The following is a 139,250-nucleotide window of genomic DNA, read 5'->3' as shown; positions in this document are numbered from 1 at the left end:
AAACAAAGTTTTATGAGACCACTCCATACCAATTTCCACAAGGTTTGAACCAGACAACATTCCCACCAGCAGTAGATTAAAGTACCTTTTTTACCACATCTCTACTCACACAGATTGTTCCACTATGTTTCACATGTGTCATTATTACTGATGTAATATGATATTCTCTTTCATCATGATTTGGATTTATTTAAAAATAAAAATTTTGTAAAAATATTTTAGACTATAAAGAATATTTTAAGCTATAAAATATTTTGAATGTGAAAAATCTGAGCTTTGTTGTTTTGTTTGTTTTATTTTGATTTTTTGATTTGTTGGTTTTAGGGCCACACATAGCTATGTGCAGGGCATACTTGTGACTTTGTGACAAGTCATCACTCCTGATGGTGCAAAGGATATCTGAGATATGTGATGCCTGAGATAGAAAACAGGTCAGACATATGCAAGGCAATCACCTTGTCTGCTGTACTCTCATCAATCCTAAGAATCTGAGTTTTGCTAATATATATAGTCACCAATCAGTCATGAAATTCCCATGACATTGAGACTAAAGGTATCTTCAAGGAAGAAACTGCACTCTCCAAACAAGTGGAAGCAGAGATAAACAGATGGGAATATATCAAGCTCAGAAGCCACTGCACCTCAAAGGAAACAGTGCCCAGGATACAAGAGCCACCCACTGAGTGGGAGAAACTATTCACCCAACTAATTAGATAAGGGGCTAATATCCAAAATATACAAGGCACTGACAGAACTTTACAAGAAGAAAACATCTAACTCCATCAAAAAATGGAAAGAAAAAATGGACAGACACTTTGATAAAGAAGAAATACAAATGGCCAAAAGACACATGAAAAAATGCTCCACATCACTAAACATCAGGTAGATGCAAATCAAAACAACTATGAGGTACCACCTCACATCCCAGAGATTGGCACACATCACAAAGAATGAGAACAAGCAGTGTTGGCGGGGATGTGGAGAGAAAGGAACTCTTATCCACTGCTGGTGGGAATGCCGTCTAGTTCAACTTTTATGGAAAGCTATATGGAGATTCCTCCAAAAGCTGGAACTTGAGCTCCAGCTATACCACTCCTAGGGATATACCCTAGGAACATAAAAATACAATACAAAAACCCCTTTCTCACACCTATATTCATTGCCAGGCTATTTACAATAGCCAGATTCTGGAAATAACCAAGATTCCCTTCAACAGATGAATGGCTAAAAAATCTGTGGTACATATATACAATATTATGCAGCCATCAGGAGAGATGAAGTCATGAAATTTTCCTATACATGATGTACACAGAATCTATTATGCTATGTGAAATAAGTCAGAGGGAGAGAGATAGACACAGAATAGTCTCACTCATCTATGGGTTTTAAGAAAATAAAATATTTTTGCAATAATCGTCAGAGACAAAGAGAGGAGGGCTGGAAGGTCCTCCACATGAAGCTCACCACAAAGAATGGTGAGTGCAGTTAGAGAAATAACTACACTGAGAACTATCATAACAATGTGAATGAAGGAGGGAAGTGGAAAGCCTGTCTAGAGTACAGGCGGGGGTGGGGTAGAGAGGAGAAAGATTTGGGACATTGGTGATGGTAATGTTGCATCGGTGAAGGGGGGTGTTCTTTACATGACTGAAACCCAACTACAATCATATTTGTAATCAAGGTGTTTAAATAAATCTATTATTAAAAAGTAAGTAAATAAAAACATGAAAAAAGGAAATTCACCACACATACTATACTACATAATATGTAATACATATTACATATTCCAGAAACATTACCCACAAAATAAAGATGTAAAATTATCTGAAATTTGAAAAGTCAATAATTATCCTTCTTATAAATTACTTCCAATTTCCTAGTAAAAAGAGAAAGAGCAAAGAAAGACCAGATATGCACCTAGATTATCTATGTACATACATATAAAAAAGAAAGTGAGAGATGGGAAGGGGAAGCTTAGATAAGGAGAGGGGTAAGTAAAAATAAATAAAGAAATTATTCCTGGTGATGCTGGGGAAACTCTATGGGGATATCCCCATATCCAGGGATTGAACCCAGACCAACCACTTACAAGACAAGCACCCTCCCTGTTTTGTTATCACTCTGGCCCCAATATTTATTTCACGTAGTATTGGATGTTTGCTTGTTTCATGCTTCTGAGTTCTCTCTTTTGCTTTCTCTCTGTCTCTCTTGTCTTATAAAGGTCCTATCTCTGCTTCTTTTTTATTAAATTTATTAAAAGAAAATGCAGCACATAGTTGACATGAATGATCATAATACATTTGTTTCAAGATGACCAAAAGCAAAGTTATTAAAAGAAATAGAAAATTGAAATAAAAACTAAAAAGATGGAAGAGAAGGGGAAGAAGTAAAAGTATAGTAGCAAGTATATTTTTGAAAATTATTGAATCATCAATTAACTCATTAAAGCACTAGCAGAAGATTTAGTAAGATCTTTTTTGTTGTTGTTAAGTGTAAGAGTTAAAGAAATACAGTAAAAACGGCATGAAAGTGGCAATTATTGTTGTTTGCATTGCCCAGCAAAATATGGGGGAAATGGAAAGGAAAAGCCTTGGCCTAAATACAAAGAGACCTTACCCCTTAAGTTTTCTGGCATAAGACCAACTCTGGGCTCCAGGCAAACTAGGTTGCCCAACCTTGAGTCATTCTCTGTGGTCTCAGTAAAATTTTTTGCAAAATCGCTGTTGTTGGTGTCAGGTTTCTATAGTTAGAGGTCCTGGTTTCTGTGCATATCCTACTTGAAGTCAGAATGTTGCAGAGCATCCACTAGTTTCACCTCATCATTAGAGGGCAATGTGGAGAGCCCTGCCCTGAAAGCAGGTTTTTGCTTTTGCTAAGTCGTCTGGGTATTAAAAGAACCCTTTTTGCAGTAAGTCGATGTCAGGGCAGCTGTAGGGTCTTCCCTGGTAGAGGCTTCCTGGTGATGTTATAGACAACCATGATTGTTTCAGTAGATGGTATTCATGGTTCAGGGGTGTATGGGCAATGCCCATTCTTCTGAGGCCTGAGCAAAGTCATTATGACAATGTTTACGTGTAAGGTTCCACTGCATTACAAAATTTGTGTTCCTATCTCTATTAGAAAAGAACTTTTTTGCAAAGAGAAATAATGCCACAAGGTATTATTGGTGCATATGGGGGCCAATAAAACAAATCCAACAATTCCCATAGGCTGGTTCTAACATGAACTCTAAACAGAGAGACTTCTACCTGAATTCTTTAGAGAAAAGATCACAAAAACAGACAAACAAACAAAACAGTGGGGCTGGGCAGGAGAGATAGCATGGAGGTAGGGCATTTGTCTTGCATGTAGAAGGATGGTGTTTAGAATCCCAGCATCCCATATGGTCCCCAAGCCTGCCAGGAGGGATTTCTGAGAGTAGAGCCAGGAGTAACCCCTGAGCACTGCCCGGTGTGACCCAAAAACAAAAAAGAAAAAAAGAAAAAAAAACAACAGTGGGGGAAATAGTCATTATTTCAGAGAGAGGAACACAGATTGGCTTTTCCTTCCAATCCACACCTAACCAAAAATATCCTTGACATTTTTACAACTGTAACATGGAAATGAAGGTACATCTTCACCTTTAGAAGAAAATTCTGTCTTATCTTTCCTTTCTAGTCCACTAGATATTTCAGGTGGTTTCTGAAAAGGTGAATCTCAAAAAAGACTGAACATAAAAATTACTTGAGGGGTTTGAGTGATAGTACAGTGGGTAGGACACTTCACTTGCTGGCAGCCAACCCAAATCCGGTGCCCTGCAGCCCATAGAGTTCCCGAAGCCCACCAAGAGTGATCCCTGAGTGTAGATCCAGGAGTAAATATGAGGACTGCTGAGCGTGGCCTAAAACCAAAACAAAAAGTTCTATTAGTCTTTTCCTTAATGCTTTTCTTTTTTTCTGTTTTCTTTTGGTTTCCTTAATACTTTTCAATTTAAACTTATTTTACCTAGTTTTGTAAAACAACATCATACGAATTAAATATTTTTTCCTTTGTTATTTCAAACTACTTGAATCTGAAGCTAAAATAGAGGTGATCTGTAACTTAATTTACTATCTTATTCCCCTAGAGGAGATCTTAAATATTATCAAAGAAAACTATTTTGAGATAACAAAAATGAAGGAAATAAATCTAACTGAAGAGTATGTAGAAAAAATTTATTACAGTATAAGATCAAAACCCTTTTATAAAGATGTGGTGGAAGTATTATCTGAGTAAGTATATGATATAATTATTTGTTATAATTATTATTCATAAATCTTAGCATTTATATAGGAACTTTGAAAATCAAAATTTTTAATAATTTGAAAATAATTCAAAATGACAGTAATCAAATATTATGTAATTTATTAAAATATAGCATAATAAAGTTAGAGCTTTCTCACCACAGAGTGATGAGTGCAGTTAGAGAAATAACTATGTTGAGAACTATCATAACAAAGTGAATGAATAAGGGGGTGGGGTGGAGAGGAGGAAGATTTGGGACACTGGTGATGGGAATGTTGTACTGGTGAAGAGGGGTGTTCTTTACATGACTGAAACCCAACTGCAATCATATTTGTAAACAAGGTGTTTAAATAAAAATATTAAAAAATAAAAATCAACTTAAGGTCTAAAATAAAGGTCTGAAATAAAAAAATAGTTGAGCTTTCTTTCCAATTTCCTCCCCTCATCTCCCTTCTCTCTTCTCCTTTCCTTTCCACTTCTGCCTGCCTACCTTCCTTTTTTCCTTTCCTCCCTTTCTTTCTTTCCTTCCCTTTTTCCTTTCTTTCTCTCCTTCCTTCCCTTTTCCTTTCTTCCTTTCCTTCCTTCTTTCCTTCCATCCTTTTTTTCTTTCTTTCTTTCCTTCCTTCCCTCCTTTTTCTTCCTTTCTTCCTTTTTTCCTTCCTCCCTTCCTTCATACTTTTTTCTTCCTTCCTCCCTTTACTCCCTACCTTTCTTTCCTTCCCTCTCTCCTTCCCACCCTTCCTTTTCCCTTCTCTCCCTTCCTTCCTCCATCCCACCCTCCCTTTCTTCCTCCTTTCTCCTTCCCTCTCTTTCTTCCTTTTTCCTTCCCTTCTCTCCCTCTCTCTCTATCCTTCCTCCCTTCTTTCCTTCCTCCCTCTCCTTCCCTCACTTTTACCTCCCTCTCTTCTTCCTTCCTTTTCCTTCCCTCCCTTCCTTTCTTTCTTATTCTTTAGATATTCATATTAGATATGGAAACTATATATATATGTTTAAATAAATTTTTTTGTGATTGGACCACAGTCCAATGTTTTCAGTCATGACATATACCAGGGCTTCTTAAACTTTTTACCCACTTGAAGCAATTTTGGTAGGAGAAAAATGTTGATCATACACGATACATTATGCATATTATATATTACATAGTATATTTCATTATATTGTGTAGCAAATTTGTATATATATATTATATAATATTAAATATAATAGTACACATCAAACATTATTAGTAATAAATCATAAATTTACTTTTAAATAAGATTTTGTAATACTATATATTTGGTTTGGTGAAACCCCATGCATCACCCACGGGTAGAAGAATCTTGGACGTGTACGGTCTCTCCTATTCTGAGTAACTCATTTGCTGAACACATTTTTCATTTCAGGAACAAAAGTCTTGCTATGATTCTAAGTAAGTGGAATGCTGTTGTTGAATGGAGAAGATTAATGGGGCCTGTCAACCCAGAGGAAGCCAAACTGCTGTCCCCAAATTCTATTCGTGCCCAGTATGGAAAGAGTATTTTGAGAAATGCTGTCCATGGGTCATCTAGCAACTTCGATGCAATGGAAACTATAAGTAAAGTGTTTGAAGATTTTGTTATGGAGAATTCTAGATATAACTAAAGTTCAATACAGCCATATTTTTCTCTGATATACTGAGTAGGCCTTGGATTTGGATCACCTGTAAAGATAGGAACTTTTCCAATATGTCTGAATAAAATTCATTTCCTGTCAGATGTCCAATGTCGTTCCATGTGCTTGAAACTTCACAGCCAGGCCCCCGGCAGAGAGTGTCCCAGAGAAGATAACTGAGTGTCAGTGAGGATCACTGAGAACGGCAGTCATGTTGCAATGTTCAGGAAAGTCTGCTTATGACGAGCTTTCGGAGCATTTTATACTCTTTCAATAATGAATCAATGTTTCACTTACATTGAATATTTTGTTGCTGCTTAGGGATTTATTTACCATATACAGGTTTTTGTATTGTACTAATACAGACATTTAAGTATTATCTATAGGGGCTGGGGAGGTATCACAGCGGTAGGGCATTTGCCTTGCATGCAGCTGACCCCGGTGGGACCTAGTTCGATTCCTCACATCCCATATGGTCCTCCAGCCTGCCGGGGAGATTTCCGAGTGCAGAGCCAGGAGTGACCCCTGAGCACAGCTGGGTGTGGCCCCAAAACCAATCAATCAAATAAATAAAGTTAAAAAAAATAAGTCTATAATCTATTTTCTAGCACAAAACCAATATTTTCTTTTTAAAATAAAACATACATTTATAACTTTATAAAAGTCTTTATAGGTATATTCTTTATACCTATATTCCTATTTTTTCTTAAAATAGACTTAATTCTTCTCTCCTCACTCTAAGTTGCACATTTGTAGCACTTATTTACTTTGTGTTAATTTTTAAATATACTAGCTATCTTATTTAAGATGTTTTTCTGAATTTATATGCCTATAAAAAAGAAACATATGCAGTTCTTAAAATAACTGATCGATTTACAATTTTACTATTGTTCTACAATTTTGTGGAATTTTTCTATCAATGGGTAGAAGTCACTGCCTTCACAATTAAAATAAAAATTTCTTGTTTGTGGGATTTAAAGAATCATCATATGGAACAATAAAAATGTCTAAAGTTATCAGAACTAAAGATTTTGCCTATAAAACTGAGTTTATATGGAAGAAAATGTGGCTAGAAGGAACCCATGGGCCACTGATTGAGGGAAACAGACTCTCAAGTAATGGGTGTGGTGTTGTAATGCTGTACATATGAAAAGTATTATTTACAGCATCATGAATTCTGGTATATCAATAAAATTTATAGTATATGTTTTAAAATTCTTGTGTTCCAACATTCTGTTTGAGAACCCATGAACATTCATTTGTATTGTTGAATGACATAAAATCTAGGCTCAGGTAAACTCTATTCATCAGGATAAGTATTGAATTACACAAAACATTTTTTTAAATACATTTGTAGTCAAGCATTGATTTATCTTTTCTTTCTTTTTTTTTTTTTGTTTTTGTTTTTGTTTTTGGGCCACACCCGGAAGTGCTCAGGGGTTACTCCTGGCTGTCTGCTCACAAATAGCTCCTGGCAGGCACGGGGGACCATATGGGACACCGGGATTCGAACCAACCACCTTTGGTCCTGGATCGGCTGCTTGCAAGGCAAACGCCGCTGTGCTATCTCTCCGGGCCCTATTTATCTTCTTTTCACTGTGCAAAAAAAGATATATAGTACAAATCTTCATCTTTCTCACTATCTTCACAATGAATATGACTTTCTTCTATTTTATATACCTGATAGCATTTAGCCTTTAGAATATAATTGTGTGAAGCTATAACATAGTTATAGATTCAAAAATTGCTCTGAATTTTAAAGGCATTGAAATTTAACAAATTATTTAACAATCTCTTTAACAAAGTATTTTACCAACAGATGTCATAGCACATTTAATTTTCTCTTTATGCATGCATAATTACAGAAGGAAGCAAGACTTAAATGAAAGGTATTTCTTTCAGGTAGTAGATTTAACTTTGAAGAAAGTATTCAGAAGAATAGTATTTAAAAGATAAATCTAAGTACTCATATTTTGTATTGATTTTAGTCCTGAGGATAGTATATAGAATACAGCAGTATTTGGTGCACATGAGAGGCTTAGCTTTGCTGCTGTGAACTTTCTAGCTTGAATAATCTCCAAAGCCAGAGTTGCTTATGCTTTTAATAAAGGGAGAGTAGTGATTGAATTTGTTAATATAATCTCGAGCAGTTAAAATATATCAAGGAGGTAATCAATTTTTGAAATTATTAGATGAAAATGTCAATGGATTAAAAATTATCAGGTACACTTTAGATTCCCCTATACCATGGTGGAACTTTATTCATTCTATATATTTTACTAAACTTTAATTCATTATGCCTCAGTTTTTTCTCAGTAATTATAATTTGTAGACTAGTAGCTTATAATTAGGCCCCAGGCTCCAAAACGAGGATCTGGTGAGACACGGGTCTTGAAGTAAACCCTGATACAGAAAATCTGCACAGTGAAAATGTACAAGAATGGGTTCAGAAAATCCAACACTCATGCCAAGAATCCCAGCACACAACCTTCTACTCCTAAGAAGGAAAGCAGCTTAGTGGAGGAAGATGGAAGAACGAGCATTTGCCTTCCTCAAACCACTGTTTTCTCTTTTCTTTTTTAATTTTATTTTGACCAAAGTGGATTACAAATATTTCACAGTAATATTTTAGGTACATAGCAACATTAAATCAGGGGCAATCCCACCACCAATGTTGTCCTCCTTCCACACTTGTTCCCAGGATGCATCCCATATCCTCTTTCACCCCCCAGGCTGCTAGTATAAGTGGTCCCCTCTGTGTCTAGCATGTGGTAGATTGGGGATTGATTCTGTTGTTGCTGGCTTTGGATTTGGTGTTTAAGTCTGATCATTTTTTAATTTCTACTTAATGTTCATACCACTGTTTAGTCTTGGTACCCTCCACCATTTCTCCCTCACTTTGTGAGGCGGAACAAGATGATTCAAGTTATGTGGTTCTGTTTGAAGGAAAGAAAAAAAATAAAATAAAAAGGGCAAAAATCAAACAAGCAAAAAATGGGAGGAGTCCTTATAGAGGCTATAAATATTAATTTAAGAGAAGAAAAGGAAAAAGGAAGAAAGACATAACTACAATAACAAAAAAAAATCAAGCAAAATACTCAAAAAGCACCACAGCAATAAAGACAACTATCACACAAAAACCACTGTCCTGAAATAAAAACAAAACAAAGCACAAAAAAAAAAAAACCCACGGGGAAAAAACAAATAACAAACAATAACAATAACAAAACCAAAAAACTTAAATTGTGCTTCTCTTTTTTTTTTTTTTTACATAGGTACAGTAAATATTGGGAAGATTAGAAAGGGAATTTCCTTGACCTAAGAGATACAGGGCTTCTCCTTCCTTGAAGTATACTGTCATGAGAATAACTACAGGCTCCGAACACATTCTTTTACTCTTTCCTAGGTCCTTTCGTGGTGTCTGGAAACTTTCCACTCTATCGTGGATGATAAAATCAGGCCTCTGTAGCTAGAGATCTTGGTATTTGCACAGGTCAAAGGATGGAGCCTAGGTTGGAGTCTTTCTTTACGGTTCTAAGAGTTCTGTTCCATCTCTGTTGTTTTAATCAGTCTTCTGTAGTTGGTGGTCTTAGTTTTTGCCCCGATCCTAGGATGAAGCCTAGGATAGAGTCTTTCATTATGTTTCCAGAAGTTCTGCTCAGTTGCAGTTGTCTCAGTCAGACTTCTGGAAGTAGAGATCTTGGTTGTGGTACAGATCAGAGTCCAAGGCCTAGACTAGGGTCTTTTTTATTGGCCCCAGGATAAATTCTGCCAAGTCATGGTTGTCACAGTCAGTCTTCTGTAGATATCAAACTTGGCTTTTATACAAATCAAAGGATTATATGTTTCTGAATACATCTAATCGTTAGGAGGTGAGGTAAGATAACCTGCTCTTAGACAAAGTTGTTGCCATTTCCTCATTGTCAGGATGTCATATTCAAAACCGGTGTATGTTGGTGTCAGCGCATCATTAAGAATGTCCCAGAGGGAGATTGGTTCCTGGAGCTGTTGTGGAAAACTGTGTCAGTTATAAGTCTGGATCTAGGGTTTGGGGTTGGATGATCACTGTCTAATCACCTGGAATCTAAATTCCAGACCACTGCTTTTATTGACCAGGCCACACCCTAAAATTAAAGAGAAATACCAAATAGGGAATAATTCAATAATATCATCACCAGATCACATCCTAGGGTGGAGTTTGAATATTGATTAGGGTGGGACCAGTAATCCATCAGTAGCTCTGTTTGTAAGTGTTTACATTTTACTAAACTTAATTGTGGATCTAATATGTAATTCCCACTTACGAAGTATGTAGCTCACATAATCCAAACTTGCCATTGGAGTGTTTTTTTCTCATCTAGGTATGAAGACTACATATTTACATATCTTAGTTTTATTTTTTTACATAACTGTTCTCTCTCTGTCTCTCTCTGCCTACTGCTGTCTCTCTTTTCTTTTTTCTTTTGGACCAAACCTGTGCTTAGGGCTTCTTACCAACTCAGTGCTCATGGATCACTCCTAGCAAAGCACAGATACCTTTGGGGTGCCAGAAATGGAACCTGTCTAGGCCACAAGCAAGGCATGCACCTTATCTGCTGGACTATATCTCCAATGCCTTTATAATTGTTTCAAATATGTACTGCAACTAAATATTGGAGACTTGCACTTAAGTTACCTGGAATTTGAAGACAAAGTTATATATGCCTACTCAAGGATGTTCAACAGCTTTGACTCAGAGTCCTCAAACATGGAGACAGTTTTCCCACTCTTCTTTCTCTTTGGTTCTGCCAGTTGTATCTGTCCCCTTCCCATTCTCCTCTATATTCATTTCCTGCTATAGAACTCTCCCACACTGGATTGAATGCCATTTTCTACCTGCTTTTTTGAAGATGCATTCAATTCTCTGAAGACCAAGAGTAACATACACAATCATTAAAATAATTTTCATGTTTGCTATCTATACTCTAAGTAATGCTACATATTCTAAATTTTACTACATATACTAAATACTACATTTACTGTAGAATGACATTATTTATGGAGTCTCGAGTGGAGGTGGATGATGATGAGGATGGATGGTGAGGCTTTTCTCCTCCAGCCCGGGCCACTTGTCTCCACCCCCCTCCAGCCGGCGGGTCTTAGGGTGGCTATCACAGCAATCAGATTTCAGGAGACATCAGCTTTATTCAGGCTCTCACCAACATGTGTGGCCTATCATAACCTTTTAAACCAGTTCCATTAGTAGCCCTGCATTCACTCTCTTTCAGCCATCTCTCCTCCTGCTCCTTCTTCCTCCATCTCTAGCTGAATCCACCAATCAATACCCCAAATCCGCTTCCTGCCCCTGAGGTAATCCTCTTGATACCTCCCAAAGACCCCTCCCAGAAACGGGCAGGTCTTACCATCAGGTAAGGTTATGTAGAAGATGGGGGTGGGGTGACAATTTACTACTATAAACTCACTTTCTGCCATCTCTTTCTGTTTCCCCTTTTCATCTGCCCCCACGCATAACACACACTTTTGTGTATTTTTCTAATTATAAAAGTAACATGTTCATTCCTTCCATGACGTACAGACAGAATTTATAATGTCTTGCACTATGTTGTACTCCTTTTTACTCTTGGTCCTAGAACTTAATAAAGATAGAGAATTATCACAATTAAAAATTGTGACGAATTTTAAAACATTTAAAATTTCATTCAAATTATGGGCAAGATCTATCCTGACATACCTAGTATGCAGGAAAAATGACTTGACATTTCTTTATATGAAGAAAATATTTATGCTGAGAGTAAAACTTGACACCAAAAGGATAATGTTGACATTTGGGAATTATTTTGATGTCTTGTCCTTTTCTCTTTTCCATTTAAAAGAATTCCTGTTGTTTGAAGAATAATAAAAAAAAAAAGAGAGAGAGAGATCTCAATGCCATTCAAGTGCCAAGAAACTCCATTGGCTACTAATGTCTGAGTGGATGCCCTGTGCTAGATTGCCCACTGATCTGAAAATCAGAATATTGTGCACTATGACTTGCACCCCAGCATTCATAATTAATTGGAAATTTTGTTGTTCTTGCTATAACTGTGATATAATAAATTTCTCGAGGTAAGTTTCTTAATATGCTATTTTTGTTTGTTTTTGGAGGGGCCACACCCTGTGATGCTCAGGGTTTACTCCTGGCTATGCACTCAGAAATCACTCCTGGCTTGGAGGATCATATGGGATGCTGGGGATTGAACCAGATCCATTCTGCATCGGTTGTGTACAAGAAAAAGGCCCTACCGCTGTGCTATTACTCCAGTCTCTTTGATATACATTTTTTTAAAATAATTTGGGTGGCAACACAGGCAGTGCTCTTGGCTTACTCTATGCTGTACACCCAGGGATCACTCGAGAGAGCTCAGGGCACTATATGTGTGTGATACTGGAAATTGAGTCGGGGTCTGCCATGTATAAGACAAACATCTTACTTTCTCTTTTCCATCTTACTCAAGGTTAAATATTTTATTGTATATTTTATTAGAAAATACTGCCAGAATTATATATATGTATATATATATATAGAGAGAGAGAGAGAGAGTTGGAAACACAATTTCTTATTACCCTCATTATAAATAAATAAATGGTAAGATGAATAATCCTCCTATTAGCATGTTTTCAAGTTACTATGAAAAGCTAGTTCACTTTAATCTGATATATTACACTTGAGCAATTTGGGGTGGGGTGCAGGCGAAGTAGTAGCACAGTGGTAGGACATTTTCCTTGCATGCAACGGGTTTGATCCCTCAGTATCTCATATGGTCCCCTGAGCCAGAAGCAATTTCTGAGCACAGAGCCAGGAGTAATTCCTGAGCTCTGCCATGTGTAGCCCCCCAAAAAACAACCAAAAATAATTTGGGGTGGGGGAGTCTTTCTCAACTACATATGACACATTAGGCAAGTTACCAACTCTGATTCCTTTTCTAAAGTGCTATTGATATTTTTCATTCCATTATTCTAAATATAACATTTTTTCTTTTTTCTTTCAAATCAGAAATAATAAGTAGCTAGTCTTTGCCACTAACCTGTTTATTTTGTATTGTTTTGTTTTTAATTCAGGCACTAGACCTGATCAAACAGAAATACTCTTGAAACAGCTTAGGTAAAGATATCTTATTATAAGCTTGAAATATATAATCATAAAAACATGTAAGAGCAGGCACTTTAAATGGTCAGGCCAAACTGCTTTTATTTTGTAATATCTTTATTTAAGCACCATTATTATATACTGTTTTAAAACTGGAAATATTAAACTATTTTGAGTACTCATGCACTTTAAAAGAACACATAAAAAAATAAGGACAAAACTAAATATCCAAGCCAAAGTCAACAGCAATAGAAGCAAGAGACCGAAAGTATAACAATCTAAATTTCAAATAGACTTGTAATACTAGCAGGACAGGGAGCAAAGGGTAGGGGTATCAAATGCACTCTGGGATTTTTGGTGGAGAGAGGTCTATGATATTGGTGGTGGGAATGGCCCTGATTTGCTGCATATCTGAAATTCAACTATGAAGGACTTTGTAGATCACAATGGTTTCATTAAATTAAAATGTTAAGAAGAAGGGGGAAGGAGAACAAAGGGAAAGAAAAGAGGAAGAAAAAAGAAGAGGAGAAGAAGAGAAAAGTACAGTAGAAGAGAAAAAAGAAAAAGAGAAGAAAATAAGAAAACCAGACCAGGTCACCTTCCCCATGTCTTGTACTTCTAGAAGCAACCATAAAACAGAGCCTTTCACATCCATGAAACAGAACCTACTGCCATGTCTGGGCAAGTGGCCAATAAAACAGAGCCTTTAACATCCATGAAACAGAGCTACTGCCATGTCTGGGCAAGTGGCTAATGCCATAGACTCATGTAACCCTTGAAAGAAAGGCCCAACTAGCAAAAAGTACTCATGAATGTACTGGCCTTGCAGCTGACTGCACTGGGACCTAGATGTTCCCTATGAATCATCACTATTGATATATGAGCTCATCAGTCCAACACTTCATATTCTTAAGTGTGTGACCACATGACACCCCATAATTTTAATTCTGATACACAAAATATTAAGTAAATTATTCCTACCTGCTAAGGCACAAACTTCAGGGAGTTTAAGAAACAGATGATCTGGGCCCGGAGAGATAGCACAGCGGCGTTTGCCTTGCAAGCAGCCGATCCAGGACCAAAGGTGGTTGGTTCGAATCCCGGTGTCCCATAGGGTCCCATGTGCCTACCAGGAGCTTCTGAGCAGACAGCCAGGAGTAAACCCTGAGCACCGCCGGGTGTGGCCCAAAAACCAAAAAAAAAAAAAAAGAAAGAAAGAAACAGATGATCTGAATAGAGGGAAGGCTATATTGGTGGTGAAATATTGAATGCCACATAGAACTGTATTGTGAACATCTCTATAAACCACAGTGTATAAAGTAAAGAAATTTAATTTTTAGGAAAAATACACAGAAAAAATAGAAGATAGTATGTTGACATCTCTGCTCTATCCTAATTCTTTGGTTTCTCTAATAACTTTTTTGATTAGTTATTAAAATTGATTCACTAAGAAAAAATGTAATTGATACCATAAAATTTTCCCAGAAGTCAATAAAACTATATACTCATCCATCTTCTATCTATGTATCTCTGTGTGGACTATAATATCACACCCCCTTCCAGCTGCATGGAGAATTAGGAGTGTTGGAGAATTAGGAGTGTTGATGTTGTTGTTAGTAATGAGTTACAGATGAAGAGGGAATTTCACCCATAATGACATCATGTTTCTAACTAAACTATACAAAATAGATGGGAAAATCTTTAGAGAGGAGCTGGACAGTTGGCACTTTCACACATCTATATTCCATGCATTCTGGAAAATAAATGATATTTATTCAAGGATTTTCCTTACTGGCATACTCAGCAAGAATTGCACACATTTTTGTTTGTTTGTTTCTTGGCCACACCCGTTTGATGCTCAGGGGTTACTCCTGGCTAAGCGCTCAGAAATCACCCTTGGCTTGGGGGGACCATATGGGACGCCAGGGGATCAAACCGAGGTCCTTCCTTCGCTTGCAAGGCAGACACCTTACCTCTAGCGCCACCTCTCCAGCCCCAAGAATTGCACACATTTTGGTAAACTAAATATGTACCCAGGCTTTAGCTCCCAAGGTGTTATTCAAGCTTTCAGCATGTTCAGTTATAAAACAACCTAAATCCTTACTAACAAAAGTTTGTTGAGTAACATATAACATAAACATATCATATGAGGTGTTATCAGCTTTTGACATAAAAACAAAACTCAATAGTGAGCTCAAAGGCATCATTATAAAATCATCTGTATATTACTATATAAAGAGATATGTAAGAAAAAGCTGGAAAATTATATACAAAAAGTAACATCATTAAAATATAATTATTATAGTACAGTTAGTAATCCATAGAATAGTAGAATTGGGAAGAATTCTAATTATGTATTTTTAAGCACAGACATAATATTATTTAATCACACTGACTTACTGTTATTAAATGATCAATAGAACTAATCTTATTTATTTATTTATTTATTTGGTCAAGTTCAGAAAAGACTTTACCAAAAAGAAGGGAGTGTAAGGCAAAGGAGAAAGTCTCCAGAATGTAATAGAAACCTATTTCCTTTCAGTGGGGATTGAAGCAGAGTGAAGCACTTTTCTCTGTGTTTAAAGCACAGTAGTTGCTGATTGAGGTTTTTTGACTGTTATTTTTTTCTTGTAGTTGCTGTCTGAGAGGCTTTTTATTTGTTCTTTTTGTTTGTTTGTTTTGTGTGTGTGTGTTTTATTTCTGTTTTTTTTTATTTTTCTTGTTATTGCTTTGTTGTTTCTTGTTTGTATTTGTTTTTTGTTTTGTTACCTTTTTCTTCTTTTTTTCCCTTCCTTCTTCTAAATTGATAAAAATAAACCAAAAACAAATGGTGAGAGAAAATGAACAGACATGTCTCTGGACAATAGGCACATGAAAAATTGCTCAACCTCAGTTATTAGGTAAATCCAAATCAAGACAACAATGAGAACATTGGACCAGTGAGGATGGCACATATCAGAAATATTGGGAACAATGATTGAGATGTGTTGAAAAGAAACTCTCATCCATGGCTGGTGGAAATGCTGCCTGGCCCAACACCTATAAAAAACAGTATGGAGGGTTCTAAGTAAACTCAAAATTGAGCTGCCATGTGACCCAGAAATTCCACTCTAGGGTATCTATCTCCAGGACAAAAAAGCATTCACCCAAAAGAATGTATGCACACTACTCTTCGTTGTAGCACTTAATACAATAGCTATGACTTGGAATCAACCTAGATGTCCAACAACAGATGAGTATATCATGAAGATGTGGTGCATATGTGCAATGGAATACTACATAGCTGTAAGGAATGATGCAACCAGGCAATTTGCTGCTACATGGATAAAATTGGAAGATATTACTTCATTTAAGTAAGTATATAAAATAAGCCAGAAGAAAAATGATAGATACAGAATGATACCATCTATATGTGGTATTTATAATAACTGCATGAAGAAATGCAATGGTTTAAATGGAGGTTGTTGACAACACTCGAGGCCCCAAAGTATAGCAAGGAGGAAAAAAGAAATTTAATGAAGATGAAAAAAGAAAAATATGGAAGCATGGGGACAGGGAATAAGGAATCTCAGGGTCACTGGTGGTGGTAAAGGATAGAAGTAGGGCTGGAGAGATAGCGCAGTGGTAGGGTATTTATCTTACAAGATGCCAACTGGGGCAGACCAGGTTCTATCCCCAGCATCCTGTATGGTCCCCCAATCCTGCCAGGAGCAGTTTCTGAGTGCAGAGCCAGGAGTAACCCCTGAATGCCACTGGGTGTGGCCCAAACACTAAATAAATAAATAAATAAATAAATAAATAAAGTAAAAAAATAAAATAAAGGACAGAACTAAAAATCCAAGCCAAAGTCAACAACATTGAATTCATGAGACTTAAACTTTAACAACTAAATTTTTTTTTAAATATGGGCCTGTTGGGGCCGGGTAGGTGGCGCTGGAGGTAAGGTGTCTGCCTTGCAAGCGCTAGCCAAGGAAGGACCACGGTTCGATCCCCCGGCGTCCCATATGGTCCCCCCAAGCCAGGGGCGATTTCTGAGCACATAGCCAGGAGTAACCCCTGAGCATCAAAACGGGTGTGGCCCAAAAACCAAAAAAAAAAAAAAAAAAGAAAGAAAAATATGGGCCTGTTATACTAGCCAACTGAGGAACAGGGGATGATGGTATGGGATGGACGCTGGGAACATTGTTGGGGGGATATTGCAAATGGTGGTGGAATTGGTCCTGAAACATAGTATGTCTGAAACCCAACTATGGGTACTTTGCAAATCACAATGGTTTAAATAAAAAATATTTTTAAAAAAGACTTCCTTAAACAAAAATAAAATGCTTTATGAGTTTGTCAAGGGGCCATGTTAATCTACTCTATAGAGTTCCCATTCTAATATATGTGCTGCTGAAGCAAGCAGCCAAGTTAAGTATTCAGAGCATATTCTCAGACTCATTTCTCCACCTATTGTTGGGTTACTCATAGATTGTACTTCTGTATTCCCAAAGATATAGTAATGAACTGAATATTTTTATCATCTTCTGTGAATTGTCTATACCTCTCTGAGAAAGAGGGGCAAAATAAAATCTCATAGAAAAGAACTCCTCCAGGAATTTAGATTGTTCTGCAATATCCTATAATTATGGCTGGACAAATGATCAGTTGAATGATGTTTTCCAGGCACAAAGGTGTGGAGAGTGACAGAGACAGCAGAGCAAGAGCAGGACAAGAAGCAGGAGCCTTAAGAATTAGGTTGTCATTTCTTGGCAAGCTGAAACCTGAAAGCAATCAGCAGAGATACAATTCTCTCCAGTTTGGTATCAAAATGTTCTCTAGGATGATGCCCAGGGAAACAGGATAAGCATCATACACACAGGTGTTTGGATATTTACTACTTATCTCCTAAGTCATAATTATAAAATATATTTGTAGTACTACTTATAGGAAGTGGAAGTCTGGATGTAAAATCAAAATTTGCCTCACCAAGGGAGATAAATCAGAAGCAATGATCTCCCCACTGTTGGCTTGTCCATTTTCAATTTACAGTTATTTTAAGAATTTTTATAATATATAGGCATCTTTGTAAACAATTTTTTTAAAATATCCATGTCCTGCTTTGTAAAAAGACTAGGTAATCCCTTTGTAATAAATGTATATGCGACCAGTAAACACAAACAATAAACAGAAAAGTCATTCTTTTTTTTTTACACTCAGCACTGTACGTTCCTCATTTTTAAAAGATCACCAGGATTCTTACTGAAGACAAACTGAAATAAAATGGGTTGTAGAAATATCAGGTATCTTGTTTGTAATATGGCATTTATTTTACAAATAAGTCAAACGGTAAGAAACTAAAGTTATGTCCTCACATGGAGATCTTAGCGTCCACTCACATGTTACCCTCAAAGACGGTTCTTCCATGAGTCTTTACGCCATCTTCCATGCCAAAGGCAAAAGGACCACTGTGGCTTGTGATGGCTTAAAAAGAAAAATTGAAGCCCAGCAAAAGTGCTGCAGAATGTGTCTCTGGAGTCTGAAGGGACTGATTTGCAGGCTCAGAGCAATGCCTGGCTTCACCATGAGGGGCGTCTTCACTGTGAAAAGCATTTATTTCACACTCTTTTCAGGTTTGCTCCCTTCTGGGCACTCCTTGTTTTGATGCTTTTCTTGGGGGTGGCTGGTCTAGGAGCAGGAGGCTTTCCTTTCGGTTTCGGGGGATGACTACGACTGGTGCGCACCGTTGTTTGCTTCTTTTCCTGAAATGTCTGTTGTTGTTCACGAAGCCTTTCCTCCCACTGCTGTGAGGTAAACAAATCAAATCAAATCCACTCCCTCCCTTTATGGTATTAAGTGACTACTAGGAAAAAAAATGAAATTTCTCGTCATGACAATTACAATAATTAATCTATGTTATTTAGCAAGTACAAGATGAGTTTGTAAGTGTGCAATATTTCATTGAAATTCACACCAGTCATTCTAGCTGAATAACACAGTCCTAAATCAAGAGACAAAGTTATTTATCCAAGGTTTTCTACATATGATGAACACTTTCTTCACATAAATGTTAGAGCTGGGATTCAGTACACCAAACTGATTCCAATCTTCAAGACCCCAGGTCATGCATGTTTTCCTATAGGTCCCATAATAGAATTTTGCTACACCAACGAGTGCTTTGTAAAGAAGTTTCAACATGACTAAAAGCAGAAAATTTCCAGTCTCAATGGGAAGTCAGGGTTCACCTATTTTTTTCTATTCAAAGGGAGGCAGAAGTTCCATTCAAGCCTACAAATATACTAATTTAAGTGCTTGTTACCTAGAACTAAAGGCAAGATAAGCATGGGATAGCCATTTCCTTGACAGAAAAAATGTTTCTATTTACAATACAGATAGCTGCTATTTTGAAAATGTTTGCATATAAGGATCAAATAAAAAGCCATTTGAGTAGATAATTAATTTTATCAGAACACATGTGGTTCTAGTTTGCTAAGAATGTATTGTTTTGCTTAGTTTGGGGGCCACGCTTAGGGAGTTACTCGGCTCTGCACTCAGAAATTACTCCTGGTGGGCTCATGGAGCCATTTGGGTTGCTGGGGACTGAATATAGGTTGATGGCATACAAGGCAATGCAAAACATTGAGGCACTATAATTGGAAAGAAATACTGTCCATATAATCCTAGCACACAAGTCTAAACCAAGAAACATAGTCATTGATATTACATGGTAATATTTTCAAATTATTTAATACATTGAGATGTTTGTTGCTGAGGAAAATTGATCAAACAAATATGAATCTTGTAGGACTTCTTTTTCATTAATTTAAATCTTAGTTTTCAGATTCCTATAGAGGACTTGCCTTTGTATTGATACTTCTAATCTGTTGCAGTCTTAAAAATTAGAACCAATTCTGTTAGAATTTTCTATCAAGTAAGACAAAAATTATTCTGAGAGACTACATGAATAGTGCAGGTATTATGGAGTTGGCCTTGAATGTAGTCCATGTCAGTTTGATCTCCATGGATTCCTGAACCATACCAAGAGTTACCACTGAGTATCTCTGAGCATGTATGCTCTGCATGGCTAGAAATTGCCCTAAACCACATGCCTATACCCAAATAATAAACAAACAAGTAAAGTAACCCATGATGTACAGATATAATTATGATGTGCTATCCTGCTATTGAGAAATGCACTGTTAGAAGAAGCTGTTTCAAACTCACTTTTCCATGAGTTAATAGTAGTATATACTCTTCTGAGTAATGAATCATGAGTAATATATGAGTAAATAATGAGTAATATATGTTTGTTCATTAGAACACTGTAACCACAGGCAGTAGTAGAATTTTTTATAGATTTGAAACCAAATGCTCTTGATTATATCTAAATCTATTTTGAAAGAGGGGTTTCTTTAGAAATTTCAAACCATTGAACTAATTTCTTTCGATTTAATATGAATTTACATCTCTGGGAACACACGCACAAAAAAACTAGTTGAAATATCATTTCCACATGTTACTATAAAATTCATGTATTTGGCCACAACATACTTTTCTTATTCTGTTTTTGTTTGGGGGACACACCCAGCAGTTCTCCCAGTGTATTCCTGGCTCTGCACTCAGAAATTGCTCCTGGTGGTGCTTGAGACACCATATGAGATGTAGAGGATCTAACCTGGATCAGCTGTATGCCAGAAAAGCAATCTTCTTGCTGTTCTATGCCTGCAGCCTGATATTATTTATTTTGATCAAAGTCTTAAAGCTTATGCTAGATATAAGAAAAGTGTCTGTCATGTACAATGATGGCATAAATTTCATAGCTGGTCATTTGCACTATCACATGTAGATGTCTATTTAATATCGTGGGTATAAAGCATGGTAAAGTAGTTAACCATTGGTTAAAAACAATTAAGCATAATAAAATAAACAGAACTCAATTTTACCTTGAAATAATTACTAGACAAGTATTGTATGAAACTGAGTCCCCTTGGATGTTAAACATAGATTTATGATGAAGATTCCAGGTTAGAATAGGCTTCTTACTAACGACCTACTTTGAAGACATATGCCTGTCTATGCTTTAGATGCACTTCTTACTCTATTGTGAAGAATTTCAAATTCTCTTGAATTTCCTTATATCACTTCAACCCATATTCATAGCATTGCTAATTATACTTACTGTAGATCTTTTTCTAAGCTGATCTCTCCATTTTTCAACTAAACAATTTTCAAGGAGCATCATTCTGAAAAAGAAGTATTTTTTATTCTGAGTTTACAAAATGAAAACTTAGGACCAAATTCTTCAATATCACTTAATTCTGCAACCCACATAAATATCCTCCATTCATATTTCATTGATATTTTTATTCTTCCTTTAATCTATGTATATATTTTAATTATAGATTCTGTATTATGTTTATTTGTATCATGTAATTGAGTGTTTATATGAATAAAATAATTAAAATATAATCTTAATGACCACATAATGGAACAAATAAAGATTCATAGTATAATAATATACTGTACTATTCCTCTACTGCTTTACCATAATTATTTTGCTTAACAACTCATACGAATGCTCTACAAAAGATTCTTAGTTCCCATTCTTTTCTTAGACCTCATTTCTGAATGAAGTACTGAATCAAATAGTAGATAGTTTTGGGGGGCACACCTGGTGATGCTCAGGGGTTACTCCTGGCTATGCACTCAGAAATCGCTCCTAGCTTGGGGGACCACATGAGACACCGGGAGAACGAACACGGTCAGTCCTAAGCTAGCTCGCACAAGGCAGACATGCCTTACCACTTGCACCACCACTCTGGCCCCTCAAAAAGGAGATATTTTTTAAAAAAATTCTTAATTCAGAGATCATAACTGTTCTGTAAAGGGTTGGATTTCTATTTATTAAAACAATGAAGACTTAGAGCACCAGGTAGTCCAGGTGACATGGCCCCAGATTTGGTTCCTGGCTCTGCATATGGAGTCTACCAGGAGAAACCCTTGAGCACAGTGCTAGGAGTAATCCCTGAAAACTGCCAGGTGTTGCACCGAAACCTACAACAAAATACAAACAAAATGTAACAGCAGTAAGATTTAAAAAAAAAAAAAAAAGGAATCATGGGGAAGGAGAGATAGCATGGAGGTAAGGCGTTTTCTTTTCATTCAGAAGGACAGTGGTTCGAATGCAGGCATCCTAAATGGTCCCCTGTGCCTGCCAGGGATGATTTCTGAGCATACAGCCAGGAGTAATCCCTAAGCGCTGCCGGGTGGGACCCAGAAACCAAAAAAGAAAAAAAAAAGAAATCATATTTTATTTGGATTGTTGAGAAAATTAACTTTAGTGCTATTATCTGTATTTATTTTTATCTAACTTGTCCATTAGATTTATATGTAAATGTTTCTATAATGACATCTTAGCAGTTTAAGTACCAATTCACATTATACCGTTATAGAGGAAATTTATTATTCCTTTGTCATTTCAATTCCAAGCTTTCTTAATTTAAACTTGTCATCACCAATCTTTCCTTTGAACTTTACTCAGTATTCCTCAAGGCTTACTCCTAGCTTGGTGCTCAGGAGTCATTTTCTGGATTGTTTTTGGAGACCATATGTGGGTCCAGAGAGTTAACCTGAGTCAATTACCAGTCAAGTTTATCCCTGTGCTGTCTTTCTGGCCCCTATCTTTTTATTTTATTTGAGATATTTTATGTGTATATTGTTACGGAATCAAACAGATACACTGGCATTTACCTTGTACTTATATTAAATTTTAATTGAAAAATATGTTGCTGTTCAAATATCACATATTCATATTTAGTTATATGCTCTTTGCTTTTAAAAATACTCTTTTATCCACTTGAAATTATTTTGAGAATATTTTTTCAAACAAAAAGTTTGTTTTTTTGTTCCAATTGACTTGTGTGTAGCTCAGTTATTTTATGCAATAGTATCTGATTTAAGTAAGTTTCTTCTAATTTGTTTCTTTATTCATACAAAGAAACAACTACTACTCTTAGCACTCTACTCTTAGCACATACGGTTTGGTTGGAACCAGTGCAGCTCTGTTCATCTGATGCACAATTGTATATCTCATAAAGCAAAGTTCTTCTCTCTCTTGTTTCTCCAAATTTTCTTCATATGTATTTTCAGTTTATTCTTTTAAATAAGAAGTGGAATAATTTTGAAGAAATAAAGCCCAAATCATACAAAATATTTCTACTGAGGCTGATCTAAAAAGCAATGAGTGACATAAACGTTGTCAGTTCATTTATAGTCTATTTATCTATCCAAATAGAATTAGTTGACCAGTATTCCTAAAAGTGAGTCTATTACTGAAGCAGAAAAACCTCCATGCCCCACAAACATGATTTGTCACCCATTTAATATAAATTCATACAAATTTTAAAATATTCATAAAATATTTAAGACATTGGCAGACAACTTATTACCAAGAAAGAAAGAAAATAAGATAATAGAAGCAAAAAGAACACGATTGTAAGTATGATTTTATTCAATATGTTAAAAATTGTTGTTCTATATTTTAATTTTTAAGTTATTATTTAATTAAAGTGGTATCAAAATGCTCATTTGTGTTTTAGTTGCAAAAAACTTTTGGAGAAATAGTACTGAGCTGTATCAGGAAGAAACAGATGAGCCCATATGATAGAGATCAAGGAGCAACTTGCTGGGTTAGAAAAACAAGCAATCCTGGGGCTAGAGCTATAGTATAGCTGTAGGGCACTAGCAAACCTAGGTTAAATCCTGTCACCTCATATGGTTCCTCCAACCACCACCAAGAGTGATTCCGAAGTGCAAAGCCAAGAGTAATCCTTAAACACTGCTAGGTGTGGGTGTCCCTAAAAAAGGAAGCAATTTTATTGGAAATATTATGCAGCCAGTTTATATAAAATATAATATATCATTTTCTCCTAGAGATTGTAGAGTGTTTGGTCTTTATATTTATGATATATATGATTTAGTCTTATATATTTTATAGATAAAATATAAATTATTGTATATTTTATATATAAGAATATACCAAGAAAAGAGGTTGTGCGGTCATAAGCTTCAGAGTAGAAATATGTGTGTATGTGACAGGATAGATGTGTAGATTAGGCTTTATTAAATAAATATTATAAATAAATATGTAGATGTAATATCAAATCATCACCTTACTGATTTATAAGCTATTACATAATTTTCTTAATAAAATGTTTTAATAATAAAGCTTTTACATGAATTTAAAAATTTAGTTTTTGCCACATAAAAAATTTTATTTTGTCTCAAAGTAATGTAATTTGTTTATAAGTTCTTGAAATTCCCTTTTCCATTTGTTTTGTTCTGGGGCCATACCCAGCAGTGCTCAGGGCTTATTCCTGGACCTGAGTTCAGGGATCACTCCTGCTGGGTGGGAGGACCATATGCAGTGTTGAATCAGGATTGATCTAGGACTAGTAATGTGCAAGGCAAATTCCATAACCCCTGTACATCATGGAAAAATCTTTTTTTAAAGTTTGGGCCACTCCCAAAAGTACTCAGGGGTCATTCCTGCCTATGTTTGGGAAGCCAACCATAGTGTTGGGATGGAACCCAGGTCAACAGCAGACTGGGCAGGCGCCAGACTGCTATCCTCTACCAACTAAAGTGCATCTTTAAAGCTTCAATTTAAGGGTCCTGCGAGATAATGCAAGGAAAGACACTTGCTCTACATCTGGAGGACTTTAGTTTTATTCTTAGCACCTCATAGAGACAGACCATTGAGCACTGCCAGGAGTGATTCCAGAGCAGAAAAGCAGACATATGCTCTAAGCACTGCCAGGGATGACCTACAAACTGAAACTAAACTAAACAAAATAAATATACCATTGTATTATCTCATTTATAGATTAGAAATAGTTAAAATATATGATACCTCACAGAGAAATCTAGCAATTTTTTTTTATTATGGAGGAGAAGCACAACTAGCTGTGCTCAAAAACCACTCCTGGTGGACTCAAGAGACCATACAGGATGTTGAGCATTGAACTCAGGTGAGCTGAATGCAAAGAAAGTGCTTTAGCCATTATGCTATCTCTCTGATTCCAGCAAATCCGCTTTTTAACAGACTTTTAAGCCAGTCTTCAAAACTGTAACTTTGAGTGTGTCCATATGGAGTGGGAAATGTTTTCTATTCCTACATACCTACCTTGAACGCCACTCATAGCACATGATGAGCACATCTTGGTGGGGCAAGATGTGAGGACATTGGCAGGAAGAATTTGTAATGAGCGGGACTTGAGTTCGAGGAATGGGTGATGAGGATTTGAAAATCTCTTTCACATCCACCACTGTAGTTACTTCATTGCAGCCACTCCTCTGCACAGCTTTTATTTTGGCATGAATGACTGCAATTTAAACATTAGAGGAAGTGTCACTTAAGTCTTCAGAGAATAATAGGAATGGTCTATTCTGGCCAATGGCTAAACCTCTCTTAAAGAATCATCTCTGTAATTATGGCCATGTCCAAACTGACCAAATGCAGACAAATAGAGATCACACAATCACATGCTGAATGCAAGGCTTCTCATATTTTCAAATGGTCTACAGAGTTTTCAATCATGCTACAAGATGCAAGACAATTGAGAATCAAGCTTTATCTGGGTTTTGCCTTTGGTCAATAATGGCTCCTTCTTTAGAATAGAGAATAGAGAATTCCACAGATACTTCTCTCTCAGTCCTAAAATTCTCAGAGTTTCAATCTTTTGTTTCCCAAAACCATGTCAGGACATTTAGTTTTATAGTAGCGCAGTAACTGTTTCACTGATAGTAGGAGAGATAGTTCAAGTGACAGAGCACATTCATGGCATGGGCTAAGCCCTCGAGTCTCTGTGCACTGCATAACTCCTGACTGGACTCCACCCCAGCATGGCTCAGTACCCCCAGCACCAGGTGAGCAGAGCAGCAAGTGATTGCTTATATGAATAATAAACAAAGTAGAGTATGTGCTATCAACTTGCTTTAAATGTGGCCAACCTGGGTTCTAGCCCAAGTGTCCCATTTGGTTCCCTTATCACCACCACCCAGAGTAATTTCTGTGAGAAGACCTAGCAGCTATTGAGCAGCTCTAAATGTGACCAAAAACTAAATAAATAAATATAAATAAGCAAAAAAAAAAAAAAAACTTTGAATGTGACCAAAAACTGAGGAGGAGGCATAAGACTATAACTCAATAATAAAAATATTTGTCTTATATGTATGAGATCCTGCATTTGAACAACAGCACCATTAAAAAACATAAAAAATAGAAGACCTAAAAAAAACACAAAACAAAAAAAATAGCAGACCTTTTGGTCATTAAAGAAAGTACTAACTTTAAAGTAAGATGAAAGTTGAAATTTATATATTCTAGTCAGTCTTTCCTTGTGGCCAGGGAGTTTAATGTTCAACAATGTTCCATGATTTCTTGAAAATATGTATAACATTTTTGTAAACATAAATCTATATGGAAAAGTCCTAATACTTGGACTGATGAGCATCATATATCCAGCCAATGGGCCTCTTTCCCAGCCATCCCATAGTAAGTAACAAAGAATCTTTAGTGGATGTCCCTGGACTTCTCCCAAAGACAAGGAGGGTCACTGTGTCAAACTTCTCAGCTGATCCAAACTGCTATCTCACCTTACTTGACCTTTTCTGTACTGACCCTAAAAAGCATGTGGTCTTGCCATTGTTAGAGTGTTTGAGATCATTCAAATATTTACTTAGAAAAATTACTAAACCTTTTCCTTACTTTGTGACTTGCAAAGGTGGAACGGTTTTGTCATAGGACTTACCATAACTGTAATTTTTGCTCAGATATGTCGTCAGAGTTGGCTTTACTTTTTTACACTTGCACCGATCTAGAGAACACATAAAAGAGATTAGGAAAAGGCTCAGGAATCACTGGAGCAGGAAGTGGAGTGTTGAGGGAATGTCACTCACCTGGACTTAGACGTTTACAATCAAGGTCAAGAGGCCGTTCCTGAACCATCATGTCTGGCGTGATGTCTATCCACTTTACATCTGAAACACACACTGGGTCATGTTGGCACAGGCAGTGATCCACTCTGCTCATCCAACTAGAATAAAGGCCTGCCTACTCCACTCATGAACAATTCTGAAGACAGATTTGCCTGAAATAGCTGCTGTGTCTCATGTTGAGTGGGCAAGGAGAGAAAAAAAATCTGTGAGCTCTGTCACTGCTCACAAACTGATGTGAAAATATGTCCATTCCACTCTGCAGCTGCAAGGAAAGAGGAAATCGTGTGATGTGCTGCAATCTGGTTGGAACTGGAAGCTACCATGTTTAGTGAAGTAAGCAAGAAAGAGGACAAACACATGATGGTCTCACTTTTCTGAGCTATCTAGAATAAGTGAATGAGAAAATGTAATATAGTAAAGGTGAATACCTACATCATCCTTGACCCTAGAGGATAGGGAGGACAGAGAAGAAAACAGGGTGGGAAGGAAGTAGATGAAAAGGGGACTTAATAGGGGAACGGGGATAAGGGGCCTTGACTATACTTGTGATGTGGGAAAGTAGAATAACTGCATATCCAAATCACAGACTCATCAAAATGGAAAACAGGAGGTGGACTACAACCACAGAACTTTGAAATGTGCTATCGGGTGGCAGGAAGGGAATGGAGCTGGAGAGAGCATGGGGTCATTGGTGGAGGGAGGCAGACACTGCTGGTGGGATGGCTGTCAAAATATTGTAGCCTAAAACCCAGTCATCCTTACCTTTATAAATCACAGGTTTAAAAAAATTTTTTAGAAATATTTAAAAGAAAATACCCAATTCCAGCAGGCTAAAATATGCACCAACCTGGATAAATTCTATTACTCCCCACAAAAACCATCTAAAATGTTTATTTCCAATGCAACTGGATATTTTACATTAGTCAAAACAATTTAAATATAACCCCTCAAAATCCCCACATCACATTTTGCAGAAATAGATTTCCAAGTAAGCATGAACTTCCAACATTTATGTACTTTAAAGTATTTTTCTTCCTTCCTTCCTTCCTTCCTTCCTTCCTTCCTTCCTTCCTTCCTTCCTCCTTCCTTCCTTCATTCCTTTCTTTCCTTCCTTCCTTCCTTTCTTCTTTCTTCTTTCTTTCTTTCTTTCTTTCTTTCTTTCTTTCTTTCTTTCTTCTTTCTTTCTTTCTTTCTTTCTTTCTTTCTTTCTTTCTCTCTCTCTTTTCTTTCTTTCTTTCTTTCTTCTTTCTTTCTTTCTTTCTTTCTTTCTTTTCTTTCTTCTTTCTTTCTTCTTCTTTCTTTCTTTCTTTCTTTCTTTCTCTCTCTCTTTTCTTTCTTTCTTCTCTCTTTTCTTTTCTTCTCTCTCTTTTTCTTTCTTTCTTTCTGTCTTTCTCTCTTTCTTTCTTTCTCTTTCTTTATTTTTCTTTCTTTCTTTCTTTTTCTCTCTTTCTTTCTTTCTTCTTTTTCTCTTTCTTTCTTTCTTTCTCTTTCTTTCTTTCTTTCTTCTTTCTTTCCTCTTTATTTCTTTCTTTTTTCTTTCTTTTTCTTTCTTTCTTTCTCTTTCTTTCTTTCTTTCTTTCTTTCTGTGTTTCTTTCTTTCTTTCTTTCTTTCTTTCTTTCTTTCTTTCTTTCTATGGAACACTTCAGGAATTTGCGTGTCATCCTTGCGCAGGGGCCATGCTAATCTTCTCTGTATAGTTCCAATTTTAGTATATGTGCTGCCGAAGCGAGCACCAAAGGCCCCGTTTGTAGGCAGAACCCCCTCCCTACTTTCTGCCCACCCCCAAAAACACACATACTTTGCTTTTCTGCTCCTGACATTGCTGAAGGGAAAGCAAACTTTGCTGTAAAATCTTCCCACCCTTTCCCACTTTCTGCAACCCCGGAGTGTGCGCAAGGCGACTTGAGTACCCAGCAATGTAGTGCATGTGCGGACCCCCCACTGCCCCAGGATACGCCTCAGCATGTCACGTTGCTCCCCGACTCTCATCCCCGTTTGCGTTCTCCAGCCTCACCCTCTGGGAGTTCTGTGACGATGGCTTCAGGCGAGATGCACACCCCACGGTCGTAGACCGGCAGCTCGTCGCAGGCCAGGCTCTCGGGCCAGCTGTGGTTGTACACCTTCATGAGCGGCTCGCAGCCGTCCCGCGCGCGTTGGCACACCGACTTGCAGGGCTTGATGGGGTCGTGCAGGAATTCCAGGGTGCAGATGGGCGCGTACATGGCGCAGAGGAAGAAGCGCAGCACCGAGCTGCAGTTGGCGTCCACCAGCTCCTCGTACTGCTCGATGGCCAGCACGGCGTTCTCCTGCGTGCTGTGGTGCAGGTGATTGGGCATCCGCGTGATGTTCCAGGGCATCTGGCGACACATGGGGATGCGCACCGCCTCGCACGGGGCCCCGCGCACCCCCAGCGCCAGGCGCAACCCGGCGCACAGGGCCGCCAGCACTGGCACGAACATAACGGAATCTCCACGCGCGCACCCGGGACTGGGGAGCGGGGTTCGGAAGCCGAGTCTCCTCCCCGGGCAAGCGTTCTTGGGAGACCCGGACACGCTCTCTCTCCCCCCCGAAGTCTTGTCCCCAAGCAGTCCTGCTGGGCTGGGGGATCCGAAGTGGAGGCGGCTGGCTGGTCCCCACCACGCACTCAGCCTTCGGGGCGCAGCTCGGGGCGCTCACCAGGCAGCTTCGAGCGCAGCCAGCCACGGCCATTCTCGGACCCTATTTATCCCTCCTGACACCCTCCTGACGTGGCTCGGGGCGCTGCCCTGGCAAATGCAAGCGGCGCGGACTGCCCACCGGCCGCCCCACGCCGCGCCCTCTCTCTCTTGGTGCAGACAAGCTGACATCGCCTCCTCTGGGAGCAGGGCCCCGGGACGGGACGCACCCCCCCCCCCCCCGCAAGCAGCCCAGCACCTCTGCTCTGAAGTCTAGCCAGAGCCCTTACTTAGGACCCAGAGAAAAGAATCTCTGAATTGCACATGCAACAGGTAGGAAGAGAGGACTGCAAAGAGTAGTACGCAAAGCTGGAAATTTTTTATATATATAAATACAACTATTTATTCTTTTTTTCTCGAGAATTTTCACATTCTATTTAATTTTTATATCTTTATTTAAACACCATGATTACAAATATGATTGTAGTTGGGTTTCAGTCTTGTAAAGAAGACCCCCCTTCACCAGTGTAACGTTCCCATCACTAATGTCCCAAATCTCCCTCCTCTCCACCCCGCAAAGCTGGATTTTTCTTCTTCCTTCTAGCTTCCTCCCTAGACCAAAGGATGAAAGGGAGAGCTGCTCGGGGCTCCTTAATTCGAAAGCGTTTTGCTTCTGTCCACTAGGGGATAGGAGGTTCGCCTAGGGGTGATCTTGTGTGCTGTTGCAGATGCGACAACATTTGGGTTCCACGCGGGAGTGAAGGGCATCACAACTCTCCTGTTACTGTTATGGCTAGTAGAAAATAATTTGGACTCACGTTTTTCTGCAATGCCTTTTCTGTTCCAGGAATAGTATTGCCTGAAGACAAGTGTCTTCTATTTTATTCAGGTTTCTATTTCTTTTTAGCAAAATTCCCCTTTCTTTTCCCTAATTCCCTACTCCTCTCACCAGCATGAATCAAAGAAACCCAGAAGAAAACAGAGAAAACTTTGAGCACCAAGGTTTGAAAGCTTTCACCCCGTCTCCACCTAGTTTCAAGTGACTTTCAGTCACTTGTTGGTTTGTTTTTGATACACTCAGTAATAGTTCTTTATGAATTAAGAATCTGGATACCATGGGAAAAAAGAGTGGCTGTGTTTACTTTTCTCTTACGTTTTATTTTCTTAGAAATAAATAATAAAATGAAATGCTCACTCAGATATTCACAGGAAAAGAAGACTTTATTGTTGTACACCTATTTCAAGCAATATCTTCCTTAAGACATTTGAATATAAAAATATACTTTAAGTTGGAAATATGAATTTCAGATAATGTTTGTCCAGAGCTGAAATCAACAAAATTAGTTTAGTTCGGTCCTTGGATAAGAATGAGCATATATAAATAAATAATTATATTATAAATTAAATAACAACTAAAATAACAAATAAGCACAAGTGACATTTAACCAGTCTTGGTGCTAAGGACTAAGTTGCTCCTTCTTCCTCTCCAGGTCCTTCTTTGGATCTGGACCTATTAACATGAACTTGATACAGGTTTGTCCAAAGCTCAATTGGTGATAGCTGCTTTTCTATGCATCTTTATAATGTTTTCAGTTCTCTGGACTCCTCTATCAGTTCTTGTTCTTGCTCTCTACCTTCTTCCAGTGTTCCTGCAGAGTTATGGTTGACTTTGGGATTGAGTTGCCAATCACTCATGACAGAAAGTTCAGTACTGCTGGCTTCCTCTCATGAGATGACAGTCTCACCTGACACGTTCCCAACTCATAGTGACAGCTACATTGTTCTGAATGGCAGTGCCAGCCACTCTGGGTAGAGAACAGCTGTTTCACTCAACAACCATCTAGACACCGCTGGCTTTCCGATTCTCGTTCTGCTGACTCTCGGAATGTGGTTCTATTTGACCCTAGGTATCACTATTACCGTACTGTAGCCAGTTCAAATGCAACAAATCATGAACTGAATGGATTTCTCCTCATTCAGACTTGAACTCCTAGTGTCCCAACCCAAAACTTGTTTCTGTGAAATTCCTGTCTATAGTTACCAACTCTATTCCTCCCCCTTCATTCTACACTTCCAATTTTGCTCAGAATGTTGGCATTTCCTGTGGGAATTCTAACCACAGCAACCTCCTGTTCCTTCTCCCTCTTGTGTGTCTAGCTCATCAGACTCCATCCTGAGGGGGGCTTTCTAAGGCAGGTAACAGATGATGCTCTCACTTTAGAAAGCAGATGATGCCCTGCCTTCACTCGAAATTCATCCCTGGTTTCAAATTCCTTCATAGAGGGATCAATAAAAAATCTCTAAAATGTCTTTCATGTCCCTTAAGCAATCTAGCTTCTAATTATACCCATACTTAGACCCCATATAATATACATATTTTCTTTTTAAAACTTCATATGCTTAAAATTAGTTCATTTTCTTTTTGAGATGTTCATAAGTTTTCAATAGCATTCCTTATTTTATAGTTGCAGAATACTATAGTGCAATGGCCCAATGCTAGCCAGGGCTTTCAGGGCTGCATGCTGCAGAGGCCTAAGGCTGTCAAGACCTGGTATTGCAAGGCTCGCAGGACCCCATGGGGTCCAGCTGTTGGGTGGGGTCTCATGCCCACCCAGTCTGCCAACATGTAGTGACTGCCCACCCTGTACTGACAGAGAGAGATGTTGTGTATGTAAACATTTTATGGGATTATTATGTTACTGACCCTACCCTGATCTGTGATTGTGCCCTACCCTAGGGTGTGACCTGGCATTCTGCTCCCACCCTAGGGTGGTACCTGGGGCATAAAAGCAAGGGTCTGTGGAAGGTGAGGGGCTTCTTTCCTGGACTTATTCTTAGGCCTTTTGGCTTTGGCCTCTTCACGGAATAAAGAACTGTTTTCTTTGGAAGCCTGACTGCCTGTTGGCTTTCTTCCTGCCACTTTCACTTCAGAACGGCGGGCTGAACAGGGTAACAGACGCATGGTCAGAGCTGGAGGAGAAAGGCCTCATCCTCCATCCCTCCTTCAGTCAACCTTATCAGGGGCTGATTTGCAACAAGAGAAGAGAAGAAAACTAAGTATACTTTGTTTTCTTCCTGGTGTCTGAGGCCTGCTTTAGCTGCCCTGGGATTTCAAAGAGAGGGAGAGAGAATTAGATGGGAATTAACCAAAGGCTCAGATTTAAAGAAGAAAGAAAAGCAAATAGGTACAAAGCTGGCAGCATTTCTCAGATGCTTTATCTGTGCCCCCCTAGAGACAGTAGAACTGGTCACTACCCTGCCCCCTTCAATAATCCAGCTTTCTTTTTCTTTTATATCTGGCATGAAAAGGGAGGCATGTCCAGAATCAAGAATCATTGTAGTGGAGGTATCCAAGGGGAATGTTTAAGTCCAACTGCCATAGACTATACCACAATTTTGAATTTTGAGGGGAGTCATGAGCTATGCATGGCACACCAAAGACAGAAAATTATAAAGTCTTTGGTTATAAAATCATTGGTTAATTAACTCACTTTTAAATAAAGAATAACTTGGGGCCAGAGTGATACCACAGTGGTAGGGCGTTTGCCTTGCATGTGGCTTCCCAAGACGAACCTAGGTTCGATCCCTACTGTCCCATATGGTCCACACAAGCCAGGAATGATTTCTGAGCACATAGCCAGGATTAACCCCTGAGTATCACCGGGTGTGGCCCAAAACCAAAACCAAACAAAACCCTCACTTTTAAATAAAGAAGTACCTAAATAAAATATTTTAGTGCTGGAATAATGGAATGAAGATGTCATTTAAAATTTATTGAATTGCTATGTAACTGAGTTATTTAAAAATTTATTGAATTGCTATGATACTAGGTTAAAGATCATTGATGGTTGAGTTTCAGTCATTATAAACTTCCAATACCAGTTCTTTTGCCAGTGTTCATTTTTTGCCACCAATTTCTCCAGTTTCCCTCTTGTTTCTGCCCCATCCTGCCTGTGTGGCAAAGTATCATTGAATAGCATATAGTGTTATAGTATTCTGAAATCAGGAAAGCGCGCGCGTGTGTGTGTGTGTGTGTGTGTGTGTGTGTGTGTGTGTGTGTGTAAAGTTAAAATGGAAACTGTAATTTACAGAAAATGTAACCAAACTCATAGTTCTATAACTATATGCTTGGGGGAATAGTCAACTTCTCAAAATTAGAGTAAATATGGTACATATTTTGTAAAAGTCTGTTTTTTCTAAAATTAAAAACTCGGTGAATATTATAGTACCATCTTTATACTATGTGTAGTTAAGATACTTTCCCTATGTTTTCCTTTTGACCTTTTTTTGCTTGTTTTTGTTTTTGTTTTTGGGCCACACCAGGTGACACTCAGGGGTTACTCCTGGCTATGCGCTCAGAAATCATTCCTGGCTTGGGAGACCATGATCAAACTGCGGTTCATCCTAGGTTAGCACGTGCAAGGCAAACACCCTACCTCTTGTGCCACCACTCCACTCCCTCCTCCACCTTCTTAAATCCCTTCTCTTGTATTCCTTCTCCACTTATATCTCCACTTCCTTTTTTTCTATCTTGTAGTCCTTGGGGCTTACTCCTGATTCTGTGCTCAGGGGTCACTCCTGGAGGGTCTCAGGGGACCATATGGCAAGCCAGGAATCTGTTTGGAAACCACCCTGCGCTCTTCTCGGGGCTCACTCCTGGCTCTGAGGCTCATAAGGAATCACTCCTGGCAGTACTGAACCCAAGTTGGCTGCATGCAAGGCAAGAAGTACCCTCCCTGCGGTGCTATCTCTAGGGCCCCTAGTTCAAAATTCAAGAATTGAGGTTCTGTGATTCACAGAACTGCTCATAATGGCTTCAGGCCTCATCCTGTCAAATCTCCTACCCTCAATTTTTTTTTCTTTCAGTTTTTGGGCCACACCCGGTGGCACTCAGGGGTAAGTTACTCCTGGCTATGAGCTCAGAAATCGCTCCAGGTTCAGGAGACCATATGGGATGCCAGGGATAGAACCCAGGTCTGCCCTGTGTCAGCCACTTGCAAGGCCAACACCCTACCGCTGTGCTGTCTATCACTCTGACCTTCCACCCTCATTTTATTATTTGTTTGTTTGTTTGTTTATTTATTTATTTATAGAAAGAAGGTGGCATTTCTGATCTGGGGTGTCCAGCAAGTTGGGTTCAGCAGTCTTGCATTTACAGATCTTGACCTTGGCCCTTAGCATGGGATCATGGAACTCACTGAAAGCAGTAGAGAAACACACCCCCGCGTGCGCCCCGACCCCGCGCGTGTCCTTTAAGGCTCAGATGTCCTTGGGCAGCCGCCTTTCCCAGTTGCTGCAGAGAGCGGCTGCCAGTCCAGCGCGGGCACAGATCCAGCTCCGCGCGCCCCGTGCGCTCCCGTGCGCCCTGCGTCTGCGCACGCTCCGGCCTTCGCCTCCGGGATCAGCACAGCCTCGGACCCTGGGAGGTCCAGCTTTCGGGGTGCCACCAGAGGCCGCCCCCTGCAGTTCGCGATGGCCCGGAGCCGTGTGGCCCGCACCGCCCTGCTGCAATGCGGCCTCTGGGCCTGGGCGCTCGGGGTCCTGTGCGCCCTGGGGACCGTGGCACCGCAGGCCTGGGCCGGAGGGTCGCAGCGCGCCCCGAAGCCCTGCCGGGCCCCGGAGCAATGGGAAGGCCGCCAGGTGCTGTTCCAGCAGAGCAGCGGCCTCAACCGACGCGCGCGGCTCTCCTACGATGGGTTGCAGCGGCGCGTGCGGGTGCTGGAGGAGAGGAAGGCGCTGGTGCCCTGCAAGAGGTAGGCGCGGGCATTGGGGTTGCGGGGACACGCCCGGTGGCCTGCAAGCGCCCTCCGAGGGCCCAGCGCCCCGGTTCCCGCAGCTGGTTTGCAGGCCGCTGCGTCAGGCCTGGGGAGGTCCAGGGGCGTCTTTCAAGTCCAAGGTGCCTTCTGCTCCAAGATTGTTGTTGTTTACTCTCCAATGGGCAAATAACAACACGATAATAATAATAATAATAATAATAATAATAATAATAATAGTAATATGCGGAGTGGATTCAAATAGATCCTCACCCCTTGACCTCATCAAATTGTGACTAAGAATTGATTGACAACAGTTTTGGGGGCCATACAGACGATTCTCAGGGCTGACTACTTGGCTCTATGCGCGGGAATCATTCCTGGCGGTGCTCTGGGGACCCCATGAGAGCCTGGAGATTGAATCCAGGGTTGTCTCATGCAAGGTAAACATACTATCCACTGTACTAACACTCTGTCCCCCCCCCCCCATTTTTTTAGTCCAATCCCCCTTTCTCTGGGAGGAGTTTAGTGGACGGAGCACCCTGACAGTGCACAGGCCTTTCTCTTGGAGCTCAGGGGTCACTGCTAGCAAGACTTGGGACCTTATGTGGTGCTGGCAATGGAACCTCATAGGGATCAGCTGCATGCAAGACAATTGCCTTACCCTTTGTACTATCTCACCAGTACTAAAAGCAAGTTTTATTTGATCAGAAAGCATAAATGATCGGTGCTTTTTGAAAAATAAAACCGTCTCTGTGTGATTTTATTAGCCACATGTTGGTCCTTACTTGTTCTTGATGGCGGTACAATATTCCAAAGACTCCACTACTTTCTTTACACCTGCTCTGAGCACTCACCTTTTCACCTCTGCTTGACAGAGGACACTATCCCAAAAATTCACATTACTTTGGCCTGACTTCTGCTTGGGGATTCCTCATGGTCTCTTTCCTCAACCATCTGTCCTCTGGGTGCTCTTCTCAGGGATTCCATATATAACTGTCTCGATAGGACCTTGGAAGGTGTCAAAATCCCAAGAGGCAATTCAGTCTGTACTGAATCTGGCTAAAATTGCTCCTGAAAGCACCGATTAAAATATTAGGAATGCTGAAGAAACTACCGAAGTGATAGAGCTTTTCAAAACAGTGTATTCAAGAATGTAAGATAATTTGTGACCAGAAGTACAATGCCAGTGCTGTGAAGGCCAGAACAACCTAATCATCATGGGACTCTGAAAAGCTCCATGAACCCTTTCAAAAACATGAATTTTTTTGGTTTAATTTTAAAACGTCAAATAGTGATAGTAACAATTAGTAACAATAAATTGAGCAGATGTGGACGTGAGAATGTTACATATATAATTTAATGTAGATCTCACAAGAACTTGACAAGTGTGGGTTTTGTAATTTCTGTTCTGCAGAAAACACAGGGAGTTGAATATTAAACAACTTTTTTAAGATCACACTACTAAGTTGATTTTATAATAGGTATAATGTTCATTCATTCATTCATTCATCCCAAAAAGGCATTTTTTTCAAATGTCAAGAATATGTTTTAACAGAATGGTTTTGGGAATTTAAAGAGAACATAGCTGGAATCATAAAGTTTCCATACAGTGAGATGAAAGATGACTTGAATGTAGCGAGAGCACCTCAAATGTGCTCCTAATCCAGTTACCCTAGAGAACATGAATCAAACCTGTCTATGAACTTACTCATAGAGGTGTAGAGAGAAACTTTGTCCAAGGAAATTATTCCAGGTCAGGATGTGTATGTCCAGGAGCATGGAGGGCTAAATATGCTTCTTCATTCAGTCTGCAGGCCCAGATCCTTAGGAATGAAGCATAGGGTCTGATGACCATGTCTGATGACCAAATCCACTGAAGGACTTTTCAAATTGGAGTGCCTAGATTGGATTCTTTAAATGTCACTGATATCATTATTAAGAATTAAATGAGAGAACCCGGAGAGATAGCACAACGGCGTTTGCCTTGCAAGCAGCCAATCCAGGACCAAAGGTGGTTGGTTCGAATCCCGGTGTCCCATATGGTCCCTGTGCCTGCCAGGAGCTATTTCTGAGCAGACAGCCAGGAGTAACCCCTGAGCAATGCCGGGTGTGGCCCAAAAACAAAACACAAGAATTAAATGAGAGGGGTCGGAGAGATAGCATGAAGGAAGTGAGTTTGCCTTGCATGCAGAAGGACGGTGGTTTGAATCCTGGCATCTCATATGGTCCCCCAAGCCTGCCAGGAGCAATTTCTGAACATAGAGCCAGGATGACCCCTGAGCACTGCCTGTTGTCACCCCCCCCAAAAAAAATAGAATGAAGGAGAACAGGGGAAGGAAAAAAGAAAGAAGGAGAACAAGAGTGAAAGCATTAAAACAAAAAAATATGAACAACATTTATAGAGGTTCAAATAAAAGATGGAATGAATAGTAGCCATAATAATAGCTTCACAAACTTCAGATCAGACATGTTTTAGCAGAGAATGGGAATTATTAGTAATTGATTGCATTTTGTTATTGGGGAATTATTGAGGAGTTTGATAGATTCTAGATCACAGGTAATAGGCAGTGAGGAATGTGGAGGTTGCAGAGAGGCATCCCCCATTTTTCACATGTGTATCCCTTCTGAATGTCTGATTAGAGTTGATTATTACTCTTCATATTCATTGCTTTGAAGCCTCGAGGTATGTAGATGAAACTGGATTAAAAAAATCTCTGAGAAACTGTGAGTGCTGCCTGTGTCTGTTTGTCTCCTGTCCTGTCTTCTGAACCTCTTGGGAGTGGGCCAAAAAGGGCCCAGACAATTCGCTCTCCCAGAGGCCCATTCAAGGGGCCAGAACGCCAAGGAACTGCTTCCTAAAGTGAAAACTGGCTATAAGATAATTCGCTCTCCCAGAGGCTCCAGAAGAGCATAGCCACTTCGCTACATGGCCGTGCGCTCTTTCTAAAAAAGAACTCCATTGCAACAAGAAGAAAATATCACACTAAGAACTGAGCTGGATCACTGAAGCCCAGCATTTCTCCCAGACTGTCTTCTCTGCTGTGTGCTCGGGCCTAAGATTTTTTATGGGTTTTGTTTGCTTGGATAATTTTCCTCCAGCCTTTTTTTTGAGTCTATGTTTGTTCTGATTATTCAGTTGCATTTCTTGTAGGCAGCAGAAGGTTGGATTGAGTTTTTGATCCATTTAGCCACTCTGTCTCCTCCCTTTCTGGGTGAGTCATCTTGCCTCCAAGGAAGAAGGGTCCTTCATGGATGAAGCCTCACACATCTGTTGACAAATCTAAAAAATAATATCAATAACAACACAATAATTGTGGGGGACCTTAACACAGCTTTGTCAACACTGGATATGTCAACCAGACTAAAACCCAACAAGAATATACTAGACCTGAGAAGAGAAATGGAAGAAAGAGGCCTAGTAGATATATATATGGCACTCCACCCCCAGAAACCTGGACACACATTTTTTTCCAATGTACATGGGACATTCTCCAGTATATACTACATGCTGGCACATAAAACATACCTTCATAATATCAAGAGGATAGAAATCTTGCAGGCTGCCTTTGCTGACCACAAGAATCTGAAATTATATGTGAATTCCAAAGGGACACAGAAAAAATTTAACACCTGGAAGTTAAACGGCTTCATACTGAATAACCAGTGGGTCCAAGATGAAATCAAAGAGGAAATCAAAACTTTCCTGGAAACAAATGATAATAAAGACACAAACTATCAGAACTTGTGGGACACAGCAAAAGCAGTACTGAGAGGAAAATTTATAGCTTTGCAAGCACACATCAGGAAGGAAGAAGGGGACTACCTGAATAGCTTAATGACGCAGCTCATAGAATTAGAAAGTGCTCAACAAAAGGACCCAAAAGTAGGGAGAGAGAAGAAAATAACAAAGCTGAGAGCAGAACTCAACGAAGTGGAAACCCAAAAAACAATCCAAAAAATCAACGAAAGAAGTTGGTTATTTGAAAAAATAAACAAGATTGATAGACCACTGGGAAAACTAAAAAGAAGGAGAGAGAAACTTGATAACTCGTATAAGGAATGAAAAAGGAAGATCACTACTGATGTGGCAGAGATCCAAAGGGTAATCAGAAACTACTTTGAGAAACTTTATGCCACTAAAAATGAGAACCTGGAAAAAATGGATAAATTCTTGGACTTTTATAGTCCTCCATGGTTGAATGAAGAGGATGTAGCATATCTAAACACCCCCAACATTATTGATGAAATTAAAGCAGTAATCAAATATCTGCCCCAAAACAAAAGTCCAGGCCCAGATGGCTTCACTAATGAATTCTTTCAAATTTTCCAAGAGGAACTACTACCAATCCTGGCAAGACTCTTTCATGACATTGAAAAAATGGGAATACTTCCAAATAACTTTTATGAAGCCAATATCACCTTGATACCTAACCCAGACAGAGATGCTACAAAAAAGAAAATTACAGACTAATATTGCTGATGAATGCAGATGCAAAGATACTCAACAAAATCCTGGCAAATAAGATTCAATGCCTCATTAAGAAGATCATCCACAATGATCAAGTAGGTTTCATCCCAGGAATGCAAGGATGGTTTAACATCTGTAAATCTGTCAACATAATACACAACATCAACAACAAGAAAAATAAAAATCACATGATCATATCAATAGATGCAGAGAAAGCATTTGATAAGGTCCAACACCCATTCTTGATCAAAACTGTCAGCAAGATGGGAATGAAAGGAACCTTTCTGAATATAGTTAAGGCCATCTACCACAAGCCAGTGGCAAATATTATTCTTAATCGAGAAAAACTAAGAGCCTTCCCTCTAAATTCTGGCACAAGACAAGGCTGTCCTCTCTCACCACTCCTATTCAACATAGCACTGGAAGTACTCACTATAGAGATTAGGCAAGAAAAATATATCAAGGGAATCCAGATAGGAAAGGAAGAAGTCGAGCTCTCGCTGTTTTCAGATGACATAATACTCTACTTAGAAAACCCTAAAGACTCTAACAAAAAGATCTAGAAACAATGGACTCATATAGCAAGATGGCAGGCTACAAAATTAACACACAAAAATCAATGGCCTTTCTCTACATCAATAGTAATAAGGAAGAAATGGACATTAAGAAAACAACCCCATTCACAATAGTGCCAAACAAACTTAAATATCTTGGAATCAACTTGACTAAAAATGTGAAGGACCTATACAATGAAAACTATAAAATCTGCTACAAGAAATAAGAGAGGACATGTGGAAATGGAAACACATACCCTGCTCATGGATTGGCAGGATTAATATAATTAAAATGGCAATACTCCCCAAAGCAGTGTACAGATTTAATGCGATCCCTCTAAAGATACCCATGACACTCTTCAAAGAAGTGTATCAGGCACTTTTGAAATTCATTTGGAACAATAAACACCCTAGAATAGCTAAAGCAATCATTGGGAAAAAGAATATGCGAGGAATTACTTTCCCCAAGTTTAAACTTTACTACAAATCAATAGTTATCAAAATAGCATGGTACTGGAATAAAGATAGGCCCTCACATCAGTGGAATAGACTTGAATACTCAGAGAATGTTCCCCAGACATACAATCACCTAAATTTTGATAAAGGAGCAAGAAAACCTAAATGGAGCAAAGAAAGCCTCTTCAACAAGTGGTGTTGGCACAACTGGCTAGCCTCTTGCAAAAAATTGAACTTAGGACCCCAGTTAACATCATGTACGAAGGTAAAATCCAAATGGATTAAAGACCTCAATATCAGACCCAAAACCATAAGATATATAGAGCAACAAGTAGGCAAAACACTCCAGGATGTTGTGACTGCAGGCATATTCAAGGAGGAAACTGCACTCTCCAAGCAAGTGAAAGCAGAGATTAACAGATGGGAAATATATTAAACTGAGAAGCTTCTGCACCTCAAAGGAAATAGCGTCCAGGATACAAGAGCTACCCACTGAGTTGGAGAAACTAATTACCCAATAGCAATCAGATAAGGGGCTAATATCCAAAATATACAAGGCACTGACAGAACTTTACAAGAAAAAGACATCTAATCCCATCAAAAAATGGGGAGAAGAAATGGACAGACACTTTGACAAAGAAGAAATACAAATGGCCAAAAGACACATGAAAAAATGCTCCACATCACTAATCATCAGGGAGATGCAAATCAAAACAACTATGAGGTACCACCTCACACCACAGAGATTGGCACACACCATAAAGAATGAGAACAAACAGTGTTGGCAGGGATGTGGAGAGAAAGGAACTTACTTATCCACTGCTGGTGGGAATAATGTCTAGTTCAACCTTTAAGGAAAGCAATATGGAGATTCCTCCAAAAACTGGAAATTGAGCTCCCATATGATCCAGCTATACCACTCCTAGGAATATACCCTAGCAACACAAAAATACAATACAAAATCCCTTCCTTACACCTTTATTCATTGCATCACTATTTACCATTAGCAAGACTCTGGAAACAACCAAGATGACCTTCGACAGATGGATGGCTAAAGAAACTGTGGTACATATACACAATGGAATACTATGCAGCTGTCAGGAGAGATGAAGTCATGAAATTTTCCTATACATGGATGTACATGGAATCTATTATGCTGAGTGAAATAAGTCAGAGGGAGAGAAAAAAAACGCAGAATGGTCTCATTCATCTATGGGTTTTAAGAAAAATGAAAGACAGTCTTGCAATAATAATTTTCAGACACAAAAGAGAGAAGGGCTGGAAGTTACAGCTCATCTCATGAAGCTCCCCACAAACAGGGATGAGTTTAGTTAGAGAAATAACTACGTTTTGAACTATCCTAATAATGAGAATGTATGATGGAAATAGAAAGATTATCTATAGGACACGGTGGGGGTTTGGTGGGGAGGAGGGAGATTTGGGACATTGGTGTTGGGAATGTTGCACTGGTGGTGGGTGATGTTCTTTACATGACTGAAACCCAAACACAATCATGTATGTAATCAAGGGGTTTAAATAAAATATAAAAAAATATAAAAAATATTCAAACATTCTTATAAGTGAAAAAAAAGAAAAGAAAAATCTCTAAAGCAAAGGGACAACTGAAGAAAATAGAGGCTTCTCTGTAGTTAGTAGCTACATATTTGAAGAGATGTGGCTATTAGAAAATGACAAAATGGCTCTGAATCCAGATTCATGTTGCAAATCTTTGGACAAGTTATTAGAACTTTCTGAGCCTGTTCCCTCATTAACAGAATGGGGATGATAATAGTTTCTAATTTATTAGATTATGATGGGGACTAGGCCAGTATGTGTCAGTCAATAATCAACATCCTGGAGAATTTAAGGCCCAGAGATGTGACTTTTACCCTTGGTTTACTCATGGGCTCTGGGAGTAAGCAAACTCAAATGCTAAACTACATATTTCATTGACTTTTGTAACTACTGTTGAAATCAATATTATCCATTATTTAAGACTAGATCCTGGGTATTGAAACAATAGTCCAGTGTTTAGGGCATGCAACTAATCTGAGTTGAGTCCCTAGTACCTCAGGTGTTTTACTGAGCCTGCTAGTGGTAATCCCTGAGAGCAGAGCTGGTGTAATTCCTGAAAACTGCCTGGTGTTTCTCCCCTCCCCACCCCCCAAAAAAGACTAGGTCATTCTGTCTTCATAAGTAGAACTATGTGGAGAGGCAAAGTATAATGAAGATGTTGTGATTAAAAATTTTTGCAAATTTGTTGCATCAAATGATTGCTTGCTCTAGGCTAAACAGTTTGCTCAACATTGAGTTTTTCATCAGGAATAAGACAATCTAAAAGGTTGTCAGACTAAAATAGAAGGACACATTCATCTATCTCTACCACTGGATGATTTATGGGTGCCATTTCTGTGCTATCCCAGTAATGTTGCTCAGACTCCTTTCTCAAAGAGCCTCTATGGACAATACTTAGGACTCTCAGCAACTTCTTATGTGACCAGTGGAAATAATCTTGAGATATATGTATCATATCTTTAGTGGGATTATGAATAAAACGTGATAACCTAGAAACTTTTTGTTTTCTTTGTGGTGATTTCTCATTTTTTCTATTCTATGATCTCAAGTATTGATTTCACAGTTTAATTTCTAAGGACAATTTTCTTCTTCTTCCAATTTCTTGGCAAGCTTCTGTCTCAAATTTCATGTCTGGCCCTATATCAGATGTAGAAAGACAGTTTAGGGCAAAATGCATTTTTAAGCACTTAACATGTAAATTTGTTGGGAAATTTAGAAACTTTTTTCAGGTATTAGCAGTTCAGTCAAGAAACCAGATGTTATTTGAAAAAAGCTATGTATGGGTTGTCTCTTCACATTTATTAACAAGTTGAGAAGTGAGTTTTAAATTGGATCAATTTTTTAAGATTTTTATTTTGCATCCAGATAGTTACTGTGAAATGACCAGGATTTTCCAGGCTCTCTTTTCCATGAAATAGTGGAAAACATTAATAGCCTCACAAACTTCAGATCAGACATGTTTTAGCAGAGAATGGGAATTATTAGTAACTGATTGCATTTTGTTATTGGATCCCAACTGTCTTTCTTCCCTGAGTCTCTGGTTAAACTTGCAATATGATATTTGAAGACTGAGAAAAAATAAGAATATTTTCAGATTTCAGTCATGATGGTAAAATTTGTGATATAAACAATTTTAATACTGAATGAGTTCTAGTAAGCTACTAGCAATAGGCTACTCATTGCTTACAAAGATAGTTATTTGACATTATAGTTAATGAAGTTTCAATGTAGCATGAGAAAGGCCAGTTAAGAAAATATACATGAGTAATTCAGGGATAGGATCTTAGAAGACTATTGTATTATCTGTATGTTAGCTTGGGAATTTTTTAATAAAAAATTAAAAGAAACATTTGTCTTCAGTGGAGTAATAAATTGATTAGTAGCAAAATTCTGATCAGTTCAATTTCCTTATTTAGAGCATTGTTTATTGAAGAAGAGACTATTCTTTCTTTCTCTTCTATGTAATGCAAAACTGCTTAGAGTAGTTAGGAGAAATTGGGTATCTGTTTGGACACTCATAGATGTCAAACCTGCTTTTTCAGCTTGTCATTATCACAATAAGATTTCAACTTCTCAGAATAAGGGCTTCTTTCATCTTTTATTTTAACTTTTATAATACATATAATGTTGATATGATATGCTTTATTCCTTAAAATAGGCACAGATAAGATGTAATGACACCACAAAAGCATGATTAATTCTAACAAGATGGTTTTTCTTCTGCCATGGGCAATGAAATTGACTTCAACTTGTCTCTTTGTGTAGCTAAATGCAAAGTTCTTTTTCCTTCCTTTTCCTTTTTCCTAAGCTGTGTTCCTGGAGAATGTGTTCCCTTGAATGCTTTGACTCAAAATGTGGAAGACTGTTCTCTCTCAACAGCTCCCTGCTTACTATTCATGGTTGCCGAGGGCTGCTTGCAGAAGATAGTTCCCAGGGATGTTTTCACACTATGTAACTTCAACAATCATTTGTTGAAGTTTGAGGGTCAGGATAAGAGTGCTTATTTTCCCAAGTATGTAACTTTATTTTATTACAACTATCTTATACTTACATGAATGCTGCATTGATAGTAAACAGAGCTCCCTACCCCCAGACCACTTGAAAGTTCTGTTTATCAGTTGCCAACCAGATATCACCAACCACCCTCTCCATAACACTTTACAGTTATTTCTACAAAGAAAAGAGGGGGGGCATAAGAGAGAGCATAAAAGAGAGAATAGAGAGAATACTGTCCTGCACAACTGCAGCACAGTCATAAAACTTAGAAAATTAATGTGGACTCATGTCTGCTATGTGGAATTCAAAACTCACTTAAGTCTTGCCAGTTCTTTTTGTGCTCATCATAACAAAAGAACAGTTTGTATTCAAGCATCACATTTAGGCATTGTGCTTTTTAGTCTTTCTGGGAGAAAAAGTTCCTTAATCTTTCTTGCACTTATTATTTCTGAAGGTTTCAGGACAGTTATTTGGTCAAATGCCAGTCAATTTGTTTACTTGATATTTTCTCATGATTTTATATAGATTATTTAGGTTAAGTTCTAACACCACAAAGATAATGCTAATTGTATGTCATGGAATGTTTTTCCTGTTTTCCTTTATGTATCTTATGGTTTCAGGTATGATATCAAAGTCTTAAATCCATTTTGATTTGATACTGTTTATAGTGTTAAAGAGAGGCATGAGTTCATGTGTTTACATGTAATTGATCAGTTTTACCAGTACCACTTGGTGCAGAGGTTTCCTTGATCCATTATCAAAAATTAATTGCTTGTATACCTGGGGTTCAGTCTCAGAAAACTCAAGTCTCTTCCAGTGATCTGAGGGTCTCTGTTCCAATATGATGCTGTTTTAATGACTACTGCTTTATAGTACAATTTAAGGTTGGGGAAAGTGATGCCTCTATCTTCTTTTTCCCAAGAATTGCTTTACCTATTCATGGATATTATTGTTCCAAATGAATTTCAGTAGTGTTTGATCCACTTTGAAAAGTTCCATGGGTATCCTAAGAAGGATAGAAGTATTGACAGTTTTGACATTGTCAATCTTCCCAATCTATAAGCTGGGTATACACTTCCATTTCCTTGTGTCTCCTTTTATTTCTGAAGCAGTATTTTGTAGTTTTTAGTTAAATTCACTCCAAGATATTTTATTTTTTGAGGCGCAATTTTGAATTGGATTGCTTCTGTAATGTCTCTTTCTTCTCTTTCTTAATTTGTATATAAAAATGCCATGAATTTTTACGTGTTAATTTTGTAGCCTACCACTTTGTTATACAAATCCATTGTTTTTAGAAGTTTTTGTTAGAATCCTTAGGATTTTCTAATATAGTATCATGTAAACAGTAAGAGCTTGTCTTCTTCCTTTATGATCTGGATGCCCTTATATATTTTTCTTATGATTGCTTTGGCAAGCACTTCTAGTATATGGGACAGAAGAGGCAAGAGGGAGCAACCTTCTCTTGTGCCAGATCTTAAAGGAAAGACTTTTAGTTTTTCCTCATTTAATATAAAATTTGCCATGGGCTTGTTGTAAATGGCCTTGACTATATTGAGAAAAGTTCCATTCCTATCTTCTTTAGAGTTTTTATCATGAATAGGTGTTGGAATTTTTCCAATGCTTTTTTTGCATCTATTGATATGATCATGTGGTTTTTTGACTTGTGTATATTAAATTATCCTTGCATCTCTGAGTGAATCCTACTTGGTCATGTTGTATGACCTACTTGATGAGCTGTTGGATTCTATTTGCTAGAATTTTGTTTAAGATCTTTGCCTCTGTGTTAATCAAAGAAAATGACCTGTCTCTTTTTTTGTGGGATCTCTGTATGCTTTTGGTATCAGGGTGATGTTAGCTTCATAGAAACTATTTGGGAGTGTTTCCATTTCTTCAATTTCTTGGAGAAGCCTGAAAAATATTGGCTGTAGGTCTTCTTGAAAGTCTGAATGAAATAACTAGTGAATCCACATGGAGCTGGGCTTTTGTTGAAAAGCCTTTTAATTATCATTTCAATTTCCTCCATAGTGTTAGGTCTATTCAGATATTCCAGCTCACTTTGGTTCAACCTTAGAAGGTTATAAGGAGTCCAAGAATTTATCCATTTCTTCCAGGTTCTCTTGTTTTGTGGCATGAAGTTTCTCAAAGTAATCTCTGATTACCCTTTGAATTTCTGTAGTATCTGTAGTAACTCCCCCCCCTTTCATTTCTAGTTCAGTTTATTAAGTTTCTCTCTTTTTCTTTCCTTGTGAGTTTTATTTAGTGGCTTATCAATCTTGTTTATTTTTTCAAAGAACCAACTTTTGCTTTCATTGATCTTTTGGACTTTTGGGGGGGGGGTTCCTATTTATTAATTTCTGATCTTGCTTTGTTATTTCCTTTCCTCTTGGATGGCACTATTCTGTTCAGGTCCTCTGAATGAACAAAACAATGGATGCAAGTTCAAAAGTATAAACATATATGTACAAACCCACATTCATATACATTCCTTTAGACACTCAAATGCATACCCACCTTTACTTCTATATTTATCACTAACTATTTGATTTCATTCTACTGTATTTTGTGCATCTTCATCTGCTTTCTTTCATTATTGTTGCTTTCAGTTTTGTTAGGTAATCAATTGTGCCTTTCTGGGCCCCCCCCCCATACATGCATGTTCTCTTTGTTTGACTTGAGCTCTGCATCCCTAAAAGGCCATCCCAGTGACCTTTTATACCTAGTTGCCCTGGATGAAATTGTTCATTGAGAAGAAAGAGAAGATCTTTTATTTTTTAATTTGGCTTTTACAAGATAACATAATTTTTAATACTGAGGATATGTTTGTATGACTGGAAGAGTTCTGCAAATTTAATGAATTATTAGTTATTTCTTGCATGAACTGGGCTTTTATTTAAAGAAAACATGGCTTGCAGGTTTTTATGAGAATGTAAACTGGAGCCTATTGATTAAATATAATAAATCATGCTAATATGCAACTCTGAGTTCTTTAAGAAATGTCTTTCATTCTTCCTTTTTTTCTTCCTTTCTTCCTCACTCCTTCCCACCTTCCTTCCCTCCCTTCCTTCTTTCCTTCCTTCCTTCCTGCTTGCTTTTTTTGACTTTTAAGCCCCATTCGGGGTTGCTCAGGGTTACTCTTGGTTCTGCACCCAGAAATTACTCCTGGTGATACTCTGAGAATCATATGGGATGCTGGGGATTGGTATAGAAGGTAAACACCCTATTTACTCACTGGTATACAGATTGGTATAGAAGGTATTTACTCACAAGGTAAACACCCTATTTACTCACTGGTATATAGATTGGTATAGAAGGTATTTACTCACTGGTATATAGCTCAAGCCTAAGAAATTATATATATATATATATATATATATATATATATATATATTGGTTTTTGGGTCACACCCGGCATTGCTCAAGGGTTACTCCTGGCTGTCTGCTCAGAAATAGCTCCTGGCAGGCATGGGGGACCATATGGGACACTGGGATTCAAACCAACCACCTTTGGTCCTGGATCGGCTGCTTGCAAGGCAAACGCCGCTGTGCTATCTCTCCGGGCCCTAAGAAATATTTTTTAATCAAATTTTGGGGTTTGGGCCACACCTGCTTATCTCAAGGGTTGTTCCTGCTTTGTACCCAGAAGTTGCTTCTGAGAAGTGGATCAAACCTATGTCAGCAGCAATCAAGGCTGCTCTACTCACTTTACTATTCTTCTAGCCCAAGGAAGATTTTATTCAAAGCACTCAGTTTGGGGCCAGAGAGATAGCACAGAGGTAAGGCGTTTGCCTTTCATGCAGGAGGTCAGTGGTTTGAATCCCGGCATCCCCTATGGTTTCCCGAGCCTGCCAGGAGCAATTTCTGAGCGTGGAGCCAGGAGTAACCCCTGAGCGGTGCCAGGTGTGACACCCCTCCCCTCAAAAAAAAAGCGCTCAGTTTGATTTTGGAGCCTTAATTTGGTGGATTTATTGACTCAGGATCTCAGAAAGCTGATACTGGAAAGTAGAAACAAACAGACAGTGATAAAAAACAAAAGCTTCTGGAGATAAGGCCAGAAGTGTGAAGGTAGGTAAAGTAGAAAACAAACTATCTTATTAACAAGAGGCAGAGGCAGAGGTGTCTGTCATGCTGTTCAGAATGCATCTGAAAGCATTTCTTCTGGTATTAACCTTTAGCTGTGTCTTTCTGATTCTGACCTCAAAAATGGTGGTCAGGGGCAAAATGCCCAAAGATCTGAAAACATTTCACAAATTAGTGGTTTGTTTTCCTGGAATAAATGTGATAGTCTTAAATTTCCCAATTCCAGTAAAAAACTTCCATTTCCCCATCTTTATAATTTTTATTTTACCCATCTTTAAAGAGAAAACACTTTTCTCCTACCAGTTAAAACCTCACTCTCTTCTGTTTCAAGCCAACCTCAGCCTCAGTCCAGTTTCTGTCCCCTGATTGTCTCTCGCCCCTTTCCAATCAAACTGTCACCATCAGAACACAGAAACAGCAGTTTGCTGGTTGGTCAAACCCAGACTCCACATAACTAATCAGATGAGTTTTTATCAGTCTCCATTCTACAGTTAGTCATTTCCTCCAAGTTTGTTTTCTTCACATGACACCACATGCACCTGGGTTCACTTTTCTATCCTTCTCCTCAGTCTCCTTTGATTTCCCCCCAAACCCCCTTCTCTTGGAACATTAATGGCAGTCTACACCAGACTTAGGAGCTTGATATCTTTGCTTTACTTACAGTAGTCTTTTCATGGTCATTTTATCTAGGTCATGAGTTGAAATGTCATCTCTACACAGAAACTCTTTCCTGCATCAGTATCTCAAGTAGAGAATGTTCCCCTGAACTTAATTGTACTTATATGTACAAGTGTTTTGTGGAATTCTATTTGGGTCTCAAATAGTGATCTTAAACTCTGCACATAGAAAATGAATGTATTCATTGTAAACAAAAAGCAAACAAACTATTCTTTCAGATTTATTTATCTTAGCCAATAGGAAATCCAGTTTTTCAAGACCAAACCTTGGAATAATCTCTGATTCTGTTTCTCCCACCTGTCACAAGCAATCTGTAAGGAAATCCTATGAATTCTAGCTTTGAAACAGACCCAGAGTATGAGTAAATCTTCACTCTCTTCCTGGTCCAAATCTTCATCATTCTAGTTTGGATTTTTTTTTTCAATAGCCTTTTCCCACTTTGGTTTATTCTTAACATAGCAACTTCAGTGATTCTGCTAAAATAAATAAATAATAAATGGAAGTTTTTTCTATTTTAGGACAAATGTCCTAAAAAGGTTCTGACTTCCTATAATATGTTACCCCCACCTCTTCACATATTCCTCTCTCTTTTTTTGTTTCTGGGGGTCACTCCAGTAGTGCTCAGGACTTATTCCAGGTGGACATGGGGGATTGCTTTACTATGATTACTTTACTATGCTTTACTATGATTGCTTTGCTGTTCTATCTCACTGGCCCCACATCTCATTCTGTCATCTGCCCTTTATCACCTTATCAGATTACTCAGCCCAGTTTCAAACTTGCTTAACCCTATAGCCTTGCATTGTTATCTCTTCTTAGAAAAAAAAATTTCCTTAAAGCTGCATTATGCACTCCCAAGTTAATTTCTTTCAATTTTGACATATGTTCTATTTCACTGCCTAATATATATGAGATACTCATTATTACCTCTCCCCATTATTCAAAGTAAGGACACATAAGGAATGAGATTTTTACCTAATTGTTGCTGTCTCCAAAACCCTCAAATAGAAACTAACCGAAGCAATTTAAAAAAAAAAAAGAATGAGTAGTAAAACAGGAAGAACTGTTAACATATGTCTCTATAGAAAACATCTTAAATGCAGTTATAAAAATTAAAGATTATCTGTAATGCCCCAATCAGTAAGACTGGGTTTTATCTTATTAATAACCTAGGTGACTGCTAGATGCTCCTTATATAAGTTATATAGGACAAAGTGCTCCACAATGGATATTTTCCATCACTCTTTTACTATATGTTAATGTAAAATTATCCACACAGAATCATCTGGTTCTATTGTCAATTAATTCTCTGTTTGGGCTAAAAATCCATTTCTAAATTCCCATTTCTAAAATCTAAATCTAAATTTTCATTTCTAAAATTTCTAAAATCTCTATATTTCCATTTCTAAAGTCCATTTTTGTTTTTGGACTTCCAGCTTCTCTGTAATTAGATTCAGTTCTTCACCTACTCAAAGGATCCTTTTCTGACCATCAATCATCCCTTTCCTTCCCCCAACCCTCTCTTTCACATCTAGTTTTGTTCTCATCATGTAATCACAGTGTGACATTATCTTATCAGTAATTTTTCTGGTATTTTTTATATGCCTCTCTTGGAATGCAGGGAGAACTATTTTTGTCTGTTTTTTGTTTGTTTTTTACCAAATCCTCAGCATGTAAAAGTCTTAAATACATAGTTAAATTTAATATGATCAATAAAAAACAAGTACATTTAATGACTTTTAAATAGTAGAATTAAAAACATTCATGATGAAAATACAGAAAATGTAGAACTATATAAATAAAATAAAGACTACTTCATACATAATCTTTCTATCAAAGTTAACAATACTTATGTATATTCTATTTCTGTAAGTTCAATTTTAAATACAAAATGGAAATATGCTATGTAATTATTTTGCTTAACAAAATATTGTTCATATTTTCATGACACTACTTATGTAAGGCTCGGTAGTCCAGATGCTGCTCTGACGCAGAGAAATGAAGAGACAGTCACTCAGGCAAAAGCTCAAGTGGTTTTTTATTCTGGCCGGCCAGGTCCAGTGCCCATTCAGAATCGAACAGAGGCAAAAGGACCATGTGGCTTTCTTTGTTCATCCTTATATACCATAAGAAGGGGAGAGGGGGGAGGGATGATTTCCTTATAAAGGCATAACATCCGCTGAGGTAATACAAGTTCTTTATAAGGGCATAACATCCACTGAGACAGTACAAGTTATCACATGAGCTTAGGGTTGGTATAAACTTCCTTTTTAGGACAAAAAGGGTTAGATACAAAAAGCAGGTATAAGCATAGAAAATTACAGAATTCTAGTTACAAAACCTGACCTTTAAGTTCCATGAGCTACAGCAGTGGGGGCTGGTGTAACTAGTTGTTGACTTCCCTTTTCACTTAATCTTTGCAAAATAATTTTAACTTATTATTATTATTAGTTTTTAGGCAACTCCCAGTGGCACTCAGGGAGTACTCCTGATTCTACGCTCAGATATTACTCATGGAAGGCTCTGGAGATCATATGGGATGCTGGGTATTAAACCCACATCAGTTGTGTGCAAGGCAAATACCCTACTCACTCCAGCCCCAAAGTTTTTCTTTAACATTTTTATGTGGTCACTAGTTTACATTTTCTTTTTTTTTTTGGTTGTTTTTATTTGTTTGTTTTTGGGTCACACCTGGCAGCACTCAGGGGTTACTCCTGGCTCAGAAATCGCCCTGGCAGGCACAGGGGACCATATGGGATGCCGGTTTGAACCTCCGTCCTTCTGCATGAAAGACAAATGCCTTATCTCCATGCTATCTCTCTGGCCCCATTTTCTGTGCTCTCTATATTTTGATGCCAAATTTTCCATAACCAAGTAAAAGAGTAATGCAAGCATTTTTCAGTTCTATAGTCTTAATATTAGAAACAAATCCATAAAACCCTCTTAAACTAACTCTTTGATTTTTTTCTTGAGTTTAGCATCAAATATCCCACTAAGACATTATAAATATTTTCCCTCTGATTATTATTGATCCATATAGTGTTAATTCCTCAGCGTGTTAATCATACCTATAATTTCTTAGATTTGTTTTCATTTATGAGATTGTTATTTATAATAAATTTACACATGATAGACTCTTCATTTCACCTTACATCTTTTTGGGGGAGGGGGAGGCTGCTTGGGCCACACCTGGTGGCACTCAGGATACTCTTGGCTCTGTACTCAGAAATTGCTCCTAGCAGGGTTGAGTGACTACAAGGGATACCAAGGAACCAAATTTGAGATGGTTGCATGCTAGGCAAACATTCTACCTCCCATGCTATCACTTCAGTCCCACACTTATTTAGTTTCTTCCCAATATCCAATATTTTCTTTTTTCTCCAAATTATATTTTAATAATGGACTCATTAGTTTATGTTTTATTATTTAGTAATATTTTACTTCATCTATTTTTAAGAATCACTTTCAGTCAAAAATTCCACAACTGCCTATATTCTGAAAGGATTTATTGAAGAATTTTAATCGATTCCCTCTAAAAATGCAGTTCAAGCATCCAGATCTCTTCCATTCATGAGTCACTTTGCAGTTATTTTTTTATCTAGCACTGCTTTCAATTATCTTGCTTTTTTCTTTTTTTGAGGGTGGTCCACATCCAGCGGTGCTCAGGGGTTACTCCTGGCTCTGCACTCAGAAATCACTCCTGGCCTGGGAAACCATATGAAATGCCGGTGATCAAACTTGCATCCCTCCTGGGTCAGTCACGTGCAAGGCAAATGCCCTACCATTGTACTACCACTCTGGCCTCCACATTTATCTTTTTTGCTTTTCAGTTTCCATTTTGGAAAATGTCTGCTAGTATAGGCAAGTTTACGAGGTCCCAAAAGTTTCCTTTAGAAGTGTTGCCTTTCTGAATGAAGAGACCATCTGAGAATCAGTCCTCTCCTACCAAATTGCATGTGTCTTCCTCAACCCACAAGGCTGTTTTATTGTGTCGAAAGTTCATTTTAACTGGGAAGGTTCTAGAATATGAGCTCTGCTAATGAGTGAGAGTCATCGATCTGCACTAGAAGCACTAGAATTTCTTCAAGTTCTTCCCACTTCTTAGTCCTTTTTGGTTATTAAAACAAATACCAGAGTTTGGGTGGCTTAGAAACAGACATTTATTTCTCACTGGTGCCAGCACCACTGAGTGAGACCTCTCACTCAGGAAAGAAAGAAGGAAGGAAAAAAGGAAAAAAGGGGTTCTGCCAGCATGGGGTTTGGCAGCCCTAAGCCATGCCAAAGGCCTCTTTAACCAGGCCTAGGAAGGGGTGTGGGACATGGATCACCCCAGCACTCTCTACTTCCTTTCTCTGGAACTCCAGGGCTTCTCTTGGGCCACATGCCTGGGCAAGCCAGTGAGGTGGGTCCCTTGGAGGAGCTTATTGGTTTTCCTAGGCTTTCCCCATTTTCCTCCCAGCTCCAGAGGGAGAGTCTGGGGTGGGGGCTTTGACATCCGGCCTTCCAGCTCTGGAAGGATCTCTTTCCTTTCTGGGAACCGGGAGGATCTGCCAGCATGGGGTTTGGCAGCCGTCAGCCATGTCAAAGGTCTCTTTAACCAGGCTTAGGAAGGAGTGCGGGACATGGGTCACCCCAGCACCCCTCTACCTCCTTCCCCAGAACTCCAGGTCTTCCCTTGGACCACATGCCTAGGCAAGCCAGAAAGGTGGGGAATAGCAGCACAATAGGTTCTGGCCTCAGGAATTACCAGGGAAGTTTTCTTACTAAACCTGTCCCTTGTGAAAACATTTGGATATCATTGTGTTTCATCTGTTTGTCATAATCTGAAAGCCATCTAGGAGCTCGTTTTATTCCTTTACTCCCTCACTCCCACCTCGTATTACCCCACATTTAACCATTTTTCTGTACTAATGATTTTTGTTTTGGCCAAGGTGGATTACATATCTTTCACAGTAATTTTTTGGGTGGAGTCTGAAGCTTCAGCAGGCAACGGGTCATGGCAAGGTTCCATGCTGTAGGCTTTTTGGCCAAGATAAGATGAAGATGCAGCCTCAGTTGCCCCCCACAGCCTTCTCTCTCCTTCCTCCCCGTCCCAGGGTTATTCCTGGACACCTGCTCAGGGTCCCAGCAAGTGGGTTCCAGCGAGGAGCCAGAACTAGGCTTCCTAGTTCTTGCAAGGTCCTGGGAGGGGACTGGTGAACTTCCAACTTCCAGCAAATAAGAAGCAAATGCCTCTCAGGGAGTTGGAAGCTTCAGCAGGCACCACGGGGAGGACATGGCTCCATGTGCTCTTCGCTTGTCCAAATCACAGACCAAAGTGGTGTCTTGGAAACAACACCCTCCCTCTTGACTATTTCTAAAACATAAAAGGGACATATGTATCACCCTTGTATATCTCAGATGTATTTCCTTAACTTTTATAACTCTTTTCGAACATCCTCATATAGTGACAATTTTGCCCACTGGTTTTGTTATTTGATTGTTTTATTTTTCCCCCTTTAAGATCTGCTTTATAAGCTATACTGGTAGAAGAGTATCTCTGTATAGATTTCATGTTTGAACCAAGTTACAGGGAATGTTAGACTTTATTCGTCGGCCCCCAGATGCACCAACAATATCTTGTGGCATTGCTTCTCTTTTGCATAGGTGTATTAAAATGGGAAAATAATACATATGCAAACGAGTTCTTATCTAATAGAAATGGGAACACAAATTTGGTAATGCAATTAGGCCTTATACCCTGAACATTGGCGTAATCATTTGGCTTAGGCCTCAAAAGAATGGGAATCGCCCGAACAATGGTTACCATTTATGGAAACAACCATAATTGTCTATAACATTACCAGGATCCAACCCTCTTCCAGAGAAGACCTACTACTGCTTTGGCATTGACTTACTCCAAAGAGTGCTCTCAACACCCAGATGACTCAGCAACAGCCTGCTTGCAGGGCAGATCACTCCACATTTAATGATATGCTGAAACTAGAGGATGCTCCACATCAGCCTGACATCGATGAAAGAAATGCACAGAATCCAGAATCTTTAAATATAAGAATCTGATACCAACAATAGCTAAAGTGTGAAAAAGTTTCATCGGGACCACAGAGAATGACTCGGGATGGACTGGTATGCCTGCAACCCAGAGTCAGTCTTATGCCAATAAACTTCTGGAGTGAGGCTTTTGTGTAATCAGGTCAAGGATTTTTTTCCATTTTCCCCATTTTTCTGGACCTATGCAAACAACGGTGATTGTCACTATCACACCTTTACTATATTTTTTTACTCTTATCCTTTCAGGAAAAAAATACAATTTACTGAACTTAAAAACAAATAACTGTAGTAGAATGCCTGTCTCAAATACAGGCAGGGGATGGGGAAGGGGAGGGGGGAATGTTACACTGGTGAAGGGGTGTTCTGTTTGTGACTGTAACCCAACTATGATCATGTTACTTTAATAAAAATATATTAAAAAAGATAAATCTATATCCAGAATATGAATATATTGTAGTAAAAACAAGTATCTATCTCTTCTATGTTAAAATGTCTCAGAGTAATTAACTTGATAAAGACTATTTCCCTAAAGATATGATAATATATTACAAGAAGCATCTAAAAGCATTGTCATATAATTATTCATATGATGTCTTGTGTTACAGGCGATGATTCTATTTGATGGGGATTTATTCTAAGGAATCATATATAAAGAAAGCTCTTTGTCTCCAATATATTGATCACAGATTCTGCATAGAAGCAACATTTGTTGAAGCACCTCAGCACTCTATATCAGGGCAATGTACTCAACTATGATGTGTACAACTCTTTGAATATTACACAGCATTGAAAAATGGTATATTAATAATAAATCCTAGTGTTAAAAATAATCAGAGTATTCTATCTGCGTACTAAAGATGGTATTAATATAAGAATGAAAAGCCATAATAAAAATGTATATGCAATCACCAAAAGAAAAAGAAAAAAGGAAGGAAGGAAGGAAGGCAGGAAAGAAAGAAGAAAGGTAGGAAGAAATAAAGGAAAGAAGGAAGGTAGGAAGAAAGGAAGGAAAGAAGGAAGATAGAAAGAAAGGAAAGAAGGAAAGAAGAAAGGAAGGAAAAAGGGAGGGAGGGAAGGTAAAAAAGGAAGGAAGGAAGAAAAGAAGGAACAAAGGAAGAAAGGAAGATGTGTTATCAAATTAGAATAAGTCTGATAAAAAATAAGATTTTGAATTTAATTTCAGTGCCATTATTTATTACTAACTTATTATGAGCCTATTTTCATTGTTAAAATGAAAAGTAGAAAATTAAAAAAGCTCATGACAAACTTTGAGCCATCAAAATTTGTTGTCTGTAACTCTGCCTAAATTTTTCTCTATTCCCATCTCTGTCCCTTTTAAGGACAGTAAAAGAATTACTGTTGGTTAGAAAGCTATTGAGATTTATCTGTCAGAATGTCAACATCTAATAGTTCAAATTCTAGGAGTATCCAAATCCAATTATGCTGTTTCTGGAAAGGATATCTCTCAGAGTTCTTATAAACAGTGCAATAAATAATATGTGTGAAGCAGGTGTTTTCTGCTTATTTCATTAGGGGTGTTTTCACCTTAAGGTTTTAAAACATTTTATGGAGATATATGCCAACTATATAGAATGTTTATTGCTTTTCTCAAGACTCTGACAAACCAGAATCTGATTTACCAATATCATCAGGGCTCTGGTTCTTCTTCCTTTATCTACTCTGCCATTTAAAATTCTACTCCCCATTGCCAGGTTGTCGGGCTCTGGCACACACCCCCAACAAAGTTGATGCAAGGGTGGGAAGAGGGTCTCTTTTAGTCTATAGCCTTTGAGGCCAGAATTCAGGAAAAGGAGGGAAGACTGCAAGTCCAATACACGGACCACTTGCAGGGAAGTATGTCTAGCAATAGGCTTCGTTTATTGGAGGCAGAGATGGGTTTTCAAACGCAAACTTCAGGCAGGAAACAGAATGTGGGTAATATAGCTCTATATTGCTCAGCCAATTACAGCAACCGGATGGTATGTAAAAGTAATGGTTACAGGTACATGGCATCATTAACTCAGAGGGTATGTAAGGGTAGTGGTTACAGTGCTCATAGCATAGTTAACTAAGGTGGTAAGAATAGCAGTTACAATGCTCATGGCATCATTAACTCAGATGGCATGTAAGAATAGGTTGTTTTGACCTAGATGTTTTTCTTCTTGGCTTAACCTGCACTCATGACAGCAGGGAACACCAGTCTCTGAACAAAGACATTCTTTAATATTCAAGGCCAACTTGCAGAATTCCCCTTACATTTTCCCAGCTTTTCTCTCACACCAGGTGACATACTGTCTTGTTTCTGCATACTTCAGTAAATCTGTCTGCATTTTGGTGTGGTTTGTACAGTCATGTCAGCTTCCATGTTGAGAGTCAGGCAAGAGGTGAGAAGTGGGGAATGCCTGCCAGGTTTTGGACTAAGGGGATCACTCTAGTAAGCAACAGTGTTTTCTCCAGGTTTACATTTCACCTGTATGAGTTAGCACTTCTTTGTTGAATAGAAGATGTAGTCATCTACATAGAATTTATACTAGTGGTTTTCGTATATTGTTAAACATTAACTGATCATAATAAGTAAAACTAACATATATAAGTACAACTAAACTAGCATCTCTAAATTCTATCTCATCACTGTCTGGACCTTTGAGAAGACCAGATATTATCTTAAAATCTCTAGAACATTAATAAGATTGTCCTGATTAATAAGAGCCCCAAAAGCTCTTCAACACAACTCTGGAACTGAACCTTTTCCCTGATTGACGAAACTCCCTGATTGACAATATTGCAAGCAGTGGACCCTGAGTCCTTTGCTCAGGAGACTCTTCTAACATTTAACAATAATAATAAATAATAAAATCATATCAGTTTTCTCAAAAAATCTTCATAGTCATATTGAGCTTCTAAATATAGCCTATATTTACAAGTTAGTAATATAGAAATTAAAATTATGAATATGAATCACCAGTAGTAGATGAAAGGAAATCTTGACTTGAACTATTTCATAATGTCTTGGAAAAGTGGCTGTATATAGTATACTATAGAAAGAAAGTAGACAGAAAATATGACTCTCACTTTTTATAATAAATAGTACCTTTTGAATGTAAAGCAATTAATGATACTATATGTACCATTAAAATTCTCATGTTCTGTCTGATGAGAAACAGAATATAAAATGGAAATTTTTTTTCAAATGAAAACAAAGATTACCTATATTTCAATTAACATTCCTGATGCAAAGATTTTAGTAGTGTTAAAATCTGTATCATTATTTAATTGGAATATTGAAACTATATTTTATTTGGTCACAAAACATGGGAAGGACACAAAAATATTATCTCCACTTTACTTAATGTTGTATTGGGCTTATTGACCAAATTTATGAAAAACAAAACAATTTGAGACTCAAGGACGAGAAAAACTCTCTTCTGATGATATGGATATAACTAGAAAACACAAAATAGATGAAAGAACAAATAAAACTGCAAAGAAATTTAGGATAGCATCAATAATATAATTCAGAAAAATTAGTAGGTTATTTGAGACCAATAACAATCCATTTGAATTTAAAATGGAAGAGAATTTCTTGTCTTTTTTTAAGACAATGGAAATAATTTTTAAAGAATTTCTTGTCTTTTTTTAAGGCAATGGTAATAATGCAAAATAGATGACTTAGACAAATATTTAGTGGAAATATGAATGATATGTATAGGAAAAATATAAAATTCTTTTCAAACACAAAATGATATTTGAAAGATGATAAGATTTTTAGGGAGGATTGAAAGATTGAATAGCTTATACAAAGAGCAGTGCCTGCTCTCCTGCTGGTGGTGCCAAAGCATGTTGCCCAAGGTGAGTGAATCCTGCCCTGAAGCACAAAGCCAGATGAGCTTGGATGCTCTTCTTTTTAGCTGTGCACATCATCTAGTAAATAAAACCCAGCACAAGACACAGAAAACACCACATTGCAAGCGTGACAATAGAGAAACAATGTAGACCTCCACCATGCTTAGAGAATGAAGATGGTAGCTGTGATGACTCGAAAAGTACCAACCACCTATTTAGCCTCTCAAATAAGGATTTTAGAGAAGAAATATAAAGTAATTTTATAGAATCAAAGGAAGCATGGAACAAACTGAATGAACAACAAAAAAGAATAAAGAGGATATAAAAGTAGAAATGAGAAAACTCCAAACTTAGTGACATAATTGAAAAACTTTGTAGTTTAAATGAAACCTCACTGGAAAGCCTTTCAAACAAAGTAAGGTCAGAATCAGTGAGCTGGAAGATGAGATACATAAGATACCTCCATACAACAGAAGAGGTTGAAAAGAAGCTTGAAAACAATCAGACAGTGAAAAAAATCATCAAAGACTATGAATAGACAAAAAAATAGAAGACTTTGAAAAACTCAATAGAAATAATATAAGAACAACTGTAGTCCCATAGATCCAGTAAAAAATCCCCATGATGAATCAACAGCCAGGACATCATTGCAAAGAAACTCCCAGAGCTAAAGAGTACATGCAACAAATCCTGCATGCCCAAAGAGTACTAGCTAAAAGAGATTCAAAGAAAAGCACACCAAATCACATAAAAGTCAGAATGACAAATTTCACTGTAGGGATAGCAAGATCAAAAGGGAAATTACATTCAAAGGAGCAGCCTTAAGATTTATAACAGACTTGTGACAAGAAACCTTAAAGGCAATGGTAGGATATAGTGATAAAACACAATGAAATGATTGCTTTGCCAAGAGAACTTTACTCTGTCTGACTTACATTCAGTTTTGAAAGAAGGATATACAACTTTATAGATACACAGAAATTTTGGGAATTTACAGACTCAAAACCAGCCCAAAAAGAACAACTGAATGATCTAATTTAAGTTCAGACAGAACAACAGACACACTAAACTCCTACAAATATATTCCTAAAAGAATGACAGTAAATGCTATGACAATTATCTCTTTTAGTGCCAGTGTGCTAAAAGACACAATGTTCTAAGACACAATGTACTAAGACACACAGAGTGGCAAAATGGATTAAAAAAATAGAATCCAACTTTTTAATCCCTAAAAGAAGCACAATTGAATAGTTAAAACAAAAATAAACTCAAATTCAAAGGTTAGAGAACAATTCATGCAAACAACTAACTCCCTTTAAAAGGGTGAGGTGAGGGCCGGAGTGGTGGCACAAATGGTAAGGCAAATATTTGCCTTGCGCACGCTGACTTAGGATGAACAAAGTTCAATCCCCAGTATCCCATATAGTCCCCCAAGCCAGGGGTGATTTCTGAGTGCATAGCCAGGAGTAACCCCTGAGCATCACCAGGTGTGACCCAAAAAATAAAAACAAAAAAGGGTGTGCTGAGGTGGCCATACTAATATCAGATCACACAGATATAGATTTAAAAAGATTATAAGGGATAGAGAGCATATTTATTAATAACCAAGGGATATTTACAACAAGAAGAAATCATATTCCTAAACATATATGCAAAATATACTCCTAATATATATGCAAAATCATACTCCTAAACAAATATGCAAATTTGAAGGAAGACATCAATAGCAACACAATAATAGTGGAAGATTCCAGAACTACTCAATCTCCCCTTGATAGGTCAACCAACCAGGCTAAATCCTAACAAGAATATATTGGCTCTGAAAGGAAAAAATAGAAGGAGTGGCTTAGTAGATATATAGGACTCTTCGTCCCCAGAAAACTGAATACACATTCTTCTCCAATGCATAGAGGTCACTCTCCAGGATAGATGACATACTAGCCCATAAAACATACCTCCATAAATTCGAGAGGATACAAATTGTATGAACTATCTTATTAGATAATAATGCACAGAAATCAGAAGTGAATAACAAATAGACACAGAGGAAAAACTTTAACACCTGGAAATTAAACTTAAAACTTAAAACTGAACAAACTGGGCCTGCAGAGATAGCACAGTGGCGTTTGCCTTGCAAGCAGCTGATCCAGGACCAAAGGTGGTTGGTTCAAATCCCGGTGTCCCATATGGTCCCCTGTGCCTGCCAGGAGCTATTTCTGAGCAGACAGCCAGGAGTAACCCCTGAGCACCACTGGGTGTGGCCCAAAAACCAAACCAAACCAAACCAAAACAAAACAACAAACAAAACAACAAAAAAACTGAACAAACTGTAGGTGAAAGAAAAAATTAAAAAGAAAATCAATCACAAGGTTTCTGAAAACAAATGCAAATGAAAACAAATTATCAGAATTTGTGGAATGAAGCAAAAGCTGTGCTAAGAGGAAATTTTACAGCTTTGCAAGCACTTATCTGTATAGAAGAAGGGGCCTATATAAATAACTTAATGACACAAAAATTGGAAAATAATCAACAAAATGTTGCTAAAAATAAGCAGATGGAAAGAAATAATAAAGCTTAGCGTAGAAATTAATAAATTAGACATAGCAAAAAAAATCCAAAAGATAAATAAGAAAAAGAATTAGTTCTTTGAAAAATATAAAACAAAATTGATAGACTACTCGAAAAACTCACAAAGAAAGGAAGAGGAAAGCTTTATAAACTGAACTAGAAATGAAAAGTGGATATTACTACAGATACTACAGAAATTAAATGGGTAATCAAAGACTACTTTGAGAAACTCTATGCCATAAAACAAGAGAATCTGGAAGAAATGGATAAACTCTTGGACTTTTATAATCTCACATAGTTGAACCAAGAAATATCTATCATACCTGAGCATACTCATCAATATTGAGACAATTAAAAAGGTAATCAAAAGTCTTCCCAAAAACAAATGCCATGCTCATATGGATTCACTAACAAATTATTTCAACCCTTTCAAGAGGACTTACTACAAATCCTTTTCAGGTTCTTCAAAAAAAATTGAGTAAACAGTAACACACCCAAATAGTTTTTACAAAGCTAACTTCACCCTGATAACAAAACCAAACAGATGCCATGAAAAGAGAACTATAGAACAATAGCCCTGATGAACATAGATGCAAAGATCCTCAACAAAATTCTAGCAAATAGGAATCATTGCCTTATCAAGAAGGTCAAACACTATTGGAACATGACCAATTAGATTTCATTCCAGAGATAGAAGGATGGTTAACATATGCAAGTCAATCAATGTAATACACCATATCAACAACAAAAAAGAATAAAGACCATATGATCATATCAGTAGATGCAGAGAAAGCATTTGACAAGTTTCAACACCCATTTATGATAAAAACTTGCAACAAGATAGGACTGGAATAAACTTCTCTCAATATAGTCATGTCCATTTACCACAAGCCCATGGCAAATATTATATTCAATGGATATAAGCTGAAAGCCTTTCCTCTAATATCTGGCACAAGACAAGGCTTTCCCCCTCTTGACACTCCAATTCATACTACTGGAAATACTAGCCATAACAATCAGGCAAGACAAAGATATCAGGGGCATCCAGGTTGAAAACAAAGAAGTCAAGCTCTAACTGTTTGCACATGACATAATTTTATATTTAGAAAATCCTAAAGATTCTACCAAATAGCATCTAGAAACAATAAATTTGTATATCAAAGTGACAGGCTATAAAATTAATATGTAAAGATCAATGGTCTTCCTATAAACAAATAATGATAAAGAAGAAACGGACATTAAAAAACTATCCCATTCACAATAGTCCAAAGAAACTTAACTACCTTGGAGTCAATCAAAGATGTGAAGAACCTGTACAAAGAAAACTTCAAAGCATTATTTCAAGAAATAAGAGGACACAAGGAAATGAAGACATATACCTTGTTCATGGATTGGGAAGATTTGCATAATTAAAATGACAATACTCCCCAAAGCATTGTACATATTTAATGAATCTTTCTAAGAACACTCATAACATTCCTCAAAGAAGTGGATCAAACACTCCTGAAATTTATTTAGAACAATAAACTTTACTCACAAATACTTAAAGCAACCTTTAGGAAAAAAGAAGATGGGACGCATCTCTTTCCCTACTTCAAATTGTATTACCAAGTAGTAGTCATAAAAATATGGTATTGGAATAAAGACAGACCCTCAGATTACTGGAAAAAACTTAAGTATCCAGAAAATGACCCCTGACATACAATCAATCTTTGATAAAGTGGCAAGAAATACAAAATTGATCAAGGAAGATTTCTTCAACAAGTGGTATTGGGACAACTGATCTGCCACATACAATAAAGAGAACTCAGACCTCTAACATCACACACAAAGATCAAGTCAAATAGATTAAAGACCTTAATATCAGAATCAAATCTATAATATATGTAGAAGAAAACATAGGCAAAACACTCCATGGCATTGAGAATAAAGGTATTTTCAAGAGATAACATCACTGTCCAAACAAGTAGAAGAAGAGATAAACAAATAGGACTACATTACTGAGAAGCTTCTGCACCTCAAAAGGGAACTGTGACTAGGGTACAAAGGATACCCATGAAATGGAGAAATGTTTCTACCTAAAACCCATCATATAAGGGACTAATATCTAAGATATACAAGGGATTGACAGAATGTAACAAGAAAAAAATCTAACCCCATCAAAAATGAACACTTTTTTTCAAGAAGAAATACAGATGGCTAAAAGGCACATGAAAAAATGCTCCACATCATTAATCATCAAGGAGATGAAAATTAGAACAACAGTGAGGTATCATTTCATGTAAAAGAGCAAAGAGTGGTGAGTTCAGTTAGAGAAATAACTGTGCTAACTACCATAACAGTGATAGTGCAAGAGAGAAATAGTATGCCTGTCCTGAAGACTGACAGGTGTGTGTAATGAGAGAATTGGGGAACACTGGCTTCTGTAAAGCTACACTGATGTAGGATGATGTACTTTTTTTTCTGATTAAAACACAAACTTTTTTTTATAATGGCTTACATATCTTTCACAGTGGTATTTTAAGTACATATTAACATTGAATCAGGGGAATACCCATCACCAAATATGTCCTCCCCACATCTCAGTTCCCTTTCTACAACCCATATACCCCACCATCACCCCCTGGGCTGCTAGAGTAGGTGGACCCCTCTTTGTCTGGCTTACTATTAGTGATCATATATCTGTTTGGTCCTGAAACCCACCCTTGTTTCCCCCTCTATTTAAGAGGCAGAGCTAGATAAATCGAGGTATGTGGTTTTGTTTGAAGGAAAGAAAAGCAATAGATTGGGGTACAAAATAAGAGGAAAAAAAAGTCAAATACGCTGAAAATGGGCAGAGTCTCTCTAGAGGCTTCCAACCTCAGTTGGAGAGAGGATGTGAAAAAATTGAAACACCACAACAATACAGAAAGAAATATCAAATTAAATAACCAGCGAGCACTACAGCAATAGACAATCACCACACAATAGTCTCGGTTACTGAAATCAAATTATGCTCAAGTGCAAAACAAAAGAGAAAGATAAGATAAGATAAGATAAAATAAAATAATATTGGAGACATCAATTTCAATTTCTACACCAAAATAAAGACGTCAAGAAAATCGATCAATTGATAAATAAATATGTGGAAAAATGATTGTTTTATGCTTTTTTCCCCCTTATCTTGTTCCCCCTGCATAGGCACAGTAACTATTGGGGATATTATAGAGGAAATTCCCATGACCTAGGAGAGATAGGGTTTCTCCACCCCTGAAGTATACTGTCACGGGATTAACTATAGACTCCTTGCATGACCCTTGTTGCTTTTGTGGTGTATGGAAGACTTCTGCTTTGTCTTGGGTGGTAAAATCAGACTTCTGTATCTAGAGATCTTGGTGGCTGTGCAGCTCAAGGAATGGAGCTTATGAAGTCTTTCTTTGTGGTTCTAGCAGTTATGATTCTTCAGTGTCATTTTAATCCATCTTCTGTAGTTGGTGGTCTTGGTCATTATGTTGCTCCTAGGATGGAGCCTGGAATAAAGTCGTTATGTTTCTGAAAGACCCGTTCAGTTGCAGTTGTCTCAGTCAGACCTCTGGAAAATGAGATCTTGTTTGTTGAACAGATCATAGACCAAAAGCTAGGCTAGAGCTTTTTGTTGCTGTTGTTGGTGGTGGTGGTCCCTGGATGCGTACTGTCCAGTCTTGGTTGCAACAACTAGTCATCTGTATATAGCAATCTTGGCTTTTGCACAGATCAAAGGGTGACATGTTTTCTGATTTTGTCTTATTGATAGCTGATGAGGAACAACAACTTGCTCTTAGATCAAGGTGTTCCCATTTCCTCATTGTCAGGTTATCAATTTAGAACTGGCGCATGTTGGTGTCAGAGCAGCATTGTAAATGCCCTGGAGGGGATTTGGTTCCTGAAGCTGTTGTGGAGAACTCAGTCTTTTCTATATCTGGGATCCAGGAGTCAAGGCTGGAGGTCAGTGTCTAGTTCCCTGGAGCCTAAGTTGTTTCCACGTGACATACATTCAGGGTGGGAGATGTCCCTGTGTTGTAAACAAGTATGAGTTCTTATCTCTAGTAGATAAGAGCTTATTTTTATACGTACAATGTCCCCTTTGTTTAATATGTCTTTGCAGGAGGAAGTGGTGCTACATTATATTGCTGGTGGATTTGGGGGTGGAGAGAAAAGAAAACAGACTCCTGACAAAAACTAAGAATATATATGCTCACACCTATCTAAAGGAAAAAAAGTTTCTTTAAAAAAAAGGTTTAAATAAAAGACGTAATTAAACGGACAAAGTGGGGCCGTGAGAGATAGTATGGAGATCAGGCGTCTGTCCTTCCTGCAGAAAGACGTTGGCTCAGAACCTGGCATCCCATATGGTCCCCCATGCCCACCAAGGATGTCCTCCAAGCATAGTGCCAGGAGCACCCTTCAAGTGCCACCAGGAGTGACACAAAGAAGCAAAAACAAATCAAATCAAATAACAAAAACTAAAGCAAAACAAACAAAGAAAAGAAACTAACAAGAATAAAAAAGAAAAGAAAAAGGGAGAAAGTGATACAGGAGATCAACTTTACATTTGGGGAGAAACAGGATAAGAGGTAGTGTTATATAGGTCTATACTTATGATGAAAGTATAGGCTTCCCCATTGTCTTTTGAGATTTCCTTGTGAGGTGTGGGGTCCAGGCAGGGAGGTCTTGGGTAGAGTTCTTGCAGTAGGGGTCCTTGGAGCTAGTTCCGGTATCAAGCCACAGTCCACATTAGGGAGAGGTGATTAGAAGGGCCACACTGCATGAGTCTGTCAGGATGTTGGTTGTATTTTCTTGCCGGGATCGAGGTGAGAGCTTGAGTGGGTGTCTCTTCACTTGGGTAGTGGGTACTGGCTAATTGGGGTAGAAGATCTGTCTTGATGCCTAATGGATTAAGAACTGAGGGTGAAGAGTTATAGTGTGGTGGGGATATCGGGCGTGGGATTGAGGGGTGAAAGAATAGTCAGATTTCTGGAGGAGGGAGAGGGGATAGTATATGGGAGGGGTTATATAGGGTATAGGTATGGGTTGTTTGTGGTTTAGGTTTCTCCCTTAAGGAGGATTCCTATCTCTGTGTGCTCCTGCACACATATAAACATATAAAAGTTACTTAGGTGTATATTAATGTAGAGAGGTGTGGAGTGCAAGAGGTGCGCTGAGTACTAAGTATAGTACTTGTAAGGAAAGGTAACTAATAGATCAACTTTTGGTATGTATAGGTTTCATGTCTCGAGTACTGACCATTGTGTTAGTGAAGTCTATCTATATAGGTGTTTACCCTTTTCAGTTTTGTCCACAGCACCCTGTATGTCAGCTTTCCTTTCCTATAGAGGAGGTAACCATGTGGTTTTTATTTGAAATAGATTGAGTTGATGATAGTGAGGAGGAGAAGGTGGAAGAAGAGGGAGACTAGAAGAGAGAATAGGAAAAACAAAACAAAACCAACAATCAAACACCACCAACAACAAAAATACGAAGTAATGAGAAGAGAGAGTATAAGAGCAAGGGCATGTTATTTTGGTTGAAAGAGTTAGATGCTTGGGCCCTGTGGTAAAAATCTGTAGGTCTCAGTTGTTGCTTCGGTGATCTGGATGGTCATGTGTTTCAGGTCCTAAAAGAAGGCATAATCTAGAGATAAAGGGTATGTTAAAGAGTTTTATCCAGCCATTTTCATGATTCAAGTAGAGTATGGTGCCTCATGTGACTGAGCATCAAGGTACCCTCATAGGATGTTCACACTTTGTATCCAGGAACTCCTATGGACAGAAAAACTGAGAGGTTATTTTAATTGAGGTAAGGTTAAGGGATTCAAATATAATGATTTGAAGTGTTTATATTGGACTCAGTAAGTTCCCGTCTTAATCTTTACCTGTAATCCTGTATAAGATCCCTAGTAAATTATTATGGGCCTTTGTAGTAAAACGATAATTACATACCTGTTCTCTCTATGCTGCTGTTTCTGTTGTTGCTCGTTTCTTTATGATATAATGTGTAGTTGGGTTTTGTGTTGTTTCTCTCCCCTTTGTTTTGGGCTCTACTTCCCAGTATATGGTGATTATTACTGTGTTTGAGGTTTCTATCCTGTTACACCCTGTTATTTAATCGCGGGGTATTGGTTGTATATCTGGTGTATATTCTAGATACTTTAGAATAGTGCTATCATTCTGTGTTTATCTTTCATCTTCTGGCTTGCTTTGTTTAACATAATATGTTCTAGGTCCATCCACTTTGCTGCAAAGTCTGTAACTGTATCATTTCTGACTGCCATGTAGTATTCCATTGTGTATAGATACCACATCTTAATCATCCACTCATCTGTTGTTGGACACCGAGGTTGGTTTTAAGACTTGGCTATTATACTGAGTGCTGCGGTAAATAGTGGGGTGCACACATACTTTGGGATGAATGTCCTTCCGACTTGGGGATAGATACCTAGGAGAGCGATTGCTGGGTCAAATGGCAGTTCAATTCTGAGTTCCTTGAGCACTCTCCAGACAGTTCTCCATAGATGTTGGACTAGGGGGCATTCCCACAAGCAGTGGATAGAGTGCCTTTCATACTGCACCCCCCCCAACACAGATTGTTCCCATTATTTTTGATGTGAGCCATCCTCACTGGTGTAAGGTGGTACCTCATTGTTGTCTTGATTTGGATTTCCCTAATGATGAGTGAAGGAGGTTATGTTTTCATGTGTTTGTTAGCCATCTTTTGGTCTTCTTTGGAGAAGTGTCTATTCATTTCATCTCCCCACTTTTCTATGGCTTTATTTGGTTTTGGGGGACTCAGCTTTCTGAGTGCTTTGTATATTCTGGTTATCAGCCCTTTATCTGATGTGCTGAGTGTGAAAATTTTTTCCCATTCTGTTAGCTGTCTTCTTGTTTTAAGTTGGCTTTCTTTCATATGCAGAAGCTTTTTAGTTTTATGTAATCCCATTTGTTTATGTTTGATGCTAAAAACCCTTGCCATTGGTATTCCATCCTCAAAGGCTTTTTTAATATATAGGTCTTCGAGTGTTCTGCCTATTTTTTCCTCAATAAGCTTTATAGATTCTGATCTAATTTCAAGGTCTTTAATTTATTTTGAGTTGACTTTTGTATAAGAAGTGAGGTATGGGTCAATTTTCAGTTTCTTACAGATGGTTTTCCAGTTGTACCAACACCATTTGTTAAAGAGACTTTCTTTGTTCCATTTCAAATTCTTGGCTGTATTGTCAAATATTAGTTGACTATATATCTGGGGATTTATGTCTGAAAATTCTGTTCTAACCCACTGGTCTGAGGCTCTGTTTTTGTTCCAGTACCATGCTGTTTTGATCACTATGGCTTTATAGTATAGCTTCAGGTTAGGTAAAGAGATGCAACCCAGCTTCTTGTTTTTCTGTATCTGTTTGGCTATCCTGGGTCTTTTGTGGTTCCAGATGAATTTTATGATTGATTGTTCTAAGTCTTGAAAGAATGATGTCTGGATTTGGATGGGGATTGCATTAAATCTATATAGAAGTTTGGGTAGGATAGTCATTTTGATTATGTTGATTCTACCTACCCATGAGCATGGGATGTTCTTCCATTTCCTTAGATCCTCTTCAATTTCTTTCTGAAGTCTTTTGAAATTTCCCTGGTATAGGTCCTTCATTTCTCTTGTAAGGTTGATTCCTAGGTACTTGATATTTTTTGAAACTATTTTAAATGGAATTGTGTTTTTAATCTCTCTCTCTCCTCGGTTTCATTATTTATATAGAGAGACGCTCCTGTCTTTTGTGTATTGACTTTGTAGCCAGCCACTTTGCTGTATTGGTTAATTGTTTCTAGGAGTTTTACTGTGGACTCTTTAGGGTTTTCAATGTATATCATCATATCATCTCCAAAAAGAGATAGTTTGAGTTCCTTTTTCCCAGTTTGGATTCCTTTGATTCCCTTTTCTTGTCTGATTGCTATTGCAAGGACTTCTAAGATTATATTGAATAAGAGTGGAGAGAGTGAACAGCCTTGTCTAGTTCCTGACCATAGTGGAAATGCATCAAGTTTTTTGCCATTAAGAATAATGTTGTTGGGCCGGGTAGGTGGCGCTGGAGGTAAGGTGTCTGCCTTGCAAGCGCTAGCCAAGGAAGGACCGCGGTTCGATCCCCCGGCGTCCCATATGGTCCCCCCAAGCCAGGGGCGATTTCTGAGCGCATAGCCAGGAGTAACCCCTGAGCGTCAAACGGGTGTGGCCCAAAAAAAACCAAAAAAAAAAAAAAAAAAAAGAATAATGTTGGCTGTGGGTTTTTCATAGATTGCTGTAACTATCTTGAGGAAGGTTCCTTCTAACCCTATTTTTCTGAGTGTCTTCACCATGAAAGGGTGTTGGAATTTGTCAAACGCCTTCTCTGCATTGATTGATATGATCATGTGATTTTTGCCTTTCTTGTTGTTGATGTGATGTACGATGTTGATTAATTTGCATATGTTGAACCAACCTTGCATTTCTGGGATAAAACCCACTTGGTCATGGTGTATGATCTTTTTGATGAGATGCTGGATTCGGTTTGCTAAGATTTTGTTGACTATCTTTGCATCTCTGTTCATTAGTGAGATTGGTCAGTAGTTTTCTTTCTTGGTGGTGTCTTTGCCATCTTTGGGAATGAGTGTGACCTTAGCCTCATAAAAGAAGTTGGGGAGAATTCCTGTTTTTCAATGGTTTGAAAGAGCCTGTGGAAAAGTGGTAGTAAGTCTTCTCAGAATGTTTGATAGAATTCACCTGTAAATTCATTTGGGCCTGGACTTTTGTTCTTAGGGAGTTTCTTAATTACATCTTCAATTTTCTCTGAAGTGATTGGTCTGTTTAGGCTTTCTAGGTCTTCCTTTTCCATTCTCAGAAGATGGTTTTTTTTCTAGGAATCTGTCGATTTCTACTGGGTTCTCTAGCCTAGCTGAGTATAGTTGTTCATAATATGATCTCATGATATGTTGTATCTCTGGGGGTTCTGTTGTAATTTCTCCCCTTTCATTTGTGATCCTACTTATTTGGATATTTTCCCTCTTTTTTTGGTGATTTTTGCCAGTGGTTTGTCTATCTTTATTTTTCATAAAACTAGCTCTTGGTCTCTTTGATTTTTTTGTATTGTTTTCTTAGTTTCTATGTCGTTTATTTCTGCTCTGGTTTTCACTATTTCTTGCCTTCTGGTTGTGGTTGGATTTCTTTGCTGCTGTTGTTCCAATTTCTTTAGATGATCCTTTAAACTGTTTATTTTTGTCATTTTTCTCTTTCTTGACATAGGCCTGTATTGCTATGAATTTCCCCCTATTTACTGCTTTTGCTGTGTCCCATAAATTTTGACAAGTTGTCTCTTCATTATCGTTTGTCTCAAGGAATCTTTTTATTTCTTCCTTGATTTTCTCTTTGATCCAGCTGTTGTTGAGCAGCATGTTGTTTAATCTCCAGGTATTAGTTTTTCTCCATTGCTTCTTCTTGCAGTCAATTTTGACTTCTATTGCATAGTGATCTGATAGGGTGCTTCTAATGATCCTTACACTTGTGGTCTTATATAGGTTAGATTTGTATACTAATACATGTTCTATTCTTTAGAAGGTTCCATGTGGGCTTGAGAAGAATGTGTATTCTGTTTTCTGGGGTGGAGGGCCCTATATATAAATCTATTAACTCTAGGTCTTCTAATTTTTCATTTAGGGCTCTTATTTCTTTGCTATTTTTCTGTCTGCTGGATCTTTCCAGTGGTGATAGTGGGGTATTGAAATCTCCTACTATGATCACATTTCCCTTCATGTGTTTCTCCAGGTTAGTGAGCAACTGCCTCACATATTTTGCTGACTCTACATTAGGTGCATAAATATTGATCAGGGTTAGTACCTCTTGATCTATTGTTCCCCTAATTAGTATGTAGTGACCCTCTTTGTCTCTGATCACTTTCTCGAGGTTGAATGAAATTTGGTCTGATATAAGAATGACTGTCCCTGCTCTTTTTGTTTTCCATTGGCTTGAAAGCTTGATTTCCTTCCTTTTATTCTAAGCCTATTCCTGTCCTGTACTTGTAGGTGTGTTTCTTGCAGGCAGCAGAAGTCCGTTTTATGTTTTCTAATCCAGTACTTTACTATGTGTCTTTTAATGGGAGAGTTTAGTCTGTTAACATTTAGGGAGATTATTGATAGAGAGGATTGTGTGTAATTGTGTTGTGTAGGGTGTTTGTTGTTACAATCGGGGGTTTGGATTGTGTAGTTTGTCTCTGAGTAGGTCATTTAGAATCAATTTTGTTTGCACAAATAATGCAAGTTCATTTTTGTTTGAGAATGTTTTTAGGCTACCCTCCCATATGAATGACAATTTTGCTGGGTATTGTACCCTAGGTTGGAAATTTCTTTCATTCAGTCATTTAAATATGTCATTCCACTGTATTCTTGCTTGAATTATTTCAAATGGAAGATCTGGTTTGATTCTTATGTCCCTTCCTTTGTATTTGAGGTTTTTTTCCCTTATTGCTTTAAGAAGTTCATCTTTCTCTCTCTTTTTTTGCCATTTGGATTACTATATGTCTTGGTGTTGGTTTATTAGAGTCTAATTTATTGGGGGGAATTTTCACTTCCTGGATTTGCATGGAGTCCTTTTTCCAAAGGGTGTGGAAGTTTTTTGCTATTATTTCCCTAACTACTTGTTCTTCCCCTTTACCTGTTTCCTCCCCTTCTGGTATACCTACAATTCTTAGATTATTTCTTTTGTCTTTGTTCATTAAGTACTGAACTTTTCCTTCCAGTACTTTGCCTCTTATTTCCTTGTAGGTTATTTCCTGGTGGTTTTTGGTTTGCAGTTTTCCTTCGGGTACTTCTATGTGCTTCTCCAACTTGTGATTCTGCTTGTATAGCTTTTAACTGTGTCTTTAATTCCTTTTGTATGGAGTCTTTCATGTTTTGTATCAGAACTTCTTTAATTCGGCTAATTTGTTTCTCCATGGATTTCTTGTACTCGGTGGCTAGAGATTCTCTCATTTCCTTTACCATGGCTTGCATTTTCTTTCTTACGGCCGCTTTTAAATCTTCATCTCTTGGATCTGTGCGTTTTGGTGGACTTGGGAACTTACTAGGGCTTCTCTCAGTATCTCCAGCTGTTAGGGTCCTCCTCAGTCTACCAATGTTTTTTTCTGCATTTATTAATGTGGCTTGGAGAGCAGTGCCTTCTGATATCAGCATGCTTTTGCACCCTGAGGTGTGGGGCTCGGTCCCGTCTCTGGATTGCAGCTCTGGGTGGGACTGTTGGTTTGGCTGGCTGAGGCTTGGCCTCTAGAGTGCCCTCTAGCAGAGCCTGATTAGTTGCTGCCTCCTCTTGCAGCCAGCCAGTGCAATACGGCTCCTGGCCACAATGGTGGGGGTGCTGTTGAGCGTGGCGCCTTTGCTCTCCTCCCCTACCTGGACGTCAGCGTAGCTCCGCCTTCTCCAGGCCTCTGCCAGAAACCCTCTCGTCTATGGTTCCTAGCCCGTCCCAGCGAGGGGCTTGGGAGACCTCGGAGACGTGGTTGGTGCGGGGCGGAGGCAGCAGAAAGTCCCCTGGCGAATGCCGCCGGAGGAACGTCACAGACACGATGGGCGGAGGGGCGGAGGCAAAGGAAGGTCCCTGGCGAGTGCCACAACCTACCTTGTGCCACCCAGGAAACCTCACAGATGCCACGGGGACGGGTGGAGTCAAGGGAAGGCCCCCTGGCGAGTGCGCCGGAGAAACCTCACAGATGCGATGGACGATGTACTTTTGATGACTGAAACCAACTACATACATTTTTGTAATCACAGAATGTAAAAAAAGAAACTATTAAAAAATATAAGATTCAGTACAATTGTCAATACTGCAATTCTTACTATGTTAAAATATAATGCTAAGTCAGCTCCTTGCCCAAATACCACTATTGTTGTTGACTTTTTAGGGGAGCAAAACTAGTGGATTTTAATTTTCCTATCGAAAAATTAGCAATCCGAAACACAATGGAAAACTTTGGAACAGAAGAACAGAATAAGAACACTAGTAAACTATTATATTTAATAGTTATTGTATTATATTTTCAAGTTTCTGTAATTGAAGTACAATTATATAAGGGCACAGATATGGATGATTCAATGGAATAAAACTGAATCCTAAAAAAGACTTACATATATCTGGTATATATGGTAAATCATTGGTAGAAAGGTAGACTTTTTAGAATTATTCAAAAGGGATAAAATTGCTCCTATGTCTCATGCAACACACAGTAAACACCAAATGGGTTAAAAATTTAAATGTAAATGAAACAAAACAAAGTAGTGATATATAGTAGAAAGTGTTGGGGAATTAATTTATAAAATGGGAGTATGCAAATTTCTCTTAAATGTAACAAAATCTAGGCAAAATAAAGAATTTGGCTCTAAAATAAAAAATAAAGTCAATAAAAATGCAAAGAAAAAGTATTTGATCTGTCATACACTCAATATTACTTAGGTAGAGAATATTGTGATAGAGAAAATGCCTGGTATGCTTGAGGCCTGGAATTAAATGTCCACACTCAACCTTTATGATTTACCAGATCAGCACTGTTTGAATCTATACTAGCACTGTAGCATACTTTGCATTTACCACAAACACCTACTCCCTGTCATGGACATTGGGAATAGCCCTGGTGGTCCCCAGCCCTGCTGGTGTAGCAGTGTAGCAACCTACACTTGCTACAACTAGCAAAACAAAAAGCAAATTTTAAGACTAATTAATGAGTTATAGAAACCTGAGAATGTAAATTTAATATGCAGAGAAAAGTCTCACTCATTTTACAGAAAAAGGAAAAGCCAGAGTCCTTGACCTTTCAATGATTCTCAGCTGGCTGTCACAGGCGAAAGTGAAGTTTTCACTTAGCAGAGGTGGAGAAAAGCATGGATGGAAATTGACACACTGGTGGAGGGTGTGATGTTGGAACATGGTAGGCATGAAACCCCACACTCAGCAATATTTTACATCATAGTGTTTAACATTCAAACAAGGGGGGAGGAGCAATAGCACAGCAGTAGGGCATTTTCCTTGCACGCGGCCTATCTAGAATGGACCTTGCTTGATTCTACCCCGGCATCCCATATGTTCCCCCTGAGCCAGGAGCAATTTCTGAGCACAGAGCCAGGAGTAACCCCTAAGTGTCACAGAGTGAGGCCCAAAAAGAAAAAATAAATACAAATAAAACAACAACAACAATAAATAATAATAAAGCAGTACTCCTGTGGAAAGAGGGTGGGGGCACAAGAGACATCTGGAGTGACTAGACTAAGAACTTGATCTAACTGGGAACTGCTCTGTTGTTCAACTTGTAAAATTTCTTAAGTGCTCTATATTTATGTGGTCTATTGCATGCATATTATACATACACAAAAGTTCCAAAGGAAAACCCTGACAGATAACATTTTTTAGTTATCAGATTAGCCCAAATCTATGTTGATGCTCTGTTGGTGAACTCTAACAAAAAAAGACATTATCATTCATTGTTAAAAAAAAGGTACAAATTTGTACAATTTTATATAAAAAAGGAAACATTTACTAAATTATATAAAAAAGAAAGCATTTACTAAATTACCTTTCGACCTAATGGTTTTACATAATAGTTTACCTAAATTATTCTCCAAAACAAAATAAATGTTATTTATTGTAACTTTTGAACAATATCATGGGACTGGAAAGAACCAGCACTCACCAATGAAAGACTAGTTAAAATAATGGTGCTTCAGGGGTGGAGTGATAGTACAATGGGATCTTATACTCAGCCTACCCAGGTTTGATCCCCAGCACAAAATATGATTTTCTAAAACAGCCAGGAATGATCCCTGAGTGCAGAACTTGGAATGAACCCTCAGCACCAACCCGACATGACCTAAAAGAAAATACAACAATGTTTTTTAAAGTGTACTTAAAAACAATGAGCTTCAAATGTACTTAAATACAATTAACAGCATTTTGGAATGACATTAAATTTTTCTGTTTCTTTTTTTTTAATTTAAACACCTTGATTACATACATGATTGTGTTTGGGTTTCAGTCATGTAAAGGACACCACCCATCACCAGTGCAACATTCCCATCACCAATGTCCCAAGTCTCCCTCCTCCCCACCCGACCCCCGCCTGTACTCTAAACAGGCTCTCCATTTCCCTCATACATTCTCATTATTAGGACAGTTCAAAATGTAGTTATTTCTCTAACTAAACTCATCACTCTTTGTGGTGAGCTTCCTGAGGTGAGCTGGAACTTCCAGCTCTTTTCTCTTTTGTGTCTGAAAATTATTATTGCAAGAATGTCTTTCATTTTTCTTAAAACCCATAGATGAGTGAGACCATTCTGTGTTTTTCTCTCTCTCTCTCTGACTTATTTCACTCAGCATAATAGATTCCATGTACATCCATGTATAGGAAAATTTCACGACTTCATCTCTCCTAACAGCTGCATAATATTCTATTGTGTATATGTACCAAAAACCTATTTTCTTAAAAATCAGGTCCAAAAAGTGTAAAAACTGCCATACAATAAGCACAATAAGCAGCTATGTATATGTCCATGAAAAGTATGACAGTATACACACACACACACACACACACACACACACACACACACACATATACTTGGTGATGCTCAGGGTTACTCCTGGCTTTGTACTCAGAAATCACTCCTGGGGCCTTGGGGGACCATATGGCATGAAAATGTGTTTTCAAGAAACAGAAAAAGTTAAAGCTGTTCCAAAATGCTCACCATATTCACAGAAATCCTGTGTTCCCTCACAATATGGAGTCAGAACTAGGCCCTGCTCACTTCCTCTGCATTGAGGTCACCTTGCTCTGGTGACCCCAATGGAACCCTCCCACTTTTGATGCTTTACATTTTGCTGCCTGGCTATCAATGCTGTGAGGGCACCCAGGCTTGGTCTACCTTCCTTATCTTTTATGTCCGTTCCAACACCTCACTCGTTTTGTTTGTACCCCAGAGGTGCAGTGCAGCCCCTGTCCGTAGAGCTTCCTTCAGTTCAGGGCCAGGTTTTGATTTTACCTTCTGGGTCGGTTTTCTGTTGAACTCCATTAGTCCTTTCATCTATAAATTATTTCCCACAGAGCATCCCTAGTCAGTGACTCATTTCAACCCTGGCTGATCTTTCTAATTCTCCGGGAACCCAAAGAAGATTCTATGTGCTCTGGAGAACTTATATCTGAGGTTTTCTTTTGTTTGAGGGTTTTACTGTGTATGTGTGTGTAGTAGGGGGAGACTACGCCTATCTGTTCTCAGGACTTAGTCCTGAGCTCTATGTGGTGTTGAGGATTGAGCCAGAGTTGAACCCATGCAAGACAAGTTTTTAAATCCCTCTACTATCTCACAGCCTGAAAAATTGATTTCTTTTATTATTTTTTATTTGAGGCCACATTGAGCTATTGCTATCTGTCAAGGTCTACTCTTGGTTCTGTGCTCAGGGATCCCTCCTGATAGGCTCAAGGAACCATATGGGATGTCAGGATAAAATCCAGATAGATAATATGTAAGGCATATACCTCTGTACTTTCTCTAGCCCACAATTAAAATCTTAGCTTTAAAATGTTGAGGTAAGTGTTCATTTCTATGAAGCCACTATGGCAACATGTAAGTATTTTCAAGGATTTATGGAGCAGTACAAACATTCACATCCAAGTGGAATTTTGAGGGGGAAGAGTATTTGGTAATGACATGGTTATATTTGTTTCCAATTAAATTCATATTTCCCATTTTTCTTAGAGCATTGTCCATATACCCTTAGTATATTATACCTTTTCAAAACAATAGATATTTGGAACACCCAAAAAAGTACTTTTGGAAGCAAACATGATTATAAACTACCTCAGAGTACCCAGAGGTAACAAATAGTCATCTTTTGTTACCATTGTTTCCAATCTAGAATTCCTCATATCCAAATATTTACTTCTGTGCATGGGAAGCACTGACCACGGAAACATTACTGCTGAGATGGATTCTGTCCTGCTATCTCCCTTTCTGACCCAGCAGATGACAGCCTAGGAAATGGTTCTATTGGGACTGCAATGGGCCAGGGCTGCCTGCCTCTCCCAAAGCAGCTGTTCTGGCAGCTGTTTCCTCAGGCTCCAGATGAAGCCCAGGAGACCTTGACTGTATTCACAACAAATTTTGGTTATGAGTCACTCAAAAGGTTCCAAAGAGATCAAGGAAAGTTTCTTACAACAAAGGAAATATCATAACTCAGCAAGAGGCAAAGGCTCTCCAGGCCTGGCCTAAGAATGCACCCAGACTAGAACAGCTGTTGAAATCTCTTTGTTATTTATTTTTCTTCCACTCATTCTCCCACGGCTTCTGCATTTCCATATGACACTTTAGCTCAGTAAAAACTGACTAGCACCTACCAATGTGCCACACACCTCTTTATGGGTTGGGGAGGTGGGAATCTGCTTGTCCTCTCCTAGATCAAGTGGCCATCTCCTGTGTGAGATACATGAGACATACGTATACATTATGGCTAACAGCTCCACTTCTTCTATTCTCTATATATGAAAACTGACAGATGTTCTCAAGAAATAAAAGCACCTAGAACTGGGGACAGTTCAGGATAACAATGCATGTGGTGAAGGTAAAAATGATGGGAGTAATGATCATGTCTCCTTGGAACATATCAGTAAAGGTCCTCATGAAAGGGTCACCGAGTAAGATTTGTAAGTGGACAACTAAAGAGGCGAGAGCTGGGCTTGGAGACCACACATGTCAGGACAGCTAGCCAAAGCAGATTTATCTCAACCATAGCAGCCCTTCTGCAGGAGTGTCCTTTTTTTTTTTTTTTTTTTTTTTTTTTTTACTGATAACCATTTTCAAAAGCGCGGGCGCATTCTTTAACATCATTCAAAAATATTCTAATCTTGACTATTTATAGGAAAGGAAATGGAATATCCTATATATGGAAGATAGCACTCAAATTGATCTCTGAAGTCAGTGTCTAAGTGAACGTTACTTTCTATACAGTTGTCCTCTCTGACTGATGAGCCTTATCATTAAATATTTCATCTATACAATGTATATAGCCCCTCTTCTATATTGCCTTTCCACACCCAGAGACCTTTCTCCTCCCCCCATATCCCAACCTGGATTTGTTACCTTCCCCTTATTTAACCCTCTTTATGCTCAGTTTTTAACCTGTTGGGCACCAAGACTGACCTCCTTCCCAACAGAGCACCATCCAGCTCCTCAATGAAAGACACCCTCTCGATCCCTCATCTTGTGTCTCAGCAAGAAACCACAACCAATAAGCCTCCTGACTCAAGTTTGTGACCCGTCTCACCCCCATCAAATCATGGATGGTTGCATGATACAGGATTCAGCTGCAGCAAAACCCCAAATTCAAGGACACTACAGGACTCTGAAATGCCGCAAATCATATCTTAAACTCTAGACCAAAGTCTGTGATACAAAAACAGTACCTTGGCTTTCACTCCCCACAAGAATATCTCAGAAGACCTAATTGGGAGGCTTATATTACCTATGTAAGCTTAATACCTTTATAATAATGTATCTTAAGATATGTATTCCTAAACATACAGATAGCCTCCCCCATTACTTTCTTTCTTCAAATACCTTTTTTCCTTTTTTTTCTCAATTTCCTTTTTTTATATCTCAATTTCATCTATATATTCTATTTTTTATTTATATACATATTTCCTCTACCCTCACCAGTTTTGGTGCTGCTTAGTACAAAATCTAAGAAAACCTTTTGCCTGGGACAAAAGCTCAAACCACACTACAAATACTGTACGTGTAGCCTGTCATCCTTACCCGGAATAGCACCAGCAATACAAAAGGACACCATATGTTTTCTTATAGGCACAGTAAATAAGGGGAAATCATGGACTCAGACACAATATCTTATCTTCTAAGGATAAGAACTCACACTTTTTACACAAGGGTGCCTCCCATCCTGGACATATGTCATGTGGACACAACTCAGTCTCCATGAGATTGGACAGCGCTAGTTTATTCTCAAACCCCAGATCCCAGACATAGAACTGAAACAACCCCCTGCAACAACACCAGGAACTAAGCTCCGTTGGGAGAAATACTTGTGCCAGTGTTAATATGACAACGAGGACAGCGAGGAAATGACAACTTGACCTAAGACCAGGAGGTCCTATCACATCACCTAACACTAAGTGGAAATCAGAAGATGTATCGTCCTTTGAACTATGAAAAATAAGAGCGCTAACTACAGAAAACTGACTTTGAAAACCGTGACTGGGCAGAACATACCTTGAGACCATTAAAGAAAACCTACCCTAGGCTATAGCCCAGGTCTCCTACAAAAATCAAGATTTCTTAGTGCAGAGGCCCAATTCTGACAACAGAGACTGAGCAGAACCTTTGGAATCATAATTTCCTAGACTTTGGCTTAGGGAATGAGCAAAAACATGGAGCACATGATACAAAAAACTGAACACACCAACAATGTTGGAACAGTACCTTAAAGACTCTATCCTAGGCCTTGTCCTAGGACCTGCACAAATACCAAGATTGCTTGCTACAGTGGCCTTATTTTCTCATCCACAACCGAGAGGAAAGGTTCCTGACACCCCCCCAAAAAACAAAACAAAACAAAACAAAAAACCCTGGGAGATGGCAATGAGAAGGTATGGAGCCAGTGGTTGTTCCCATGACAATATGCTTCAAGAGTGGAGAAACCCTGAATCTCTTAGGCCACGGGAATTTCTTTCCTTCCCCAATACTTGCTGTGCCTATACAAAAAAAAAAATGGTGGGGTAACACCAAGCCTGCCACTGCACCACTTTTTCTGGTTTTGTTTTGCTTTATTTTTTTGTTTGTTTTTTGATATTATTTCACTTCTCTTTTTTCTTCCACTTTTTTCTTTCTTTTTCACTTTTGTGGATATTATTCGGTGATTTATTTTCCTTTCTATTTTAGTAGTTGATACCAAGTTTTTTTTCTCTTTTCCTTAACCTTTTTTATCTCCAACAGAATAGCATAACTTGAATCATTCAGCCTCATAAATTGAGGGGGGAAAAGAATGATACCAGGACCAGTCAAATGAACATGTAGTGTAAATAAAAAATGACCAGACTGGATTACCAAGCAGAATAGATACCCAACCTATAACAAGCTATAAGGTGGAGACCAGTTACACTAGGATTCTGGGGGGTAAAGGAGGGATATGTGGGAGACAAGCTGGGAACAGGAGTGGAGGGAGGACAACATTGGTGGTGGGAAAGCCCTTCTTTCATTGTCACTATGTACTGTAAATAATTCTGTGTAATGAACTTCAGTCACAATAAAAAAAAGTAAAAAAAAAAAAGATTTGTAAGTGAATGAAGATTCTTGTGTTTGTGGGAAGTCTGTGCTCTTTTTGTTTGTTTGCCTTAGGGTGACACCCAGTGTTACTCTGCTTAGGGGTTACTCCTGGCTATGCACTCAAGAATTACTCCTGGGGATCTAACCCAGGTCAGACACATGCAAAGCAAGTATCCTACCTGCTATACAAGGCAAGTGTCCTACCTGCTGTCCTAGCTGCCCCAGACCCTCAGTCTGTGTCTAAAGCTAATGTATCTGATGCTCAGACTCATAGCTAAGTGGCAGAAAACAATCTAACCTCAAACTCCTTCAAAATATAATATTTTTGTATATAGATCAGTTTGAATCAAATATGTTTATTAGGAGAGGAAGCAGTGTCTTTCTTGTTCAGCACTGTCATTGAATGGATACTTTCTTTTGCTTCTATATTCGGTCCCACTTCAAAAGGTTTGTGTTGGACTTGCATCCTTGCTGGCCATATAAAATCACTGATTCAATTATATCAAAATACATCATTATTTTATGCTGATGTCTATAATTCTACATTAGCTTCTGGAAAATTGAAACATCTAATAGTTGTTCTATTTTCAACACATAGATAGTATTGTCAATAATATTTTCTATTTTCTCTTAAGAGAGTAAATTTTTAGCTCAGACTTGCAGGCATGGAGATAAGGCCTAATCCATCAGGGCTGGAATGGGAAGTGGGTACTCACAGGCTATGGTTTCCTTGATGCCTCTCTTTATTTGCTCATAACAGGAAAACTTCTAGGTTCTTTCCTTCTCAGATGTTGTTACTTTCTAGGATAGGCCCTGCACCCTCATTCTGCTTGGCCAGCACCTGTGTTTTGGTGGGACAGACTCTCAGTAGTCTAGAAATCCAGCAGACTCTACCCACTAATAGGACTATTTGCTTAGCTTTATGAAAAAAAATACAACATACAAAATCATGGATGGTCAGTAACTCCCACACCCTAGTCTGGGGATGCTCCAGCTTTCTCTTCACATGGAGTGTATGCAAACACATGTGAACAGGAGACTAGGCTGAGAACCAATGGGCAAATAGCTAAAGGAAGTCATTGCTCTTGAGCAAAGACTTCTCAGCTTTTTCATTTCTGCTTCCTGTGCTGTGTATTCCCACTAGAGTCCTTGAGCCCTGATGACAGTGGACACAATGAGGCACTTCATGAACCTTCTCAGTGTGTTCTTGATGTTCTGCCCTTAATTAATTAATTCCCTGCATTTAATAACACTATATAATTCCCAGATGTAGTAGGATAAGAACACAGTCAAATTGTATGATGTCCACAAACCAGCTGTAAATCAAGGGGCCTATCTTCCTTGGGGTTGTGTCCCAAAAATCAGAGAATAACATATATTAGAAGTGCCAGTAAATGTTAATTTTTGACCTCTGAATTTTTATAATTTCTTGTTTTGTTTTTTGGGCGTTTTTTGTCTTTGTTTTTTTTGGGGGGGGGGTCACACCTGGCAGCGCTCAGGGGCTACTCCTAGCTTTATGCTCAGAAATTGCCCCCGGGAGGCTCGGGGGACCCTATGGGATCCCGGAATTTGAACCACCATCCTTCTGCATGCAAGACAAACACCTTATCTCCATGCTATCTCTCCAGCCCCATAATTTCTTATTCTGGCCATTCCTGTGCTTGGTATTTTTAAATAAGTAAACAATTGCTTAGCGAACAATATTATTATTTTTTTCTTTTAAGAGTAATTTGTTTAAGGCTTTTGACCTCTATGCTGGTAAAAGAGATGATAATCACAATGTAATGTTTTGGACTATTATTTACCTTTGAATCTTTCAGATTATTCGAATATATTTTGCTCTTTAACGATGGAATAATGTTTCGGATTGAACAAGCCACCAAGCAGTGCTCCAAGTTCACCCTAACAGATCCCTGGGATCCACTGGACATTCCTGAGAACTCTACCTTTGAGGACCAGTACTCCATTGGAGGGCCCCAGGAGCAGATAACTGTGCAGGAATGGTCTGACAGAAAGTCAGCAAGATCATGTAAGGTTTGATTATACATCCATATATTTCAACTCAGGAAGCATGAAGGGGAAACATGAAGGAGAAAATGTTGAATCTGTTATGGAATGTTAAATGTTAAAATGTTAAATTTGTTAAGGAATCTGTTAAATTTCTTGTGGAAATTTTTAAAGTTAATCGAATTTAACCCTCATCAAAGTTCCTGCATACTCTGCAAGTTGTTTAATTCAGGATCTAGAAACTTTATGGCTTGGGAGAGAGAGTACAAGATTTAAGATTGCCTTGCATGTAATTGACCCCAGTTGTATCCTTGGCATCAAAAAAAAAAATGATCTCATGAGCACAGCCCTGAGCAATACCAGTGTAACCCAAAAAACAAAGAGAAACTCTCAATCTTCTAAGACCACTTGTAAATCTCTTTCACTTTGGTTCCTCTGGGCTTAGTCTTAGCTTTGAGATTTAAAGATCATCTTGAGTTTTTTTCACTGGGAGGTTCTTTTTTTTAAAGCCACACTATTGTATAAGATGTCTCTTTCCCTTTATGCTGAAATTACTTCTCAATGTTGCAAATGACCAAACTACTGCCATTATTGGGAGTATTTCTTTCTACATATGATTTCTTATCTGTTCTGCTGCCAGTATATCTACACCCACAAAAACTATTTAAATACTGTTAATGAAGCTATGAAAAAGAGCATGGCAGATCCTCTTATCCCTCTATAAATAAACAGGACTGGAAATGGAACTCAAGTGATGGAACACGATGTAAGCCCCACGTTCAATATACCACATGGCCATCTTAGCACTACCTAGAGTGACCCTCCCAACTAATAAATATGATTGAATAGAGCTATCATTTGACTCAACTGTCCCAGTCCCAAACTTATACTCAAAAGAGATTAAAAACAAATTTTTGGATATTTATGATTGTAGAGACATTATTTATAATAGTGAGAAAATAGAAACATGACTTTGCAAATAAATGGATATGCTAAATTCGGTACATATTTACAAAGGAATTTTAGCATTGAAAGGAACATGTGTTATGACATAGTTGAATCTTGAAGGAAGTTATAAAGTGAAATAAGCCAGTCACTAAAGAGAATTATTGCAAATTTACCTAAGTAGTTAAGTTCATAGAATGAAACATGATGGTTATAGAGGGTTGAGGAGGGGGAGAGAGAGTAATAACAAAGTCAATTAATAAAGTAAATAGTGAAGAGTAATTAGCATTAGAAATTAGTAAAGTTTCAATTGGGATGAATGAAAAGTTATGTAATTAGATGGTGATGAGACACTGACTCTTGTTAATGCATTTTTCCCACTGAACTCTATTGGCAATTGTTACAATGTATATTTTGTCTATATTTTATAGTTTATCAAACAATAAAGAAACTTTTCCTATCAACTTTCCTTCCTCTTACAGATGAAACCTGGATTGGCATTTATACACTCAAGGATTGTTATCCTGTCCAGGAAATCTTCACCAAAAATTATAGTGTAATATTTTCCACACGATTTTTTGACATAGAGCTGGGCATTAAAGACCCCTCAGTGTTTATACCCCCAAGCACATGCCAAGCAGCCCAAATGGAGTGGGCAAGTGAAGATTGCCTCTGATGAGTGCCAGAATGCAGAAACAATCACCTGGGAAATCGGGAGCCTGCAGTATCCTCTCAGAAGGAACTTAAGTTGGGAGAGGAGAATCTTCATTGGAAATAAATATCATAATTTTCGGACATCAGCGTGACTTTTGTTGTATGTATGCTGCTGACTACAGAGGCTATATTTTCAAAAGGACATAGAAGGAAGAGTGGGAGGTGATAGGAAGTGAAATGATGATTTAGTCATGTGGCACCTCTTAGGGAGTTTTTCTGTGCCTGGGGAGAGAGATTGTAGCAATGATTTACTGTACTACAGAAGAGATTTTTATTGCTGACATTACTGAGCACTTCTCTATTGCTGGCACATGTTACAGGTTCATTTCAGTCATGTTTATTAATTTTCAGGCCCTCTGCAGATAGTGGCTACTTATTACCTGCACCAAATTGCAGACTACTCCATTCTCTCTGCAGCAGCACCCCTTTCATACCTACCCCCTGGCCATTGACAAAGTGGTTCTAAAGTCTATTCTAGACTTAAGAGCCTTATGACATGACTCAGTTGGTGTGAACATTTTAGGAGGAAATAAAAGGCTATCATGCAAAGTAATGATTTCTCTAGTAAAATGTTTTAAACAGGAGAGTTTGGAAATCTTTGTGTATGCATGGGTAGGAATACACCATATGTTTCTTTTGTTCTACACAAGGGTATATTGTTCTATAGACTGAATCATCAAGTCATTAGATATAAAGAGACAAGTAGTATTTAAACATTTAAAAATAGAACTAAACTTGGGGCCAGAGTGGTGGCGCAAGTCATAGGGTGTTTGCCTTGCATGCGCTAACCTAGGACAGATCATGGTTCGATCCCCCAGTGTCCCATATGGCCCCCCAAGCCAGGAGTAACCCCTGAGCTACAATGGGTGTGGCCCAAAAAGCAAAAAAAAAAATAGAACTAAACTTGGAGTCAGGAAACTATTATTTTTGAAATGCAGGACTAAAATTTCTTTGCACTTGAACTCTTTGAATGAAGTCTCTGCACAATGCTTCCCCTCACTCTTGCCTCCTGGGATGTTGTTTCTCAGCCTCTTTGCCTGGCTGACTTCTGCCCATCCTTCCTAGATGAACTCTCTCCTGAATTCCTGGATGCCGTTCTCAGGTCCTGATTAGGTGTAGCTTGAACAGCCAATAAGCATGTTGTTCTCTGTATTTTGCTTCCTCTTTTTGGACGCAGCCTCTCACAATGCTGGGCATGAACTCCTTGAGTACAGGTACCTTGTTCTCTTTAATTTTATATGCCCACTACCAAGGAAGTGCCTGGCACATGATTTTATATGCTCAATATACCAAGAAAGTGCCCCACATATTTGCGGAGTGGAGAATGTCAGCCTTTTTGATCCTTTATGTCTGCACCTAATAAATATACTGACTTTGCTGAGCTTTAGAAAACATTTCAGTAAATTTTTTTATAATTCTATATTATGCTAGTATTGTATTTGCTCTGACCAACATATATGTAACATCTAACAGAAGAAATGTATGAAATCTATATTTCACTGAGAACCAATTGTATTGTATTTATCTATTAATTCAATAAACCAATTTAATTGTAGCATGAAGCATTCTCTAATACATTTACTTTTATAATAAATATGGACTAGCTTGACTTAAAGAAGTTAAAACTGTTTTCCAGTGAATAAAAACTATTTACATTATCAAAGCTAAATCCAGTATCTTCTCCCAAAAGTCGCTTGCCATCTAAATGTACTTTAGTACATTTGCCTGAAACAGACATCTTAGCCACTTTTGTTGGTTTTGTTTTTGTTTGAGGGGCCATACCCTCAAGTGTTTAGGATTTAAATGAAAGCTGTATCTCTTGAAGTTGAAACTTACTCATATGATTTAGGTATTTTTAAAGTCTCCCGTAGCTTAGTTTTCTGAGAAAACTTTTAACAGAACTTCTAGCTTCCCACTAAGCTAAATTCTACCACATTGCAAATATCGATGTTGTTCTCTTGTTGGTTTCCTCAACTCAACTTCACCTTCTCAATATACACTTTGTTATTTAAAAGTAACCATGCCTGTTCCACATGGGAAAAAAAAGTATTCCCCAAGATTGTACAGTTTCACATCCTCCATTGAAAGCACTTTAAATTTAGGAGCAGTGCCATTCTGTTTATATAAAGTTAAGAAGAGTTAAATTGGAGAAAAAGAGATTCCCAAGATTTAAGGGCCATAAGACCTTAAGGGTTCTTTACAAGACATACTAAATTTTATGTGTGAATATTCTAGCATCAATGATCTTTTGAAAACTAATGCCAGGATCACAAAAATGCAAATAGATTTTTATTTCAAAACAAAAATAAATCTTATTAACTCAGTTTCACAGAAACATAATTGCATATGTTGTCATATCTTTTATTTAGGGAGAAAAATATCTCAAACCACGATATTACATATTTTAATAAAGAATAATGTAACACATTTAAAATATTTATTACAGATTTAAATTTGGAAAAGGTGTTATAGCCACAGCAACCAAGGAGTATTCTATAATTATCTTAAACTTTAGGAATAATTATGACTACTACAACATACACAGTATTTTAAGTAATTTGAGTAGATGTGTATTTGTGTTGTTATAATTTTAGTTATATCATCCCCAATAACCTATCTGTTGACATATATTTATTCAAATTGTAGCTATAGTTTCTTTTCTCTCATTAAGATGCTATTTCATGAAAAATTGTCACTCATAAAATATGACTATTATTGCTATAATTTTATTTGGATTTTATATTTTACATGAAGAAAATTATTCAGTAATACGTAATAAATCAAAGGGTTATCTTGCAAAAATTATTTTTTCAAACCCAATGCATTGACTAGTAGCCTGTCTAGCAGATTCATTTGTTTATCCAGGAGGAAGGTTGGAAATTGTTAGAAATCAATCTGATCTATTAGGAGATTGGAGAAAAGTTGAACCCATACAGGAGAAGCCCAGAAAGACTCAGTTGAGATATCTCCCCCTTTAATTAATTGCTTCTGACTTAGCACACTTCTGAACTGAATTTTCCTTCTAAAACCATAGAACACTGGCCTTTCTACCAAAAATTCAAAATTGTTCCTTTGTCTATGAATCTGTGCACCCCAGGGCAGACACCTCAGTGGATGAGTAAGAAAGAAGCCTGAGTGAGAAAGCCTGGTTTGGAAATACTTTTCTCGCCATTCCAAGCACAATATTTTTAAACTGGCTTTTATTTTATGTCCTCAAGAAAACTGGAAAAATCCCTCCTACTTCAAAATACACAGGTCCTCCTACTTTAAAATACACAGGTCCTTTTCTAGTCAGAGTATAGACAGCTCCAGAGACATCCACTCTCTAACCTCCAAAGGCAGAATAGTTCTAAAAGCAGAAAGTGGTAAAGAATGGCTACTCTGAAGGGGCAGGGACAAGTCACAGACATAATGCCTGGAGAAAGTTTGGGGCCTGTTTTCTATTCTCTCTTTGTTTCTGGATTTAAGGTCTCCATTCCCCACCCTTCCCAAGAGCAAACTACACTCTTTCAATAAATAATTACTCCCATTTTGGAATATGTGCTTGGAAGTCCTTAAATGGTCTCTGGCCTATTCTTCAGTGACCCTAGGTTTGCACTTGCCATAAACTCCAGCCTTTTATGTTTAGTGTCTGTTTAGCACTTCTAATATGTGAACTTATCAACTGCAGCGTATTACAACTTCTTTTGTGTGTTTGCATGAGTTTGGTTTTTTGAGCAAAGCATTATTAACTGACAGGATTGTTTAGACTTTTAGAGGGTCTTATTGAGTAAGAACCCATGTTCTACAAAGTTCCTCTCTTCCAAACACCCATCAATTTTACTGGTTTTATTAATAATTAATTATTTTGTTATATACCTAGTTTTTAAAATAGTTTTTTGGGCTAACAATGTCTTCACCTCCAATCTACCATCCTTTGTGCCAGCAGTTAAGCAAGAAAAAGAAACCGAAGAGTTCCAATTGGACAAAGAAGACATCAAATTATTGTTACTTGCAGTTGCTGAAATAATATATAGAGAGGATCCTAAAGATTTCATTAAAAAAGTTTCAGAAACAGTAAACCATGCAACAAAATAGTAGGCTACAAAATCAATGCACAAAAGTCTGTTGCATTTCTTTATGCAAATAGTGAGCCAGAAGAGAAAAAAGGCATTAAAGAGATTCTGTTTCTAAAAAGAAACTACACATTGTCTAGAGAAGTCTCTAGGCCCCTTTGTTTTTCTTTAGACACATATGTTAATATTCTTTCTTATTATAATTTCCCCATGCTAGGTCTCTTTTCCTCTTCTCCTTCTCCACTACTCCTTTCCAACAAAACTAAGTTCAGAGTGCAGGTGTGCTCAAGTGTGACCTCTTATATCCTTTTCCTATATAATCTTCCTCATGACCTTGGATGGGGGTTCATCTCCTTCTAGAGATGGCCGTGGCTGACCATGCTGGGGAGACCTTGTTGGCATATCGATTAAAGTATTAAACTTTATTCCAGTTGTGTTGTATCATCCTTCTATTCTGGCAGAACCCTAAAAACCTGACCAGGATTGGCTCTCCCAATGATGGTAGGTGGCTTGGACAAAGTGGGGGTAATCATCTTGGGAAAGATTGCTCCCCTTCTTCCTTTCAACCTACCTCCTCCTTATACTTGGGAAAGTGTCCGGCTGCATTGAGGGTACAAAATGGTAACATCTGCACAAACTACTGCCCAGTATGTGTACTGTCAAGCCCCTGCCTCTCTGGACAACCATCAAAATGCATTTAAGATCCACTTTGTTTTTCAGGGAGATGTGGCCTAAGATTAAAGCAAAGAATTACTCCTTACAGAAAAATAAAAGTTGTTCTGGACCTTCGACGAATTTCTCTTGCAAAAAAGAATTTCATTTTCATGCATATCATCTTCCCTTGCAATAAAGAATTTCAGAAGGTGTCACAAAGTTAATAAAGGGGTAAGACATTTATTTGTCTTTTTTGCTGCTAAGTCTTTGTCATTTCCTGGCACCGTAAATGGTTCCTCAAACCCTGGCAGGAGTGATCCCTGAACACAGAGCCAGGAGCAAGACTCAAGTGTGTCACTCTCTAGCCACCCTTACAAAATCAAGAAGGAGATAATTTTCTTAAAAAAAAAGATAATCTTTTAAGAAACATACTTTTAGTTTTTCAGAAAATGTAATGGAGAATATCATATTCTAGAAAGAACAGAAGAAAATAGAAGAGAGATAAAGAGAGATCCTTGATATATATCCCCAAGTTGAGAAGAGGGAGAGTTCAAAGCTGAAATGCCCTCACTTATCTTTAAATTTAGTTTTATAGTTCTTTTTTCAAAACTTCCCCAGTTAGAGCTTTCCTATTAAAAAAAAAGATATTTTGCTAGGGATTGCCAAGGACAAGAGCTTGGAAAGTTCTATGATCTTTATCCATATTCTTATCATGGTCTTTTGTTCTTATAAGTTACTCTTCTCAAAAGATCCAACCTTTTGGGCCAGTACTGGCCGCCTTGTCTTTTCCATCTCAGTGGCTTTCCAGTCCTCATGCTTTAAAACTAATGGCAAAGTAACTTTTTTTTTGCAATTTCTTTTTTTGTAAATATAATTTTTATTTTTAATCACAGTGGCTTACATATCATTGACAATAATATTTTAGGTACATATTAACATAAAATCAGGGGAATTCTCATCACCGAATTATCCTCCCTCCACCTCCGTTCCCATCCTACCTACCATATCCTCCTCCCTCACCCCCAGGGGCTGCCAGAATAAGAGGTCCCTTCTTATTCTGTAGTAGTAGTACTTACTACTTAGTGGTTCTACACTTGTTTGGTCTTTGTACCTGCTTTATTTTATGCTCTGATTAAGAGGGGGGACTAAATAGTTCAAGTTATGAGATTTTGTTTGAAGAAGAGAAAAGTAATAAACTGGGGAAAAAAAATAAAATACACCAAAAATGGGCAGAGTTCTTCTGGGGGCTCTCATCCTAGGTTTGAGAGATGAAGGGGAAAAAGAAGGTGAAACACCACAACAGTAGACAAAGAGGTGTCAAATAAAATATCCAGTGAGCACTTCAACAATAAAGATAAGCACCACATAAAAACCATGGTCTTGAGATAAAAAACATATTAGAGCACATAAGGGAAGAAAAGAAAAGAAGAAAAAAAAATACGAATGGAGAGAAAAACTTCAATATCTACACCAAAACAAAGAAATTGACAAATACTAGATACATAAATAAATAAATAAATAATTTTGTGTTTTTTGTCTTTTCCCCCCCTTTTTTCTTCCCCCTGGCACAGGTACAGTAAATATCAGGGTCATTAGAAAAGAAATTCCCTTGGCCTAAAAGATACAGGGTTTCTCCACCCTTGAAACATTTTGTCATGGGATTAACTATAGACTCATTTCAGGTCCATTTACTCTCCCATTGGTGTTTTTGTGGTGTATGGAAGACTTCTGCTCCATCCCGGGTGATAAAATCAGACCTCTGTATCTAGAGATCTCGGTATCTACACAGGTCAGGGAGTGGAACTTATGATGAAGTTTTTCTTTGTGGTTCTAGAAGTTCTGTTCTCTCAGTGTCATTTTAATCCGTCTTCTGTGGTTGGTGGTCTTGATCTTTGTGCTGAACCTAGCTAGGATGGGGCCTGGGATAGCATCTTTCGTTATGTTTCCAGAAGACCCATTCCGTTGCAATTGTCTCAGACAGACCTCTGGAACTAGAGATCATGGTTGTTGTGCAGGTCGTAGTTCAAACCCTAGACTAGGGCTTTTTTTTTATTGGTCCCAGGAAAAATATAGCCCGGTCATGGTTCTATCAGCCAGTCATCTGTAAATCTCGATCTTGGCATTTGGACAGACCAAAGGGTGACAAGTCTTCTGATTTTGTCTTATCGTTAGCTGCTGAGGTAGGATAACCTGCTCTTGGGTCAAGTTGTTTTCAGTTTCCTCGTTGTCAGGATATCATATTAGAGCTGGTACTTGTTGGTGTCCAGGCAGTATTAAGGATGTCCCAGATGAGATTTGTTTCCTGTGGCTGTTGTGAAGAACTGTGTCATTTCTATGTCTGGGATTCAGGGTTCAAGGCTGGACAGTTGGTGTCTAATTACCTGGGGTCTAAGTTGGGTCCACATGACATATTTTCAAGGTGGGAAATGCCCCTGTATTGTAAACAAGTATGAGTTCTTTTTTTTTTTTTTTTTTTGTGGTTTTTTTGGGTCACACCCGGCAGTGCTCAGGGGTTATTCCTGGCTCCATGCTCAGAAATTGCTCCTGGCAGGCACAGGAGACCATATGGGACGCCGGGATTCGAACCGATGACCTTCTGCATGAAAGGCAAATGCCTTACCTCCATGCTATCTCTCCGGCCCATAAGTATGAGTTCTTATCTCTAGTAGACAAGAACTCGTTTTTATACGTAACATTCCCCCCCCCTTTTTTTAGTGTGCCTTTGCAGAGAAATGGTGCTACATTGTATTGTCAGTGCATTAGAGGGTGGAAAGACAAGAAAACAGAAATAGGTCACATCCCAAAAAAGATAAAAATAGAAATAAAAATATATGTGCTCACATATATAAAAAGAAAAAAGATTAAAAAATTAAATAAAAAAATTTAAAGGAACAAAGTGATGCAAGAGACTACCTTACATTTGGGGAAAAGCAGGTAAAGAGGTAGTGTAATACAGGTATTATACTCATGATGGAAGTATAGGTTTCCCCATTTTCTTTTGAGATTTTCTTGTGGTGTGTGGGCTCACGGGCACCTTTTCATCACACAACCTGACCCTCTTGAGAATGGCAAAAGATTTGTGGCAGGGAGGTCTTGGGAAGAGTTCTTGTATTGGGATACTTTTAGAGCTAAGTCCGGTTTCAAGTAACAGTCCACTTTTGGAAGGGTTGGTAAGGAGGACCATGCAGCATAAGTCAGCAGGAAGGTTGGTTGTCTTTTCTTGCAGGGGGCTAGGTGTGGGTTTGACTGGTTGTCCCTTAGTTTGGGTGCTGGGTACTGGTTTGTTGGGGTAGGAGGTCAGTTTTGATGCCTAATGAATAAGAACTGAGGGTGAAGAATTTTAATAAGGTGGGAAATCTGGATGGGATTGAGGGGTGAAGGGATAGTCGAGTTTCCAAAGGAGGAAAAGGGGAAATTTTATGGATGGGGCAGGAGAGGAGAAAAGAGAAAATAAATTAAAAAGAAAAGGAGAGAGAGAAAAATAATTAAAAAATAGTAGTGAGAAGGGAGGAGAAAAGAGCAAGGGAATGCTAGTTTGCTTGAATGTGTTCGATGAGTAGGGCCTGTAATATAAGTCTGTAGGTCAGAGTTGCTGCATCGGTGGTCTGGCTGGTCACGTGTTTCAAGTCCTAGAAGAAGGTATAACCTAGAGATAAAGGGTATGTTAAAGAGTTTTATCAGGACATTCTTATACTGCAAGCTGGGTATGGTATCTCGTGACTGAGCCCCAAGATGTCATCTTAGTTTGTCCACCCTTTGTATCCAAGAATGCCTGTGGGAAGAAAAGCTGAAAGGTTATTTTAAATATAGTAAGTTTAAGGCATTAAAACAGACTGTTATAAAATGATTCTGTTGGAGTCAGTGATTTCCCATGGTATTCTTCACCTGTAATTCTGTATGAGATTCCTAAGGGATTTTTATGGTGCTTTGTATTAGAAGGCTGATTACATACTTGTTCTCATACAGAGAACTGCTGTTTCTGCTGTTTCTGGTTTTTTTGTGGTATAATGTGTAGTCAATAGTTTGTGTTCCTCTTTCATGTGTTTTGGGCACTGTTCTCCAGTATATGTTGACTGTCAGAGTGTTTGTAGTTTCTACCCTGTTAAGCCCTTTTATTTGATTGTTGAGTATTAGTTGTATCTAAGGTGTATGTTCCAGGTGCTTCAGAGTAGTGCTATCATTCTGTGTTTGTCTTTCATCTTCTGGATTACTTTGTTTAATATAATATGTCCTAGGTCCATCCACGTTGCTGCAAAGTCTGTGACTGTATCATTTCTGACTGCCATGTAGTATTCCATTGTGTATATATACTACATCTTGATGATCCATTCATCTGTTGTTGGACATCGAGGTTGGTTCCAAGACTTGGTTATTATACTGAGTGCTGCGATAAATAGTGGGGTGCACACATACTTTGAAATGAATGTCCTTCCAACTTGGGGGTAGATACCTAGGAGAGCAATTGCTGGGTCAATGGCAGCTCAATTCTGAGTTCTTTGAGCACTCTCCAGACTGTTCTCCATAGGTGTTGGACTAGGGGGCATTCCCACCAGCAGTGGATGAGAGTGTTTTTCATACCACATCCCTGCCAACACAGATTGTTCCCATTATTTTTGATGTGAGCCATCCTCACTGGTGTAAGGTGGTACCTCATTGTTGTCTTGATTTAGATTTCCCTAATGATGAGTGAAGGTGAACATGTTTTCATGTGTTTGTTGGCCATCTTTTGGTCTTCCTCAGAGAAGTGTCTATTCATTTCATCTCCCCATTTTTCTATGGCTTTATTTGGTTTTGGGGGGCTCAGCTTTCTGAGTACTTTATATATTCTGAATATCAGCCCTTTATCTGACATGTTGAGTGCAAAGATTTTTTTCCCATTCAGTTAACTGTCTTCTTGTGTTAAGTAGGGTTTCTTTTGCCATACAGAAGCTTTTCAGTTTGGTGTAGTCCCATTTGTTGATGTTTTGTAGTATCAAATAAATAACGATGGGGCTGGATGGCGGTGGATGGCGATGGATTTCTTTCTCTGCCATCCCAGGCCACGTGGCTCAGCAACCCCATCCATCCGGCGGGTCCCAGGCCCAGGTGAAAGGCAAAATCAAACTCACTCACAGGCAGGCATTAGGAAGCATCATCTTTATTCATGCCCTGACCACCACAGGTGTGTGGCCTATCTCATAACCTTTCAAGCATTCAGCCATTCTAGGCTACCCTGCATCTTAACCCTTTCAGCCATCTTCCCTTTGGCCTCCATCCTGGTCCAAGACCAAAGGAGGCAACGACCCAAAAGCCAGAGAGTGCAGCAGGGCAAAGAGCCTGTGAGTGAGTTCTATACCCGCCTTTCACCTGGGCCTGGGACCCGCCGGCTAGATGGGGGTTGCAGAGCCACGTGGCCTGGGGTGGCAGAGAGAAAGATCCATCCATTGCCATCCAGCCCCATCTTTATTTATTTAATGCAACAATGTTTGACGTTAAAGTTCTTGCCATAGGCATTCTATTATCAAATATTTTTTGATATACAGGTCTTCGAGTGTTCTGCCTATTTTTTCCTCAATAAACTTAATAGATTTGGGTCCAATTTCAAGGTCTTTAATCCATTTTGAGTTGACTTTTGTGTATGGAGTAAGGTATGGGTCAATTTTCACTTTTTTACAAATGGTTTTCCAGTTGTACCAACACCATTTGTTGAAAAGACTTCCTTTGTCCCATTTCAAGTTCTTGGCTCTTTTGTCAAATATTAGTTAACTGTATATCTGGGGGCTTGTGTCTGGAAATTTTGTTCTAACCCACAGGTCTGAGACACTGTCCTTGTACCAGTACCATACTGTTTTGATCACTATGGCTTTATAATATAGCTTCAGGTTGGGTAAAGAGATGCCACCCAGCTTCCTGTTTTTTAGTATGTGTTTGGCTATCCTGGGTCTTTTGTGGTTCCAGATAAATTTTACGATTGATTGTTCTAAGTCTTTAAAGAATAATGTCTGAATTTGGATGGGGATTGAGATAAATCTATATAGGAATTTAGGTAGTATAGTCATTTTGACTATGTTGATTCTACCTACTCATGAGTATGGGATATTCTTCCATTTCCTTAGATCCTCTTCAATTTCTTTCTGAAGTGTTTTGAAGTTTGCCTGGGATAAGTCCTTCACTTCTCTTGTAAGGTTGATTCCTAGGTACTTGATGCTTTTTGATACTATTTTAAATGGAGTTCAATTCCTTATCTCTCTTTCCAGTACTTCGTTATTTGTATAGGGAAACGCTACTGTCTTTTGTGTATTGACTTTGTAACCAGCCACTTTGCTGTATTGGTTTATTGTTTCTAGAAGTTTTATTGTAGACTATTTGGGGTTTTTCATATCATCATGTCATCTGCAAAAAGAGATAGCTTGAATTCCTCTTTCTCTATTTGAATTTCTTTGATTCCCTTCTCTTGTCTGATTGCTATTTCTAGGACTTCTAAGACTTTGTTGAATAAGAGTGGAGAGAATGGATATCCTTGCCTAGTTCCTGACCTGAGTGGGAATGCTTTCAGTTTTTCACCATTAAAGATAATGTTGGCTGTGGGCTTTTCATAGATAGCTGTAACTATCTTGAGAAATGTTCCTTCCAGACCTATTTTGCTTAGTGTTTTCAACATGAATGGGTGTTGGATTTTGTCAAATGCCTTCTCTGCATAGATTGATATGATCATGTGGTTTTTGTCTTTTTTACTATTGATGTGGTGTATGATGTTGATTGATTTGCATATGTTGAACCGTCCTTGCATTCCTGGGATGAAACCCACTTGGTCATGGTGTATAATCTTTTTAATGTAGTGCTGGATTCGATTCGCTACAATTTTGTTGAGTATTTTTGCGTCTATGTTCATTAGTGAGATTGGTCTGTAGTTTTCTTTGTTGGTGGTATCTTTGCCCTCTTTGTGAATCAGAGTGATATTAGCCTCATAAAAGGAATTGGGGAGGATTCCTGTCTTTTCAATGGCTTGGAAGAGCCTGTGGAGCAGTGGAAGTAATTCTTCTTGGAATGTTTGATAGAATTCACCTGTAAAACCATCTGGGCATGGTGATTTGTTCTTGTGGAGATTCTTAATTACTGTTTCAATTTCCTCAGAGGTTATTGGCCTGTTTAGGCTTTCTAAATGCTCCTTTTCTAGTCTTGGAAGTTGGTATTTTTCCAAGACTCTGTCACTTTCTTCTGGGTTCTCTAGCCTAACTGAGTATAGTTGTTCATAATATGTCCTCATGATGTGTTGGATTTCTTGGGGTTCTGTTGTAATCTCTCCCCTTTCATTTCTGATCCTGCTTATTTGGGTGTTTTCTCTCTTTTTTTTGGTGAGTCTTGCCAGTGGTTTGCCTATCTTGTTTATTCTTTCAAAAAACCAACTCCTACTCTCATTGATTTTCTGTATTGTTTTCTTAGCTTCTATGTTGTTTATTTCTGCTCTGGTTTTTATTTCCTGTCTTCTGATTGTGTTTGGATTTCTTTGTTGCTGTTGCTCCAGCTCCTTAAGATGGTCCTATAAACTACTAATTTTGTCATTTTTCTCTTTCCTGACATAGGATTGTATTGTTATTAGTTTCCCCTGATTACTGCTTTCGCTGTGTCCCACAAGTTTTGACAAGTTGTTTCTTCATTGTCATTTGAGTACGTCTTTGATCCAGCTGTTTTTGAGCAGCATGTTGTTTAATTTCCAGGTGTTGGATTTTCTCCATTGCTTCTTTTTACAGTCAATTTTGACCTCTGTTGCATAGTGATCTGATAGGGTGCTTCTAATGATCCTTACCTTCGTGATTTTATGCAGGTTAGATTTGTATCATAAGGCATGGTCTATTCTGGAGAAGGTTCCATGTGGACTTGAGAAGAATGTTATTATGCTTTCTGGGGATGGAGGGCCCTATAGAAGTCTATTAGCCCTAGTTCTTCTAATTTTTCATTTAGGGCTCTTATTTCTTTGTTATTTTTCTGTCTGGTGGATCTGTCCACTGGTAATAGTGGAGTATTAAGGTCTTCTACTACTATCACATTTCCTTTCATGTGTTTTTCCATTTTTGCAAGTAGTTGCTGTACATATTTTGCTGGTTCTGCATTAGGTGCGTAGATATTAACCAGTGTTAGCACTTCTTGGTCTAGTGTTCCCCTGATCAGTAAGTAGTGACCATATTTTTCTGATCACTTTCTTGAGGTTGAAAGGAATTTGGTCTAATATAAGAATGGCTGCCCCTGCTTTTTTTTATTTCCATTGGCCTGGATAATTTATTTCCATTCTTTTATTCTAAGCCTGTGCCTATCTTGAATTTGTAGCTGTGTTTCTTGTAGGCAGCAAAAATCTGGTTTATTTTTTCTAATCCAGTTCTCTGTTATGTGCGTTTTAATGGCAGAGTTTAGTCCATTAACATTTAAGGAGATTATTGACAGAGAGGGCTGTTGTGCAGTTGTGTTGTTTAGGGTGGTTGTTGTTACAATCGAGGGTTTGGATTGTGTATTTTGTCTCTGAGTAGGTCATTTAGGGTCGGTTTTGTTTGTGCAAATAATGTGAGCTCATTTTTGTTTGAGAATGATTCTAGTCTTCCCTCCCGTATGAATGATAGTATTGCTGGATAGTGGACTCTAGGTTAAAAATTTCTTTCATTCAGACTTTTTTTTTTTGGTTTTAGGGTCACACCTGGCAGCATTCAGGGCTTACTCCTGGCTTCACGCTCAGAAATCACTCCTGGCAAGCTCAGGGGACCATATGGGATGCCGGGATTCAAACCGATGACCTTCTATATGAAAGGCAAATGCCTTACTTCCATGCTATCTCTCCAGCCCCCATTCAGACTTTTTAATATATTTTATAAACACCTTGATTACATACATGATTGTGTTTGGGTTTCAGTCATGTAAAGAACACCACCATCACCAGTGCAACATTCCCATCACCAATGTCCCAAATCTCCATCCTCCCCACCCAACCCTCCCCCCCCCCCCCGTACTCTAGACAGGCTTTCTATTTCCCTCATACATTCTCATTATTAGGATATTTCAAAATGTAGTTATTTCTCTAACTAAGTCCATCACTCTTTGTGGTGAGCTTCATAAGGTGAGCTGTAACTCCAGCCCTTCTCTTTTTTGTGTCTGAAAATTATTCTTGCAAGAATGTCTTTCATTTTTCTTAAAACCCATGGATGAGTGAGACCATTCTGCGTTTTTCTCTTTCTCTGACTTATTTCACTCAGCATAATAGATTCCATGTACATCCATGTATAGGAAAATTTCATGACTTCATCTCTCCTGACAGCTGCATAATATTCAATTGTGTATATGTACCACAGTTTCTTTAGCTATTCATCTTTTGAAGGGCATCTTGGTTGTTACCAGAGTCTTGCTATGGTAAATAGTGCTGCAATGAATATAGGTGTAAGGAAGGAAATTTTGTATTGTATTTTTGTGTTGCTAGGTTATATTCCTAGGACTGGTAGAGCTGGATCGTATGGGAGCTCGATTTCCAGTTTTTGGAGGAATCTCCATATCGCTTTTCATAAAGGTTGAACTAGATGGCATTCCCACCAGAAGTGGATAAGAGTTTGTTTCTCTCCACATTCCCACCAACACTGCTTGTTCTCATTTTTTGTGATGTGTGCCAATCTCTGTGGTGTGATGTGGTACCTCATAGTTGTTTTGATTTGCATCTCCCTGATGATTAGTGATGTGGAGCATTGTACAGATGCGATCCCTCTAAAGATACCCATGACATTCTTCAAAGAAGTGGATCAGGCACTTTTGAAATTCATTTGGAACAATAAACACCCTAGAATAGCTAAAGCAATCATTGGGAAAAAGAATATGGGAGGAATTACTTTTTCCAACTTTAAACTTTACTACGAAGCAATAGTTATCTAAACAGCATGGTATTGGAATAAAGATAGGCCCTCAGATCAGTGAAATAGGCTTGAATACTCAGAGAATGTTCCCCAGACATACAATCACCTAATTTTTAATAAAGGAGCAAGAAATCCTAAATGGAGCAAGAAAGCCTCTTCAACAAGTGGTGTTGGCACAACTGGATAGCCTCTTGGAAAAAATTGAAATTAGACCCCCAGTTAACATCATATACGAAGGTAAAATCCAAATGGATTAAAGACCTCGATATCAGACCCAAAACCGTAAGATATATAGAACAACACGTAGGCAAAACACTCCAGGACATTGAGACTACAGGCATATTCAAGGAGAAAACTGCACTCTCCAAACAAGTGAAAGTAGATATTAACAGATGGGAATATATTAAGCTGAGAAGCTTCTGCACCTCAAAGGAAATAGCGCCCAGGATACAAGAGCCACCCACTGAGTGGGAGAAACTTTTCACTTAATACCATCAGATATGGGGCTAATCTCCAAAATATACAAGGCACTGACAGAACTTTACAAGAAAAAAATATCAAATCACATCACAAAATGGGGAGAAGAAATAGACAGACACTTTGACAAAGAAGAAGTACAAATGGCCAAACAACTCATTCAGACTTTTAAATATGTCATTCCACTGTCTTCTTGCTTGAAGTATTTCATATGGGAGATCTGGTTTGATTCTAATGTTCCTTCCTTTCTATATGAGGTTTTTTTTTCTCCCTTATTGCTTTAAGTAGGTAGCCTTTCTCTTTGTTTCTTGCCATTTGAATTACTCTCTATCTTGGACTTGGTTTTTTAGTGTCTATTTTGTTGGGAACTCTTTTCACCTCCTGGATTTGTTCAGATGCATCTTTCCAGAAGGTGGGAAAGTTTTTTGCTATTATCTCCCTGAATAATTGTTCTTCTCCTTTCATTGTTTCCTCCCCTTCTGGTATACCTACAATTCTTAGATTGTTTCCTTTGTCTTTGTTCATTAAATACTGGACTTTTACTTCCAGTGCTTTACCTTCTATTTCTTTGTTTTCTTTTGTTTGCAGTTTATCTTTGAATTGTCCCATGTGATTCTCGAGCTGTGAGATTCTGCTCTCTATGTTTTTACGAATTTCTTTTAATTCTGTTTGTATGGAGTCTTTCATGTTTTGTAGCAATTCTTGTTTAAGTTGGTTCATTTGCTCATCTATTGATTTCTTGTCATCTCTGGCCAGTGTGTCTTTCATTTCTTCTAGCAAGGCTTGGAATTCTATGCTCATGGCTGCTTTTAGGTCTTCCTCTCTTGGGTCTGTGCATTTTGGTGGACTTGGAAACTTGTTCTGATTTCTCTCCATCTCCTCTGTTTTTAATGTTTTCCTTGGTTTACCCATCCTACTTTGCATTTATTGGCTTGGGTTGGAGTGCAGTGCCTTCAGGTTTCAGCCCGCTTTTGCCACCTGTGGCATGTGGCTGGGTCCCTTCTCGGGGTGTGGCTCTACATGAGTATGTTGGGTAATGTCACTTGTGCCGGAAAAACTAGGCTTATTCCTTCCCTCATCCTCCAGACAAGCCTGGTCAATCACCACCCCCTTCCCGACAGACAGTGCAGGTTCACTCTTGGCCAAAATGGTAGAGGGCACCATTGAGCCTAGATCACTACCCCTCCCCACCTGGGAGGCAGCCTGTGCTTCCTTCCTGCCCCTCTAGTCCCTGGTTCCCCTGACTCTCTGTCTCCCTGGGCTGTGTATGATAGATTGCTGAGTTGGCGATCCCCAAACGTGCTCCCACTGGCCTTTCTCCCCGGCCTCGCAGACCTAGGGTCCCCTGGGCTGCCCGTACTATGTCAAAGAGTGGGCTCCTTTGGGTGGGCTCTCACCACACACTCGAGTCAGCGGTCTTTTAGCCCTCCCCTGGCCTGTCCTGGGTGCTCTCTGTTCCATGATTGGGCGCCTTACCCTGGCTCCAGTTGGAGATCTCCCCACACTCCCTCTCCAGAGTAACTTTTTTAATCCACTTTCCACAGTGCTCTATATATGTATATATGCCGAGTATAAGCCAATTCCCCTAATTTACCCTAAAAACTGGGAAAACTTAGTGACTCAAGTATAAGCCAAGGTGGAAAATGCAGCAGCCACTGATAAATTTCAAAAATAAATACATATAGACCCAAAAACAATTACAATAATTGAGGACTCAGTAAATAAATACATGATTACATTTAAATACATGACTATTTTGATATACTTTATACCATTAACGTACCACATTAATCCATAGTATTCAATGGCAAATTTAATAAAGTGAATGAACCATTTAAGACAGTAAAGCATTGTAAATAAATGGTTAAAAAAATCCTAATTCTTATATTGCAAAACCCCTGATTATAAGGATTTAGGATTTATAAACATTTATTTACACGACTTTACTGCCTTAAAACGTTTTTCAGTTAATTAAATGTGCATTGAATATTGTGTTTTAAATAGTTCGGTAGCATATAGTTCAGTTCAGCCACCTACCTCTTCATCTCAGCCATCACACACACACACACACACACACACACACACACACACACACACACACCTATTCAAATAACCTGCATCATGCAGAGGATAAGCCGAGTTCAGGTTTTCAGGAACAAATTTTGTGCCGGAAAAACTAGGCTTATTCTAGAGTATATATGGTATATTTGTTTCATTTTGGATAATAATGAGTTAACATGTGCTTTATAAACTCGGAAATCTTATTTCTCCTAACCTTCTTACCTTCCTATTATAGTTAGGAGAGTCATTCCATAGTCATTCCATGTAGTCACTCCATATAGTCATTCCATATATCCAAAGTTAGAAGAGATGGTGGAGAAAATTTTATTCAGAAAATCAAGAATGACTCCAATAAATGATGTTAAAATCCTGGACAACATGAAAAAGAATGAAAGGATACTTTCTAGTTCATACAAAAATAAATTCAAAGTGTATTTGAAATGTGGATATAAGATCCCAAACTATGACATATATAGAAAAACCTATCTAAACCTTTTTATAATATCATTAGAGATGTCTTTGGATACTCAACCCCAACAATAAGCAGATGAAATCAAAGATAAACAATTGGGTCTATGTTCAATTGAAAAGCTCTTATACAACAAAATATAAACAGAGCTTAATGGGAGAACATATTTGTACTTCAATAATTCCATATGTAATGAAAGATTAAGATTATATTAAGGATGCTTAAAATGTAACCTAACAACTACAAACAAGAACAAATATTTGTTTGTTCTTGTTTGGGCTTTATTATTTAAATAAAAACTTCCACGAAAGAAGAGAAGCAAAGAACTGTTAAGCAAATGAAAGGGCTTTCTTTTTACTGCTTATCAGAAAAATGAAAATTGAGACCCCAGAAAAATATCAATTACATCTGAATAATGATTTAAACCAAAGGAACAATTGTAGCAAGAGTAGGGTGGGGGGAGTTAAGTACTAAGAAGGCTCCTGCATAGATTACCAATGATGAAACATAAATTGGTGCAATAGCATTTCGGGAAATGCTATGTCACTTAAAAAGTTAAAGAGAGGTAATTCAACAATCTCATTTCTATATATCTATTTAAAGAGTATGAATAACAACACAAAAGATAAATCTGACCTGAAGATATTACTGCTATATTTATTAGCTAAAATAATGCAAGCAAAATTGATAAATGGTTAAATAAAGATGTGGATACATTTATACAATGGATTACTCTTTAAATCTTCTCTACAAAATAATTGAAAGCTACCACTCTTGGAAAGATGGAGTCACTTCAAGGGGATTGTGTGATTAAATAAATCATATAATTGAAAAAAGATTAAGCAAAATTTTTAAAATATCAGTGGATATTACAACAAATGAGAGGGGTCTGAAAAGAAGTTGATGAGTTTTATTTGTAAAATAAAAATGTATAACCCTGGTTTGATTCCTGGAATTGTATCAAACTCCTAACCCAGCATTGCTGGTGAATCCCAAGTATTAGTAGGAGAGGCTTACAATGATATTAAAAGAAAAAGAAGTAGAGTGTTATAATTTTATCTAAAGAAAAAACAGTTTTAGCAGAAAGAGGATGACAACAGAATTTAATTAAGGGAACCTAAGACAAAAGATTTTTCATTGTTAGCTGTACCCAGGAGAGAAAATTACAAAATCTGGCAGAAGTAATTTAGAGCAGAGTTTTTTTTCCAGGAGATGCACAAAGTACCCTCCCAGATGATACAAGTTCAAGCATCACTTCACCAGGTGCCTCAAGCTCCTCTAGAGACCACCCAGGGAAGCTCAAGGGATATCTTGTTCTTTGGGAGGCAAAGTCAAAGTTGTCATTAAAAGCTTCAAAAATGCAGCCAGCACACAGCCCACCCTCACTTTGTCACCAGGTAAGAGAGCAAGCTCACTGCAGGTTCATGAATATGAGCTGTATCTTATGTTTGGGAATATGGTGGAGTGGAAAGTTCACAAAAATACCTCAATTTTAGCCTGATGCATAAATTTAAGTTATCACTTATATGATTTTAAAATTCCCATATTAACTTGTTAAAACAAATGAAAGCCAGAGGTTGGATTAAATGGAATTTTTGACACATCTCTGTGAAACCTGCTGTCTCTCTTGTCTTTGTTTACTCTAATAAAATAATTGCATAAACTGTTTTCTCTTTTCATCCTTAAAGTTCTCTCTGATTCTTTCATATTTCCTTCTTGTATATCAGAGAACAAGAACTTGTGACTCAGAACACCCTTCTCCACCTTCCAGACCCACCATGGACATATAAGAAATACCAGGGACAATCAAAATCATTTGTTATTATTTTGGTCAAGATCCAGGGAAAAAACAAATTCTACTCTTTCCATAAAAAATATAGCTCAGGAGACAATGAAGTGAATTATTTGACCCTCCAAATCTTTTGCTGCACTGCAGTAACCTAGGCAAAATCCAGTCTGAATGAATGAAAATAGCATTGATAAGAACAGGTAGATTGACTAGGGTCCTTCCATGCTACTATAAATGCTAACTTAAGCAGATCTTTTTATTCCTGATTCAATAAAAGGGTTCACAAAGCAGACTAAAGAGCACAAGAAAAGAGCTCAGAAATCAGATCTTTAGTTTATGCAGATTTAAGTATTCCAGTTACAGGATAAATTAAAACATTATAAAAATAATGTGCATGCAAATTAATTTTTATTGTTGTTGTTTTGTCTTTGTTTTGTTTGCCTTTGTTTTGATTTATGTTTTTGAGCTCTGTTTTGTTTTGTTTTTCGGGACCATGGTTATTGTTTGATTGTTATATATTGCTGTGGTGCTTTTTGGGTTTTTAGTTTGATTATTTTCTTTTTTTAATTTCTCTCCTTTTTTAGTATTGTTACTATGTTTTTCTTCCCCTTTCCCTTTATTTTCATTTTCTTTCTTTTTTTTTTTTTTTTGGTTTTTCGGGCCACACCCTTTTGATGCTCAGGGGTTACTCCTGGCTAAGCGCTCAGAAATTGCCCCTGGCTTGGGGGGACCATATGGGACACCGGGGGATCGAACCGTGGTCCTTCCTTGGCTAGAGCCTACAAGGCAGACACCTTACCTCTAGTGCCACCTCGCCAGCCCCTTCCCTTTATTTTCTTAAATAGATATTTATAGCCTCAAGAAAGACTTCTCCCATTTTTTGCTTGTTTGATTTTTTGTTTGATTTTTTCTTTTCATTTTTCTTCTTTTCTTTAAACAGAACCACATAACTTGAATCATCTTGTTCTGCCTGTCAAACTGAGGGGGAAATAATGGAGGTTACCAAGACCAAACAGTCGTATAAATATTAAGTAGAAATAAAAAATAATCAGACTCAGGTACCAAATCCAAAGCCAAGTACAACAGGATCGATACCCAATCTACAACAAGCTAGACACAGAGGGGACCACTTATACTAGCAGCCAGGGTCAAAGGAGGGGGATATGGGATGCATGCTGGGAATGAGGGGGTAGAGGAAGGACAACATTGGTGATGGGAATGCCCCTGATTCAATACCTAAAATTTCACTGTGAATGATTTGTAATCCACTTTGGTCAAAATAGAATTATTTATTAAAAAAATAATAATGTGAATGGCTTAGGTTTATATATTAAATTTAAATAAAATTGATTGTTCAATGCAAATAGTTCAGTGAGATTGTGGGTTATATAATAGAAAAAAATTCTTAGAGCCTGAAATCATAAAAACCTGAATAGAATAAATAACGATTTATTGAATAACTCTAAACAGGATATTAAAATTCTCTATAAATTCTTAATATTTCTCTATTATTCTATATATCTTGTCTTTTACTCCCTCACACTACTCAGTCATATTCTTTAACATTTTTTAGCTTAATTGTTGTAGTTTGGATCCCATGCTTATAGTAATGCCTGTTTATTTTCTCTCTCCATTTTTATTGTAATGATTGAATCTATTGATGTTGATATTTGTAAGTATATCTTTGATATTAATCCTTTACCTGATATAATGCACCTGAATACATTCTCTCAATCATTAGGGTATTTTTTAAATTCAGTCCTTGTTTTTTTGCCATACAGAATGTTTTTAATGTAATGTAGCCTTGTTTATTTTTTGTTTCTTTCTTGTCAATAGAATAATATAATTAAAGTCTAAATATTGTAGCATTCTAATATCTATTTCATTTTTATTTATTTTTTTGCCATACAGAATGTTTTTAATGTAATGTAGCCTTGTTTATTTTTTCTTTCTTGTCAATAGAATAATATAATTAAAGTCTAAATATTGTAGCATTCTAATATCTATTTCATTTTTATTTATTTATGTTTATTTTAGGCACCACACAGTGTTCTTTTGACTCTGAGCTCAGTCAGGGATCATTTCTGGTGGGCTTAGGGGGCCATACGAGGATGCATCAAATCCATATTGATTTGCAAGGGAAGCATTATCTACTGTGCTATTGCTCTAAACCTATCAATGATCTATTTTATCAACTCTTTGTGTGTGTGTGTGTGTGTGTGTGTGTGTGTGTGTGTGTGTGTGTGTGTGTGTGTGTGTGTTTGGGTCACACCCGGCAGTGCTCAGGGGTTACTCCTGGCTCTACACTCAGATATCGCTCCTGGCAGGCTCGGGAACCATATGGGATACCGGGATTTGAACCACCGTCCTTCTGCTTGTAAGGCAAACACCTTACCTCCCTGCTATCTCTCTGATCCCAATGACCTATTTTAAAGGGTTTTGTTGGTAGTAAATGAAATAGGACTTATAAAAGGTGGAGAATCTAGTTTTTCAAGATGATCTCAAAATGTGAAGTGCTTGTTTTTCTTGGAGTCCAGGTAAAAGATGATGGTTTTGAAAATGTGTAACAAAACTTTTTGAGAGAATGAGTTTTGTTAACCAAAACACAGATTTTAAAGACAGGTTTATGAAGATTTGAAAGCTCAATTTATATAATTAGCTTAGAAATAATACAGTAGGATTATAGTTTTTAGGAGATAGGTGGATAACATAACAAAGATGGAAGACATTCTGGATAATCTGGAGATCATGCAGGGAAAAGCAGCAAGCATATTTTGAAAGAATTTTGTTTGTGCTTGAAGAAAGATCATATGGCCAAAACAGGGATAGTTAATGGATTCAGTCAATGCTAAGAGTTATGGACCTCCATTCAACAGAGTACAAGCTTTTCAGCCTCCTAGTCTTTTCCCATTGCTCTTCCAAGTATCATCCTCCTCTAAGAATTGCTGGCACATCTCCCTATAATTTAAAAGTTCCAATTAACATATATCCTAAGATTTTACTCAAGCCATTTTAACTCTCCTGCATTTATTTTAAGTAGTCTAGAGCTTTTAAAAGCCACTTCAAAGAGAGCAGAATACTGCACATCTGAAGGAACTGTGATGCTATAGAAAGAACCAGCACCTGAACTTGGGTGATATTGAGGAAAAGTAGTTTGAAAATTCACTTTGAGTCAGGACAATATTGAACCCTTCTTTCATAACAGAAAGACTATTAGAAGTGCATGGTTAGATCAGTTTTTAACTTATGAACCTAGAGAAGTACAATCACTTATTTGACCTCTATGAAATGAATTTTGTATAATTAATTATAATTAATAAATTTTAGATGTATGTTGTTGTGCATGAGTTTCATTTATACAATGTTCCAAACCCAACCCTACACCAGTGAACATTTCTACCACTTATTTCCCCAGTATTCCTCCTGCCCTCACCCCAACCCTATCTGCCCCTATCGAAGACATTTTTCTTCTCTCTCTTTGCCCCTTTCTGCCTCTTTCTGTCTTTTTCTCTCTTCCAGTAGCTTTCTTGATTATATATTGTGGTATGTAATATTGCTAATAAAGGGGTATCATATATATTCCTTTCACCACCAAGTCCTTGTCCAGGGAGTGATAATTTCTTTGTTGTTGTTGTTCTTTTGTTTTGATTTGTTTTGTTTTGGTGCCACTCCTGACTTTGCTCTCAGAAATTGCTCCTGGAAGGCTTGGGAGACCATATGGGATTGAACCCTGACTGGTCCTGGGTCAGCCAGATGCAAGGCAATACCCTACTTCTGTGTATTGCTTCGGCCCCAGAATAATAATTTCTAATTACTATTATCATAGTGGTTTCTTCACTACTCTACCTGTAATACCTTTCTTCTTGTGGCAAGCTTCCTGCCATGAACTGGTACTCCTGAGCTTTATCTCCATTTTTTCTAGATAAAAATATCACACTTCCCATTTTTATATTCTACAAATAATTGTGATCATTATATGTCTATCCCTTTCCCTCTGACTTATTTTGCTCAGTACAATACTCTCCATATAGCATCCGAGCATAAGAAAATTTCAAAACTTCATTTCTTTTTTCCTTTATTTGAACATCTTGATTACATAAATAATTTTGATTAGGCTTCAGTCATGTAAAGAACATCCACTTCACCAGTGCAACATTCCCATCACCAATGTCCCAAATCTCCCTCCATCCCACCCCACCCCCACCTGTACTCCAGACAGGCTTTCCAGATCCCTCATTCATTCACTTGATTATTGTAGTTCTCTGTGTAGTTATTTATATAGCTGTACTCACCACTCTTTGTGGTGAGCTTCATGGAGTGAGCTGGTGTTCCAGCCCTCCTCTCATTGTCTCTGAGGATTGTTACAAAAATGACTTTTATTTTTCTTAAAACCCACAGATGAGTGAGACTATTCTGCGTCTCTCTCTCTCCCTCTGACTTATTTCACTCAGCATGATAGATTCCATGTACATCCATGTATAGGAAAAATTCATGACTTTATCTCTTCTGACGGCTTCATAATATTCCATTGTGTATATGTACCACAGTTTCTTTAGTCATTCATCTGTGGAAGGGCATCTTGGTTGTTTTCAGAGCCTGGCTATTGTGAATAGTGCTGCAATAAATATAGGTGTGAGGAAGGGGTTTTTGTATTGTATTCTTGTGTTCTTAGGATATATCCCTAGGAGTGGAATAGCTGGGTCGAATGGGAGCTCAATTTCCAGATTTTTGAAGGAATCTTCATATCGCTTTCCATAGAGGCTGTACTAGATGGCATTCCCACCAGCAGTAGATAAGAGTTCCTTTCTCTCCACATCCCTGCCAGCACTGATTGAATTCATTCTTTGTGATGTGCGCCAATCTCTGTAGTGTGAGGTGGTACCTCATCATTGTTTTGATTTGCATCTCCTTGATGATTAGTGACGAGGAGCATTTTCTCATGTGCCTTTTGGCCATTTGTATTTCTTTTTATCAAAGTGTCTCTTCATTTCTTCTCCCCATTTTTTTATGGGATTAGATGTTTTTTTCTTGTAAAGTTATGTCAGTACTCTGTATATTTTGGATATGAGCCCCTTATCTGAAGGGTGTTGGGTGAATATTTTCTCCCATTCGGTGGGTGACTCTTGTATCCTGGGCACTATTTCTTTTGAGGTGCAGAAGCTTATCAGTTTAATGTATTTCCATCTGTTGATCTCTGCTTCCACTTGTTTGAAAAGTGTAGTTTCCTCCTTGAAGATGCCTTTAGTCTCAATGTCATGGAGTGTTATACCAACATGTTGTTCTATATACCTTATGGTATCCGGTCTGATATCAAGGTCTTTAATCCATTTGGATTTTACCTTCGTACATGATGTTAACTGGGGGTCTATGTTCGCTTTTTCGCAAGTGGCTAACCAGTTCTGCCAGCACCACTCATTGAAGAGATTTTCCCTGCTCCACTGAGGATTTCTTGCTCCTTTGTCAAAAATTAGGTAATTGTATGTCTGGGAAACATTCTCTGAGAAGTCAAGCCTATTCCACTGATCTGAAGGTCTGTCTTTAATCTAATACCATGCTGTTTTGATAACTATTGCTTTGTACTACAGTTTAAAATTGGAGAAAGTAATGCCTCCCATTTTCCTTTTCCCTACGACTGTTTTAGATATTCAAGGGTGTTTATTGTTCCAGATGAACTTCATAAGTGTTTGATCCACTTCTTTGAAGAGTGTCATGGGTATCTTTAAGAGGATTGCATTAAATCTATATAATGCTTTGGGGAGTATTACAATTTTAATGATGTTAATCCTGCCAATCTATGAGCAGTGTATGTGTATTTATTTCCATGTGTCCTCTCTTATTACTTGGAGCAGGACTTTATAGTTTTCTTTGTATAGGTTCTTCACGTCTTTGGTCAAGTTGACTCCAAAATATTTGAGTTTGTGTGGCACTATTGTGAGTGGGATTGCCTTCCCAACTTCTATCTCTTCCCTATCATTATTGGTGTATAAAAAGGCCATTGATTTCTGTAGGTTGATTTTGTAGCCTGCCACCTTGCTATATGAATCTATTGTTTCAAGAAGCTTATTGGTAGAGTCTTTAGGGTTTTCTAAGTAGAGTATCATGTCATCTGCATAAAATGAGAGCTTGACTTCTTCCTTTCCTATCTGGATTCCCTTGATATCTTTTTTTTTTTTTTTGCCTGATTGCTATAACAAGCACTTCCAGTACTATGTTGAAGAGGAGTGGTGAGAGCTGACAGCCTTGTCTTGTATCAGAATTTAGAGGAAAGGTTTTCTCCATTGAGGATATTTGCCATTGGCTTGTGGTAAATGGCTTCAACTAGATGGAGAAAGGTTCCTACCATTCCCATCTTGCTGAGAGTTTTGATCAAGAATCGGTGTTGGACCTTATCAAATGCTTTCTCTGCATCTATTGATATGATCATGTGATTTTTATTTTTCTTCTTGTTGATGTTGTGTATGATGTTAATAGATTTACATATGTTAAACCATCCTTGCATTCCTGGGATGAAACCTACTTGGTCATAGTGTCTGATATTCTTGATGATGCATTGGATTCTATTTACCAGGATTTTGTTGAAGATCTTTGCATCAGCATTAATCAGGGATATTGGTCTCTAATTTTCTTTTTTGACAGCATCTCTGTCTGGTTTTGGTGTCAAGGTGATGTTGGCTTCATAAAAGCTGTTTGGGAGTGTTTCCGTTTTTTCAATTTCATAGAAGAGCTTGGGTAGGATTGGTAGTAGCTCCTCTTGAAAGATTTGAAAAAATTCACTAGGAAAACCATCTGGGCCTGGGCTTTCCTTTTTGGGCAGATGTTTAATTACGGTTTCAATTTACTCAGTAGTGATGGGGGTGTTTAGATATGCTATACCCTCCTTACTTAAATGTCGAAGGTTATAAGTGTCCAAGAATTTTTCCATTTCTTCTGGTTCTCATGTTTAGTAGCATAAAGGTTCTCAAAGAAGTCTCTGATTACACTTTGGATCTCTACAATTTCTGTCGTGGTCTCCCCCTTTTCATTTCTAATACAGGTTATCAGATTTCTCTCTCTCTTTCTTTGTGAGTTTGCCAATGGTCTATCAATCTTGTTTATTTTTTCAAACCAGCTTCTGCTTTCGTTGATCTTTCGAATTACTTTTTGGTTTTCCACTTCATTAAGTTCTGCTTTCAGCTTTGTTATTTCCTTCTGTCTCCCTATTTTTGGTTCCTTTTGTTGGTCATTTTCTAATTTTTTGAGCTGCACCATTAAGTTATTCAGTATGCTCCTTCTTCCTTCCTGATGTGTGCTTGTAGAGCTATAAATTTTCCTCTCAGGACTGCTTTTGTCGTGTCCCATAGATTCTGGCAGTTTGTGTCTTCATTATCATTTGTTTCCAGGAAAGTTTTGATTTCCTCTTTGATTTCATCTCAGATCCATTGGTTGTTCAGTAGCAGGCTGTTTAATTTCCAATTGTGAAAGTTTTTCTTCTGTGTGCCTTTGTAGTTCACATCTAATTTTAGAGCCTTGTGGTCAGCAAAAGTAGCCTGCAAGATTTCTATCCTCTTGATTTTATGGAGGTATGTTTTATGTGTCAGCATGTCGTCTATTCTGGAGAATGACCCATGTACATTAGAAAAAAAATGTGTATCCTGGTTTTTTGGGATGGAGTGTCCTGTATATATCTACTAGTCCTCTTTCTTCTATAACTCTTTTCAGGGCTAGTATGTTTTTGTTGGGTTTCAGTCTGGTTGACCTATCAAGTGTTGATAGTCCGTGTTGAAGTCTCCCACAATTATTGTGTTATTATTGATTTCTTCTTTCAGATTTGTCAGTAATTATATTAGATAATTTGCTGGTCTCTCATTGGGTGAATATATGTTTAATAGTCTGATTTCTTCCTGTTGCACATATCCCTTGATTAGTACATAGTGTCCTTTTTTGTCCCTTACTACTTTTCTGAGTATAAATTTGATGTCATCAGATATTAATATGGCCACCCCATCTTTTTTGAGGGTGTTGTTTGCTTGGATGATTTTCCTCCAGCCTTTGATTTTGAGTTTATATTTGTTCTGACTATTCAGATGTGTTTCTTGTAGGCAGCAGAAGGTTGGATTCATCTTTTTGACCCATTTGCCAGTCTGTGTCTTTTAATTGGTGAATTTAGTCCATTGACATTGAGGGAGATGATTGTCATAGGATTTAATGTCACCTTTGTAGATAAGTTTGCTGTGTTTGTTGGTCTCTCTTGTCTTAGAGTAGACCTGTCAGTTTTTACTTTAAGGCTGTTTTATCATCTGCGAAGTTTCTGAGCTGTTGTTTATCCATGAAGCTATGTAGTCTTCCTTCAAACCTGAACATGAGTCGGGCTGGTTGCAGTATTCTTGGTGAGGCATTCATTTTATTTAGTCTTGTCACAATATACCACCACTGTCTTCTGGCCTTGAGAGTTTCTTGTGACATGTCTTCTGTAAGTCTTAAGGATCCTCCTTTGAATGTAATTTCCCTTTTTGATCTTGCTGCTTTCAGTATTCTATCTCTATCTTTCGGATTTGTCATTGTAACGAGGATGTGTCTTGGGCTGTTTTCCTTATAGCTGGTACTTTTCGGGCATACAGGATTTGATTGCATGTAGTCTTTAACTCTGGGAGTATCTCTTTGATGATGTCTTTGACAGTTGATTCTTCCTAGAGATATCCTTCCTGGGTTTCTGGGACTCCAATGATTCTTATGTTGTTTCTGTTGAGTTTTATCAAAGACTTCTATTTTCATCTGTTCACATGCCTTGAGTACGTTTTTCATTGCCTGTTCATTTGTCTTAAGGTTCTTTTCCAATTTCTTCTGTTGTGTTGAGTTTTTCTGCATCATATCTTCCAGTAGTTCGATTCTGTCCTCAGCTGCTGATACCCTGTTGGCGAGGCTATCCATTGAGGTTTTCAGTTTAGCAACCGTGTTTTTCAGATCTGTTATTTCAGTTTGGAGTTTTCTGATTTCTGTCTTTGTGTTCTCTTCACATCGATCTATGCTTTTTTTGAGTTCTACGAACATATTCCATATTTCTATTCTAAACTCCTTATCTGAAAGGTTAATCAGGTGGTTGGAATTTATTAGGTCATCCGAGCTTTCATCTTCATTCTCTGTGGATGGTGTTTTCCTGCAAGGTTTCCTCATTGTCAGCTTGTATTGTGGTTTTTCATGCGTGTTGTGGTGGTGTTCATTGGTTAGAAATAGTGCGTGGCCAGCAAGCGAAACAAAGCCCGCTCTTCTGCTGCCTCTAGTTGACAGTCCTCACAGTGAAAAAAGGCACAGCAGGGCAGAGCCTCCACAGGCCAGAGACCTAAGCTTATTGGACAGTGAGTCCCGCAGCCAGAATGTACTCATTCAGCAGCTTCAAAATGCAGTTTTTTGGGGGTGCACTCCCTAGGGCTCTGAAGAAACTTTCAGGGATTCAGAAGCACAGCCACAGGCAGACAGACGTAGAAGTTTCCCCTGGAGTCCTCAGAGTCCAAAATTTTATTTCTAACATTTCCTTAATATTTCATTGTGTAGATGTACCATAGTTTCTTTATCCACTTATCTCTTCTTGGGCACTTGGATAGTTTTCAGATTCTGGCTATTATTTATAGTGTTGCATGAAAATAGGAATGCAGATAACTTTTCTGCATTGTGGTTTTGGGCCCTGAGGGTACATTTATAGAAATGTTACTTCTGTGTTAGAACTCAACTTCTAGTTTTTAGAAGACTAACCCTATTGTTTTCCAAAAAAAGTTTGGACATGTCTACATTCCACAATCAATTAATGAGAGAGAGTACCTTTCTCTCCACATCTTTACCAGCACTGGTTGTTTTTGTTCTTTGTGATGTGAACCAGTCTCTGTGGTGTAAACTGATATCTCATGATAATTTTGATTTGCATTTCCTGATGAATAATAATGTGGAGTATTTTGTCATCTGGATTTCTTATTTGAAGAAATGTCTGTTCATCTCTTATTCCATTTTTTTTCTTGGACAGTTAGATTTTTTTTTCCTAGTTAAGCACTACCAATGCCTTATGTAGCTTAAATAATAATCCCTTCTCAGATGGATATTGGGTAGGTAGTTTATTCCAGTCAATGGACCATCTTTGTATACTAGTCACCATTTTCTTTTAGGTGCAGAAGCTTCTTAGTTTAATGTAGTCCTATTTATTTATCTTTGTTTCTATATCCTTGGTCAGTAATGCTTTATCTTTGAAGATGCCTTTAGCTTCAGTAACATTAAGAATTATGCCTAAAATTTTCTCTATGTACCTTATGCTTACAGGACTCTATTGAGGTTTTTAATCCATTTTTATTTAACTTCTATTTATGAATGGGATTAAAAAGAAATCTGAGTTTATCTTTTTTGCATAAATCCAGCCAGTTTTCTAAAAACCAATTATGAAGAGGTGTTCCTTGCTCCATTTCATATTTCATGTTTCTTTATCAAAGATTAATTGATTATATACTAGTTTGTCTCAGGATATTCAAGTCTGTCTATCCATCAATCTATATTTATTCTAAGAACATGCTATTTTGATGCTCACTGCTCTATAGTACAATTTGAAGTTGGGGAAAGTGATGCCTTTAACAAAGTGATTGCTTTAACAATTCCAGAAGTGTCTGATCTATTTCTTTAAAATAAAAGCCATGGGTATTCTTATAGGAATTGCATTAAATTGTACAATACTATGCTTAATATTGCTATTTTAATTATGCTAATTTTCCCAATCCATACACAAGTCATCTGTCTCTATTTCCTTTTGTTCTCTTTTATTTATTGAAGCAGTGTTTTAGTAGTTTTCTTTCTCAGGTCTTTGATCTCTTTAATTAAGTTGACTCCAAGGTACTTAATATTCTGAGGCATAATTATAAACAGAATTGGTTTTTTAATATCTCTTTCTTCTCTTTCATTATGTTTAAATATAAAAAAATGGTAACTTTTTTGTTTCTGGGGGAGCATACCCATAATGCTCAGGGGTTACTCCTGGCTCTGTGCTCAGAAATTGCTCCTGTCTCGGGGGACTATATAGGATGCTAGGGATTGAACCAAGGTCCATCCTGGATTTGCTGTGTGCAAGGCAAATGCCCTAACCCTGTGCTATCACTCTGGCCCCGAAAAACCATGAATATTTATAGTAATTTTGTAGCCTGCCACTTTACTATAAAATATACAGTGTTTAGAACCTTTTTAATAGAATCTTCATGATTTTATAAATATGGGATCTGCAAACCATGAGAGCTTGATTTCTTTTCTATGTGGATGTCCTTGATATCTTTTTCTTGCCTAATTGCTATGGCAAGTACTGTTAATACTTTATTGAATAGGAGTAGAGAGAGAAGGATCTTGTACTAGATCTTAGATGAAAGGATATTTGTTTTCCCGCACTATATGCCATGGGAATGTGGTAAATGGCTTTAACTATACTGAGAAAAGTTCTTTCCATTCCCATCTTGTTGATTTTTTTTTCATGAACAGGTGAAGGACCTATTCCAATGCTTTCTCTTCCATCTATTGTTCTAATCATATAATTTTTATATTTTATTTTGTTTAAATGGTGTATTATATTGATTGACTTGCATATGTTAAATCATCTTTGCATTTCTGGAATTAATCCCATTTGATCATGGTATATGACCTTCTTGATGAGCTGTTAAATTCTTTTTGCTAGTATTTTATTGACGATCTTTGCATCAATGATATCATTCTATAATTCTTTTTGTAGTTCCTCTATCTATTTTTGTATCAGGGTAATGTTAGCTTCATAGAAACTGGTTAAAGGTTTTTGTTTCTTCATTCTGCTGTTTCTTCCATTTCATGGATGAGCCTGAAAAGGATTTGCAGTGGGTCCTCTTGAATGGTTTGAAAGAATACACTAATGAATCAATCTGGGCTCGAACTTTTGTTTGAGGGAAGTCTTTTGATTACCATTTCAATTCCCTCTATAGATCTATCTATTCAGGTATTACACATCATCACATCATCTTGCTTCAATCTTGGGACAGGGGGAGTTATAGAAGTCCAAGAAATTGTCCATTTCTTCCAGGTTCTCTTGTTTAGTGGCATAAAAATTCTCAAACTAATCTTTGATTACCCTTTGAATTTCTGTAGTATCTGTAGTAGTGACATTCCCCGTTCATTTCTGATTCAATTTATTAAATTTTTTCTCCATATTTCTTTGTGAGTCTTGTTAATGGTTTGTCTATTTTCTTTTTTTCAAAGAATGACCTCTTGTTTTCATTGTTCTTTTGGATTGTTTTTCTGGTGTCGAGTTAATTAATTTTTGCTCCAAATTTTATCACATCTTTTCTCCTACTTTCTTTCAATTCTTTTATTTTTTGGTAATTTTTCAATTTTCTTAGGCTAAATTATCTATGTTGGTTCTTTTTTCTTCTTGATGAAATCTTTCAAAACTACAAATTTTCCTCTTAGTACCATTTAACTGTGTTCCACAAACTCTGATAATTTATGTCTTAATTTTCATTTATTTTTAGGTGTATTTTACTTCTTATTTAATTTCCTTTTTTCCTACTGATTGACCGGTAATGAACTGTTTAATTTCCAGATATTAGTAATTTCTGTTTCTGTTTGTAATTTACTTCTATTTTCAGTTACATATGGTTTGAGGATATAATTGATACAATTTCTCTCCTCTTGGTTTTATAGAGATATCTTTTATGGACCAGCATGTGGGCTATTGTGAAGAATGTTCCATATGTTTTGGAGTAAATAGTTATTTGCAAAATACTTGAGTTAATATGCTAAAAATGTTACTCAATGCTGAAATAGTTGCTATCTCTAATGTTTATAAATGATTCTGTATAATAAAGTGCCTCTATGACAGCTGACAAATTTTCCATCTTAAATGTTTCCCAAGATCCTAAATACTGCTTATCTGTTCTGCTTTTCTGTGGTGTGTCAAGGAGAGATCATGTTCATGGAGAGACATCCAGTCATATCTCTTTTTGTATCCTTTCTCAGACAGTTCAATATCAGTATTAGCTATTCTTTTCCAGAGACTACCTAGGAAATCCTTCTTCTTTGACACTATCAAGTCTTGGGTTAAATTAAATCAGAACATAAGATTTTCTCCACAAGAATTTTATACATTTTTCTTTACTGAATCATTGGCTTCATTATTTTGAGGTTTATTGCTGAAATGTGTCTTTCTTGAATTAAACAATGTGGTTAGGTAGTGGTTCTTTTGTACTTAGCCTGATAGATCATTTTGAGAAATGAAGAAAATAAAGGAAAATAAAATGATGAGGGTGAAACCACAAATTGACCATTTTGCTTTTTAAATATTTTCTTGCTTAGCTTTATATAAAACAGTATTTGATTGATACAACTTTAATCCAATATTAGTATGCTGTGGTGACTCAAAGGAGATGTTTCATGGAAATCGGAAGTGGCCTTACACAGAGCCATGCCTCACGTTTTCCAGAATAAAAAAGTTATGAGGCACAGATATTAAATGAGCATACTTGTTGATATTTCTTTCTAGTTTCATATTTTCTGATATTTAATGAGAAAAGCATATTTTATTATTAATACCAGAATATTAATAAAATATATTTATTTAATAACCATCCTGAATATTATTACTAGTTTTAATCATTAATGTGTTGAATGTTCCCTTAAATAACAAAATTATACATTTTAATTAAATTATACTGATTATTTTATATGTTTTAAGGAATAAAAGAATTGCTTAACAACCCTATCACTCTTGCTCTACTCACTGAGGTCCCTATTTTGTTTCTTCCTCCTTTTCTTTTTGGTCATTCATTTGTTCAGCAATTAATTTCTATTAGTCGTCAGTCTACATTTATTGGCTCATGAAGGGATTCAGATTACAAAATTAAGATTGCTTTTAAAATAATCATGGTTCTGGGGCCTGGAGAGATAGCACAGCGGTGTTTGCCTTGCAAGCAGCCAATCCAGGACCAAAGGTGGTTGGTTCGAATCCTGGTGTCCCATATGGTCCCCTGTGCCTGCCAGAAGAGGAGCTATTTCTGAGCAGACAGCCAGGAGTAACCCCTGAGCACCGCTGGGTGTGGCCCAAAAAAAAACAAAAAGAAAATCATGGTTCTGAAGAATATAGCAAACTCATTAATCATAAAGCTCAAATTTCTCAAAACACTGAAGGGAGAAAGATTTATAGTTGAAAAACAAAAACACTGAGAGACAAACCAAGGAGATGCTTGATGTAACATATAAAGAGACATTTTTATTACTCACAAAAAATAAAATAAAATGTTTATTGCTTTACCTTTTTTGAATTACCAGAGTTATAAAGTGACTTCAATATTGGTATAAAGGGTTAAAATATATGCTAACTTTATTCGTTCACTTATTTTTGTTTATGTCAAAGGTATTTATATACTAGCTAGCTAACTGATACTGAAGAGTCCAGGATGCCAGTAAAGTTTTAATAGCTGGAACACCAAGTATTTTCTGAAAATGTTAAACTTATTGGCACAATCTTGAATTTTGGGGGAAATTCCCTCATATCTGCACATTTGTATGATACTGTTCCTTTTAATGGTGCTTAGAGGATAATACAGAGCAATATAAATATAAGACTTTGAATGCTAAGCATATAGTATAACTTCTTTTTAAATATATCCAGAGTTAGATAAGAGTTACCATTTGATTTATTTGTCTTAACATCCATACTGATGTCCTGAAAAATATGATATGTTTATTATTCATTAAAAATAGGGCCCGGAGAGATAGCACAGTGGCGTTTGCCTTGCAAGCAGCTGATCCAGGACCAAAGGTGGTTGGTTCGAATCCTGGTGTCCCGTATGGTCCCTGTGCATGCCAGGAGCTATTTCTGAGCAGACAGACAGGAGTGACCCCTGAGCACTGCTGGGTGTGGCCCAAAAAAACAAAAAAAATTATCATCTTAGTTAGACTTTTTATTGAAATAAATGCCTTAACTGAGCTAAATATTTTGACTGAGCATTAGTTAAGCAAAGAAAGGAAGTAAAAGAGCTTGACTTTTCTCATTTAGATAGGATATGGCAACCAACAAGGTCATTAATGAAAGATGAGATGATTACCTAAGTGATGGCTGTACATAGGTAGCCAAAAGACTACCTAATTCTTATGAAACTTCTAAGTTGGTTGTTCTGTGTTTGTTTTTGTTTTGTTTTTTTGTTCTGTGGACACACCCAGCAATGCTCATGGGTTATTTCTGGCTCTGCATTCAAGAAGTACTTGTAGCAGTGCTCGGTAGACTATATGGGATGCAAAGAATCAAGTCTCAGTCACCCACTTGCAAGGTAAGTGACCTTCCCACTACTATTTCTCTAACCCCTCCTAAGATTTCATGTTCAATCTTAGAATCCACTTTTTTCTGTCTATAAATTTCTTTGTTCTACCTAAAATTTCAGAAAAGTCATCAGATAAGTTGAGACTTGTTGAAATGTTAGGAAAATATCTAATCTATGTCTCAAGTAATACGAAGATCTAGATTACAGAGACTAACAGTAAGTGTGGAAGATAGCTTGATTCCTATTTGGTCATTACGACAAGTCATGCTGAAGATCAATGTGAGAGGATAAAACTTTCCCAAAACTCAAAGTAAACAGAGTAGCCACAAATTGGAACACTGAGGGGGAGGAAACATCCGGAAACAGAAGCACATATATTGGGATTACCTAAAAATGACATTGTTGAAGAGTAAATTCTTCATATTTTAATGGAGGTTTGCATAAAACCTCCCAATCCCCCAAAATAGAAAACTAACTGAATTAAACAGAAATAAATGTCCATATAACAGTTGTTGGCGAAATAAGCACTAGTCAACATAATTATGATTATTCAATTATCACAAAAGCCGATAGTTCTTAATAAACAGATTTATTTTATTTTTTTAAATAATATCTTTATTTAAGCACTATGGTTACAAACATGTTTGTAGTTGGGTTTCAGTCATAAAAAGAGCACCCTCTTCACTAGTGCAACATTCCCACCATAATTGATTAAAAAAAATCCAGGAAAGAGAATGTGCGGTATATTTAAGTAATTTAGTAATTATTACTTTAGTAATTTCCAAATGTACTTAGCTCTTCTCTGAGCTCACCTTCTCTGAGCTCTCTCTTGCCCTTTAGGAACTCAGCTCTACAATATATGGAACACTAGCAGGTAAAGGCGTATGAGAGTTTTGCTTTTGGATAATTACAGGAAGGACACAATACCCCAAGTCCAGTATGCCCAAAATGTCTCAGAGGAAAAAAGCATAAGGTCAAGTATCAAAGAGTAGGAACTAAGTCTGAATTAGTAGAAAAAAACCTAGTCCAGGAAAAGCAAGAGTAGGACAAAATTGTCTTATATGAACTTTGAAATCCGTAATTTGTTACTACTAGTTTCAGTTATCTAGATTGAATTTCTGGCTGATTTGGTTCAACTTTTATATATATATATATATATACAAACAATGTTTTATATATATGTATATATATACAAATAATGTTAAGGAAATTGCCAACAAAACTCAGCAGTCAACTTGTATGACTCACAAGTTTTGGCTAAGCTACCAAATTCATGATTTAGGAGATATATATATATATATATATATATATATATATATATATATATATATATATATATATATATATACACACAAATAATGTTAAGGAAATTGCCAACAAAACTCAGCAGTCAACTTGTATGACTCACAAGTTTTGGCTAAGCTACCAAATTCATGATTTAGGAGCCAGAGTAGTGGCACAAGCAGTAGGGCATTTGCCTTGCAGGTGCTAATCTAGGAAGGACCACGGTTTGATTCCCCAGCATCCCATATGGTCCCCCAAGTCAAGAGCAATTTCTGAGCGCATAGCCAGGAGTAACCCTTGAGCATCACCAGGTGTGCCCCCCCCCCAAAAAAAAAAGCAAAAAAATTAATTCAAATACAGGCAAGGGGTGGGGTGGAGAGAGTTGGTGGGAAATTGGTGTGGGAATGTTGCATTGTTGAAGGGGGGGTGTTTTTTTTATAACTAAAGCTCAACTACAAACATGTTTGTAATCATGGAGCTTAAAAATGTATTTTTTTAAAAATTTCTCCCTTATTTTTAAAAATAAAATATTCCTGTGAAATCAAGTCACATACAGGACTCAGTAAATGCAGACTTATATCTTTTAGCTCTCTTATTTTTATTCCCTTTCTATCCCTTTCTTTTCCTATGCCTTTCATTGGTCTTCCATTCTAGGTATATTAGAATCATCACTTTCTAGAAATCAGAACAAATAAGACCTCCAAATATGTGTGAATTTTTTAGTAAACATATACACTTGCCACAGTGACCTTCAACTATCTAGCTTACACCCACACTGTCTCAGCTAGGGAGATGCCCCATGTCCACATGGATGTAAGCAAATGGCAATGGTAACCATGAGTCAGGATTCCTCAGGGAAGATGAGCAAAAACCTCAGAAAATTCAAAGCATGTGTTTCATAGAGCAAAACAGAGCACAAAATCTTACCATCTACCAAGTGTTTCCACTTCTGAGCTAGGAGACCTTGCTAAGAGCACGCAATCACCATTGAGTTAATAGTTTAAATGATAAGTACCTGATAAGAGCCTTTAAAACAAGCTCCCTGGAGAATTAGAAACTATGGCTAAAGTGAAAATACAGGAGTTATGCACTTACCTTGCATGAAACTAATCTCAATGTGACCTGCATACCACATAGCCACGCCCCAAGCACTACCATGAGAGAAAGGTGAGCACAAAGTCTGGAATTAAATTCTAAGTACCTCAAGAAGTGGTTTAAATACAAAATGACAACAAGAAGACAGTAACGTTAAGCCAACCATGTTCAGTGAACAAAGTGGTGAATCATTTATTGTGTTAATAAATTGGAAAATGCATTTGTGTACCAGGGATAATAAAAGATCTACAGGTACCTGCAGAATGGCAACTGAAACTTATTCAGACTGTGGTCACTCAGAGAGAGAGAAGTATAGGAAGGAGATGGAAAATACGTTAAAAAATACATTGAGCAATAAGAATTTTTCAGAAAATAGAAGAGTCGAGTTTAAGAATATTCTGAATTAAAGAGAGAGAGGGGAGCACTTTCCAAACAAGTGGAGCAGAGATAAACAGATGGGAATACAATAAGCTGAGAAGCTTCTGCACCTCAAAAGAAAAGGGAGTCACCCACCGAGTGGGAGAAACTATTCACCCAACACCCATCAGATAAGGGGCTAATATCCAAAATATACAGGTCACTGACAGAACTTTACAAGAAAAAAACATCTAATCCCATCAAAAAATGGGGCGAAGAAATGAACAGATGCTTTGATAAAAAAGTAATACAAATGGCCAAAAGGCACATGAAAAAATGCTCCTCATCACTAATCATCAGGGAGATGCAAATCAAAACAACGATGAGGTACCACCTCACACCACAGAGATTGGCACACATCACAAAGAATGAGAACAATCAGTGCTGGCAGGGATGTGGAGATAAAGGAACTCTTATCCACTGCTGGTGGGATTGCCGTCTAGTCCAACCTCTATGGAAAGCGATATGGAGATTCCTCCAAAATCTGGAAATTGAGCTCCCATTTGACTCAGCTATTCCACTCCTAGGGATATACCCTAAGAACACAAGAACAGAATAATAAAAATCCTTCCTCACACCTATATTTATTGCAGCACTATTCACAATAGCCAGGCTCTGGAAACAACCAATATGCCCTTCTACAGACGAATGGCTAAAAAAAACTGTGGTACATACACACAATGGAATATTATGCAGCCATCAGGAGAGATGAAGTCATGAAATTTTCCAAATACATGGATGTACATGGAATCTATCGTGCTGAGTGAAATAAGTCAGAGGGAGAGAGAGAGTCTCAGAATAGTCTCACTCATCTATGGGTTTTAAGAAAAATAAAAGTCATTTTTGCAACAATCCTCAGAGACAATGAGAGGAGGGTAGGAACTTCCAGATCACTTCATGATGCTCACCACAAAGAGTGGTGAGTGCAATTATAGAAGTAACTACTCTGAGAACTACCATAATCATGTGAATGAATGAGGGAACTGGAAAGCCTGTCTGGAGTACAGGTGGTGGTGGGGTGGGATGGAGGAAGATTTGGGACATTGGTGGTGGGAATGTTGCACTGGTGAAGGGGGTGTTCTTTACATGACTGAAACCCAACTACAATGTATTTGTAATCAAGATGTTTAAATAAAGAAAAAAGTTTCAAAAAAAAAGAATATCGATTGATGTCTAATTAAATATGATGAATGGTATTTCAATGATTTCCCATTTTTTCTAGGTTAAGTTCCCAAATTTACTTCAATGCCCAAATGCACTCCAACCTTGTCTTATACTACTTTTTCATTCTCCCATCTCAAACTTTCTGTCAACCTCACAGGCTTACTTTTTATGTGTGTGTGTGCTCAGATGTTTATTGCAGATATATTTACAATAGTTCTCAAAACAAATAGATCTCAAAACAATCCTAGTGTTCAAGAACAAATGATTATATAAAAATATTAGTGTATATAAATAATAGAATACTACTTGTCTATAAGAAAAGATGAAGTATGCAACTTGTCACAAGCTTACTTTTAATTCCTCTAGGGTACCACATTACCTCTGACACATAGATTCTTTACACATTCCAGGCTTCTGCCAGGAATATTCCTCCCTTTAAATGCACTTAAATTTTTGATCTCAGATGAAGTACCATTTCTCAGCGAAGCCTTTTCTAACTAATTCAAACCAAGTCAAATACCTTAATCATAAGCTTTATAGAATTCCAGCTGAAAAACCAGAGTCAACTCTTGTGTGGAAAGAGACTTTCTGTGCTCACAAAAAATCCCACCAAATCTTGGCTTGAATGCATCACAGCACATTGTAAGCCTATGACATATTGGCTATATTAACATTTTATATACCATAAACTAGATATTCTGTTTAATATATCCTAACCCTTGAAGGCTCACATTCTTCTTTCTCAATGTATAAAATTTATGGATACTCTTATGGGTTGAATTATGTACTCTCCCAGAAGAGAAAATAGTATTGAAATCCTGACATTCAGTGTCTTAAATGTAATCTAATTTGGAAGTAGACGTTTGAAGAAAATAACATTTTATATAAAGTTATTAATCTAGGCCTTCTTGCATGTATTCTATATCATATTTAAAGGACATAGAGACATGAATAGGAGACCAGGTAAAGATACAGCAAACTATGTCATCAGAAAGTTATGAATAATTTGATGCCACCAGAAGAAAGGGAAGAGATTTGGAAAGATTATATTTTTAATAGGCTCCAACAGAAACCAGTTCTACTGGCACCACAATTTTAAGTTTCTAGTCTTTAGAATTTGAGGCAACACATTTCTGTTTGTGACACTTTGCTGAGATAAAGATATTCTTGCTGGAAGTAAAATTCCTTATATATAACTTCAGGAGTAATATTGTCAGAAGCACACAAGTTCTGGAGTCTGGGTCAGGCATGGCTCCACAAATGTTTAAATAAAAAAGAGAGAGGGAGAGAGAGAAGAGAGAGAAAGAGAGAAGAAAGCTGGCATTAGAACCTATTTTGGTTGTAAGTTTGATCTTACAACTTCATTTGATCAACACTTCATTTTTTTACCCTGTTGAATCCTCAAAACTGAATAATGTCGATACTAGCCCCTTGTTCTCCCATCTCAGGGAAAGGAAGTCATGACCTTAAGATATTACAAATTCGTACAACCCAAGAATGATCATACTGGCAATATGATCTGAGTTTATTTTACCCTGAAACCGATGCTTTTTCTCTTATTCTTGACTCTGAGCATGAATGATAAGTGCCAAAGCACATGTTGTGTGGTTTCTGGGCTGTGAGGTTATGAAGAGACCAGGGTTATGCATGTGTCAGTAAATTCAGAGGAAACAAGAGAATAGCTTAAAAAAATTCCATTAACATTTATTTTGACTGCTTTTTCTTTACTGTTAAGCATTATTATAACTTTTATTAAGTCGATTTTTTATCAGAGAGAAAAGTGCTCTTGTTGATCAAGAATAGAGACAATGAAGGATTAAGAGAAACTCATGAAAATTATAAATAGGAATTTTAAATTAGGGTTTGTTAGAAGTGGGTAGTGTGGATAGAAAGTTAAAAAAATTCAATTTTTCATTTACCAAAATTCATTTTTCATGACTCACTTGACACAAAGTTTCATATATGCATATTTAGCCACATAGAACTTTGGGTCTGAATAAAAGATTTTGAGAAAATTCTCAGAAGAATATCCTATAAGAATTTTAGCAAATACATTAATTGATACTATTTTTTCCCACATATTTTTTATGATAAATCTTAATTTATAAATTAGCTATACCAAATTAGAATTAGTAACATATAAGAAAATTTAACAAGTGTAACAACATATTTTAATAAAAGTTATGTAAATGCGATTTGTCCTCTCAAAATATTATATTGGTAATTGTTTTTAGACCATAGTTGACCATGGGCATCAAAAACTTCAGAGAGTGAAATCATAAGTTGTAATTTCTGTATAATAAAGGACAGTCATGTGCAACTCAACAATGGAGTTCTATTGCTATAAATACATCAATCGGCAATTTCATCACTTAGGAATGTCAAAAATGTAATTGCAAATCCACATACTATATAGCTCACTACACACATACGCTAAATAGGAAAGTGCGCTATTGGTGTAATCTGATTCTGGCCCTCATATTTTTTGCTGAGCCACAAAAAATTATTTCCATATAAACTGACAATGGTTTTCTGTCACTGATCCACAGGTTATTGTTGTCTTCAGGTATAAAAATGTTAAAAATAAACCAAATATGTGTAGCCTATTTGGAACATAGTTGTTTACATAGTTCATTGTTGGTCAACATCAACATCATTAATGATATAGGGCTATATCTTTTCTGACAAACAGAATGTACTAGAGAGCAAAGAGTAAGGATAATGACCCACTTTGTGTTGTGGGTAAGTCCCACTTGGTTGTTCTTGATGTCTGAATGAGACTGAATTGAGAGAATGATGGCTAAAACATATGTACAAAGATCTCTCGTTAGGCACCAGAGAATATGATAATTTCGAAGATATGAGTGTGACTCATTGCAATTTGAATTAGGAATGGAAAAAACTAATTAATGAATGAAATTGGAAAAGTGTGCTCTTCAAGTTCATTTTGTCAAATTCCATATATATATATATTTAAACTTGCTGTGTTTCTGTTTCTTTGTTTGCTATTTCCACTACTGAGAACCCTCTATTCTCTCTAGAACATATTTTACTCTCTATGGATTCCCTCACATCTTTCTCAGTAAATTTTTAATAAAAACTACCCTGCTTCACAATAAAAAAGGGAGAAAGTGTACAGGAGGACAGTATGTCTGGCTCCAGTTGTGTCATGGAGTCTGTGGTTACTCCAGAGAGAACTAGGATGCCATTAAAGGGGAATAAGCATGGAAGAAAGAACTACTGGGCTTGGGAACAATTCAACCTGAGTCTCAGTTGTTTCTTATTAAGAGGCAATGAGGGTAATAGTAAAAATAATTGCATGACATACTCTTTGAGTCATCTTTGTATTATCACAGTAACACAATACAAGCTGGGAGAGGTCTTTGTTACTGTAGGAACAGCATTCTAAACATATTCCTATCTCCAGAAAACTGCTCCTCAACAAGTATAGCATATACTTGTGTGCCTATAATATCCTTGAATGATAAGGAAGTTTCAGCAAACCTATACTATTGGTCAGAAAACCAAGCCCAGTAAAACTAAAGAAATAAAACCTCTCTCTTCCCCCTGTCTCTCCATCTCTATCTTCCCTCTGTCTCTCCATCTCTCTCTGTCTCTCTCTCTTTGTTTCTCTCCCATCTTCCCCGAGAATCATCTCAGTATTCTCAGCTTCCTTTATTGATCTCTAAAGATCAGGCAGAACGTCAGGAATGATGACCTAAAAAAGGAGGCACTCTATTTCTGAGTACTTTTACTCATGTAAGACAAAAGTAGTATATTCTGTGTACACAACACAGTCAGGAAATTGTTATTTGATAATATATTATTACTCCATTGTTCCTGTCAACTCTTAGGATTCTCATTTTATTAAATAATTTTTATTTTGACCAAAGGGGATTATTAATCTTTTACAGTTATATTTTAGATACATAGTGACATTGAATCAGAGGCATTCCCACCACCAATGTTGTCCTCCTTCCACCTCTGTTCCCAGCATGCATCTCATATTCCCCTCCATTGCCCCACTGGGATGCTAGTATAAGTGGTACTCTCTGTGTCTAACTTGTTGTAGATTGGGTATCAATTTTGTCGTCGTTGGCTTTGGATTTGGTACCTAAGTCTGATCATTTTTTATTTCTACTCAATGTTCATAAGTACCCTCCTGTTGCATTAAATAATTAAAGATTGGGCTGGATGGCGGTGGATGGTGAAGGATTTCTCTCTGCCACCCCAGGCCACGTGGCTCAGCAACCACATCCAGCCAGTGGGTTCCAGGCCCAGGTAAAAGGAGAAATCACTCACTCACAGGCAGGCATCAGGAAGCATTAACTTTATTCATGCCCTATTCACCACATGTGTGTGGCCTACTCATAACCTTTCAAGCACTAGTTATTCTTGGCCCTGCATCTAAACTTCTTTCAGCCATCTTCCCTTTGGGCTCCATGCTGGTCCAAGACCAGAACGGAGAGACCCAAAAGCCAGAGCGCCCAGCAGTGCAGAAAGGGCCCAAACCCCTCCATCCAAGGCTTATCTAACTTTTCCAGGACCCCTCCCAGGAATGGGCGGGGTCTTGCAGGTAAGGTAACACCTAATATTCAGTTCCCAAGACCCCTCCCAGAAATGGGTGGGTCTCAGGTAGCTACACCCAGATCCAGGGTCTCAGGTACACTACATTTCCCCCTTTTCTGAAATATAAAGACCCTTTTGTAATTCTGACTGCACCTTTAGCCAAAGGTGGGTTAATATTTTCATGCACCAACGTAATAAAGTGAAAATTAATATACCAGCCCTTTTCAAAAACATAACATTTGTGCAAAATATACTATACACCTGTAACTTAAAATTCTCAATGCTTTTTTACCAAGCACTATTTCGGAACTTTCATGTTCCTATACTTTTAAACTATATTGGGGGAACTTCCTGTTCCTATTAACCTTCCCTACACACAAGTACTACAGCATAAATGCATAACATACATTTTAAAAACAGGCTAAGTACATTAAAATACACACAGTAAAACATTTTGCAATTGAAAATATTAACTATGAAAGACAACAAAACACATTTAAATTATAAAGAAAATGACTTAATCAAGACAAAGATGCAGGCGGTTAGAAATCAGATCTTAAATGGGCTAAGCTGTTTTACCTCCCTATTTGTTTTTAAACCACTAACTCACTAAAACTTATCCCATCACCAACTATGAGTGAAATATATGACTACCCGCTTAGTCCCTACACTTAAAATCATAAGTCCAGATGATTAATTTGTCCCACGCTGATCTCACCACATGGCTTCCTTCCGTAGTTCTAGGCCCTGCTGCAGGTTCGCTTGCTGTTTCACCTTTTTGATTTGTAGGGTGGATTCCAGGCTCACAGCTTTTCTAGAGCAGAGCTGAGCTGAGCTGAGCTGAAGCGTTTCTGCTTCTATGCTAATAGGAGCTTTTTGCCGCTTTTTTGCTGCTGGACGGGCTTCACCGCTGCCTTTTCTTTCCTCCGGGCGCACTTTGGAAGCAGCTTTTGGCCCACATCTTCACAGGGCGCTTTTGGATGTTCAGAGTTCCAAGTGATTTAAACTAAAAGTCCAGTCCGAAATTTCCAAAGTCGAAATCCAAATTCAAGCTGAAGGTTGTTTTCAGAAAATCAGTCCGCTTTTAATACAGTCTTTTTTCTCCTCCGTTTCCAATTTAGGCTTTTAATCAGTTTTTGAGGAGGCCGAGGTTTTTATTTATTGTAACAAAGTCTCAGTCCTGGGCCTGGGCCTGGGCTGGAGGTGATGCAAGCTTCTACCTCCCTTGTTTCAATTGCCCTTCTGCCCCCATAAGGGGTGTCAGCCATCTTTGAAAATGGCTTTACGTGATAGCCCAAGGTTTTGGGCTCACCGTAACTGAAAAAAGCCAAAATGAAACTGAAAAGCAGAAATTTCACCATCATTGCTATTTTTTTGGGTCCAGGATTCAGGTCAGAGTTCGGAGACCCAAAAGCCAGAGCGCCCAGCAGCGCAGAAAGGGCCCAAACCCCTCCGTCCAAGGCTTATCTAACTTTTCCAAGACCCCTCCCAGAAATGGGCGGAGTCTTGCAGGTAAGGTAACACCTAATATTCAGTTTCCAAGACCCCTTCCAGAAATGGGTGGGTCTTAGGTAGCTACACTCAGATCCAGGATCTCAGGTACACTACACCCTCCATTATTTCCCCCTCCATTTGTGAGGTAGAACAAGATGGTTCAAGTTCTGGATTCTGTTTGAAGAAAAGAAAAATATGGGGGGGGGGGCAAAAATCAAACAAGCAAATAAAGGGGGGAGTCCTTATAGAGGCTATAAATATGGACTTAAGTAAAGAAAGGGAAAAAGGAAGAAAAACATAACAATACAAAAAAAATCAAACAAAAACCAGAAAAGAACCACAGCAATAAAGACAACAACCAAACAATAACCAAGGTCCAGAAATAAAAACAAAACAGAGCACCAAAACAAATTAACAAAAACAAACAACAACAATAACAACTAAAAAATTAATTTGTGCTTCTTTTTGTGAGTTTTTTGTATAAGCACAGTAAAGATCGGGGAGATTATGGAAAATATGAAGGTATATTCCTGGTTTCATATAAATGGCTTGGATTTCTTGGGCCCCATTGCAATCAATATAATTGTTTTTATACTGACACACCCTGACTTATATAAAGTTTTCACTGCAGAATATACTGGCTCTGTGATCAAATTGCTTAATCCTGCTGTGCCTACAATGCCTTGATTACATAATGGATGATAAAAATACTCATTTGACAATAGTTATAAATAAACTGAACTACAACTAGTAAATTATTTAGAAGAATGATGACTACAAACAAGTATGAGTCTCAACACATGCTATTATAACCATAGTCATCATTATAATTAAAAAATATAAAAATGTTTACTTCAACAATCAAGTTATTATGGTTCAAAAGGTCCTTAGATAAAAGTAATTTAAATATAAACTAGTAAAACATATTTTAAAAACACGTGGTTATGAGTCCAGGATTTTTTAGTGTTCTTTCTTGTTTGATTCATTCAGTTCAAATCCATATTTACAATTAAAATGCACAAATAGCTATGGAATACTCAATAATGTTTAAAGCTAGACATATCCTTGAGAGAAATAACTTTTAGCAGAGAAGTCAGGAATACCATTTAACAATACACACACTTATTCAATAACATACACACTTCAACTGCAAAAACTAAAAGGTAAATATGTTTAAAGTTGGTTGGATACTATTATTGAATATAATTATTCAACAATATTCAATTGTTCAAAATATACACAATTACACTTCAAAATATAATGTAAATTTGTTTAAAGTTATTGATAGTTAACTCTCGACTCAATAATTTTGGGGTAGAATCATGATGGGATCTCATAGAATGAAAACTTTTATAAGGTTTCTGTTTCATATTATCTAAATACTTTTTATAAGTGTACTAAAGTATTGGCCTTCTGTTGTGATTAAAAAGATTTAGCACAGCATCCACATTTCAACATCACTGGGAATTATAAGTTTTTAGAATGGCATTGCATTTTATAACTAACGCAATAACATCACATAGATGTAACTACATTTTGATTTTTTTCTTCTCTAGTCCAAATCGTTTATTTTTCTACAATGATACTTAAATGATTTAAATCTTAAAGAAAAGTCCTGTTGGATTATAACTAGATATTTTAATTTCTCAAATTATATGCACAATTATTTACATAAAGCAGTCAGTAAATTCAGAAATTAAGAACATAAGTATATGTGATATAAACATAATACTATTCTACTAATTGAATGTATTTCTAAAGATTTCTTATAAGGATTGTTTCCAGGAATTTTGTTTTCATTTTTGGCAGTGTGAATATAATTTTTTGTTTTCAATTTATCTCTTTTTGGGAGGGATTTGGGGCTACACTCAACTGTGCTTAAGGCTATCTCCTGGCTCTGTGAGCCTACCTTCTGGATTATATATTGCAGGTTAGTTTCTTCCAATGCCTTTCTTAATGTACTATCTTTCTGGACCAGTTTTATTTCTAATTATGTCTAAAATGTTTAAAACTATATTTTTAAAATGTTTATCTTTATAATTTTTTTATCTTGACAAATATGCTGCAAGCTGACAAGAAGTCAGACTCCCAACATATTCATGTTACAGACTGTGTGGTAAAGAGAGGCCTTACTTCCATTCTCAAACTGTGTATTCCTGAAGACACTTGTCTCATAACTAGCCTTACCTCAGGTGACAGGAAGGGATCACATGAATAAATTAATGAAAAATCCATGTTTAATCCAGTTAGACTATCATAAAAATACCACATAATGAACAGTTTGTAAATAAAAAAAATTATTTCTCAATGTTCTGGAAACTGGGCAGTACAAGATCTTATCTGAGCCAAACTCCTGGTTCATGGATAGCCAGCTGTCTTCTCCTCAAATGATGGAAGGGAAAGGGAGTTTTCTCAATAGTTCTTGTTAGAGAATGAACGCATAAGATGGGTTTATTCTCATGACCTAATTGTCACCCCAGAATTTTTGCTGCCATTCTTGGTTCTTTAATGGGAATGGATCTTAGTCTACAACCTCATAAGTATTTTTGTGGTGAACTAGTTCATAATTTATTAAGGAATAGCCATACAGCTATTATCCCTAAATTTACAAATATGTGTATTTTAAACTATTTTGCTTATTTAAATGATCAGAGTAAATGCTTCTCCTCCAAAGTCAAGGTTATAAAAGTCTACTTCCACAGTGGTTTGTATTTGTATATTTGTAGTTTTTAGATCATATCTGGTGGTGTTCAGGTCTTACTCCTGCCTCTAAACACAGAGGTTGCTTGCGATCTCTAGAGATTATGTGGGGTACAAGAAATTGAACACATGTCACCCTCATGCAAGCAAAATCCATTCCCAATTTACTATTTGGGGAACCTGTTTTACTGTTCTTAAAAGCTTTGCCTAGTATCCTGAATATTTTCAAATCAAGAAAATGTTTTTACAAAGTGCATAACAAAAGAGAGACAGTACATTATAAAGGAATTTTAATTTTAAATTTTAATTTAATTTTAACTTTAATTTAATTTTAAAAATTAAAAAAATTAATAATACAATTTTTATTTTAATCATAGTGGCTTACATTTCATTCACAGTAATATTCCACGTACCTATTTACATTGAATCAGGGGAGTTCCCACCACCGAATTGTCCTCCTCCCACATCCGCTCTCATCCTGCCTCCTATATCCTCCACTCTCCCCGCAGGGGCTGCTAGAATGTGTGGTCCCCTCTGTGTTTAGTTATTACTTAGTGGTCTTATAACTGTTTGGTCTTGGTACCTCCATTTTGTATAGTATTAAAAAACACTACCAAAAAGTATCAAAAAGGTAAAAGGTAAGTACAAAACATTTGTACCCTGTTAAACTCTACAATATTAGGTCATATGTGCCTTTGACTTTTGATAGATGGGTGTTGAGTGGGAATTTCAAGGCAATATTTTACATTAAGTTCCTCTGAGCTATTTGCCCACATCTTTCTGTTAAAATTGTTATTGCAATTATAAATCTCTCAGAAAAGATGTGGAAATGGACTCTGATGGCTAACACACAGATGTGAGGACACAGGCATAACCACATGGCAGGGTGGAGCCTGTATTTGAACTCCTGAGGGTGGTGAGTTCAAAGTTTCAGTCAAGAGCAGTTGTTCTGGCCAAGGTCATAATTTTTATGTTAAGAGAAAGGGAATATTTTTTGTGGAAATAATATTTAACAATAAGCATATTTGGATTTTGTCACTCCATCATAAAATACTAACTTATTGATGAATTTCATGACTAAACTTTGCTATCATGCATTTCTTACAAGCAAATTATCTTTCAAAAATATATTTTATATTCATACACAACTATTATTAAATAAATGGTTTATATAGATTTGAGTGTATATATGCCATTGAAAACAAATAATAACAAATGAATAATAATGTGTGTAATTTGATTACAATACTTTCTCCTGGGCTTTGGGAGTGGTAAATGTAACTATCTAGAAAAAATGGATGGAAATAATTTTCAGTTAATTATTTCTTTTCTGGAAAGAATATCTACAAATTAGATAGGCTAAAATGGGGAGGTGAAAGCTGTAACTAGTATTTAAAATGCTTAGAATATTTTTAGAAGCAGGTTTCTAGGATTTCACAGGGAAAAGTTCAAGGAATAGCATAATTAGTAACTTATTAGTAATTACTGGAAGATGATATGCTAAAGAAAGAGAATATTCACTCAGGAGTTCCAATTTTCCATACCCAAACCTGTTATCAGTTAAGCCACTTTAAAATGTTGTAATTAAGAAACAATCTGTAAATTGTATTTATAATTTGTATAATGAAAATAATGCAGCATAGGAAGTAAGACTTAAATCACAAAACATTTATACAATAATCTTTATAGACATGTTAAAATATTACAACTTTTTGTCTTATTTCTGAGATATGGCATCTATGGCAAAAGAAGTACCAAAGCTAGTCATCCTATTTTTTGCCTTTTTTCCATAACCAGTAATGCTCAGGACTTACACCTGGGTCCAAGCACGGGAATCATTCCTGGTAATGCCAGGGATTCAATCCAGGTTAACCATGTGTAAATCTTTTTTTTTTTTTTTTGGTTTTTGGGCCACACCCGGTGATGCTCAGGGGTTACTCCTGGCTATCTGCTCAAAATTAGCTCCTGGCAGGCACGGGGGACCGTATGGGACACCGGGATTCAAACCAACCACCTTTGGTCCTGGATAGGCTGCTTGCAAGGCAAACACCGCTGTGCTATCTCTCTGCCCCGACCATGTGTAAATCACACTCCTTCCCACTGTACTATTTCTCCAGTCCCAAAATGAGTCCTATAGAATCAAAGAACAATTCTGGCTTTGAGGACAAAGTAACTACAAACACTTTTGATATCTATAAGCCTGTACTTTCTCCTTTGTGGGTGGGGAGATAAATTTCTCTTATGACTGAAGATCTTACTCCACACTTTCTATAAGGAAACAGAGACTCGTATGGCCTCTAATCAGCCATAAGAGGGCTACTTTCCCTTTAAGGGTGAAGATGTTTTACTACTATAAGCTTGCCCCTTGTAACTGCCACTGGAGGGCAGTTGACACAGGGGTATATAAAACTGGGGCTGAAGAGCTAGGTGTTGGCACAGCTGTCACGTTCTGCTAGATTGCTCCTGCTGGATGGTCACTGCCTAATTGATGGAGAAATTGTTTGCTGGATTCCTTGTTCTTGCTGCCTTTTGCTGCTTCTGCTACTGTTTCCCTTTCTCTGGTCATTTTCTTGGCTGACTTCTTGCCCTGGTCCCAACCTTGACTGTCTTCCTCTCTCAGCCTAGGGGGTTGACTATAAGGCCCCTGACCTCCCTGCTTTGCCTCTACCTACATTAAACACTGTTTCTAACACTTGCTTGTTGGGGTTTTGCTTGGCCCCTGACAACCTGCCATAAATATAAATAAATATATTTATTCATATATTTTAACATTTATTTAAAGTGTAGTTGCTGAAGCATAGTACTAGAAGACTTTTTTCTTCATACAGCGAGAATTAAAGATTGGCCTTAGATTTTTTTCCCATGGAATCTTGAATGATGTATCCTCAACTGAGGATGAGTCTACAAAAGTCAAGAAAACCTTGCCAGTTTGGGTGGAGGACACTTGTGTGGTAGGTCTGGGATTCATTCTGGCTCTACTTAAGCCAAAGTCTAGAATTCTGACAGTTAAGGAGTATCATAGGATGATGTGATCAGATGGAAAATTGAGGAGGGGAGGATCAGGTCAAGCTTTTCCAGACTCATTACATTACCCCAAAGCTTTAGTGACCTTTTTATGTTGCTTACCACTGATACAAGGAAAATTTTACTTCATAGATCTTTAAAGAATTATTTGGTCTTTGGAAACCTTTTGTTCATGGAGACCGGTAGCAGCACTTCCAAACATTTTAATGATGTTTATTATCTTAAAATATCTGTCATTGTCTCCCAAAAAACTTAACTAATAATATTTCATTTCATATCTTAGTGCTTTCTTATGTACACAGCTGTGACCACCTCACTTGCTGGAGCAAGTATTTCTTCAGTGAGTGATTTAGGGAGGTGTGGAAAGTAGAATGAGGAGTTCTGTGGAAAGTCTTAAACATCGGGCATATTTCCTTCCCATTTGACTCCAAGAAATTCCCACTCGTGGAATCTGGCCTATCATAAAGAGTTGTAATTGACTCAACTTAATAAATTATTTCAGTCATCTATCATGAATGATGAATGTTGTTTGCGCTGTAGACTCTATTAAAAGTCAGAAATCCTTTCCCTCCTACAATTTTTTTTTACTTTGACTCTGTTATGCCCTGAACTTCTGTTGACTTTGTCTTCTTCCTCCTTCTCTTCTTCTCTTTATTCTCTCCACTACTACCTACTCTTGCTCCTCCTCCTTTTCATTCTTCCTTCTCCCTCTTTTTCCTCCCCTTCATCTTCCTCCTCTTCTTCTTACTCTCTTATATTTCTTCCTCCTATTCTTCCTCTTCCTGCTTTCTTCTTCCTCATCCTCCTCTTTCTTCTCATTTTCCTTCTCTGTTTTCTCTTCCTGCTTGCTTTTCCTGATGCTCTCCTTCTTCCTCCTCCTCTTCCTATAGTTTTTTCTTCCTTTCCCTTCTTTTCAGTTTGATGCTGGAGTGCAAAGCAAGATTCTCTATATGAAAGACATACACTCTTTCTCTGAACCAACCTAGTTCTGAAATGACAGCTCTTTAAGATGCATAAATATGTCACCTGCCACCACAGATCTACGATGCAGATAAATTTTTTAGAACAAAGACCAGGAGCCTCAGGCTCCTTCACGTTGTAGATGTAATTATCTCTATAGAAGTAAGCCACGACACCCAACACAACTGAAATCGTGGCAAAAACTACAGTGATTAAATTTAAAACTTATCTGTCAAGAACTCAAGGTGAGTGAATATGTGGTAATCTGTGGCCAGTGGCAGGGGGATGAGGTGAAAGAAGGTGAAATTGGAAGTAGGAACATTATGTGCCTGAAACCCTGTTGTGAATCATGGTGTTTAAATAAAAGTTAAAAAACCCTGAAAATATAAACTTGGTTTTTATTTTTATTTTATTTTATTTATTTTATTTTTATTTACAGTGGTCAGTCTGATCGTGGGTAATGTATTAGATGAAACTATCATTAACAATAATGTAAACCACTGCACCTTAGTCAAGGGAATAGGAGCACTCATTTCAACTCCCTAAATAAAAAAAGCATATTGAATATTCATGATGTTTATGTCAAATTAAACAATGGCTCACAAATTTGAGTCCAGGTGGAAGAGAAATATTGTATTGAATAAATGTCCACTCTGGATTCCAGGTGACCCCAAAACTTGAACCCTTTTGCAGTTGTCTCCCTAGTGCTTGTCTCATTCTCTGTGAATTACCTGCCAGACAGAGGCTGATGTTGCTGATTTCATTGGCTTTATTGTGACATTGTCATATTACCTGTTTCCTAAATAAACAAATTGTTTCTAGGGTAACATTTTCTTTTTTACAAAACCTCTTGTGGAATCAATCTCTTTTCACATAAAGGTTCTTTTTCTTTGTTTCTCCTTTCAGCTTTGGTAGCATAATATCATCTCCTACAACTGTCTTTAATGACTGGTCAATCATAATTTTGACAGTTTTTTTGTAATTTTTGCTTTTCATTTTATTTACTTTCCCACTATCATCACAATATATATTCATGCAAAATAATTTTATTAATTGAAGTGGGAAAATTAAAAATCATTTTGGGACATTTAAAAAGTCTTACCAGCATATCTAAAATCCTTTATTTCATCTGTTAGGAATACATAGGGAAATTTAAAAGTAGTAAAGCTAATAAGTAGTACATTATAAATTAAAGCATTGATATGGGCTAGCTGTGGTCGGCAACCTGCGGCTAGCGAGCCACATGTGGCTCTTTCCACTTTTAATTTGGCTCTTCTGTGTGCAGGGCGGCCGCTCCCGGAGTCAGGACTCTGCTCCTAGCCTCTGTCAGTGCGCGCCCATTGTAGCTCTCAAAATTAATTTCAATCGTGGTTTTGGCGAGATTTGGCTCAATTAAAAAAAAAGGTTGCTGACCACTGGCTAGAGTGATATCACAGTGAATAGGGCATTTGCCTTGCACACAGTCAACACGGGTCAATCCCTGACATCCCATGTGGTCCCCTGAGCCTGTCAGTAGTGATTTCTGAGCACATAAATATGAATAACTCCTGAGAATCACTGGATGTGACCCAAAAACAAAAACAAAAAAATAAATAAATAAAACATTGAAAATATTGAGCCGTAAATTGTTTCTACAAAGGGAACTTTGTATAAATCCCCTTTTTCTTCTAAATTATTGTATACAGTCTGGGGTGGTCTTTATTATACCTGGGCACTTTGTAATGCTTTTGTCTAAATTTCACAGCCCCTCTAGAGTTTCTCAAACAGGGACAGTGTCACCATTCTGCATATAGTTATTTCTCCTTTCAATCTATTCCTTTTTTGTGTATGTTTTGTTTTGTTTTGGGGCCACACCCGGCCTCTCAGGAGTTACTCCAGGTTTGCACTCAGAAATCACTCCTGGCAGTATCGGAGACCATATTCGATGCCAGGGATTGAACCCTGGTCCATCCTGGGTTGGCCATATGCATGGCAAATGCCCTGCCACCGTGTTGTTGATCCAGTTCCCTTTTCAATCTATTCTGAAAGCACAATCCAGTGTATTTGACTTTCATAGCAGCTTTGTCAAGTTGTACATTCTGTTTTATCCTTTTATCTTTGCTGTACCTTGTCTCTTAGCCAGTATCCTTTTTGTAGTATCTAATTATTCAAAAATAATGTAGACTCATCATTAGAAGACAATGAGACAATACAACTAACTAAATGTTTTACTATTTATTAACAAAAAAGTGATCAATCATAAACAAACCTTGAAAGAAGTGAGCCATTGACCATTATATATAATTGTACATAAAACTAATTGTAGACTTAAGATCAGATAGTAAAAGTTTGATCTTATACAAATATCTAATGTAGAACTATTGTGGTAACTGAAATCCAAATTGTATAGTTGGGATTGGTGTCATTTAATGAAACTGGTGAGTGAAAACTGTGTATTAATGAAGCATTTAAAATCAAATGTGATTTGATTTCCAGTAAGCCCAGTTTTTTTATTTTATTTTATTTTATTTTGGTTTGGAGGCCATACCTCTTGGTGCTCAGAGCTAATCCCTTGCTCTGTGCTCAGGGATTGCTCTTGGCAGGATTAGCATGGTTTATTAGGGCCTAGAGGATCATATGTATTGCCAGGGATCAAACCTGGATTGGTTATGTGCAATGTAACCCTCCCCAAGTTGTATTATTTCTCTAGCCCCTAGATTCCCTTTTAATTTTTTGTATTACT

At 37.6% G+C, this 139,250-nt stretch overlaps 3 protein-coding genes and 1 non-coding gene across 4 annotated transcripts in view; 2 read left to right on the top strand and 2 right to left on the bottom strand.

Annotated features, from left to right (window-relative positions):
* The window catches only part of NME8 (NME/NM23 family member 8), a 45,832-nt gene extending 39,949 nt beyond the window's left edge, over positions 1-5,883 (top strand). Inside the window, exons 14-15 of the mRNA XM_049781873.1 lie at positions 4,106-4,250; positions 5,646-5,883. Coding sequence (XP_049637830.1) covers positions 4,106-4,250; positions 5,646-5,883 — 383 coding nt within the window. The remainder of the gene's footprint in view (positions 1-4,105; positions 4,251-5,645) is intronic.
* A 12,732-nt stretch (positions 5,884-18,615) lies between these two features.
* Positions 18,616-29,459, bottom strand: SFRP4 (secreted frizzled related protein 4). The gene is made up of 6 exons (XM_049781888.1): positions 29,011-29,459; positions 26,957-27,037; positions 26,809-26,874; positions 25,182-25,380; positions 21,177-21,240; positions 18,616-18,801 (listed from the first exon to the last, which is right to left on the bottom strand). Exons 1-6 carry the CDS (start codon positions 29,453-29,455, stop codon positions 18,616-18,618), a joined length of 1,041 nt encoding a protein of 346 aa, XP_049637845.1. The 5' UTR covers positions 29,456-29,459.
* Positions 28,623-28,729, bottom strand: LOC126021561 (U6 spliceosomal RNA). The gene has a single exon (XR_007500066.1). It is a non-coding gene; the product is annotated as a U6 spliceosomal RNA (small nuclear RNA).
* Positions 29,460-34,935: 5,476 nt separating the features above from the next.
* EPDR1 (ependymin related 1) lies at positions 34,936-85,251 on the top strand. The gene is made up of 3 exons (XM_049781894.1): positions 34,936-35,403; positions 83,330-83,538; positions 84,944-85,251. The coding sequence occupies exons 1-3, from the start codon at positions 35,123-35,125 to the stop codon at positions 85,135-85,137; spliced, it is 684 nt and encodes a 227-aa protein (XP_049637851.1). The 5' UTR covers positions 34,936-35,122; the 3' UTR covers positions 85,138-85,251.
* The last annotated feature ends 53,999 nt before the right edge of the window (positions 85,252-139,250 follow it).

This window comes from Suncus etruscus, chromosome 10 (assembly GCF_024139225.1).
Source record: "Suncus etruscus isolate mSunEtr1 chromosome 10, mSunEtr1.pri.cur, whole genome shotgun sequence".
NCBI lineage: Eukaryota > Metazoa > Chordata > Mammalia > Eulipotyphla > Soricidae > Suncus > Suncus etruscus.
Note: the sequence above shows the minus strand (reverse complement) of the source record. Positions and strands in the feature narration are given on the sequence as shown.

Coding starts and splice junctions, on each gene's coding strand:
- EPDR1 (XM_049781894.1), top strand. CDS start 35,123: ATGGCCCGGAGCCGTGTGGCCCGCACCGCCCTGCTGCAATGCGGCCTC. Junction 35,404..83,329: donor GCGCTGGTGCCCTGCAAGAG/GTAGGCGCGGGC, acceptor TGAATCTTTCAG/ATTATTCGAATATATTTTGC. Junction 83,539..84,943: donor CAGAAAGTCAGCAAGATCAT/GTAAGGTTTGAT, acceptor TTCCTCTTACAG/ATGAAACCTGGATTGGCATT.
- SFRP4 (XM_049781888.1), bottom strand. CDS start 29,455: ATGTTCGTGCCAGTGCTGGCGGCCCTGTGCGCCGGGTTGCGCCTGGCG. Junction 21,241..25,181: donor TGCTATGAGTGGCGTTCAAG/GTAGGTATGTAG, acceptor CTTCTTTTTCAG/AATGATGCTCCTTGAAAATT. Junction 18,802..21,176: donor AGCTTAGAAAAAGATCTACA/GTAAGTATAATT, acceptor TTTACCTCACAG/CAGTGGGAGGAAAGGCTTCG.